General features: G+C 42.8%; 4 protein-coding genes and 1 non-coding gene across 6 annotated transcripts; 4 read left to right on the top strand and 1 right to left on the bottom strand.

Annotated features, from left to right (window-relative positions):
- The first annotated feature begins 19,579 nt into the window (after nucleotides 1-19,579).
- Nucleotides 19,580-25,916, top strand: cnn2 (calponin 2). The gene is given in 7 exon segments (NM_001140401.1): nucleotides 19,580-19,707; nucleotides 21,583-21,704; nucleotides 22,035-22,101; nucleotides 22,761-22,898; nucleotides 23,242-23,358; nucleotides 24,017-24,163; nucleotides 24,351-25,916. Coding segments are annotated over 7 exon segments (948 nt in total). The 5' UTR covers nucleotides 19,580-19,644; the 3' UTR covers nucleotides 24,645-25,916.
- Nucleotides 25,917-30,976: 5,060 nt separating this feature from the next.
- Nucleotides 30,977-32,940, top strand: rs15 (40S ribosomal protein S15). Its single transcript, NM_001140743.1, is given in 4 exon segments — nucleotides 30,977-31,004; nucleotides 31,390-31,475; nucleotides 31,941-32,175; nucleotides 32,786-32,940. Coding segments are annotated over 4 exon segments (438 nt in total). The 5' UTR covers nucleotides 30,977-31,001; the 3' UTR covers nucleotides 32,900-32,940.
- Nucleotides 31,527-31,664, top strand: LOC123726951 (small nucleolar RNA SNORA35). The gene has a single exon (XR_006759058.1). It is a non-coding gene; the product is annotated as a small nucleolar RNA SNORA35 (small nucleolar RNA).
- A 12,363-nt stretch (nucleotides 32,941-45,303) lies between the features above and the next one.
- On the top strand, nucleotides 45,304-78,473 carry LOC106568956 (dipeptidyl peptidase 9). Of its 2 annotated transcripts, none has more exons than XM_014139843.3 (21): nucleotides 45,304-45,464; nucleotides 48,329-48,419; nucleotides 48,824-49,062; nucleotides 49,221-49,333; nucleotides 56,096-56,269; nucleotides 62,825-62,993; nucleotides 63,125-63,235; nucleotides 63,464-63,592; nucleotides 63,798-63,859; nucleotides 63,980-64,080; nucleotides 65,881-66,058; nucleotides 67,182-67,341; nucleotides 67,664-67,743; nucleotides 67,987-68,139; nucleotides 69,159-69,294; nucleotides 71,936-72,081; nucleotides 72,540-72,686; nucleotides 73,147-73,299; nucleotides 74,394-74,536; nucleotides 76,863-76,974; nucleotides 77,513-78,473. In XM_014139843.3, the coding sequence occupies exons 2-21, from the start codon at nucleotides 48,364-48,366 to the stop codon at nucleotides 77,603-77,605; spliced, it is 2,655 nt and encodes an 884-aa protein (XP_013995318.2). In that variant the 5' UTR covers nucleotides 45,304-45,464; nucleotides 48,329-48,363; the 3' UTR covers nucleotides 77,606-78,473. The 2 variants fall into 2 exon arrangements, with proteins under 2 accessions (XP_013995318.2, XP_013995317.2); XM_014139842.3 differs by having other exon boundaries at nucleotides 62,822-62,993.
- Nucleotides 78,474-80,879: 2,406 nt separating this feature from the next.
- LOC106568957 (angiopoietin-related protein 4) lies at nucleotides 80,880-88,984 on the bottom strand. The gene is made up of 7 exons (XM_014139844.3): nucleotides 88,338-88,984; nucleotides 87,246-87,356; nucleotides 87,066-87,156; nucleotides 84,134-84,247; nucleotides 83,823-83,918; nucleotides 83,066-83,344; nucleotides 80,880-82,925 (listed from the first exon to the last, which is right to left on the bottom strand). The coding sequence occupies exons 1-7, from the start codon at nucleotides 88,848-88,850 to the stop codon at nucleotides 82,741-82,743; spliced, it is 1,389 nt and encodes a 462-aa protein (XP_013995319.2). The 5' UTR covers nucleotides 88,851-88,984; the 3' UTR covers nucleotides 80,880-82,740.
- Between the last annotated feature and the right edge of the window lie 29,058 nt (nucleotides 88,985-118,042).

Genomic DNA, 118,042 nt, shown 5'->3' with positions numbered 1-118,042 from the left:
CCACCAATCAGGCCTTTATGGTCGAGTGGCCAGACGGAAGACACTCATCAGTAAAAGTATGACAGCCTGCTTGGAGTTTGCCAAAAGGACTCTCAGACCATGAGAAACAAGATTCTCTGGTCTGATGAAACCAAGACTGAACTATTTGGCTTGAATGCCAAGTGTCATGTCTGGAGGAAACCTGGCACCATCCCTATGGTGAAGCATGGTGGTGGCAGAAGGGGAGAAGACCACTATAAGTCTGGCCATGTAGAGATGTGCAGCTATAGTGAGGGGCAAGTTACCAGTTTGGTCAAGGCCAGCTTGATGGATACAGTTTATCCTGTGTCGGTGATTGTAGCTGTTAACTTGGTAAGTCAGTTAAGAACAAATACTTATTTACAATGACGGCCTAGGAACAGTGGGTTAACTGCCTTGTTCAGGGGCAGAATGACATATTTTGACCTTGTCAGCTCGGGGATTCGATCTAGCAACCTTTTGGTTACTGGCCCAACACTCTAACCACGAGGCTACCTGCCGCCCCATGTCTTCATTATTATTCTACAATGTAGAAAATGGTACAAATAAAGAAAAACCCTGGAATGAGTAGGTGTGTCCAAACTTTTGACTGGTACTTGTATATGCCAATGCTCTTTTATATGCTTGTTTTCAGTTAATACTGTGCTATGTCGGGTTGTATGAAGGTTGCCAGATTGGCGTAAAAAGTTGTCTTTTTTTTGTGGTATCGATGAAGGAATTTGATTGGGAAATGATGATACATTTTCATGAGGCGAAATTAATTCATCAATAAATGTGGGGAAAAAGGAAGCCTGCAAAAAAATATCTGTTTGGTTTAAATTCCCCTGGTGCAACTACATGGTATTTGCATCTATAAGGACTCTGGACTATGATCAATTAAGCCATATCAATGGATGTAACAGGTTAATGTAAAATTATGAATTAGGTTGGCTTCCACTTATGGCACTTCCAAGGCCGTTTCATGATGATTATTACAGTCGTGTCAATCATGTTATATACTTAGGTTATTGTAGCAAGGCATATGCCAGCATTGTAGGACTACTGCCTCTGCCCAGAGGCCTACTAGGCAATGGCCGTTAGACCTCACTTTGCCACGTATGAGCCCTGGTTAAAGTCCCTGTTGCAGCTATCACTTTCTTCCACTACATTGGTGGCAGCGTTGGTGTTACGTTCCCCAGTTTCTGTGTTGTAGTTTGTATATTTGTAAGTGTGTTTCAGGTAATGGCTTCCTGAAGTTCTCCAAGCAGCTGATTGGTCGGCCCCATTGCTGATTGGAGAGCTGACCCCGCCACCTCGTCAGGACGCAGCTGTCTCAATTAACAACCCCAATATAAGCCAGTGTGCTGTTGCTCAGGGAGAGGAGAGACAGAGATTTTTGCTGAGAGAGGAGGTTGATGGCAGAGGTATATGTATATGTATATGTATATGTATATGTGTATGTGTATGTGTATGTATGTATGTATGTATGTATGTATGTATGTATGTATGTATATGTATATGTGTATATATATATATATGTGTATATATATATATATATGTATGTATATATATATATGTATGTATATATGTATATGTGTATGTTGGTTGTTTCTCAGAAAGAGAATTGGGTATGTACTTAGTTAGTTGTTGCTGAATAAGCTTATTGTTCTGTGTTTAGTGCTCAGAGTTTCTTTAATGTCCTGGGTTAGTGTTTTCTCAGGTTTTGTTGTGAAGTAGTTTGTACATTTGTGTTATTCTGTTTCCTTTGTTCCCAGGGGGGAAGGGGAAGGCACCTAGGGAGTGCTTAGGCAAGAGGCCCGCGGGCAGACATATACCCGTAGTAGTTTACTGTCTATGCACACTAGGAAAGACCTGGGCGGACCATCCCCTGTATTTTGGTTAGTGCACCAGGTGGTGCTAGTTAGGTAAGTAGTGGGTAGGCAGGTAAGGTAGGAGAGGGGGTTTTGATATTTAGTTTCTTTGCTTTGGTTCCGTCCAGCCCCTTTTCCCCAACCTTACCGCGTGAAGGAATAAATTCCCTGTTAACGGTATTCTCTGCCTTTGTGTCATCCTTGCTCACACCTACACTTCCATACCTCTTTCACAACACGGAGAGTTAAGTTGTAGCAGGGTGTTGCGTTCCCTCTTTCTAGAGGCGTGCGTAACATAATGGGGGCTCATCCGGGATTCCATTAAACCCACTGAACCCTGCTGCACTGAGCTCTCTGTGATTTGTGATTGAGGTGTGATGGTAGGTTGTGAGTTTGGGTGACTAGTTTAGTTTGTGTGTGTTCAGTGGACTTCTGTGTACAAGATGGCTGCCTCAGCCATCTCCAAGTTTTTTGAAGCGCCCTCTATTGATTCTTTGGTGAGGTTTCGGAAAGCAGACCTTTTAGCTGTAGCTGACTATTATGGGTTTGTTATCCCTGAGAAAGCCCTAAAGGCTGAGCTTTTGGTGCTAGTCAGGAAGGGTTTAGTGAGAGAACACATTATCTCGTTGAAAGATGATGAGAAGGAGGCTTCAGGAGAGGAGATGAGTAGACCTTCCGTTGCCAAGTCGGAGGACAAGGCGGAGGAAGGGGTTGCTCGTACCCCTTTACATTGCCCCGATTCGATCCTTTATCTTCTGCTTCAGGTCGTTCAGGTGGGACCGCTAGGCTGAAGGTGAGGCTGGCCCGGTTAGAAATGGAGCAAAAAGATAAAGAGAGACAGATGAATTTTGATCTTGAAATTAGGAGAATGGAAATTGACAAGGAGGTGAGGATCCGACAACTGGAGCTAGACGCTGGCTCCAGTGCGACTCCACAAGCTGCTTATCATCAAGCCCACTTTGATGTAAGTAAAAATAGAGCTTTAGTCCCTCCATTCCGAGAGTCAGTTGATTCCTATTTCTCTGCTTTTGAGCGTGTGGCCGCTGCGCTACATTGGCCACCCGAGATTTGGCCGCTCCTGCTACAATGTAAATTGTCTGGGAAAGCCCAGGAAGTAGTAGCCGCTCTCTCCCTGGAAGACAGTTTACAGTATGATATAGTTAAAACTACCGTGTTGCGGGCTTATGAGTTAGTGCCTGAAGCTTATAGACAGCGCTTCAGGAACCACAAAAAAACATCTCAACGTACTTTTGTTGAGTTTGCAAGGGACAAAGAGTCTCTGTTTAATCGCTGGTGTTCAGCCAGCAAAGCTAACACCTTTGCTGATATTCGGGAGTTGATGCTGTTGGAGGATTTTAAAAGCAACCTCCCTGATAGAATTGTAGTTCATTTAAATGAACAGAAAGTGGTGATGTTGGCCCAGGCAGCAGTGTTGGCAGATGAGTACGCTTTGACACACAAGACTGTCTTTGGTGCACCTCGTTTTGAAGGCCGAACGATTACGTCATCAGTGCCTCGTTCAGGTCGCTTTTCCTCTGATAACCCTAAGTCTTTTCATGAAATCCGTGAATGTTTTTACTGTCACCAAACGGGTCATGTGATTGCGGACTGCCCGGTTTTGAAAAATAAACCGAAAAAGTCCCTGTCACCGTCCCCAAAAATGAAAAGTGTGGGTTTAATCAAGTCTATGGCTCGTCCGTTGGACCGAGATATTGATTCAGCATTTGAGAAACCAGATCCTGTCTATGCTCCGTTTATATCTGCCGGTTGTGTTTCCTTAACTGGAGAACAAGCTGATGGAAAGCCTATACGAATCTTACGAGACACCGGGGCGGCGCAGTCAGTAATCGTTACTGATGCTTTACCCTGGTCCTCTGAAACGTATTGTGGCTCTCATGTCATATTACAGGGGATAGACACAAAAACAGTACCTGTACCATTACACTGGGTCCACTTAGTGTCAGACTTGGTATCAGGACGTTTCCGTGTTGGTGTAGTGTCTACACTGCCAGTAAAAGGAGTCACATTGTTACTAGGGAATGATATCGCTGGTGGTAACGTCACTCCTGTGTTAGAGGTAGTAGACAACCCAGAAATCAGAACTACAGATGAGAAATTGGTTCAAGCATTTCCACATGTTTTTCCAGCTTGTGTTAACGAGGGCACAATCTCGCAAGCTAGGAGATGTGGTGGATTTGGCTAGTTCCATTTTTGAGAAGGTTGAGGTAGAAGACAATGCACCGAGTATTCCTTCTGAAATGCCGACAGTTTTTACCCCCGTAAAAACTAAGGCAGGGGAAAGTGAAATCGCGCCCCAATTACATGACATTCTTTTGTCTGTCACCCCCGAGAAGGTGATTGAATGTCAAAAGGGAGACATCAGTCTTCGCAAGTGTTTGCTTCGGTAATTTCCATTGAGGAAGCTAAAATTAAAGAGACTGTCTACTTTATGGAAGCAGGAGTTTTGATGCGTAAATGGGCAGCTCATGACACCGTTAGTGACTGGAGTGAAGTGTGTCAAGTGGTTGTTCCTACACCGTTCCGACAGCAGGTGTTGTCACTCGCCCATGACCAGGCGTGGTCCGGACACTTAGGGATCACGAAGACTTATAACCGAGTCCTTCGACATTTCTTTTGGCCAGGTTTGAAGTCTGACGTTGTCCAATTTTGTCCAATTTTGTAAAACATGCCACGTATGTCAACTCACTGGGAAAGCGAATCAAACAGTTCCTCGTGCGCCGCTCTGCCCGATTCCTGTGGTGGGGGAACCGTTTGAAAAAGTGATAATTGATTGTGTAGGTCCATTGCCGAAAACCAGGTCAGGTAACCAGTTCTTACTAACAATAATGTGCAGTGCTACTCGATACCCAGAGGCTATTCCTCTCTGTACAATAACGGCTAAGACTGTGGTGAAGGCACTTGTGAAGTTCTTCTCTACGTTTGGACTCCCTAAAGTAATCCAAACTGATCAGGGATCCAACTTTATGTCAAAGCTGTTCTCTAGTGTGTTAAAGACGCTGTGTATTTCCCATCAGGTCTCCAGTTCGTATCATCCGGAGAGTCAAGGGGCTCTCGAACGCTGGCATCAGACGCTGAAAGCAATGCTACGCAAGTATTGCATGGATACCAGTACCGATTGGGATGAGGGGGTGCCCTTTGTCCTATTTGCTATTAGGGAAACAATACAAGAGTCCTTAGGGTTCAGCCCTGCTGACCTTGTGTTTGGACACACCCCGCGGGGTCCGCTAAAAGTTTTGAAGGAGCATATCTTATCTCCTACACCCAGTAGCGCCCCTAAAAATGTGTTGGATTATGTCAGTAAGATGCGGGAGAGACTGCACACTGCATGTGCATTAGCCCAAAAGTCTCTCTCCTCTAATCAAAAACGCATGAAGTTGCATTATGACAAAAAGGCTGTTGGCCGTTCTTTTGCACCAGGTGATCAAGTTTTAGTTTTGTTGCCAATCCCTGGCTCATCTCTGTCAGCACGTTTTTCTGGACCATATCTTGTGGAAAAGAAACTCAGTAACACCAATTATGTGATAAAGACTCCAGATCGGAGGCGTTCTTCATGAATGTGTCATGTTAACATGCTGAAAGCATATTATGTGCGTGATTCTCCCAACAGCTCCTCAAGTAAGCCGGTCCAGCCCGCCGTTTCCAGTGTGGCTGCGGTGGTGCTGAAGCCTGGCTGGGATCTAGAGGAGGATAAGCAGGACGGGTTGGAGTTACGCCATACGTTACAGCAGTGTGAACGATTATGTAATTCAGAGATGCTGAAAAAGTTACCCTCTCAAATGGAACATTTGGATAAAGATCAAACTAAGGATCTTATCTTATAGATAAACAGTTTTCTCACTGTGTTTCAGGATGTTCCAAGTCGCACGTCCATCTTGGAACATGACGTGGATGTGGGGAACGCTGTTCCTATAAGTCAGCATCCGTACCGGGTTAATGCAAAGAAAAGGGAGGTAATGAAAAGTGAGGTAGCTTATTTATTACAGAATGACATGGCAAAACCCAGTAACAGCTCCTGGAGTTCCCCGTGTATTCTTGTTCCTAAGCCTGACGGTACGTCTCGCTTATGTACGGACTATCGTCGAGTAAATGCCGTTACAAAGTCTGATTCTTTTCCTCTACCTCGCTTAGATGACTGCATTGATAGAATTGGCTCTGCTGCTTACGTTAGTAAATTAGATTTGCTAAAAGGTTATTGGCAGGTGCCTCTGACCTCTCGAGCTTCTGACATCTCGGCTTTTGTTACGCCAGATAACTTCGTACAATATACTGTGATGCCCTTTGGAATGTGTAATGCGCCTGCTACTTTTCAGCGCTTAGTTAACATTGTGTTCGCGGATGTACCGAATTGTACTGCTTATCTTGACGATGTGGTGATTCATTCGTCTACTTGGTCTGATCATCTCGCCACCTTAAAGTGTGTTTCAGCGGTTGGAGAATGCTTCTTTAACCCTCAATTTGGCTAAGTGTGAGTTTGGGAAGGCTACAGTGACTTACTTAGGGAAACAAGTAGGACGAGGTCAAGTGCGCCCAGTAACTGGCAAAGTGGAAGCAATTGTTGCTTTTCCTGCTCCCACGACTCGCCGCCAGTTGCACAGATTCCTGGGGATGGTAGGTTACTATCGTACTTTCTGTAAGAATTTCTCGACGGTAGTAGCTCCCCTTTCATCTCTGCTTAGTCCGAAGGTACCATATAAGTGGTCCCAGGACTGTAACTATGCTTTTGAGTCCGCTAAAGCGCTACTTTGTAGTGCCCCAGTGCTTGCCGCCCCCAACTTTGACAAACCTTTTAAGTTGGAGGTAGACGCTAGTATAGTGGGGGTGGGTGCGGTTCTCTTGCAGGAAGATGAAGATGGAGTGGATCAACCCGTCAGTTTCTTCTCCCGTAAGTTCAACTCGTGTCAGTCAAGGTACTCCACAATTGAACAGGAAACGCTGGCTTTATTGCTAGCATTACAGTTCTTTGAGGTATATGTGGGTTCCAGTGCCTTGCCTGTAATGGTCTTCACGGACCATAATCCTTTGGTGTTCTTAAAGCAAATGTACAATCAGAACCGCCGCCTTATGCGGTGGGCTCTGATTGTACAAGGATATAATGTACAGATAGCCTATGTGAAGGGCTCGGCAAATGTGGTTGCTGACACTCTCACGGGTTTAGTAACTGGGGATGCGTTGATTTTTGTTATTGCAAACTGTATGTTTGCATATTTTGTGGTGGGCGTGTTACGTTCCCCAGTTTCTGTGTTGTAGTTTGTATATTTGTTAGTGTGTTTCAGGTAATGGCTTCCTGAAGTTCTCCAAGCAGCTGATTGGTCGGCCCCATTGCTGATTGGAGAGCTGACCCCGCCCCCTCGTTAGGACGCAGCTGTCTCAATTAACAACCCCAATATAAGCCAGTATGCTGTTGCTCAGGGAGAGGAGAGACAGAGATTTTTGCTGAGAGAGGAGGTTGATGGCAGAGATATATATATATATATATATATGTTGGTTGTTTCTCAGAAAGAGAATTGGGTATGTACTTAGTTAGTTGTTGCTGAATAAGCTTATTGTTCTGTGTTTAGTGCTCAGAGCTTCTTTAATGTCCTGGGTTAGTGTTTTCTCAGGTTTTGTTGTGAAGTAGTTTGTACATTTGTGTTATTCTGTTTCCTTTGTTCCCAGGGGGGAAGGGGAAGGCACCTAGGGAGTGCTTAGGCAAGAGGCCCGCGGGCATACATATACCCGTAGTAGTTTACTGTCTATGCACACTAGGAAAGACCTGGGCGGACCATCCCCTGTATTTTGGTTAGTGCACCAGGTGGTGCTAGTTAGGTAAGTAGTGGGTAGGCAGGTAAGGTAGGAGAGGGGGTTTTGATATTTAGTTTCTTTGCTTTGGTTCCGTCCAGCCCCTTTTCCCCAACCTTACCGCGTGAAGGAATAAATTCCCTGTTAACGGTATTCTCTGCCTTTGTGTCATCCTTGCTCACACCTACACTTCCATACCTCTTTCACAACACGGAGAGTTAAGTTGTAGCAGGGTGTTGCGTTCCCTCTTTCTAGAGGCGTGCGTAACAGTTAGGATCACGTCCGGCTCACGTCTAGTTTGGTGATCTAGTGGTGTGAAGCATTCTGTTCTTCAACGCTGTGTTGGGTGTAATTACATTGATATATCTAGTGTACAATGGATAAGCAACAATGGGTGTGACAGAAGCAGTCTCAACAGTTGTGATCAAGCCTTACAGTACATCAAAGTTGCCTGAAGCTGAATGAAAAAGTGTTATGCCCTGATCAGTTATTCAGAAGAAAATCCTCTGTGACTGTGTAATTTACATAAGTTAACTTACCAGTGTGGACCCAAAACAAACACATTCTACACATTTACAAACTACCTGTTTAAAGTGTTATTATAACCATGGTGTTCTGTCGTTACTGAAACTTATACATCGAATAACCTGACAATGGTCCACATCATATGTAAGTGTGTTATGCAGCAAAACACAACTATCCTTTTTCTGATCTAATGAGATGGATGAAAGATTTTCTACGGCCTAGAATCAAGGCCTTTCCCGGTCATGAAGGATGTAGCTATGCCCCTCTTGGTTCTCATTGGTGAAGACTGAACTCAAGTTAGGGGATATATGTCAGAATCTCCTATACCACTTTGCCCAACATGTTATGGGGCGGCAGCGTAGCCTAGTGGTTAGAGCTTTGGACTTGTAACCGAAAGTTTGAATCCCCGAGCTGACAAGGTACAAATCTGTTGTTCTGCCCCTGAACAAGGCAGTTAACCCACTGTTCCTAGGCTGTCATTGAAAATAAGAATTTGTTCTTAACTGACTTGCCTAGTAAAATAAAGGTAAAATAAATAAATACCCCAGAGGTTGTAAATTAACCCTTTTTAAGGTGATATAACTTGTCATTATTATAGGGCCGTGAACCCTCAATCTTTACAGATGCACAATTGAGAGCATCCTGTCGGGCTGTTTCACCGCCTGGTACAGCAACTGCATTGCCCACAACCGCAGGGCTCTCCAGATGGTGGTGCGGTCTGCACAACGCATCACCGGGGGCAAACTACCTGCCCTACAGGACACCTACATTACAGCACCTGATGTCACAGGAAGGCCAAAAAGATAATCAAGGACAACAACCACTTGAGCCACTGCCTGTTCACACCGCTACCATCCAGAAGGCGTTGTCAGTACAGGTACATCAATGCTGGGACCGAGTGACTGAAAAACAGCTTTTATGTCAAGGCCATCAGACTGTTAAACAGCCATCACTAACACAAAGAGGCTGCTGCCCTATATACATAGACTTCAAATCATTGGCCACTTTAATAATGGAACAATACTCACTTTAATAATGTTCACATATTTTGCTTTACTCATTTCATATGTATATACTGTATTCTATTCTACTGTATTTTAGTCTATGCTGCTCCGACGTTGCTCGTCCAAATATTTATATATTAGTTCCATGCCTTTACTTTAGATTTGTGTGTATTGTTGTGAAATTGTAAGATATTAATTGTTAGACGTTACTTCACTGTTGGAGCTAGAAACACAATCATTTCACTAACATCTGCTAAACACGTGTATGTGACCAATACAATTTGATTTGATTTAAAACCCATAGCTGAATGGCTTCAGACTGAGCATTTCTCACTGGAAATTGCTGCTGACTTTGAACATAGCTTAGGGTTAGGGTATTTAATTAATGTCACTATTTCCAACCTCTAATAAATAAACCCTTTTAAAGGTAATATAACTTGTTTAATTATTTTAGGGCTGTGAAACCCATAGCCGAATGACTTCCGACTGAGAATTTCTCACCATTTCTTTATGGAGAGCAATTTCCGTTTTATAACCGGTAATGTGAAGTGAAGCCTTGTATTAAATGCATTATAAATAAAATTGTGTAATGTAGGCTCAACAAAATATGAAATACGTTATGAAGAAAATTGTGTAGGCCTACTGTTGCAAACGTGTGACTTTCCACACAAATTAAGCCACACAAAAATGCACGAAATCTACTGAAATACGTGTATTTTTTTTGTATTTCTTTTTACCCCTTTTACTCCAATTTCACGATATCCAATTGGTAGTTACGGTCTTGTCCCATCGCGGCAACTCCTGTATGGAGAGGTGAAGGTTGAGAGCCATGCGTCCTCAGAAACACGACCCTGCCAAGCCGCACTGCTTCTTGACACACTGCTCTCTTAACCCCGAAGTCAGCCGCAACAATGTGTCAGAGGAAACACTGTCCAACTGGCAACGTGTCAGCGTGCATGCACCCGGCCCGCACGGGAGTCGCTACAGCGCGATGGGACAAGGACATCCCGGCCAGCCAAACCCTCCCCTAACCCGGATGACGCTGGGCCAATTGTGCGCCGGCTCATGGGTCTCCCGGTCACGGCAAGCTGTAACACAGCCCGGGATCGAACCCGGATCTTTAGTCAATCAAATATATTTATAAAGCCCTTTTTACATCAGCAGATGTCACAAAGTGCTATACAGAAACTCAGCCTACAACCCCAAATAGCAAGCGATGCAGATGTAGAAGCACGGTGGCTAGGAAAAACTCCCTAGAAAGGCAGGAACCCAGGAAGAAACCTAGAGAAGAACCAGGCTCTGAGGGGTTGCCAGTCCTCTTCTGGCTGTGCAGGGTGGAGATTATAAGAGTACATGGCCATTTAAGGCCAGATTGTTCAAGATATTCAAACATTCATAGATGAACAGCAGGGTCAAATAATAATCAGTGGTTGTAGACTAGAGGGTGCAACAGGTCAGCACCTCAGGAGTAAACATCAGTTGGCTTTCCATAGCCGAGCATTCAGAGGTCGAGACAGCAGGTGCGGTAGAGATCAGGGTCAGGATTCCCTAGCAGCAGACAGAACAGTTGAAACTAGAGCAGCAGAATGACCAGTTGGACTGGGGACAGGCAGGGGTCATCAGGCCAGGTAGTCCGAGGCATGATCCTAGGGCTCAGGTCTTCTGGGAGGGGAATGAGAGAGGGAGAGGGAGAGAATTAGAGGGAGCATACTGTAATTTACACAGGACACCAGATATAACAGACTGACCCTAGCCCCCCGGCACAAAGATAATTGCAGCATAGATACTGGAGACGGGGTGGGTCGAGGGACCCTGTGGCCCCGTCCGACGATACTCCTGGACAGGGACGATCAGGAAGGATATAACCCCACCCACTATGCCAAAGCACAGCCCCCACACCACTAGAGGGATATCAACAGTCCAACAACTTATTACCCTGAGACAAGGCTGAGTATAGCCCATGAAGATCTCCTCCACCGCACAAGCCTGAGAGGGAGCAGAACTGGACAGGAAGATCACGTCTGTGACTCAACCCACTCAAGTGACGCACCCCTCATAGGGATGGCAGGGATGGAAGAGCACTAGTAAGCCAGTGACTCAGCCCCCGTAATAGGGTCAGAGGCAGAGAATCCCAGTGGAGAGAGGGGAGCCGGCCAGGCAGAGACAGCAAGGGCGGTTCGTCGCTCCCGTGCCTTGCCGTTCATAGGTAGGAACAAGCCAATGTAATGCTTTGTTGGTTAGCAGTAAAACCTTGAAATGTTTTTATTTTATTTATTTTTATTTCAGCTTTATTTAACCAGGCAGGCCCGTTGAGAACAATTTCTCCTTTACAACTGCAACCTGGCCAAGATAAAGCAAAGCAGTGTGACACAAACAACAACAGAGTTACACATGGAATAAACAAACATACAGTCAATAACAATAGAAAAGTCTATATACAGTGTGTGCAAATGAGGTAAGATAAGGGAGGTAAGGCAATAAATGGGCCATAGTGGTGAAATAATTACAATTTAGCAATTAAACACTGGAGTGAAAGATGTGCAGAAGATGAATGTGCAAGTAGAGATACTGGGGTGCAAAGGAGAAAGAAAAGAAACAGTATGGGGATGAGGTAGTTGGATGGGCGATTTACAGATGGGCTATGTACAGGTGCAGTGATCTGTGAGCTGCTCTGAGAGCTGGTGCTTAAAGTTAGAAAGGGAGACATGAGTCTCCAGCTTCAGTGATTTTTGCAATTCGTTCCAGTCATTGGCAGCAGAAAACTGGAAGGACAGGCAGCCAAAGTAGGAATTGGCTTTGGGGGTGACCAGTGATATATACCTGCTGGAGCGCGTGCTAAATGGATGGCACTGTGATGGACTGCATCCAATTTGCTGAGTAGAGTGTTGGAGGCTATTTTGTAAATGACATCACCGAAGTCAATGATCAGTAGGTAGGATAGTCAGTTTTACGAGGGTGTGTTTGGCAACATGAGTGAAGGATGCTTTGCTGCGAAATAGGAAGCCGGTTCTAGATTTCATTTTGGATTGGAGATGCTTAATGTGAGTCTGGAAGGTAAGTTTACAATCTAACCAGACACCTAGGTATTTGTAGTTGTCCACATATTCTAAGTCAGAACCGTCCAGAGTAGTGATGCTGGATGGGCGGTCAGGTGCGGGCAGCGATCGGTTGAAAAGCATGCATTTAGTTTTACTTGCATTTAAGAGCAGTTGGAGGCCACGGAAGGAGAGTTGTTTGGCATTGAAGCTCGTCTGGAGGTCAGTTAACACAGTGTCCAAAGAAGGGCCAGAAGTATACAGAATGGTGTTGTCTGCGTAGAGGTGGATCAGTAAATCACCAGCAGCAAGAGCGACATCATTGATGTATACAGAGAAAAAAGCCGGCCTGAGAATTGAACCCCACAGAGACTGGCAGAGGTCCGGACAACAGGTCCTCCGATTTGACACACGGGAAGTAGTTGGTGAACCAGGTGAGACAGTCATTTGAGAAACCAAGGCTGTTGAGTCTGCCGATAAGAATGTGGTGTTTGACAGTCGATGTGGTGTTTGAGTCGAAAGCCTTGGCCAGGTCGATGAATACAGCTGCACAGTATTGTCTCTTATCGATGGCAGTTATGATATCGTTTAGGACCTTGAGCGTGGCTGAGGTGCACCCATGACCAGCTCGGAAACCAGATTGCATAGCGGAGAAGGTACGGTGGGATTCAAAATAGTCAGTGATCTGTTTGTTAACTTGGCTTTTGAAGACCTTAGAAAGGCAGGGTAGGATAGATATAGGTCTGTAACAGTTTGGGTCTAGAGTGTCTCCCCCTTTGAAGAGGGGGATGACCGCGGCAGCTTTCCAATCTTTGGGGATCTCAGACAATACGAAAGAGAGGGTGAACAGGCTAGTAATAGGTGTTGCAACAATTGCGGCAGTTAATTTTAGAAAGAGAGGGTCTAGATTGTCTAGCCTGGCTGATTTGTAGGGGTCCAGATTTTGCAGCTTTTTCAGAACATCGGCTATCTGGATTTGGGTGAAGGAGAAATGGGGGAGGCTTGGGCAAGTTGCTGTGGGGGGTGCAGGGCTGTTGACCGGGGTAGGGGTAGCCAGGTGGAAAGCATGGCCAGCCGTAGAAAAATGCTTATTGAAATTCTCGATTATCTAGGATTTATCGGAGGTGACAGTGTTTCCTAGCCTCAGTGCAGTGCGCAGCTGGGAGGAGGTGCTCTTATTCTCCATGGACTTTACAGTGTCCCAGAACTTTTTGGAGTTTGTGCTACAGGATGCAAATTTCTGTTTGAAAAAGCTAGCCTTTGCTTTCCTAACTGCCTGTGTATATTGGTTCCTAACTTCCCTGAAAAGTTGCATATCGCGGGGGCTATTCGATACTAATGCAGTATGCCACAGGATGTTTTTGTGCTGGTCAAGGGCAGTCAGGTCTGGAGTGAACCAACGGCTAAATCTGTTCTTGGTTCTACATTTTTTTGAATGGGGCATGCTTATTTAAGATGATGAGGAAGGCACTTTTAAAGAATAACCAGGCATCCTCTACTGGTGGGATGAGTTCAATATCCTTCCAGGATACCTGGGCCAGGTTGATTAGAAAGCGCTGCTCGCTGAAGTGTTTTAGGGAACATTTGACAGTGATTTGGTCATTTGACCGCAAACCCATTACGGACACAGGAAATGAAACAGTGATCGCTGAGATCCTGCTTGAAGACAGCAGAGGTGTATTTGGAGGGCAGGTTGGTTAGGATGATATCTATGAGGGTGCCCGTGTTTATGGATTTGGGGTTGTACTGGTAGGTTCATTGATAATTTGTGTGAGATTGAGGGCATCTAGCTTAGATTGTAGGACGGCCAGGGTGTTAAACATTTCCCAGTTTAGGTTACCTAACAGTACGAGCTCTGACGATAGATGGGGGGCAATCAATTCACATGTGGTGTCCAGGGCACAGCTGGGAGCAGAAGGTGGTCTATAGCAAGCGGCAATGGTGAGAGACTTGTTTCTGGGAAGGTGGATTTTTAAAAGTAGCAGCTAAAATAGTTTGGGCACAGACCTGGATAGTATGACAGAACTGCAAGCTAACTCCGCCACCTTTGGCAGTTCTATCTTGTTAGAAAATGTTATAGTTAGGGATGGACATTTCAGGGGTTTTGGTGGCCTTCCTAAGCCAGGATTCAGACACGGCTAAGACATCTGGGTTGGCAGAGTGTGCTAAAGTAGTGACTAAAACAAACTTAGGGAGGAGGCTTCTAATGTTAACATGCATGAAACCAAGGCTTTTACGGTTACAGAAGTCAACAAATGAGAGCGCCTGGGGAATGGGAGTGGAGCTAGGCACTGCAGGGCCTGGATTAACCTCTACATCACCAAAGGAACAGAGGAGGAGTAGGTTAAGGGTACGACTAAAGACTATAAGAACTGGTCGTCTAGTGCGTTCAGAACAGAGTAAAAGGAGCAGGTTTCTGGGCACAGAAGAATAGATTCAAGGCATAATGTACAGATAAGGGTATGGTAGGATGTGAATGTGGAGGTAAACCTAGGCATTGAGTGATGATGAGAGAGGTATTGTCTCTAGAGACACCATTTAAACCAGGTGAGGTCACCGCATGTGTGTGAGATGGAACAAAAGGGTTAGCTAAGGCATATTGAGCAGGGCTGGAGGCTCTACAGTGAAATAAGACAATCACTAACCAAAACAGCAATGGACAAGGCATATTGACATTAGGGAGAGGAATGCGCAGCCGAGTGATCATGGGGTCTAAGTGAGTAGCTAGGCGGGTTGGAGACACGGTGATTCAGACAGCTAGCGGGCTGGGGCTAGCAGAAGGGCCGTAGGGGGACGTCGCGACGGAAGAGTCAGTTGTAGCCCCCTCGGTCGGTTACATTGGCAGACCAGTCGTGATGGATCGGCAGGGCTCCGTTTAGTAAAAGGGTCCAGGCCAATTGGCAAAATAGGTATTGTAGCCGAAGAAAATTGGCTGATGGACCTCTTCAGCTAACAGTCCTATACGCTGTAGACAGCTAGCGGGCCGCGGCTAGCAGATGGCCATTCAGGGGATGTCGTGACGGAGGAGCCTGTTGAGAACCCCATCGGGCGGATTATGTCGGTAAACCAGTCGTGAAGGATCGGCGGGGCTCCGTATCAGCAGTACAAAGGGTCCAAGCCAATTGGCAAAATAGGTATTGTAGCCCAATGAGTGGCTGATGGACCTCTTCAGCTAGCCGGGAGATGGGCCTAGGATAGGCTAGCTCCAGGCTAATTGGTGCTTGCTTCGGGACAGAGACATTAGCCAGGAGTAGCCACTCGGAGAGCAGCTAGCTAGCTGCGATGATCTAGGTGAAAAGGTTCAGAGCTTGCAGTAGGAATCCGGAGATGTGGAGAAAATTAGTCTGGGTTGAATCGCGCTGTGCAGAAAGGCAGGAGTTGTCCAGGCTAAAGGTTAGCTGATGACCGCTAGCAGTGGCTAGCTGACTACTAGCTAGTTAGCTGGCTAGCTTCTGTTGGGGGTTCCGGTTCTAAAGTAAAGAAAATAGCAGATCCATACCACATTGGGTGAGGCGGGTTGCAGGAGAGTATGTTGGAGTTGAGGTTAAAAGATAAATACAAAATACATGCAAAGAAAAAAAATATATATATATATATACACACACATATATATATATACACACAAGACACGACAAGACAAAGACAAAGACGCCTGACTGCTACGCCATCTTGGAAATCAGCCTTAGCCTTAAAAAGAAGCCAATGTAGAGAGGCTAGCACTGGAGTAATATGATTACATTTTGGGGTTTTAGTCAGGATTCTAGCAGCTGTGTTTATCACTAACTGAAGTTTATTTAGTGCTTTATCTGGGTAGCCAGAGAGTAGAGCATTGCAGTAGTCTAATCTAGAAGTGACAAAAGCATGGATTAGTTTTTCTGCATAATTTTTTGATGAAAAGTTGCAGATTTTTGCAATGTTACGAAGATGGGAAAAAGCTGTCCTTGAAATATTCCTGATAGCAGTGAAAACTAACATTGTGTTTCCGAATGACATCACCAAGAGGTAGAATATATAGTGAAAACAATAGTGGTCCTAAAACGGAACCTTGAGGAACGCCTAAACGTACAATTGATTTGTCAGAGAACATACCATCCACAGAGACGAAATGATATCATTCCAACAGATAAGATCTAAACCAGGCAAGAACTTGTCCGTGTAGACCATTTAGGGTTTATAATCTCTCCAAAAGAATGGTGATCGATGGTGTCAAAAGCAGCACTAAGGTCTACGAGCACGAGGACAGATGCAGAGCCTTGATCTGACGCCATTAAAAAGTAATTTACCACCTTCACGATGGCAGTCTCAGTGCTATGATGGGGTCTAAAAGCAGACTGAAACATTTCGTATACAACAGCTTTTTACGTTTTTCTTTTTAAGGAATGGGAGATTCGATATAGACCGATTTTTTTTTTTTTTTAATTTTCCCGGGTGAAAGTTTGGCTTTTTCAAGAGAATCTTTATTACTGCCACTTTTAGTGAGTTTGGTACACATCCGGTGGATAGAGAGCCGTTTATTATGTTCAACATAGGAGGGCCAAGCACAGGAAGCAGCTCTTTCAGTAGTTTAGTTGGAATAGGGTCCAGTATGCAGCTTGAAGGTTTAGAGGCCATGATTATTTTCATCATTGTGTCAAGAGATATAGTACTAAAACACTTTAGTGTTTCCCTTGATCCTAGGTCCTGGCAGAGTTGTGCAGACTCAGGACAACAGAGCTTTGGAGGAATACGCAGATTTAAAGATGGGTCCGTAATTTGCTTTCTAATGATCATGATGAGTTTGTCTCTGTGAATGGTTTGTCCTCTGACAAATCAACTGTAAATTTCGGTGTTCCTCAAGGTTCCGTTTTAGGACCCCTATTGTTTTCACTATATATTTTACCTCTTGGGGATGTCATTCGATAACATAATGTTAAATTTCACTGCTATGCGGATGACACACAGCTGTACATTTCAATGAATCATGGTGAAGCCCCAAAATTGCCCTCGTTAGAAGCCTGTGTTTCAGACATAAGGAAGTGGATGGCTGCAAACGTTCTACTTTTAAACTCGGACAAAACAGAGATGCTTGTTCTAGGTCCCAAGAAACAAAGAGATCTTCTGTTGAATCTGACAATTAATCTTGATGGTTGTACAGTCGTCTCAAATAAAACTGTGAAGGACCTCGGCGTTACTCTGGACCCTGATCTCTCTTTTGAAGAACATATCAAGACTGTTTCAAGGACAGCTTTTTTCCATCTACGTAACATTGCAAAAATCTGAAACTTTCTGTCCAAAAAGGATGCAGAAAAATTCATCCATGCTTTTGTTACTTCTAGGTTGGACTACTGCAATGCTCTACTTTCCGGCAACCCGGATAAAGCACTAAATAAACTTCAGTTAGTGCTAAATACGGCTGCTAGAATCCTGACTAGAACCCAAAAAATTTATCATATTACTCCAGTGCTAGCCTCCCTACACTGGCTTCCTGTTAAGGCAAGGGCTTATTTCAAGGTTTTACTGCTAACCTACAAAGCACTACATGGGCTTGCTCCTACCTATCTTTCCGATTTGGTCCTGCCTTACATATCTACACGTACGCCATGGTCACAAGACGCAGGCCTCCTAATTGTCCCTAGAATTTCTAAGCAAACAGCTGGAGGCAGGGCTTTCTCCTATAGAGCTCCATTTTTATGGAATGGTCTGCCTACCCATGTGAGAGATGCAGACTCGGTCTCAACATTTAAGTCTTTACTGAAGACTCATCTCTGCCCTTGCTGTCTCTGCCTGGCCGGTTCCCCTCTCTCCACTGGGATTCTCAGCCTCTAACCCTATTTCAGGGGCTGAGTCACTGGCTTACTGGTGCTCTTCTATGCCGTCCCTAGGAGGGGTGTGTCACTTGAGTGGGTTGAGTCACTGACATGGTCTTCCTGTCTGGGTTGGCGCCCCCCCTTGGGTTGTGCCTTGGCGGAGATCTTTGTGGGCTATACTCGGCCTTGTCTCAGGATGGTAAGTTGGTGGTTGAAGATATCCCTCTAGTGGTGTGGGGGCTGTGCTTTGGCAAAGTGGGTGGGGTTATATCCTGTCTGTTTGGCCCTGTCTGGGGGTATCATCAGATGGGGCCACAGTGTCTCCTGACCCCCCCTGTCTCAGCCTCCAGTATTTATGCTGCAGTAGTTTATGTGTCAGGGGGCTAGGGTCAGTCTGTTATATCTGGAGTATTTCTCCTGTCTTATCCGGTGTCCTGTGTGAATTCAAGTATGCTCTCTATTTCTCTCTTTCTTTCTTTCTCTCTCTCGGAGGACCTGAGCCCTAGGACCATGCTTCAGGACTACCTGGCATGATGACTCCTTGCTGTCCCCAGTCCACCTGGCCATGCTGCTGCTCCAGTTTCAACTGTTCTGCCTGCGGCTATGGAACCCTGACCTGTTCACCGGACGTGCTATCTGTCCCAGACCTGCTGTTTTCAACTCTCTAGAGACAGCAGGAGCGGTAGAGATACTCTTAATGATCGTCTTTTCCTAGCCACCGTGCTTCTACACCTGCATTGCTTGCTGTTTGGGGTTTTAGTCTGGGTTTCTGTTCAGCACTTTGAGATATCAGCTGATGTAAGAAGGGCTATATAAATACATTTGATTTAATATGATATGTATGAAAAGGTTTTTGGTAAATTGCAAAATGTGTTCAGTATGCCATTTTCATTTGAGACTAAGTGTAATGTCATGGAACATCAAGACAATATTACAAAGACTATTGAACCTAATTGAATTGACAACCACACTAACAGTCACTGACGTGATACAAATGGACACTTGATAATGAATTGATGTTACTATTTTTTCATCTGTATTTGATGTTATTGTAGACTGTGGTTTATATCAAAGTATTAACTCGAGTCATGATTATTTGTCTTATGTAGGCCGAACTAAAATATTATGTTAATTGTTTGATGCTCGAGTGGATATTTTTAACCATGTTCTCATAGTGCTATTAACATTCTCAGTATTCCAAAAAGGGTAAAAACCCTTGAATGAGCAAAGGGGGTCCTTTGCACTCTGAAATTTGCCTCAAGAATAGTGGCATTACGTCATTCAGTAGCGCGTTGTACTTTGGTAGTTCCTCAAACTTTTCCCGACGGAGACTCAAAAGACGACTGCGCGTCTGGCATGCTGGGGCCATAGGATACTCCCACCATCTAGGAATTTGGGACTTTCCTTCCATATAAGGACATTTTGATGTCAATCACAATCCAGAGAAAGGAAAAGGTGGAGCCTAAAATCGATTATGGAAGGAAACAAATTCGTATAAACGTTTTTCATTGGTTGCAAAAAAAAAGGAAGTGTTTAGTTCACTCTGGAGTTAACTGGAAGAGAAACGAAAAGAAAGGAAACTGATACAAAAGGAGCCATACGAAAAACAAAGTACTCCTTTATAATCATGTCTGGCTCATCATTTAACAGAGGTCCTGCCTATGGGTTTTCTGCGGAAGTCAAAAGCAAGGTAAGTGTTCACGGAGTCGAGTTAAGTGCGAATGAATCACTTGCCTTGTGCTATTATACTGATACAGTGAAGTATATTATAGAATACTTGTTTTATTTATAGAAAAATGTGTATGCCTAGGTATTTTAGGCTACGATGTGAAACGGTATTGACATGGAACGGGCAATGACTTTTTGGAATTGCCTAAATAAAGCGCAGGTCTTTTATCAACAATTACAAAAGTTTTACCAGCTCCGCGCTATGAATATACTTCTGAAAATATTGTTCATTAATATGACAGAATGATAATACACCTTTTTTTTAAGTTGGTTTAGTTTTGGGAAGCGCTTAAAAAAGCATGGGCGTTGCCCATGATATTGGCAATGTGGCAAGTTGAAATATGCGTATCATTAGCTTACATAGTGAAACTGGTCAGTACTCTCTAGAGTTGTATGTCTTTCATTCATCAATGTCCCTGAGTTTGATATCACCCACCCAGAGGTCACACATGCTATCGTGATAGCAACTCCTGCATCCTGCGCTGCTGTAGGTTGGGGCCTTGGTGAACGTCATTTGCACTGCGCCGACGTGATGCGTGTTTAGACAATTGACTCCACAAAACAGTCCAAATAGAAATATGTTCTCATTCATAACATATGCATATTCAAAAGTTAACCTTAACAGGAGACCGTGCCTGTGTCCTCCATCCAGAACATCAATATCACAACCAGGAGTTAACCTACTCCCTCAAGCCAAATATAACTTCTATCCCACATGTACTGTTAAAAAGAACAATTGGAGCAACCTTTGTTCTTGTCCTTAATTTCTTTTATTGTGTAGGCCTAAACTTGTTACACTTTTTCAGTGTAATAGGATAAATGGAATCTAAACTCTCTGCAAAAGCCCCCAACCTGGCTCTTTACTTGTCAATAGAGAAGACTAATATAATGCCATTTTCTCCTTATCTTTCATAAACAACTAACTTAACCCATCATGTTCGAAGTTATGTTGTACAAAAGAATACTCAGGTCTCCACGCTGCTACCATAATCCACCTTGGACTCTACAAGGTATCGAAAGCGTTCCACAGGGATGCTGGCCCATGTTGACTCCAATGCTTCCCACATTTGTGTCAAGTTGTTTGCTGTGCTTTGGGTGGTGGACCATTCTTGATACACACAGGAGTCTGTTGAGTGTGAAAAACCCAGCAGTGTTGCAGTTCTTGAGACAATTTGTTGCACCTACTACCATACCCCGTTCAAAGGCACTTAAATCTTTTGTCTTGCCCAGTCACCGTCTAAATGGCACACATACACAATCCATGTCTCAATTGTCTCGAGGCTTAAAAATCCCTCTCTAACCTGTCTCCTCCCCTTCATCTACACTGATTTGAACTGAATTTAACAAGTGACATCAGTAAGAGATCATGGCTTTCACCTGGTCAATCTATGTCATGGAAAGAGCATTTCTTAATATTTGGAAACTGTACATGCATTATGGTCTCTGTCCTGGGTGAGGGGTCCCATTCCTCCAGTTTACCATTGGCCCTCAGAACACACCGTACTGGTAGCCAAGTGGATGTAAAGCTTTTGGTTTCTTCTCACACTAAAGAATGATGTCCATGAGCTCTGGTCTTTCCCGCCCTTGATTCAATGTGTTATTCAATTAGTTTTGGTTAACCCAGACCAAACAGGCACCGCTGGCCACCAATTGTGTATAATTATTTGAAGTACGCATTGCACGTAGTTCTCATAAATACCAGTGGAAACAGTCATGTAAAATAAAGTGGAACCAACATGTTACCTACATATGTTTTGGTTGTGTCAACCTTTTCCAAGACTTTAGGTGAAACTTAAAGGCTTCCTATAATGAACTTTTTACCCCCCCCCCCTTCCAGATTGCTGGAAAGTATGACCCTCAGAGAGAGGAGGAGCTAAGGGTCTGGATCGAGGATGTGACAGGATGTGTTATTGGGGAGGACTTCCAGAAAGGCCTGAAAAATGGTGTCATCCTGTGCGAGTAAGCTTATAAATGGGGCCAGCATCCATCATCCTATTTGTAGTGTCACCCTAATCATAATATGTAAGATGAGGCTTTATTGAGCCACATTGTATTGTTCAGCCAGTGCTTTTAACCAAAGACAACACAAATCATAAACATTCAGCCAGATACAGCATAATAAACCAAATGATACAATCCATGAATGTCCTGACTGTCCTCATAGTTGTCAGCTGTATTGTACTGTACACTGTAATGATTATGCTCTACAGACAATTTTCTCCTCTGATTCCTTCGGTTGCCTATGAGGTACTGAAGTCTAAGTCAGCAAATTCTCTCTTCCTCCTCTAGACTGATCAACAAACTTCAACCTGGCTCTGTGAAAAAGATCAACTCGTCCACCATGAATTGGCATCAGGTGAGCAGCTTGGATTGTTCTCGCTACATAAGACTTGCCAGTACATCAACAGACTTGTACTGTACTTTGCCAGGTGGTTTTACAGTTAGAGAATACATCTGAGCTGTTGTGCTGACCAAGCCTGTTTTTTTGTTTTTTTTTACTAACATAAAAGCAGAGGTAGATTATTATTAGAGATGCAACTTTCTCTGGACCAGAGACTGTACTGAAGTAGAACATGGGTTAGAATAAGGTTTGAGGGGGTGTGGTGTATATGGCCAATATACCACGGCTAAGGGCTGTTCTTATGCAGGAAGCAACGCAGAGTGCCTGGATACAGCCCTTAGCTGTGGTATATTGGCCATATACCACAAACCCCCGAGGTGCTTCATTGCTATTATAAACTGGTTACCAATGTAATTAGAGCAGTAAAAATAAACATGTTTTCATACCCGTGGAATACAGTCTGATATACCTCATCTGTCAGCCAACCAGCATTCAGTGTTCGAACCACCCAGTTTATAATGTGGAATATAGTGAGAACTCGGTGTGCAAGAGTTATCCGTTTAACTATATTTCTTAATTCTTTGCTATGATAGCCATAAAGTGGTTATGACACCCCAAAATGATTGAGAAGCTCTTTACTCATTTTGTCCTCAATGGCGCTTTTCTGTTTCTAGCTGGAGAACATCACCAACTTCATCAAATCCATCCAAACGTATGGCCTGAAGCCCCACGATATCTTTGAGGCCAATGACCTCTTTGAGAGTGGGAACATGACCCAGGTCCAGAGCACCCTGTTGTCTCTTGCTGGCACGGTAAGACTTTCAGTATTAAAACCTTAATTATTATTTTTTTTTTTGCTTGCACCCCTCATGAGAAGAGCATCTTCTGTATTTTATTTTAGCCGACGCTTCTGTAATTTCCACTTGCATGAATCGTTTATTGTACAGATTAAATGGCTGACCTTGCACTAATGCTCTGTACAACATGGTTTTTAGCTTCAGGAACATCTTTATGAAGATAACATAATGGTGTCCCGTCTTTATCAACATATGGTTTAGGAAGTGGGATCCGACTACAACAAGCCCCTAATATTGTGTCCAGTAGGATCTTGACGCATCCAACCGTGTTGTGATTTCTGTACACTTTCCCCTGCAGGCCAAGACCAAGGGCTGCCAGTCCCGAGTGGACATTGGGGTGAAGTATGCAGACAAACAGGAGAGGCTATTCGACGAGGAGAAGATGAAGGCCGGACATTGTGTCATCGGACTGCAGGTCTGAGGGCATGGTCGAGGGAAGATATTTAGGGCTGGGTGTACAGAACTTATTTTTTGGGTGCTGAGATTTATTTGAAATTTCTCCCCGCACTGGTGTTTTGGTCCACCCCTACAGGAGTAATAAAGGCCTGGTGGACTTCAACATTTTTCCAATTTTTATTTGTATTTATTCTGATTTATACATACATTCTCGCAGCTATGTATAAGGGAATGTGTTGACAGTGATGCCACTGAGGAGCATGTTGTTCTTTTTGCAGTTGCCAGCTCTGTTGCGATCTTGCCAAACAAGATGGCAGTAGTAAGATGTTGCCAGTCAGCAATATAACAGGCTAACCCAGAGACAGACTGGCCTCCATGTTATTGTTCTTATGAAACTCCTAATTTCATTGCATCTCGGCCTAACTTCTACTTAGTTTGGATATTTCCTATAGACGGGTTGCATGTCGGATTACATCAATGATTCCTAACATTTATAAGCCCTTTGGTATAACTTATATTTGAGCCAAGAATAATATTGTTGGTTTTAATGCCATCTACTCAAAAGGATTAGCTGTCTGTCTGAAAGTCTCTCCATCTGGGTGGGGGTGTGTGTGTTGTAGTTCTCTACTCATTCTTTGCCGTTTTCCCTTTAATAACCGATACGTCTCTTTCCGCAGATGGGGACGAATAAGTGTGCCAGCCAGGCGGGCATGAACGCATACGGCACCAGGAGGCACCTTTACGACCACAAGGCTCACATCCTGCCCCCCATGGACAACTCTACCATCAGTCTGCAAATGGGCACCAACAAGGGGGCCAGCCAGGTAAAAGGAAATACAAGTTCTCACTCAATCATCTCACCATGTCTTAAAACTGTATCAATATTGTCAATGGGGGAACTAACTGCTTCAGTAGACTTTGGCTGTTTCTAATGGATTCTTGTTTATTCAGATGAGTACAAATATTAATTCACTGCCAACTAATTCATCTTTCCCTTCCTCTACTCTTCAGGCTGGCATGACAGCTCCAGGAACCCGCCGTGCCATCTACGACCAGAAGCTGGGCACAGACAAGTGTGACAACAGCACCATGTCGCTGCAGATGGGCTCCAACGCAGGTGCCAACCAGAGCGGGCAGAACTTTGGCCTGGGTCGTCAGATCTACGACGCCAAGTACTGCCCCAAGAATGAGGAGGGGGTGAACGGGGCCGGGGCCGACTATGTTGCCGACTACCAAGACGAGGGTTACCAAGAATACAAAGATGACACGGTGCCGGTGTACCAAGAAGAGGGGACGGATTATTAAGTGGGTTGTGCTTGTTGAAGATGGTAGAAACCTCAATGAAGGTGTTATCAAAGTTATTAGTAACATATGATTTTCCACCTTTTGGGTGATCTCATTTTGGTGTTGGACAATAGTTCCCTCTTACCCTCATTAATTGCTGGTTAGGACAAATATACACATATCCCACATGTACTATATATTAGTAGGTTTTTATATACCTGTTGAAATGGCTATACGTATGTTTTTTTTTAAAGTGTAACTGCTAAAGCCAGTGCTGGTGTCTGAGCTGTGATTAGCTTTTTTCTCACAGGGAATTTTGTAAAGTGCCAAAGCCCCCTTGCCAGTTTCCCCCTATACTAATGTAAGTAGGTCGATTATTATTTTTTTAGTTCATTTTTTTCTTTTATTTATTTTTATAAAGGGGTGGTATTTATGCCAAGGATTTTCATATACAAATATTGCCTAGAATCCATCTAAGATGGGTTTCAAAGATTTAAAAATCATCTGTGTTGAGACGGGGAAAAAGAAAGCGTTTAAACTTTCATTGGAATGTAGATTTTAAAAAAGAATTCAGTTCAAAAAATGGATTGTTCCATATTTGGAATTTACCCATCCTTGTATTTATATGCCTAAAAGTCATATTGTTAATGTAAGCTATTTACATTTCCTTAACTGATGTGAATTTGTTAACTGTTTGTATCCATTCAGTACTTTTACTTGGTAATATAAAAGACAAGATGTTTTGTAGTATCTGTTGAGAACGAGAAAATAATGTGTTTTGTGAACATACCACCGTCTCATTAATCTCCCATTCTGTTCACTTTTTATGTATGCTGAGTACTGATCAAATCATTTAAAAAATATATATTTTAGGAAATATTTTGTTTGCAAAATCAGAACTGGAGCCAAGGTTTGTTTTCTTTGGGTTAGAGTATCTTGGAAAAAAAACACAGGCTTTCAACATTCCATGCTGGATACTGGATTCATTTTGTCAGGTCTCTTCATTGTTTAATGTTTTACTGGATTCACTGACTGAAAAGAGGACCAGACTTATTTTAGATTTTTATCTCTGCCATTCAAAGGGAACTTTTTTTTTTTTTTATATTTCTGATTTAAATATTTTTTTTTTTTTACCTAGACTGAAGGAATTTGCTTTTACTACCTTTGGTATTATATACATTCCTTGTGCTCTGCTACGGGTCCGTCTTTTTAATATGAATGGAAACATCTGTTAACGTTTGGAAGTGTACATGACTAAAGTGAAATAAAGATGGACATTGAATACCAACCAGACTGATGTTACAATTAAAGAGTGTCTCATTAGTTACATGTTTAGCAAAGCTTGTGCTAGGATCATTAATTCATGTGGCTTTAGTTCGTGGATTATCTAGCATAAGCAATATTGTCTAAACAATGTCTGCATACCATAGCCGGACATACTAATTTCATGGTATGTGAAAAATGCAGTGCTGTAGGCGTGGGGATTTGGGTCTCCTAAGGGAATAGAGAAGTGTGTGTGTGTGTGTGTGTGTGAGCTAAAACGTAGCGCCCTTGAACAAGCCCAGTGCTGCTAGATATCTGATTTACAAAGGAGCTGCACTGGTAGCCCTTGCTCTGCTTGACTAGCAGTTGGTGCAGATGATTTACAAATCAGTTGAAGCTGCACATGCGTTGACACCGCAGCAACTGGGAGCACTATCAAAATATCTAAGCCAACTCTTATGTAACTTGGGTAAGTAGGCAGAAAACAAAGGGCTGTTGAAATATTATTTAGAATACTTTCCAGGTGGTGGGCCAATGAAAATATCAAGATGTATGACTGAAGTTATTCTCAACTTTAAAGGACATTGGCTTGTTCAATGCATGTGACCTTGTTGCCAGCTGTACAGTCCTTTTGGACTGACGCATGGCTTGTCTATTTGCTCAGACGCAGCTCATCATGCGGTGGTCACCTGTAGGTTTAACAACAAAGCAGGTAGGATTAACTAAACCGGTTTCAAGTGCAGTACGTTTTCGGTAACACACTCACTGCCTATTGTGCCTAGAGCTGTAATCCCCTTCCGTCAGGCCCCTTGGTTCTGGTCAGGGAGAAGAGCACTGCTTTGGCACCCAAAGCCTTGGTGTCAGCAGTGCCAAGCAGCAGGGTAAGGACTCCTCTACTGAAACTTACCCCACAAGAGTAGCCGTTGTGTCACTGTGGTAGTGTTTTAACTGTGTAATATAGTACAATATTGAGAGAGGGACCCCTTGTGGATGTTTAATTTTCTAAAATAGCTGATCAGCTTTTTAAACGTTTGACTTGAATGGCACCTGAGCACATCTTGTCACTTCCCTCTCTCTTCAACATCTCGTTATGACATGGACAGGTTCAGGGTGTTGTTCAGAGCCAGGCCAAGACAAGCAGACGTCATTATAGTAGCTTGGACCCTCACTAACAAAATGGCACCTGTGCTCCGGAAGGTATCATCCTGATCATTCTATGTAACAAAATATTTCTTCCTCCAAAGGGTTGAATGGAAACTGTGAGCATATTTGGATTCATGCCTTGTGAATGTCTTGACTACAATATCAGTTCCTTGTGATGTCCTTGTTCTGAGTGGCCAGTATTCTCTCTCTTTCCTTTTCGAACAGGTTTATGACTAAATGCTGGAACCCAGATATGTGATTTCAATGTTTGATTAAACCCATCTTCATATGTGTTTTTTCCTTCTCACATGCATCATGTCTGACGGTCACACTTCCGTGTTAAACATTCCGTTTAGTATCTCACAGAAGCTTGTGGTTTGTTAGCACTAACCTTGTCCTTGCATTCCACTAAATATAACCTATACTTCAGTATGTTCTGACCACATAGAGCTACAGTGAGGGAAAAAAGTATTTGATCCCCTGCTGATTTTGTACGTTTGCCCACTGACAAAGAAATTATCAGTCTATAATTTTAATGGTAGGTTTATTTGAACAGTGAGAGACAGAATAACAACAACAAAAAATCCAGAAAAACATGTCAAAAATATTATAAAATGATTTGCATTTTAATAAGGGAAATAAGTATTTGACCCCTCTGCAAAACATGACTTAGTACTTGGTGGCAAAACCCTTGTTGGCAATCACAGAGGTCAGACGTTTCTTGTAGTTGGCCACCAGGTTTGCACACATCTCAGGAGGGATTAAGGTTTCGAGGCTGACGTTTGGCAAGTCGAACCTTCAGCTCCCTCCACATATTTTCTATGGGATTAAGGTCTGGAGACTGGCTAGGCCACTCCAGGACCTTAATGTGCTTCTTCTTGAGCCACTCCTTTGTTGCCTTGGCCGTGTGTTTTGGGTCATTGTCATGCTGGAATACCTATCCATGACCCATTTTCAATGCCCTGGCTGAGGGAAGGAGGTTCTCACCCAAGATTTGACGGTACATGGTCCCGTCCATCGTCCCTTTGATGCGGTGAAGTTGTCCTGTCCCCTTAGCAGAAAAACACCCCCAAAGCATAATGTTTCCACCTCCATGTTTGACGGTGGAGATGGTGTTCTTGGGGTCATAGGCAGCATTCCTCCTCCTCCAAACACGGCGAGTTGAGTTGATGCCAAAGAGCTCCATTTTGGTCTCATCTGACCACAACACTTTCACCCAGTTGTCCTCTGAATCCTTCAGATGTTCATTGGCAAACTTCAGACAGGCATGTATATGTGCTTTCTTGAGCAGGTGGACCTTGCGGGCGCTGCAAGATTTCAGTCCTTCACGGAGTAGTGTGTTACCAATTGTTTTCTTGGTGACTATGGTCCCAGCTGCCTTGAGATCATTGACAAGATCCTCCCGTGTAGTTCTGGGCTGATTCCTCACCGTTCTCATGATCATTGCAACTCCACGAGGTGAGATCTTGCATGGAGCCCCAGGCTGAGGGAGATTGAGAGTTCTTTTGTGTTTCTTCCATTTGCGAATAATCACACCAACTGTTGTCACCTTCTCACCAAGCTGCTTGGCGATGGTTTTGTAGCCCATTCCAGCCTTGTGTAGGTCTACAATCTTGTCCCTGACATCCTTGGGGAGCTCTTTGTTCTTGGCCATGGTGGAGAGTTTGGAATCTGATTGATTGATTGCTTCTGTGAACATTTGTCTTTTATACAGGTAACAAACTGAGATTAGGAGCACTCCCTTTAATGCTCCTAATCTCAGCTCGTTACCTGTATAAAAGACACCTGGGAGCCAGAAATCTTTCTGATTGAGAGGGGGTTAAATACTTATTTCCCTCATTAAAATGCAAATCAATTTATAACATTTTTGACATGCGTTTTTCTGGATTTTTTGGTTGTTATTCTGTCTCTCACTGTTCAAATAAACCTACCATTAAAATTATAGACTGATCATTTCTTTGTCAGTGGGCAAACATACAAAATCAGCAGGGGATCAAATACTTTTTTCCCTCACTGCCTCTCTTGGTTTGAGTTGTGACGTTCTCTTTAAACATGATGCTGCACCACTGCAGAAGGTCAAGTGTCGCTCCATTGTCATGGTTGAGATTTTCTGTAACATTCGATCCTGCAAAAGTTACAACAGCAGTGCTGACCCAGTACAAAACCAAGAAAGGGGAAAGCTACTGTTGTTCAAATCAGCACTTTGATTGATGATGAGTTGTGTATTTGTACATGAGGCATCATGAAAGAAAGTTGGCGATTGACGAGTTGGGTATGTAAAGTAATTTAATGTGAATATGTCATCATTTTTCTCACCGTCAGCTGTGCTAATGGAGGTGGCTACTACCATTAGTCTAATGCAGGATATGACCGCATTGTTCCAGTAGACATATACACTATATATACAAAAGTATGTGGACACTCCTTCAAATTAGTGGATTTGGCTATTTCAGCCACACCCGTTAATGACAGGTGTATAATATCGAGCACACCGCCATGCGATCTCCATAGACAAACACCGGTAGTAGAATGGCCTTACTGAAGAGCTCTGTGACTTTCAACGTGGCACGTCTAACGAGTCGGTTCGAAACATTTCTGCCCTGCTAGAGCTGCCCCGGTCAACTATAAGTGCTGTTATAGTGAAGTGGAAATGTCTCGGAGCAACAACGACTCAACCTCAAAGTGGTAGGCCACACAAGCTCACAGAACGAGACCGCCAAATGGAAAATCGTCTGTCCTCGGTTGCAACACTAACTACCGAGTTCCACATTTCCTCTGGAAGCAACATCTGCACAATAACTGTTCGCCGGGAGCTTCATGAAATGGGTTTTCATGGCCGAGCAGCCACACACAAGCCTAAAATCACCATGCGCAATTCCAAGTGTCGGCTGGAGTGGTGTAAAGCTCTCCGCCATTGGACTCTGGAGCAGTGGAAACACATTCTCTGGAGTGATTAATAACGATTCACCATCTGGCAGTCTGACGGACAAATCTGGGTAGAAAGCGAGGTCCATACAGAAATGGTTTGTCGAGATCGGTGTGGAAGAACTTGACTGGCCTGCACAGAGCCCTGACCTCAACACCATCGAACACCTTTGGGATGAACTGGAACGCCGACTGTGAGTCAGGCCTAATCGCCAAACATCAGTGCCCAACCTCACTAATGCTCTTGTGGCTGAATGGAAGCAAGTCCCCACAGCAATGTTTGAAGATCTAGCCTTCCCAGAAAAGTGGAGGCTGTTATATCAGCAAAGGGGGACCAACTCCATATTGATGCCCATGATTTGGAATGAGAAGAACGACGAGCAGGTGTCCACATACTTTTGCTCATGTTTTGTATGTATCAGGTAAGGAGAGTTGATACAGGCATTTACTGTCTTGTTCTTGTTTCTAGGCTGTCCTGCCACATCAGAAGCTCTGTTGTAAGGCACATTGCAGTAACAGAAGAAGATCAAGCAGACCTTGTACCGCAAACGAGGACCTGTTTCTACATGGTGTATTTACAGCTGGTGATTGACATTATACGGTGCAGTGAAATATGCTGGAGCAAATTAGGGTTAAATGCCTTGCTCAAGGGCACGTCAACAGATGTTTCACCTTGTCGACTCGGGTATTTGAACCAGTGACCTTTCAGATACCATCCCAACGCTCTAACCGCTAGGCTACCTGCCTTTGTTGGTAAATAATAAAATGCTAATTTATTTTATCTCCTGCATATGTGCTATTGCATGTCAATGTATTTTTCTGTGAGGACTTTCATGAAAATGGATGACATTTTACATTTGTCATTTAGCAGACGCTCTACTCCAGAGCGAGTTACAGTATTGAGTGCAGTACCACCACCTACCGGTCCAGTGAAAAATACAACTATTTTGTATGGCCGGAAATGGATAACCGGATGTCTCTGTGAGTCGCGCGATATTGGGACCAACGAGAATTCGGAATGTTCTTTTCCCCGGAACATCAGGCAAGATGGTAGGTGACCAAATTTACAAGTACCCGAGTATGACAATCTATGTCCATCTCAGCAAAATTATAAAACCTCCTATTTAATAAGTCATATATTTTGGTTCATCACCATTTGTCAATCCGTACATTGCTAAATTTTAGGATGGAACAAGATTGGCGCACCATGAAGCTTGGGATGTATGCTATTGACACAGGGTAGCCTGAAGTGCCAATGCTTTTCACCGAGTCACGTTATCTCTTTTAGAGACATGAGTTCGGCACGAAATCCCGACTAACACAGTCGCTAGGAATGTTCGATAGTATTTCACAGCAAATGCCTTGTTCAACATATAGCTGTTGTCGTTGGCTCACGATATCTACTGCGTTGAAGTAATGTACGTTGCTTCCTTAGGCGGAAGTTGAGATCAAGAAGAAGCGTACCTTCAGGAAGTTCACCTACAGGGGTGTTGACCTGGACCAGCTTCTGGACATGTCCTAGTGAGTAAACCAATTATTTCACTACTCCACCACTGTATTTGTCCATATTGGTTGCATTGTGGTATGTCGGTGAAAGCTCAGCTTTTACTGTGAGTGTATCCATCATACCAATGCTAAATGAACCCCATCTTGCAGAAGGGTGAAAGTCTGTGGCAGTGGCACTCGCTCTTTCGAAAGTTGGGTACATTTATGAATGGGCTGTGTTCCATTTGTTTTCTACATTTTGCATTTCATACAAATCATTATATAATGAATTGGGCTTTGACTAAATATGTTCACTTAAGGCCAACCAGTTTGGGGTTAAAAAGTAGTACAATTAGTGAAGGAACACTGACTGGCAGTCCGGATTCATTGTAATTTTTCATTCAACTCCCCTGTAAGTCTTCAGTCTGCTATTTGGAGCTGATGTTTAATGTACATCTGAAAATGTCCCTGGTGGAATTATGACCATACCCCCCTCTCCAGTGAGCAGCTAATGCAGTTGTACTGCGCCCGCCAGAGGAGGAGGCTAAACCGTGGCCTTCGCCGCAAGCAGCAATCCCTCCTGAAGCGCCTGCGTAAGGCCAAGAAGGAGGCTCCCCCCATGGAGAAGCCTGAGGTGGTGAAGACTCACCTCAGGGACATGGTCATCCTGCCTGAGATGGTCGGCTCCATGGTCGGAGTGTACAACGGCAAGACCTTCAACCAGGTTGAAATCAAGGTGAGGTTTGGGGGAGATCACTGGACTCACACACTCAATCATGGACACTCTTACTGACAGTTGTGGCTGCGTTAGGCAATGTATTGTTGTCTCTACCTTCTTGCCCTTTGTGCTGTTGTCTGTGCCCAATGTTTTTGTCATGATTTGTGCTGCTACCATGTTGTCTTAGGTCTCTCTTTATGTTGTGTTGTTTCTTTACGTGATGTGTGTTGTCCTATATTTTTAATCCCATCCCCGCAGGAGGCCTTTTGGTAGGCCGACATTGTAAATAAGAATTTGTTCTTAACTGACTTACCTAGTTTAATTAAAGGTTTCAATTTGTATTTATTTAAATGCAGCTAGCATGGCCGGCATCCCTTGAGATTGTAATTGTAAAAAATGGTTTGCTTTTCGCTGGTTTCCTCAAACTCTTGCCCCTCAAGTGCACGATATTAATCTAAATTAGTCTCACCTTTTGCAACAACCCCTGATTTGTCCTGTAACACTTATTCTTCAAGTGTTATATAGTTAGAGAATGTAGTTACTATTTAGTCAAGGTTGTATTCTAGCTGAAATGTCAAGTAAAAGGATTGTCCTACTCAACACTAACGTTGTACATTTCTCTCTCCAGCCTGAGATGTGTGGCCACTACCTGGGGGAGTTCTCCATCACCTACAAGCCAGTCAAGCACGGTCGTCCCGGTATCGGAGCGACACATTCTTCCCGTTTCATCCCACTGAAGTAGAATGGCTGTGGTCTTTGTATAAATAAAATTTGAGTCCCCACACACTTGTCTGTTGGCTTTCAATTAAAAAATGTTTGCTTGAATTGTGACATGATAAAAAAATGTCTCCGTTGGACATGGTTTGAATTACCCTAAAGGAATTTGGTTGTAAATTGCCTTATGAGTTAAGCAAATGCATGAAATATGTGGACTTAACTGCCCAAAGATTTTTAAAAATTACTCTTGGTGCTTGTGCCAATGTGTCAAATTAATTGGGTCTGGTTTTTGTTTAATGGGCAGAGCTGAACTGTTGAGGCACAGGCACCAACACCTGTTTGCTAAATTTGCATAAAAATGACTACCACTGTAAAAGGGTAAAATGAGGTGGTCTGTGAGGTTGTCTATTGTTGGTTGTATTCGGTTCAAAGAACATGACTGCCAAACATTCACATGCATAATCAACAAAACCCTAGCTTGCACTGGCTGGTGCATGTCTAGTAAACTGAATTGTATAAAGGCAATATGGGCCTTCGCACAGTTTATTTTTTTAAAATATCTGCAATAATCGAGTAATTTACTGCTTGGGGAAACTCAATTCAATACCTACTGGTTGCATTGGAGTGCATACAATTTGTTATTTATAACAAGGAATAATTCTTGTCTCATGTCCAACCAGATAAAGACTTCTGGTCAGGCTTCGCTCGCGAAGAGGAGCCCAGGTTAAAGGTTGCTGGGTGTTCTTCGTGATCTACGTTTACGTCTAGCCGCATTGTGATTAGCGCCATGGCAGCAACTTTAAGACTTCCGTTTTGCCTTCAAAATAAAAGTCCGCGTTTTAACGCAATGTGTATGATACGAAATAATTTTTGCAGCTTTTCATAGTGTACAATAGGGGCGGATTGGCCATCTGGCAACGACAGATGGGCTGGACCATGTTTTAGGTGGGTGGGCTGGTCGAAATTTAAACAAATATTTAAGAAAAAACAAAGGTGCTGGCATTCCATGGAACTGTTAAGATTTTTTTGTAAAGATTGTTGTGCAATTTTTCTGTTAGAAACTCAGCAAAAAAAGAAACGTCCTCACTGTCAACTGCGTTTATTTTCAGCAAACTTAACATATGTAAATATTTGTATGAACATAAGATTCAACAACTGAGACATAAACTGAATAAGTTCCACAGACATGTGACTAACAGAAATGGAATAATGTGTCCCTAAACAAAGGGGGGGACAAAATCAAAAATAACAGTATCTGGTGTGGCCACAAGCTGCATTTAGTACTACAGTGCATCTCCTCCTCATGGACTGCACCAGATTTGCCAGTTCTTGCTGTGAGATGTTACCCCACTCTTCCACCAAGGCACCTGCAAGTTCCCGGACATTTCTGGGGGGAATGGCCCTTGCCCTCACCCTCCGATCCAACAGGTCCCAGACACGCTCAATGGGATTGAGATCTGGGCTCTTTACTGGCCATGGCAGAACACTGACATGCAGGAAATCACGCACAGAACGAGCAGTATGGATGGTAGCATTGTCAAGCTGGAGGGTCATGTCAGGAGGAGCCTGCAGGAAGGGTACCACATGAGGGAGGAGGATGTCATCCCTGTAACGCACAGCGTTGAGATTGCCTGCAATGACAACAAGCTCAGTCCGATGATGCTGTGACACACCGGCCCAGACCATGACGGACCCTCCACCTCCAAATTGATCCAGCTCCAGAGTACAGGCCTCAGTGTAACGCTCATTCCTTCGATGATAAACGCAAATCCGACCATCACCCCTGGTGAGGCAAAACCGCGACTGGATTTTTATGAATTATCTTTGAAAAACAAGGTACTGAAAAAGTGATGTTTTTTTTTTGTTGCTCAGTTTACTCATCTATAATGAGACTTTGGCTGATCAGTGGACAATGGCTGGTCACCCTAACAAGATGGGCTCAGGAATTCTGATAGGCTCAGCTTAGGTCACGCAAACTCACATTCAAAGTCATACGCGGCATCAGCAACAAGACCTGCTCTGACTGTCATTAGACAGCCAAGATCATGGATTGTAAAAAAACAGAAAGGGTGCCTAAAAATGTAGAAAGAGCACATTCTAAATTGTCACCTCACTCAAAACTTCATATTTTTTGGGCTGTTAAAATCATGATTTGGTCAAACAGTAAAGTGCATTATTATCCTCATGATCCCCCCCCCCCCCTTTTTATCCCCAATTGTGATCTTGTCTCATCTCTGCAACTCCCCAACACGCTCGGGAGAAGGTCAAGTCATGCGTCCTCCGAAACATGACTCGCCAAACAGCGCTTCTTAACACCCGCCCACTTAACCCGGAAGCCAGCTGCACCAATGTGTCGTGTCAGAGGAAACACCGTTCAACTGACGACCGAAGTCTGCCTGCAGGCGCCCGGCACTCCACAAGGAGTCACTAGAGCGCAATGAGCCAAGTAAAGCCCTCCTGGCCAAACCCTCCCCTATCCCGGACGACGCTGTGCCAATAGTGCGCTGCCCTATGGGACTCCCGGTCACGGCCAGTTGTGACACAGCCTGTGATCGAACCCGGTTCTATAGTGACACCTCAAGCACTGCGATGCAGTGCCACTCAGAAGGCCTATCCTCATGATTTGTGTAATGAAAGTTTCTGCCCAGCCCCTGTGGCATCGCTGGGGCTTTCTGCTGTGATGAGCGAGCCACTCTCCTCTCTCCCCCAAAGAGAGAAAAAGGTGTTCTGATCGTATAACATTCCAAAATGCAATTGCAGGAGAAACACAGCTTTGGAAGCTTCATCCACTCGTCCTTGTCGAAGAAAGGAGGGTCTCAGCTTTCTGTAGGTATAATTTATATTTCTTAACTCTCAATATTCAGTTCAATTGCAACTATTTTACCAACAAGATATTTGATAGGGCTTTGAGATATGGAGCAGCGCGTCGCGAAATGCGCACCGCCATTTCGAGGGCATAGGCCTATAGGTCTCATGGGTAGTACCCTACAACTGCAAAGTTTTTTTAGTACATAAAATGTACTGTTGCATGAATACATATAGTACTAGCATTGGGTATTATATTTAGAGTTAGCGATCTACACTGAACACAAATATAAACGCAACATGCAACAATTTGAAAGATTTTGCTGAGTTACAGTTCATATAAGGAAATCAATCAATTGAAATAAATTCATTAGGCCCTAATCTATGGATTTCACATGACTGGGAGTCACAGATACCTTAAAAAAAGGTAGGGGCGTGGATCAGAAAACTAGTCAGTATCTGGTGTGAACACCACTTACCTAATGCTGCACGACACATCTCCTTCACGTAGAGTTGATCAGGTTGTTGATTGTGGCCTGTGGAATGTTGTCCCACTCGTATTCAATGGCTGTGCGAAGTTTCTGGATATTGGCAGGAACTGGAACATGCTGTCGTACACGTCAATCCAGAGCATCCCAAACATGCTCAATGGGTGACATGTCTGCTAAGTATGTAGGCCATGGAAGAACTGGGACATTTTCAGCTTCCAGATCTGTGTACAGATCGTTGCAACATGACGCTGTGCATCATCATGCTGAAACATGAGGTGATGGCGGCAAATGAAAAGCAAGACAATGGGCCTCAGAATCTTCTCACTGGGCATTCAAATTGCCATAGATAAAATGTAATTGTGTTTGTTGTCTGTAGCTTATGCCTGCCCATACCATAACCCTACCACCACCACCATGAGGCACTCTGTTCACAACGTTGACATCAGCAAACCGCTCGCCCACATATCTGCCATCTGCCCAGTACAGTGAGAAACTGGGATTCATCCATGAAGAGCACTCTTCTCTAGCGTGCCAGTGGCCATTGAAAGTGAGCATTTGCCCATTGAGGTCGGTAACAATACCGAACTGCAGTCAAGTCAAGACCCTGGTGAGGATGATGAGCATGCAGATGAGCTTCCCTGAGAAGACTTCGGACAGTTTGTGCAGAAATTCTTCAGTTGTGCAAACCCAAAGTTTCATCAGCTGTCTGGGTTGCTAGTCTCAGACGATCCTGCAAGTGAAGAAGCTTATGTCAGAGAAATTATCGTTCAATTTTGTGGCAACAGCTCTGGTGGACATTCCTGCAGTCAGCATGCCAATTGCACGCTCCCTCAAAACTTGAGATATCTGTGACAAAACTGCACATTTTAGAGTGTGCATGGATCCCATTCCATTATGAGCCGTTCTACCCTCAGCAGCCCCCACTGCTGTAGAATCTATATACGGTACAAATATAGCACTGTACAGGAAAAACTATTATTTGTGCAGATGTAAAAGTGGGGTGGGGAGTACTTAGTAGGGTCTGTAGAATCTGTATATGGTGTCATTTCATGGGGGACTGAGGTCTTTATGCCCTGCAACACTTTCTACTCTACCGATTCTGTTGGTCCCAATGCAATGCACTATAAGCCTATAAATTACATATCGGCTTATAGAGAGAAAACTATTCTAGATGCCGAAGTAAAAAGTATGTATGCCGATGTATGTGCTGGGCGTGCAATATGTATATAAACGGCTCAAAAAAATAAAGGGAACACTTAAACAACACAATGTAACTCCAAGTCAATCACACTTCTGTGAAATCAAACTGTCCACTTAGGAAGCAACACTGATTGACAATAAATTTCACATGCTGTTGTGCAAATGGAATAGACAACAGGTGGAAATTATAGGCAATTAGCAAGACACCCCCAATAAAGGAGTGGTTCAGCAGGTGGTGACCACAGACCACTTCTCAATTCCTATGCTTCCTGGCTGATATTTTGGTCACCTTTGAATGCTGGCTGTGCTTTCACTCTAGTGGTAGCATGAGACGGAGTCTACAACCCACACAAGTGGCTCAGGTAGTGCAGCTCATCCAGGATGGCACATCAATGCGAGCTGTGGCAAGAAGGTTTGCAGTGTCTGTCAGCGTAGTGTCCAGAGCATGGAGGCGCTACCAGGAGACAGGCCAGTACACCAGGAGACGTGGAGGAGGCCGTAGGAGGGCAACAACCCAGCAGCAGGACCGCTACCTCCGCCTTTGTGCAAGGAGGAGCAGGAGGAGCACTGCCAGAGCCCTGCAAAATGACCTCCGGCAGGCCACAAATGTGCATGTGTCTGCTCAAACGGTCAGAAACAGACTCCATGAGAGTGGTATGAGGGCCCGACTTCCACAGGTGGGGGTTGTGCTTACAGCCCAACACCGTGCAGGACGTTTGGCATTTGCCAGAGAACACCAAGATTGGCAAATTCGCCACTGACGCCCTGTGCTCTACACAGATGAAAGCAGGTTCACACTGAGCACGTGACAGACGTGACAGAGTCTGGAGACGCCGTGGAGAACGTTCTGCTGCCTGCATGACCGGTTTGGCGGTGGGTCAGTCATGGTGTGGGGTGGCATTTCTTTGGGGGGCCGCACAGCCCTCCATGTGCTCGACAGAGGTAGCCTGACTGCTATTAGGTACCGAGATGAGATCCTCAGACCCCTTGTGAGACCATATGCTGGTGCGGTTGGCCCTGGGTTCCTCCTAATGCAAGACAATGCTAGACCTCATGTGGCTGGAGTGTGTCAGCAGTTCCTGCAAGAGGAAGGCATTGATGCTATGGACTGGCCCGCCCGTTCCCCAGACCTGAATCCAATTGAGCACATCTGGGACATCATGTCTCGCTCCATCCACCAACGCCACGTTGCACCACAGACTGTCCAGGAGTTGGCGGATGCTTTAGTCCAGGTCTGGAGATCCCTCAGGAGACCATCCGCCACCTCATCAGGAGCATGCCCAGGCATTGTAAGGAGGTCATACAGGCACGTGGAGGCCACACACACTACTGAGCCTCATTTTGACTTGTTTTAAGGACATTACATCAAAGTTGGATCAGCCTGTAGTGTGGTTTTCCACTTTAATTTTGAGTGTGACGCCAAATCCATGGGTTGATAAATTGAATTTCCATTGATTATTTTTGTGTGAATTTGTTGTCAGCACATTCAACTATGTAAAGAAAAAAGTATTTAATAAGATTATTTCTTTCATTCAGATCTAGGATGTGTTGTTTAAGTGTTCCCTCTATTTTTTTGAGCAGTGTATAAAAATGTTAACTCAGCAAGTCAGTTAAGAACAAATTCTTATTTACAATGACGGCCTACCCCGGCGGCGCTCCCTTTAAGAGTGTGCTCCTAATCTCAGCTCGTTACCTGTATAAAAGACACCTGGGAGCCAGAAATCTTTCTGATTGAGAGGGGGTCAAATACTTATTTCCCTCATTAAAATGCAAATCAATTTATAAAATTTTTGACATGGATTTTTCTGGATTTTTTTGTTATTCTATCTCTCACTGTTCAAATAAACCTACCATTAAAATTATAGACTGATTATTTCTTTGTCAGTGGGCAAACGTACAAAGTCAGCAGGGGATCAAATACTTTTTTCCACCACTGTATATTTCTAACTTCCTTCCGGAGTTTTTGCGCTGCTGGGATGGTGTGGCTACACTGCATTACACACTGCAATGGATATCCCAATCATGAGCCCTTGCCTGCCTTACTCTTGTACGCTGTTGTCTGTGGTGATAGTTAACTGTAAATGCATAGATCAGAATGATTTGGTAGAATAGATGATAAATGAAAATAATACTGTTGAACCACCAAATCTGAAATATAAATTGTATGGCAGGGATGTTGGGGAGGATCAGAAAGTTAAGAATCACCTTTTTTTAATAAAATAAATGTTTGGATTACCATTCTATTTCATTGGCAATACCTTCTATTATGCAGCATCATGAAACATTTTATTTACAATTTTGGTAGGAAGTTGACAAAACTTTGCAATGGCCAATTGGAAAACCCATTCTTATTAAATGTAGTGTCAAAAATCTTAGGAATATGTGGGACAAGAATAGAGGTAACATTTATACATTTTAATGCTGGTGACAACAAGGTCAAATTAAACAAAAGGGTACAAACAGAGAATGTACAGTGCCTTTGGAAATATTCAAACCCCTTGACTTTTTCCATACTTTGTTACGTTACAGCCTTATTCTAAAATTGATTAAATCGTTTTTTCCCCTCATCAATCTACACACAATAACCCATAATGACAAAGCAAAAACATATTCACATTTTTTTGCTAATTTATAAAAATAAAAAAAAACATGGGGTTGAAAGAATTGTCTGTAGAGCTCTCAGACAGGATTGTGTCAAGGCACAGATCTGGGAAAGGGTACCAAAAAATATCTGCAGCATTGAAGGTCCTCAAGAACACAGTGGCCTCCATCATTCTTAAATGGAAAATGTTTGGAACCACCAAGACTCTTCCTAGAGCTGGTCGCCCAGCCAAACTGAGCAATTGGGGGAGAAGGGCCTTGGTCAGGGAGGTGACCAAGAACCTGATGGTCACTCTGACAGAGCTCTAGAGTTCCTCTGTGGAGATGGGAGAGCCTTCCAGAAGGACAACCATCTCTGCAGCATTACACCAATCAGGCCTTTATGGTAGAGTGGCCAGACGGAAGCCACTCCTCAGTAAATGGCACATGACAGCCCGCTTGCAGTTTGCTAAAAGTCACCTAAAGGACTCTCAGACCATGACAAACAAGATTCTCTGGTCTGATGAAACCAAGATTGAACTCTTTGGCCTGAATGCCAAGCGTCACGTCTGGAGGAAACCTGGCACCATCCCTACTGTGAAGCATGGTGGTGGCAGCATCATGCTGTGGGGATGTTTTTCAGTGGCAGGGACTGGGAGACTAGTCAGGATGGAGGCAAAGATGAATGGAGTAAAGTACAGAGAGATCCTTGATGAAAACCTGCTCCAGATAGCGCAGGACCTCAGACTGGGGTGAAGGTTCACCTTCTAACAGGACAATGACCCTACGCACACAGCCAAGACAACGCAGGAGTGGCTTCGGGACAAGTCTCTGAATGTTCTTGAGTGGCCCAGCCAGAGCCCGGACTTGAACCAGATCGAACATCTCTGGAGAGACCTGAAAATATCTGTGCAGCAATGCTCCCCATCCAACCTGACAGAGCTTGAGAGGATCTGCAGAGAAGAATTGGAGAAACTCCACAAAAACAGGTGTGCCAAGCTTGTAGCATAATACCCAAGAACACTCGATGCAGTAATCGCTGCCAAAAGGTGCTTCAACAAAATACTGAGTAAAGGGTCTGAATACTTATATAAATGTGATATTTCACTTTAAAAAAATATATAAATTAGCAAAAATGTCTAAAAAGCTGTTTTTGCTTTGTCATTATGGGTTATTGTGTGTAGATTGATGAGGAGGAAAAAAACAATTTCATAAATTCTAGAATAAGGCTGTGACATAACAAAATGTGGAAAAAGTCAAGGGTTCTGAATAATTTCCGAAGGCACTGTAAATGAGGCTCAGGTACAAAACCTATTGCCTGTGGAGAGTTTAAATGAAGGAATGTCAACTGTTCAAACAAGACACTCAGACTGCCAACTTAATATGTAAAATATACACCTTTTTGAGGATAAAGACCCTGCTTCCGATCTTCAACCTGATGTATCCACATGATGGAGTGTCAGTGGTGGAGCCCAATCAAATCTCAGACACCTAAGATATTGGGAATGAATACCACCATTTAGAGGCAGAAAGTTGTGATAGAGGTTTATCAGGTGAGGAAATCGTAAGCTCTATGACAACTGAATCAGATGAGCAGCATGTAACTGGAGAGGTTGACGTCGAAATAAGCGAGGAAGTGTGTTTTGTCAGATGAGGTACATTTTGGAAGGTTAAAAAAATAGAGGTAGGTACAGTATTTTGAAAAGTTCTCATGGGTAGGCATATTTGCACCACCGAGAAGCAAGGTCGAGAAAAGTTGGATCAGCAGCCTCTGCCTTTTAAAAACAGTCGCAGTTGTGGTGTATGTGTGTGCTTGTTCTCAAAAACAGTCTTATGAGAGGGCAATGTGAACACGCTTTTTCACAATGGCATGCAAGACTGTTTTACGTGAGTTATCGGAGAGGAAATTACTTAGTTGAAAGAAGCTAAGATTTTAAGCTTGAATGATAGAGGAGACTGGCGAAATTAAGCTGCAGTAGTGCTTTCAGAAAGTATTCACACCCCTTGACTTTTTCCACATTTTGTTGTGTTACAGCCTGAATTTAAAATGGATTTAGTTAAATGAGATTGTGTGTCACTGGCCTACACACAATACCCCAAAAAGTCAAAGTGGAATTATGTTTTTAGACATTTTTACTAAAAAATAAAACATGAAAAGCTGAAATATCTTGAGTCAATAAGCATTCAACCCCTTTGTTATGGCAAGCCTAAGTTCAGAAGTAAACATTTGCTTAGCAAGTCACATAATAAGTTGCATAGTCACTCTGTGTGCAATAATAATGTTTATCATGATTTTTGAATGACTTCCTCATCTCTTCATCCCACACATTCAATTATCTGTAGGTCCGTCAATTGAGTAGTGAATTTCAAACAAAGATTCAACCACGAAGACCAGGGAGGTTTTCCAACGCCTCACAAATAAGGGCACCTATTGGTAGATGGGTTAAAAAAAAACAGACATTGAATATCCCTTTGAGCATGGTGAAGTTATTCATTACACTTTTGGATGGTGTATACACCCAGTCACTACAAATATACAGGTGTCCTTCCTAACTCAGTTGCCGGAGAGGAAGGAAACTGCTCGCGGATTTCACTATGAAGCCAATGGTGACTTTAAAATCAGTTAGAGTTTAATGGCTGTGATAGGCAAAAACTGAGGCTGGATCAACAACATTGTAATTACTCCACAATACTAACTTTAAATGACAGAGTGAAAAGAAAGAAGCCTGTAGAGAATAAAAATATTCAAAAACATGCATCCTGTTTGCAAAAGGCATGAAGTAATACTGCAAAAAAATTGGCAAAGAAATTAACTTTATGTCCTGAATACAAAGCGTCATGTTTGGGGCACTCTTCATATTTTCAAGCATGGTGGTGGCTGCATCATGTTTTGGGTATGCTTGTCATCGGCAAGCACTAGGGAGTTTTTTAGGATAAAAAGAAACGGACTAGAGCTAAGCACAGGACAAATCCGAGAGGAAAACCTGGTTGTCTGCTTTCCAACAGACACTGGTTGACAAATTCACCTTTCAGCAGGACAATAACCTAAAACACAATGCCAAATATACACTGGACTTGCTTACCAAGATGAAATTGAATGTTCCCGAGTGACCTAGTTACAGTTTTGACTTAAATTGGCTTACAAATCTATGGCAAGACTTGAAAATGTCTGTCTAGCAATTATCAACAACTGACTTGACAGAGCTTGAAGAATTTTAAAAAGAATAATGTGCAAATATTGTTCAATACAGGTGTGCAAAGCTCAGAGACTTTCCCAGACAGACTCACAGCTGTAATCGATGCCAATGGTGATTCTAACATGTATTGACTCAGGGGTGTGAATACTTATGTTAATGAGATATTTCTGTATTTCATTTCCAATAAACTCTGCAAAAACGTCTTAAAAACATGTTTTCACTTTGTGATTATGGGTTATTGTGTTTAGATGGGTGTGAAAACAAAATCCATTTAATCCATTTTCAATTCAGGCTGTATGTCACGCTTGTCGTCGGTAATGGAGGACCAAAACGCAGCAGGTATGTGTATGCTCATCTTGAGATTTATTAACTTCCAAAATGAACGTACAAAATAACAAAACAAGTGACCGAATGAAATACAGACAGTCTGGTAAGGCACAAGGCTAAACTCAGAACAATCACCCACAAATAACAAACACACCCTCATATATGGGACTCTCAATCAAAGGCAGATAGACAACACCTGCCTTCAACTGAGAGTCCCAACCCCAATTAACCAAACATAGAAACAGACATACTAGACAAAATCATAGAATACCTGAAAACCAAACAGTGCCCAAAAACCCCGGAATACTTAAACCAAATGCCCCTTCAACAAAACACACCACTCCGAACCACATAAAACGAATACCCTCTGCCACGTCCTGACCAAACTACAATACCAATTAACCTTATACTGGTCAGGACGTGACACTGTAACACAACAAAATGTGGAATAAGTCAAGGAGTATGAATACTTTCTGAAGGCTCTGTATATGCTTAATAATTGAACTATATTTAAATATAAATATAAATATGTTATTTATTTTATATAGTGGTGGGCACCAATATCGATAATTTGATATGATATTGATACCGTTTGATATCGATATGAGCAAGGCATGTTGTGATATTGGTTTATTCTTCCTGTTAACCTACACTATTCTGTAAAAAACCATACCCGACTGTTCCTGCATGTGCAAAGCCCTCTCACAGACCTTCTAAACAGGCTGCTTAGCATAGTTTAAAAAAAAAACATCAAAACAAAAACAGGCTGCCTAGTGTACTGCTGTATTGCCTGCTGATGGGCTATCAATTGTGGATGGGCGTCCCATTCTATTAAACTGGTTAAGTAGGTTCATACCACCAGAACACAGCTGGCCCAATGGGCAATCCACAAGCAGTTGTCTGGACTCCACTGAAACAAATGAATGTATCCTAGAGTGTGTTTAACCATTCATTTTAAATGGACACTTTTTATTAAATTGGTGACTGTAGTGACTGTGTACCTATAGCCTGGTTGATATTCATTATGTTAAAATTGTAAATAAATTCTTTTTTTTGTTTTGACTGAAAAGGTTACCTTATTGTGCTTGTTTTTTGAGTGTTGATAGTTTAGTATGTATATAGGCATTTACTTCAGGAACATGAATACCACCGGGTCATTGAAAAGTGCTTTTCTACAGACCGTACTGAGTACTCCCAACCACACTTTTACTTCTGCACATAGAATAGTTTATTTCTCTATAAGCCAATATGTAATTTATAGGCCTACAGTGTATTGCATTGGGGCAATAGAATGGGTGGAGTAGAAAGTGTTGCTGGGCATAAAGACCTCAGTCCCCCATGAAATGACACCATATACAGATTCTACAGACGCTACTAAGTACTCCCCACCCCACTTGTACATCGGCACAAATAATTATTTTCCTGTACAGTGCTATATTTGTACCGTATAGTGTCCAGGCACACCATTTAAACTTTTTGACCACAGTAAAAGGCCAGCAACACTCCGTATTATTCAGAACCCTATGAAATGACACCATATATACATTCCACAGACCCTACTGAGTATTCCCTACAATAATTTTACTGCTGCCCCTGGAATAGTTTTTGCTCTATAAGCCAATATGTATTCCATATACAGTGATTCTCATTGGGGGCATTTAAACCCCAAATGTAATGCAAATGTCACTTAAATATGAACAAATCTGAATCATTGTTAATGTTTAGACAATTATTTTTCATATACCATGAATAAATACAATTTAATGACACTTATTCAGGTTATTCTACTTTTACATCGGGACTTTTATTTTTTAACATTTTCGAAATTCCGTAACCCGGAAGTACTTCTTTAGTGTTGCTGACGAGCCGCTATTCACTTTATTATACATTCTGGGCCATGGACGCAACCTTTAGCACTAGTAATATTTGTTTTTTAATAGCTAGCTAATAAAGCCAAGGATAGTTTGGGAAATAAGTATTAGCCGGATTGGTAAGTATTCGCTTCTAATCTCGTTTCCGACAGGAGGATGTAGCTAGAGTGACAGGCTTGCTATGGAACCAGCTAACTCATAGCTGGTAAACCCGAGAACTGTCATGAGAGCTGTCATGTTACAATGTTTCCTGCCTAGCTAGGAAACGTTGCGGTATTATGTAGCTAACTAGCTTGCGGTTTTTCTGTAACACGTACGTTCTATTTAGATATACAATGTAGCTAATCACGAGATTGTTGCCAACTTGTACTATAGCTAGCAACAGTAAACAGTTAGTTTTTGTGTGACCTCGGCACTTGATGAGAACAAAGATAGGCTAGTTGGAAGCTATGTCGTGCTGGTCATTAAATGATTTCCCCCTCCCTGTTTTCCTTTCCCCATTTTAGCTACCAAACCTATCTGATATTTAGAATGGTAGACATTTGACTTCAAATCTTGGATCTCCTTTAACAAAGGGTTATGAACGGGAGAGGAAATTACAGTGACTCAGATTTTTGTAGTCATCACTCCATTTATATACAAATGAGTATACAAAAGAACACCTGCTCTTTCCATCACAGACAGTGTAGATGAAGGGGAGGAGACAGGTTCAAGAAGGATTTTTAAGTCTTGAGACATGGATTTTGTATGTGTGCCATTCAGAGGGTGAATGGGCAAGAAAATATTTAAGTGCCTTTGGACATGGTGTGGTAGTAGTTGCCGGGCGCACCAGTTTGTGTCAAGATCTACAACACTGCTGGGTTTTTCACTTAACAGTTTCCTGTGTATCAAGAATGGTCCACTGCCCAAAGGACATAAAGACAACATTCCACATGGGCCAGCATCCCTGTGGAATGCTTCCAACACCTTGTAGAGTCCAGGCCCTGCAGGTGTTCCTAATGTTTGGCATACTCAGTGTACATGGTCTATGCTCCAAATATGAGGCTCCCAAGACAGGCAATGTGTGGATGACAACAGCTTGTCAGCTATCACTTCCTGCTTTCCAAATGCAAAAGTGATTCTTCTTTGTACCTCTTCTGTAAGGTGCAGTTTAGGTCTACCCATTCCTAATCCAACTCCACGAGCCTGCCCATATTTTCCTTTCCCCTTGATTTTTCCCTTGCGGATCTAGGACCAATTTGGACTAATTTACCAGATGGCTATTTTGAGCAATTGTCATATTGTTTACAGACCCATCAGCTCCTTCTGGACCTGCAATGTGAAATTGTACAGGCCAGGCGGGTCAGTTTGTGTAATTGACACCGAGCATTCTATAGCAATTGGTGTTCAGATTCCCTTCACATCCAGTACTTGAATGTTTTCTCTTTTACATCATCTGAAAGGGAATGATAGATGAATAGCAAGTACTCTGAAATCCCATCAATACAACCCACTAGGAAAAGCCTTCAATTCAACATCTATTCCAACGTAATCTCATTAAAATGACGTGGAAACAACATTGATTCAACCAGTTTGTACCCAGTGGGAAATAGAGTCAAATGTCAAGGCCCATGTCAATTCTGATAGCCCCATGCACACCTTGGGGCCACACTTGCTAACATTTGTCTCAAAATTAGTCATGTGCAGTTTGCGAACAATTCGTTCTTTTTGAACCACTCGTTTTTTACTGACTCAAGAGTCATGATGAGTTTTTCCTGAGTGACTCGTTCATTTTAGCGGTTCGTTTGAGCTGCTTGGTGACCCAAGATACGTGCTCCGACCAACAACTTTCTGTCATACATGTAGGCCTATGCGCACAGGCAAAATAGATCATGCCGCGGGCATCATAGAGACCGAAAAATACATGTTAAGAAGTGATAAATGAATGCAATTAATTGATTATCGAATGCTATGATGAACAGAGCTTTGTAGAACCAAAACATACACAGCGTCTGCTCAACAAACGTAACTTGAGAACGAATCGCTGGGGTGCTGCAATTCGTGAACGATGTTGCGCTTATCATCCTCACGGCAGGATAGCGGAGGAGCGCTCATCTTCGTTCTCTTACATCGAGGAGGAGTTGAGTATTGATAGTAACTGGTCGCGCGAGTCACAATCAGTCGATACTTGTAAAAAAAATGTAGTTCTGAAAAACATACCTGTGTTTGTCCTGTACAAATGCAGTCCTTCTGCCGGGGTGCTGAAATTCATACTTAAAAAATATATATATATATATATATATAATTTTACCCCCTTTTGGCGATGAGCCAAGTAAAGCCTCCCCAAACCCTGACGATGCTGGGCCAATTGTGCGCCGCCCTATGGGACTCCCGAACACGGCCGGTTGTGATACAGCCCGGGATCGAACCAAGTTCTGTAGTGATGCCTCTAGCAATGCAGTGCCTTAGAGCGCTGCGCCACAGGCCCGAAATGCATACTTTTAATAAAAACTTTTATCGAATACAGCCATTGACTTTTTCCTCATTTGTGTTGCGCAACACGAATGCGCTTGTGCTAATTGAATCTCAGTTTACATGGCACGTCAAGGCCACTACGTCTCCAGTTGAGCAACACAAACGAGGAAAACGTTTTTTGAATGTTCGCAAGTATGGCCACCTTACCTTTACTGTTAGGTCTACTCTCCATACAGACCACATGTATTTAATAATGCCGTCAATGTTTTTACTTTCACTATACAGTATGTTAGCTAAAGTGTCATGTATTCCTGTAACATCCAACTATACGAGCAATGGAATGTGGGACATCCCTTATGCCTCTGCTACCTTCAACCACTCCCGAGATACCAAACCTTTACTGCATGCCGGATTGTCACGTTGATTATGACACCTGGATTTAGAATGAGGGAGAGCTATTCAATAGGTAGGTGTCGCTCAATGTCTATAAGACTGATTTCCCCCATTGTATTTGAATGTTTAACTTTAGGTTGCAGAGTCTGGTCGAGGCTGGTTGGCCGGTGAATGCACAGAGTGAAGAAAGTGAAACGTGGGAACAAAACAGAAGGTTACTGGAAAAGGTATGGTGTCCTAGTATGTTCAAATGACCTGTGCAAATAGCAGTGCTAGATCAGTATTTTCTTTCCAAACCCTGGTCCTCCAGTACCCCCAACAGTACTCATTATATTGTTACCCTGGACAAGCACACATGATTCATCTTGTCAACTAATCATCGAGCCCTCAATGAGTTGAGTGAGGTGTTTGTCAAGGGCTACAACGGAACTGTTGGGGTTACTGGAGGACCAGGGTAGGGGAAACGCTGTGCTAGATAACCCGTTGTGTAGGCCGATACATTTGTGTGAGTCTCTGTCTGTGTGCGTTTCCATACCAGATGCAAGTGCCATTTGTTTGTGAGCATGTAAATTACCAGTGGGTTGTCTCTGGGTTGTCTCTGGGTTGTCCCCCCCCCCCCCCCCCCTCTCAGTTGTTTAGAAGTGAATATGACGGCGGTGGACGGGCTAACAGACAGCACAGAGGTGGTGGAGATGGAGGACGTCCCGTCTCAGTTCTACGTGGAGAAGCACTCATGGGACGGCCTGCGTGACATCATCCACAGCAGCAGGAAGTACTCGGGAATGATCGCCAACAAAGCGCCCCATGACTTCCAGTTTGTGCAGAAAAACGATGAGTCAGGCCCCCACTCCCATCGACTGTACTACCTCGGTGAGGCCAAAACCACCTGCCACTAAATATCGTCACGCTATTGCTCAATCAGCGGTTCATTTGAGTTACGCTTATGTTTTTACAATTAACTGCACCGTGTTGCAAGTTGTACCTTGGTCACCTAACTCGTTTTCGATTCCAATGTATCTCTCTGTCAGGGATGTCTTATGGAAGTAGAGAGAACTCACTGCTCTACTCAGAAATCCCCAAGAAGATCCGGAAAGAGGCCCTCTTGGTGTTGTCGTGGAAACAGATGCTGGATCACTTCCAGGTGAATATCACTTATCTAATTTGTTCCACTGAAACCTAATGACATCCAAACTAGGGCTGAATATTTTCCCAAAATTGACACATTTCCCAAGAAAATTTCAAGCCCTCCCTTGCATCCCGGTATTCCCGTTCAAACCGGAAATGCTATAAAGCGTATAATACCACCCCCTCCAAAAAATCTGACATGATTATACCACTGTAAATTGGTAAATATACACAGGAACACAGGTTTCTTGTGGTATTTGCTGCAATTGAATCAACTCAAAGTTCTCTGTCACCACACTAGGCTATTTCGTTGATGTAGCCTAGTTTTAATGTAGGCCTATGAAGCGTTGTTTGCCGACTGGTAATGAGGTTATTACAGCCTAGTGAAAATTCTGTTTGTTTTAGCCTACCTACTTATTGTGGCATATCCGATGCTGCGCTAAATAAACCGATACGCAATAGCAGCAAAAAGCGGAGATTCAGCACCATGGAGAGCGCTGCGGTTGATCAATTAAATCCGCAAATCTAACTAGTCAAGCCCGGGCCATATAGTCTTGGGCCCGTGCTCTCTTGCATGCGTCTCATTAGGAGGATTTCAAAAAGTCACTTGTTGGTAAGAATAAACATTAGCTCCATTCCCTGCTTCTGTGTCAATAAGCCTACAAACCCTGCACTGTTTGTTAGCCTCTTCATTCACAATTTGTCACCTATCAGACTATTGTCAATTTAATATTGGTTTTATTCACTGGATATCATAAGGTGAATGCACCAATTTGTAAGTCGCTCTGGATAAGAGCGTCTGCTAAATGACTTAAATGTAAATGTAATATATCTATTATATGGTCATTTCATTGCGGTATAGTTTAGGTGCAGCAGTTTCCATTTTAGAGCCTCTGCTAGTGCCACACAGCTACATTTATCAAATTGTATTTGTCACCTGCGCCGAATAAAACGGGTGTAGACCATAACGTGAAATACTTACTTACGAGCCCTTAATTTAACCAACAATGCAGTTTAAGAGAAAGAGTTAAGAAAAATATTTTCCAAATAAACTGTGAAAAAGTGAAAATAGCAACAATAAAATAACAATAACGAGGCTATATACAGGGCCAATGTGCGGGGGTATGAGGTAGTTGAGGTATGATGTACATGTAGGTAGGGGGTAAAGTGACTATGCATAGATAACAAACAGCAAGTAGCAGACTTATGGCTTGGGGGTAGAAGGCATCCTACGGTCCCTGGGAGACAGGCGGTCTGCTATTTCGGACCAGAGGAGGTCTAAGGTCTCCTGTTGGGCGATGGCGCAGGCCGTTAGCTGACAGGCATGAGCGAAGAATTTCTACATCAGTGTGCTTCCGGGGGAAAAAAATGTATATTATAAATCACAGCCACCGGAAAGGGGAAAGGTTGTGGTCTTGCCTCAAATTGCCTGCATTCTCCACCAGTTGCGAACGGATCAGCTTGTCCGAAGCATCCTAACACAGGCGGGAGGCATAAAATGAACAGACGAGAGGCAGTGGTTGTGGTTCCTTTTCTTTTGTATCGTTTACTAAACTGGTCTTCTTTCGCCCCGACAAGATAACTCCAGTACAGGGAACATCCAACGCTGAAACACCAGCGTAACGAAACAAATAAACATGAACTAAGCCGTTGACCAAAAGGCCGTGGCAAAAATTGAAAGCAAAACAACAGACGGCTACTCCTGTCTTAGACTGTCGTCTACACGTAACAGTTACAGGAGGAACGCTTCTGGCTACCTAAAGCCTGCCTAGGTTAACAGAGAGACAAGGTGCCCAGTCACAGAAGCTTTCTCTGAGGTAGGAAAAACCAACGTCCTCACAGGTCCCCGTCCCTACTCCCAATCCTCCCCTAGCTCCTCTCCTGGCACACCTATATAGAGGAAGACACAAAACAATTAGTGGGCCCAGCTGTGTTATATATATATATATATCTATATCCTAAAACCAAATGTTTGGACACACCTCATTCCAGGGTTTTTCTTTATTTTTACTGTTTTCTGCATTGTAGAATAATAGTGAAGACATCAAAACTATGAAATAACACGTATGGAATCATGTAGTAACCAAAAAAGTGTTAAACAAATCCACATATATTTCATATTTTTCAAAGTAGCCACCCTTTGCCTTGATGACGGCTTTGCACATTCTCTCAACCAGCTTCACCTGTAATGTTTTTCTAACAGTCTTGAAGGAGTTCCCACATATGCTGAGCACTTGTTGGCTGCTTTTTCAACACTCTGCTGTCCAACTCATCCCAAACCATCTCAATTGGGTTGAGGTCGGGTGATTATGGAGGACAGGTGGTCTGATGCAGCACTCCATCACTCTCCTTGGTCAAATAGCCCTTACAAAGCCTGGAGGTGTGTTGGGTCATTGTCCTGTTGAAAAACAAATAATAGTCCCTCTAAGCGCAAACCAGATGGGATGGCGTATTGCTGCAGAATGCTGTGGTAGCCATGCTGGTTAAGTGTGCCTTAAATAAATCACTGACAGTGTCACCAGCAAAGCAGCCCCACACCATCACACCTCTTCCTCCATGCTTCACGGTGGGAACCACACATGCGGAGGATCATCCGTTCACCTACTCTGCGTCTCACAAAGACACGGCGGTTGGAACCAAAAATCTCAAATTTGTACTCGACAGCCCAAAGGAAAGATTTACACCGGTCTAATGTCCATTGCCCGTGTTTCTTGGTCCAATCAAGTCTCTTATGTAAGAGTAATATATATGCCAATTATGTGATGGTCTGAACGCATTCTGTCCCCTATCAACACTTACATTTTCTTTTTTTTTTTCTTCTTTTTTTTAAAAACTTTTGGTGCCAGAGAGAATGACAAAGTAATCAAGACGACTAGCTTGATTGAGCCTCCGCCATATATATATCTCACTAGGTCAGGATATGTAAGCCTCCATATATCCATTAGTTCCAATATATCCATGACATTTGTAATAGTTTGTAGTGTGATTTCCTTTACGGTCCATAGAGGTATTTAAAACCGTCTTATAATCTCCCACCATAATAATATAGTCTTGTTTTGCCTGTAGGGTTAATAAATTATTATATATATTTTCAAAGAAGAGTGGATCATCATTATTTGGACCATATAGGTTAATGAGCCATATCTGTTTATGGTCCAATAACATATTTAAAATCATCCATCTACCTTGAGGATCTGCTTGGACAATTTACACATTCGGATCAAAATTACTGTTAATTGATATCATCACCCCCTTTGAATTTCTTTGCCCATGGGATAAATATACTGCTCAAAAAAAATAAAGGGAACACTTAAACAACACATCCTAGATCTGAATGAAAGAAATAATCTTATTAAATACTTTTTTCTTTACATAGTTGAATGTGCTGACAACAAAATCACACAAAAATAATCAATGGAAATCCAATTTATCAACCCATGGAGGTCTGGATTTGGAGTCACACTCAAAATTAAAGTGGAAAACCACACTACAGGCTGATTCAACTTTGATGTAATGTCCTTAAAACAAGTCAAAATGAGGCTCAGTAGTGTGTGTGGCCTCCACGTGCCTGTATGACCTCCTTACAATGCCTGGGCATGCTCCTGATGAGGTGGCGGATGGTCTCCTGAGGGATCTCCTCCCAGACCTGGACTAAAGCATCCGCCAACTCCTGGACAGTCTGTGGTGCAACGTGGCGTTGGTGGATGGAGCGAGACATGATGTGCTCAATTGGATTCAGGTCTGGGGAACGGGCGGGCCAGTCCATAGCATCAATGCCTTCCTCTTGCAGGAACTGCTGACACACTCCAGCCACATGAGGTCTAGCATTGTCTTGCATTAGGATGAACCCAGGGCCAACCGCACCAGCATATGGTCTCACAAGGGGTCTGAGGATCTCATCTCGGTACCTAATGGCAGTCAGGCTACCTCTGTCGAGCACATGGAGGGCTGTGCGGCCCCCCAAAGAAATGCCACCCCACACCATGACTGACCCACCGCCAAACCGGTCATGCTGGAGGATGTTGCAAGCAGCAGAACGTTCTCCACGGCGTCTCCAGACTCTGTCACGTGCTCAGTGTGAACCTGCTTTCATCTGTGTTGAGCACAGGGCGTCAGTGGCGAATTTGCCAATCTTGGTGTTCTCTGGCAAATGCCAAACGTCCTGCATGGTGTTGGGCTGTAAGCACAACCCCCACCTGTGGAAGTCGGGCCCTCATACCACCCTCATGGAGTCTGTTTCTGACCGTTTGAGCAGACACATGCACATTTGTGGCATGCCGGAGGTCATTTTGCAGGGCTCTGGCAGTGCTCCTCCTGCTCCTCCTTGCACAAAGGCGGAGGTAGCAGTCCTGCTGCTGGGTTGTTGCCCTCCTACGGCCTCCTCCACGTCTCCTGGTGTACTGGCCTGTCTCCTGGTAGCGCCTCCATGCTCTGGACACTACGCTGACAGACACTGCAAACCTTCTTGCCACAGCTCGCATTGATGTGCCATCCTGGATGAGCTGCACTACCTGAGCCACTTGTGTGGGTTGTAGACTCCGTCTCATGCTACCACTAGAGTGAAAGCACAGCCAGCATTCAAAAGTGACAAAAACATCAGCCAGGAAGCATAGGAACTGAGAAGTGGTCTGTGGTCACCACCTGCTGAACCACTCCTTTATTGGGGGTGTCTTGCTAATTGCCTATAATTTCCACCTGTTGTCTATTCCATTTGCACAACAGCATGTGAAATGTATTGTCAATCAGTGTTGCTTCCTAAGTGGACAGTTTGATTTCACATAAGTGTGATTGACTTGGAGTTACATTGTGTTGTTAAAGTGTTCCCTTTATTTTTTTGAGCAGTGTATATTTCACCCCCTCCCCACTCCTTTTTCCACACAACTTCATCTAAAATTGTTGAATGAGTTTCCTGTAAACAATAGATATTATATTCCTTCTCTTTTAGCCAGGTAAATACTGATTGTCTTTGTCTTATAACTGTAATGGCTTAGCAGATAATAACTGGCTATACTTATTTCACCATTTACCATAATGAGATACAAGTTTCAAATCTATTTATCATTAATATATGTTTGTAAACTCACCATTTAAAAAGTACCATAGTGATTGAGTGTCCATCTAGCTGTACCATATTTGCATTGCTACTAAGTAAACCCCCAATTGTTCCCCACTATTCCACCCGCTAAAACCCCTCCCCTTCCCAAGTTGGGTTGTCATCCCCGTGATCGGCAGACCACCCCTGTCCCCCCGGATCCCAGGGCCCCCGAGAGACCGGGACCCATCCTTTGAAAAGAACACATAGTGCCACGCTTCGAACGGAAGCAGATCAACCGCCAAAAGCATTTCCATTGCCCTCACCTCTTTTTGCATTATATATAGCTATTAAAAAATATAAAATGCATTCGGAAAGTATTCAGAGCCCTTGACTTCTTCCACATTTTGTTACGTTACAGCCTTATTCTAAAATGTATTTAATAGATTTTTCCCTCATCAATCTACAGACAATACGCCATAAAGACAGAGCAACAACTGGCTTTTAGAAATTTGAGCAAATTCAGACCTTTTACTCAGTACTTTGTTGAAGCACCTTTGGCAGCGATTAGTCTCAAGTCTTCTTGGGTATGACGCTATAAGCTTGGCACACCTGTATTTTGGGAGTTTCTCCCATTTCTTCTCTGCAGATCCTCTCAAGCTCTGTCAGGTTGGAATGGAGCGTCACTGCACAGCTATTTTCAGGTCTCTCCAGAGATGTTCCATCGGGCTCAAGTCCGGGCTCTGGCTGGGCCACTCAAGGACATTCAGAGACTTGTCCCGAAGCCACTCCTGCGTTGTCTTGGCTGTGTGCTTTGGGTCATTGAACCTTCGCCCCAGTCTGAGGTCCTGAGCACTGTGGAGCAGGTTTTCATCAAGAATCTCTCTGTACTTTGCTCCGTTCATCTTTCCCCCTGCCACTGAAAACGTCCCCACAGCATGATGCTGCCACCACCATGCTTCACCGTAGGGATGGTGCCAGGTTTCCTCCAGACATGACACTTGGCATTCAGGCTAAAGTGTTCAATCTTGGTTTCATCAGAAATGTTTTGGAACCCTTCCTCACATCTGTGCCTCGACACAATCCTGTCTCGGAGCTCTAGGGACAATTCCTTCGACCTCATGGCTTGGTTTATGCTCTGACATGCACTGTCAACTGTGGGACCTTATATAGACAGACAGGTGTGTGCTTTTCCAAATCATGTCCAATCAATTGAATTTACCACAGGTGGACTCCAAGTTGTAACAACATCTCAAGGATGATCAATGGAAACAGGATGTACCTGAGCTCAATTTCCAGCCTCATAGCAAAGGTTCTGAATACTTATTTAAATAAGGTATTTTTTAAGTATTTGTTTTTTATACATTTGCATCATTATGTGGTATTGTGTGTAGATTGATGAGAAAAAACCATATTTAATACATTTTAGAATAAGGCTGGAACGTAACAAAATGTGGAAAAAGTCAAGGGGTCTGAATACTTTCTGAATGCACTGTGTATATTTATTTATTTATTTATTTATTTATTTGTAATAATGTAGGCAGTTCATGCAAAGGATTGTTACCTCTAACCAGGATTGCCATTACAAACATTACATTTTTGGCAAGCAATTATTATTTTAGCAAACAGTTATTGGGATTCATCCTATATTGTCCCTAACATCTTTACTCACTAGCAACAGTTGTGGGATACATACATACACAAACACTCATACAAATTACTTTCCCATCTTTCCAACACTTCCAGGCCACCCCGCACCAGGGTGCCTATTCCCGGGAAGAGGAGCTGCTTAGGGAGCGTAAGCGTCTGGGAGCATTTGGGATCACCTCCTACGACTACCATGCCCAGACCGGCCTGTTCCTCTTCCAGGCCAGCAACAGCCTCTTCTATTGTCAGGACGGGGGCAACAACGGCTTCATTGTGAGTTTTACCCCCCTTTATCATCAATCAAGTGTATTTATAAAGCCCTTTCTACATCAGCGGTTCTAAATTCCTCCGTTTAAATTTAGACCATCCACTGCTTTAATTTCTTCACTTTCACAACAGTAAGTTAGCAGCTTATCATAGCTGTTTTTGTGTATGGTGAATAAAAAGTTGGCAACTCAAAAAGTTGGCAGATATGTTCTGGTACTTACATTTGAAGTCAGAAATGTACATACACCTTAGCCAAATACATTTAAACTCAATGTTTCACAATTCCTGACATTTAATCCTAGTAACAATTCCCTGTCTTAGGTCAGTTAGGATCACCACTTGATTTTAAGAATGTGAAATGTCAGAATAATAGTAGAAAGAATGATTTATTTCAGCTTTTGTTTCTTTCATCACATTCCCAGTGGGTCAGAAGTTTACATACACTCAATTAGTATTTGGTAGCATTGCCTTTAAATTGTTTAACTTGGGTCAAACGTTTTGGGTAGCCTTCCACATGCTTCCCACAATAAGTTGGGGGAATTTTGGCCCATTCCTCCTGACAGAGCTTGTGTAACTGAGTCAGGTTTGTAGGCCTCCTTGCTCACACACGCTTTTTCAGTTCTGCCCACAAATTTTCAATAGGATTGAGGTCAGGGCTTTGTGATGGCCATTCTAATACCTTGACTTTGTTGTCCTTAAGCCATTTTGCCACAACTTTAGAAGTATGCTTGGGGTTATTGTCCATTTGGAAGACCCATTTGTGACCAAGCTTTAACTTCCTGACTGATGTCTTGAGATATTGCTTCAATATTTTCTTTCCTCATGATGCCATCTATTTTGTGAAGTACACCAGTCCCTCCTGCAGCAAAGCACCCCCACAACGTGGTGCTGCCACCCCCGTGCTTCACGGTTGGGATGGTGTTCTTCGGCTTGCAAGCCTCTCCCTTTTTCCTCCAAACCTAACAATGGTCATTATGGCCAAACAGTTCCATTTTTGTTTCATCAGACCAGAGGACATTTCTCCAAAAAGTACGGTCTTTGTCCCCATGTGCAGTTGCAAACCGTAGTCTGGCTTTTTTATGGAGGTTTTGGAGCAGTGGCTTCTTCCTTGCTGAGCGGCCTTTCTGGTTTTGTCGATATTAGGACTCGTTTTACTGTGGATATAGATATTTTTGTACCTGTTTCCTCCAGCATCTTCACAAGGTCCTTTGCTGCTGTTCTGGGATTGATTTGCACTTCTTGCACCAAAGTACGCTCATCTCTAGGAGACAGAACGCGTCTCCTTCCTGAGCGGTATGATGGCTGTGTGGTCCCATGGTGTTTATATTTGCGTGCTATTGTTTGTACAGATGAGCTTGGTACCTTCAGGCATTTGGAAATTGCTCCCAAGGATGAACCAGACTTGTGGACGTCTACAATATTTTCTCTGAGGTCTTGGCTGATTTCTTTTGGTTTTCCCATGATATCAACCAAAGAGGCACTGAGTTTGAAGGTAGGCCTTGAAATACATCCACAGGTACACCTCCAATTGACTCAAATTATGTCAATTAGCCTATCAGAAGCTTCTAAAGCCAAGACATCATTTTCTGGATTTTTCCAAGCTGTTTAAAGGCACAGTCAACTTAGTGTATGTAAACTTCTGACCCACTGGAATTGTGATACAGTGAATTATAAGTGAAATAATCTGTCTGTAAACAATTGTTGGAAAAATGACTTGTGTCATGCACAAAGTAGATGTCCTAACCGACTTGTTAAAACTATAGTTTGTTAACAAGAAATTTGTGGAGTGATTGAAAAACAAGTTTTAATGACTCCAACCTAAGTGTATGTAAACTTCTGACTTCAACTGTATATGAGCTGGCTAGACAAAGAAATCCACTATTCATTTGTGTATGTAGGTCCTAAGAAACATACAACTAATACAATTTATTTTCAAAAGAATAGAATAGTATATTTTGAGTTTAATTATATTACTGGTCTGTGCAAATTATTATTTAATTTTGTTCATTGAAGAGACATACTTAGCTTACATTCCCCTGCCCTGATCAATCAACACACATATTTTATAGTAAGAATTAATGTAATGGAATATAACAGAATAAATCCTATTTTTCCCACACAACTTGAGTGTCTCTAACGTGTGGATCCGCTGTCATATAACAATCTGACTTCTGTAGGGTGATTTCAGAAAGTAGCTTTTTTGACCCACTTTGGATGTGATCACATCATCGTGCGCTTTCTCTTATTTCAAATGCCCCAATGTTTATTTTGTCTGTAGACAGAGATATAGCCTACTAGCGATTTGTTGTTTTAAGTTAGGTTAATATGCACACATTTCTAAGGGCCTTTAAATATTTACCTGTCAAAGTCAATAAAAAAATATGAAATGGCAGTGTGCATTCCCCCAGGCTAAATGACAAAGCATTACTGTGACAATAGACAAGAACCGCTCAAGGACGTAACTACATACATTTAAATGGAGAAAAGAAATGCATTAAAATTATTTCTGTGAATATATAAAAAAATAAAAAAATGTTTTACCTTTTTGTTTAACTAGGTCAGTTAAGAACATATTCTTATTTTCAATGACGGCCTAGGAACAACTGCCTTGTTCAGGGACAGAATGACAGATTATTTTTTACCTTGTCAGCTCGGGGATTCGAACTTGCAACCATTCAGTTACTAGTCCAACGCTCTAACCACTAGGCTACCTGCCGCCCCAAACTTGACAAGGACAAGTTTAATGTTGGACGACAATATAATGTTAATGATTTAATGCGTGCCAAAGATGGTAAGTTGGTGGGACTTTTAAATACATTACAGCAATCCTGAGTAGGTCGGCTGATGGAAATAAAAGTACAGGCTTTGTTGCCGGCAATACCTTTCAGATATAAAGAAAAGGCTGCAAAAAGTTGCCGGCTTGCATAAGTATTCAAACCCCCTTGAGGATTCAAATTGATGTGAGATTGTTTACAAAAAAATGACAATTAAATCAATCTATCACAAAATACTCTGTCAAAGTGGAAGTAAAATTCTAACTTTAAGAACACTCATTTGGGATCGATTACAGCTGTGAGTCTTCTTGGGTAAGTCTAAGAGCTTTGCACACCTGGATTGTGCAATATTTGCCCGTTTTTATTATTTAAAAACTTCTTCAAGCTCTGTCAAAATGTTGGCGATCATGGCTCGACATCAATTTAAGTCAAAACTGCAGGAACATTCACTGTCTTCTTGGTAAGCAACTCCAGTGTAGATTTTTGCCTTGTGTTGTAGGTTATTGTCTTGCTGAAAGGTGAATTCCTCTCTCAGTATATGGTGTAAAGCAGACTAAAACAGGTTTTCCTCTAGGATTTTGCCTGTGCTTAGCTCCATCTCGTTTATTTCATCCTGAAAAACTCCCCAGTATTTGCCAATGTCAAGCACACCCATACCATGATGCAGCCACCACCATGCTTGAAATTAAGGAGACATTTACTCAGTGATATGTTTGGGGCAAATCCAACACAACACAAGGCTTTGCATTTAGGCCAAAACGGGTATTCCTTTACTGTGTTTTTGTTGCAGTATTACTTTAGTGGCTTGTTGCATGTTTTGGATTTTTTTTTATTCTGCATATTTGTATTCATCTTTTCACTCTGTCATTTAAGTAATTATTGTGGAGTCACTACAGTGTTGTTGATCCATCCTCAGTTTTCTCCCATCACAACTATTGAACTTGGTAGCTATTTTAAAATCACCAATGGCATCATGGTAACATCCCTGAGCAGTTTCATTCCTGTCTTGCAGCTCAGTTCAGAAGGAGGACTGTATCTTTGATGTTTCTGGGTGGTTTAATACATCATCCACAGCATAATTATTAACTTGACCATGCTTAAGGAGATATTCAATATCTGATTTGTTATTGTTACCCATCTATCAATCACTGTCCTTCTTTATGAAGGAAAGCTCCCTGGTCTATGTAGTTTAACCTTTGCTTGATATTGAATACTTGACTGTGGGACCTTATAGATAGATGTTGTAACTATGGGGAACAGAGGAAGGTGTAGTTAACACCTATTATTTCATACAGAGTGAGTCTATGTAACTTTATTATGTGATTTATTATGCCAAATGTTACCCCTGAACTAATTTAGGCTTGCCTAAGCAAAGGGACTGAATACTTAAGCAACAACTATATTTTAGTTATTCCTTTTTTAAATATATCTTTAAAAATAAATCTTCCACTTTGACATTACAGAGTATTTTGTGTAGATTGTTGGCAAAAAGAAAAAGACAATTAAATACATTTTTACCCCACTTTGCAACACAATAAAATGTGTAGAAATCCAAGGGGTCTGATTTCTTTTACCAGGCACTGTAAGTGTGCTAGTGTATCTTTTTTATAGTGCTTTCTAGAGCTTTACACTCACTTCTTCCATTAGTTCTCTCAGGTTGTGGTTAGTTTATAGATTCTAGAGAATAGGTTGGATATATGGGCTCGATTTGACACCATACCTACCGTTATGTTGTTTTCTATACAGTGAGGGGAAAAAAGTATTTGATCCCCTGCTGATTTTGTACGTTTGCCCACCGACAAAGAAATTATCAGTCTATAATTTTAATGGTAGGTTTATTTGAACAGTGAGAGACAAAATAACAACAAAAAAATCCAGAAAAACGCATGTCAAAAATGTTATAAATTGATTTGCATTTTAATGAGGGAAATAAGTAGTTGACTCCCTCTCAGTCAGAAAGATTTCTGGCTCCCAGGTGTCTTTTATACAGGTAACGAGCTGAGATTAGGAGCACACTCTTAAAGGGAGTGCTCCTAATCTCAGTTTGTTACCTGTATAAAAGACACCTGTCCACAGAAGCAATCAATCAATTAGATTCCAAACTCTCCACCATGGCCAAGACCAAAGAGCTCTCCAAGGATGTCAGGGACAAGATTGTAGACCTACACAAGGCTGGAATGGGCTACAAGACCATCGCCAAGCAGCTTGGTGAGAAGGTGACAACAATTGGTGCGATTATTCGCAAATGGAAGAAACACAAAAGAACTGTCAATATCCCTCGGCCTGGGGCTCCATGCAAGATCTCACCTCGTGGAGTTGCAATGATCATGAGAACGGTGAGGAATCAGCCCAGAACTACACAGGAGGATCTTGTCAATGATCTCAAGGCAGCTGGGACCATAGTCACCAAGAAAACAATTGGTAACACACTACGCCGTGAAGGACTGAAATCCTGCAGCGCCCGCAAGGTCCCCCTGCTCAAGAATACATATACATGCCCGTCTGAAGTTTGCCAATGAACATCTGAATGACCCAGAGGACAACTGGTGAAAGTGTTGTGGTCAGATGAGACCAAAATGGAGCTCTTTGGCATCAACTCAACTCGCTGTGTTTGGAGGAGGAGGAATGCTGCCTATGACCCCAAGAACACCATCCCCACCGTCAAACGTGGAGGTGGAAACATTATGCTTTGGGGGTGTTTTTCTGCTAAGGGGACAGGACTACTTCACCGCATCAAAGGGACGATGGACGGGGCCATGTACCGTCAAATCTTGGGTGAGAACCTCCTTCTCTTAGCCAGGGCATTGAAAATGGGTCGTGGATAGGTATTTCAGCATGACAATAACCCAAAACACATGGCCAAGGCAACAAAGGAGTGGCTCAAGAAGAAGCACATTAAGGTCCTGGAGTGGCCTAGCCAGTCTCCAGACCTTAATCCCATAGAAAATCTGTGGAGGGAGCTGAAGTTTGAGTTGCCAAACGTCAGCCTCGAAACCTTAATGACTTGGAGAAGATCTGCAAAGAGGAGTGGGACAAAATCCCTCCTGAGATGTGTGCAAAACTGGTGGCCAACTACAAGAAACGTCTGACCTCTGTGATTGCCAACAAGGTTGTTGATACCAAGTACTAAGTCATGTTTTGCAGAGGGGTCAAATACTTATTTCCCTCATTTAAAATGCAAATCATTTTATAACATTTTTGACATGCGTTTTTCTGGATTTTTTTGTTGTTATTCTGTCTCTCACTGTTCAAATAAACCTACCATTAAAATTATAGACTGATCATTTCTTTGTCAGTGGGCAAACATACAAAATCAGCAGGGGATCAAATACTTTTTTCCCTCACTGTACATGGCCTGCCTCGGTGTTCACACTTGTTAAAATATCTGTCTGAGACTGAATCATTGCAAGCAGTCTTTGATTATTTCCTGTTGTGGTTCAATTATGACCATCCTGGGATTGGTATCTGCGTCGTTAAGTGGAATTTAAAAGTCCTGTAGTAGAGATAAGCATTAGTGCATGAGATAATCATTAATGTTACGAATTGCACAGCACCCAACGCCACTCCAATGAATGACTGTTGCTGTGTATATATGGTTGTCTTCAGGTTTGTATTGATAAGTGCACATTGTTGAACGACGAAAAAATTGGTTTTCAATGGCAAACGAAAACAAGCTGTTGTATTGGTCAAGTCTAGGTCTTCCCTGTTTCAGTCTGTTTTGTGCCGTTTGGTGCCTAATGAATACGACCCTGTACACTGACAGTGTGTTTCCTCGTTTTAAAAGCAGTCTGCCCCCATGAAGCCAGTTGAGATTAAGACACAGTGCTCAGGGACCCGCATGGACCCCAAGATCTCCCCAGGAGAGCCCAACTTCATTGCATTTATCAACAACAACGACCTGTGGCTGGCTAACATCAAGTCTGGGGAGGAGAGGAGACTCACCTTCTGTCACAAAGGTCAGGGGGGGTCCGCAACTTTTGGACGTTTGTTGTACTGTAGTCGTACGGAATTGTAAATGTTCTCTATGCCATGCTGCTGACGCTGCATAGATTTAATCAAATTAATGAATCCCTTCTCCCTGGGTCAGGTCTGGATAATGTGAAGGAGGACCCCAAGTCTGCGGGCGTGGCCACGTTTGTGATCCAGGAGGAGTTTGATCGCTTCACCGGCTACTGGTGGAGTCCATCTGCCGTAGAGGGTGAGTAGGGTCACCATCTATCGCTCCTTCCATACGAGTAGAGCACTACTCACTTTCATGCGAGAGAAATTGGGCTCTTCTGTAATCAAGTAGTCTTGTCAATCAGTGATGCTTTGATGAACATTGTACAGGCTTCAACCTGCCCCAGACACTGTCATCATGAAGATGTCTGTCATAAACACCAGCTGTATCTGTATGAATTTTCAGCCTGCTTTTCCCTTCTGTTAGACTCAGATGGGGGGAAAATCCTGCATCTGCTGTATGAAGAGGTGGATGAGACGGAGGTAGAGATCATTCATGTTCCCTCTCCAGCCCTGGAGGAGCGGAAGGCCGATGCCTACAGATACCCCCGCACAGGTGAGCCCCCCCTGGCGCAGGTTGAGTCGTCCCCGTCCCCGTCCCCGTCCCCCCCCGCGCAGGTTGAGGCCTACTCATGTAGGATTGTACATTATGTGTATGTGGTAACACACATTAGTAATGACCTGATCAAATCATTTCAAGAGTAGAGCTCCTGAGTTTTCTTTTCTCTCCATCTATAATCTGAATGTTTCTATTTTTCTAGGCAGTAAAAATCCACAAACCACCCTCAAACTGGCAGAGATAAAGACTAACAACCAAGGCAAAGTAAGTTGCCTACTTTCAACTTCTCTCTCTTTCATTCTCTGATTTCTCTCTCTGCTCCCTGCATTGTGTTTATGAGCAGACTAATTAAGTGTCTGTCTGTCTTGTCTTGTCTTTCTCCAGATCATGAGCATCCAAGACAAGGAGCTGGTTCTCCCCTTCACCTCCCTATTCCCCGGGGCGGAGTACATCGCCCGGGCAGGATGGACGAGTGACGGCAAATAGTGAGTGTTACGGCATAGTGTTTCCCCAGGGAACGCGTTAGTCTTGACCTCTCTCTGTTTCTTTGTTGGCTTATATTGGTTAGAGCTGGGGGGATGTACAACTGATTCCCAACTGGAGGGAAGCTACTAGAGTGGTGTAGGTGTTAGTTGATTAGTTTAATCAGTTGTGTTAGTGTTGAGCTCAAACGCATGCCTGTACACCAGGGATCATCAACTAGATTCAGCCGCGGGACGATATCTTCTTGAGTGGATGGTCAGGGGGCCGGAACATAATTGCAAATTTGACCGCAAGAAGCCCAAACAGATAATATTTGAGTGTGTCAAGAAATGCAACACTGCTGGGTTTTTCAACGCTCAACAGTTTCCCGTGTGTATCAAGAATGGTCACCACCCAAAGGACATCCAGCCAACTTGACACAACTGTGGGAAGCAATGGAGCCAGCATCCCTGTGGAACGCTTTCAACACCTTGTAGAGTCCATGCCCCGACGAGTTGAGGCTGTTCTGAGGACAAAGGGGGGTGCAACTCAATATTAGGAAGGTGTTCCTAATGTTTTTTTTCTCTCTATTATGCGTGGGAATACTTTGGAACAGATTTCCAAAATTGAAATAACTTGGATCTTATTTGCTGGTGTTTTTACAGTCTTATGTCCAACAATAAAACATTTAATAAAAATAAATAAATATACACTATATTTGTACATGATTTATCATGAAAGAAATCTGCCGATTGATAAGTTGGGTATGTAAAATCATTTCATCATTTTCTCTCCATCAATCAGCTGTGCTAATGGAGGTGGCTACTACGATTACTCTAATGCAGTCGTCCGAGGATGTGACCACATTGTTCCAGTAGACATATACACTATATAGACAAAATTATGTGGACACCCCTTCAAATTAGTGGATTTGGCTATTTCAGCCACACCCGTTGCTGACAGGTATATAAAATTGAGCACACCGCCATGCAATCTCCATAGACAAACATTGGGAGTAGAATGGCCTTAATGAAGAGCTCAGTTACTTTCAACGTGGCACCATCATAGGGTGCCACCTTTCCAACAAGTCAGTTTGTCAAATGTCTGCCCTGCTAGAGTTGCCCCGGTCAGCTGAAAGTGCTGTTATTGTGAAGTTGAAACGTCTAGGAGCAACAACAGCTCAGCCGTAAGTGGTAGGCCACACAAGCTCACAGAACGAGACCGCCGAGTGCTGAAGCGCGTAGAGCATAAAAATCGTCTGTCCTCAGTTGCAACACTCACTACCGAGTTCCAAACTGCTTCTGGAAGCAACGTCAGCACAATAACTGTTTGTCGGGAGCTTCATGAAATGGGTTTCCATGGCCGAGCAGCTGCACGCAAGCCTAAGATCACCATGCACAATGCCGAGCCGTTGGCAGGAGTGGTGTAAAGCTCGCCGCCATTGGACTCTGGAGCAGTGGAAATGCGTTCTCTGGAGTGATGACTGACGCTTCACCATCTGTCAGTCCGACGGACGAGAACTCTAGCTTCCCCAATAGTGTAAAGTTTGGTGGAGGAGGAGTAATGATCTGGGGCTGATTTTTATGGTTTGGACTAGGCCCCTTAGTTCCCAGTTCCATTATTTATTTTTTGCTCAGAAAACTTTGGCTGCGTAGGGCCTCCCGAATGGCGCAGTGGTCTAAGGCACTGCATCGCAGTGCTTGAGGCGTCACTACAGACCCGGGTTCGATCCCTGAGGACGCATGGCTCAAATTTGCATTTGCCTGGTGTACTGTATAGGATCCAGTCAGTGAGGTAAAGTGTCTCTCTGTCTCCCTCTTCAGTGGTTGGGCAGCGCTGCTGGACCGCAGTCAGAAGAGGCTCCAGCTGGTCCTGCTTCCCCCGGCCCTCTTCATCCCCATCACAGACGACCCGGCCCAGAGACAGGAGAGCCTGGAGGCCGTGCCCGAGGACGTCCACCCTTACATTGTCTACGAGGAGACCACCGACATCTGGATCAATGTGAGAGAGAGAGAGAGTTTCTGGGGATGGCACTTCATAAGAGGCTGGGCACATCTCAGTCATTGTTTTGAGCATGAACAGGGAAAATAAACATTTTGTTAAGATGGAACATGAATAAGGGTTGGTAATGGAGGGGCCCCTCAATTTAAATCCGTTTGTACTATATGAGAGAATTGTAGCTACCAGATTATGTGGTTAGTATTATGTGTACAATGAATCATAAGACTCTATTTTTGGTTTTTGGTCTTTCAAAAATAAAGCTTTGATGCTTGTTGGGAACTACTCTTGGAACATTTGAATTGCCTATTGAGTTTGATTATTGAATTGACAGTTAGCAAGTAGCCTAGTGGTTAAGAGCATTGGGCCAGTAACCGAAAGGTTGATGGTTCGAATCCCGAGCCGACTTGGTGAAAAATCTGTCAGTGTGCCCTTGAGCTAAGCACTTAACTCCAATTGCTCCTGTATGTTGTTCTTGATAAGCGTATCTGTTAAATGACTAAAACGTTACATGTAAAACAGTCACTATATATTGAGGGTGTATGTTGTCATATATTCACTGAGTGTACAAAGCATTAGGAACACCCCTTTTGCCCTCAGAACAGTCTCAATTCGTCATGGCATGGACTCTACAAGGTGTCGAAAGCATTCCACATGGACGCTGCCCCATGTTGACGCCAATGCTTCCCACAGTTGTGTCAAGTTGTCCTTTAGGTGGTGGACCATTTTTCATAAACACAGGAAACTGTTGAGCGTGAAAAACCCAGCAGTGTTGCAGTTCTTGACACACTCAAACCGGTGCGCCTGGTACCTACTACCATACCCCGTTCAAAGGCACTTCAATCTATTGTCTTGCCCATTCACCCTCTGAATGGCACACATACACAATCCATTTCTCAATTGTCTCAAGGCTTAAAAATCCTTCTTTAACCTGTCTACACTGATTTGAAGTGGATTTAACAATTGACATCAATAAGGGATCATAGCTTTCACCTGGATTCACCTGGTCAGTCTGCATCATGAAAAGAGCAGGTGTCCCTAATGTTTTGTACACTCAGTGTATATTTGCATGGAAGACTTGGGCCACGACAAACGAATAACAACCATGATTTTCTGTTGCCTCCAGGTTCATGATATTTTCTATCCGTTCGTTCAAACGTCAGAGGACGACTTCTCTTTCATATGGGTGAATGAATCCAAAACGGGCTTCAGCCATCTGTACAAAATCACATCAACTTTGCGACCAGGCTGCTACCAATGGTCAGGAAACTACACGCATACAGAGGGTGAGTCATTAGAATGAAGAACCTTTAACAAAGTCAAATTGCCTTGAGTCTCAGATCTGTTTGTGCCGTCTTGCCAATTTCATTGCTGTCATCGTCATGTCACGGCACAAACAGATCCAGGACTCGGGCTTTGTCCTTCCTTCCCCGGGCTAATCGCTGATCTGCATGTGTCGCGGTTTAAGTGAATGGCGAGATCTTGAAGGCAACGAAATATCTGCGATCGCCATCCGGGCGTCAGATTGCCGCACTGTCGCTCAAGTAATGCCAGTGAAAGACGTCAAAACAGCATCTCAAATCTCAATGGTCTCTTCCTCCTCTGCAGGAGACTTTAAATGTGCAATCAAGGAGGAGGTGACTCTGACCAGTGGAGAGTGGGAGGTGTTGGCCAGGCATGGCTCCAAGGTAGTAACTTCAGTTCATCAAATGAAAGCCCTTGTTGTCGCTGTGTTTTTATAATCTGATGTGTTAGGTGTTGTGTGTGTGTGTACCCACGCTATTGTACGGTTATAATGCACTTTCTGCAGTCAAAATAAATCTCGGGACCTCTTTCTCTCTCTCTCCTTCTCTCCTGTCTCTCTCCTCTTCTCTTTCTCTTCTCTCCTCTTCTCTTTCACTCTGTATCTCTGTCTCCCTCTGTCCCTCTAGATCTGGGTGAATGAGGCCTCTAAGCTGGTGTACTTCCAGGGCACTAGAGACACTCCCCTGGAGCACCACCTCTATGTGGTCAGCTATCAGTCCCCTGGCGACGTGGTCAGACTCACCAAGCCTGGCTTCTCCCACAGCTGCTCCATAAGTAAGGTATGGACGCGACAAATATGATTTAGCTAACGTTAGCATTACCCTGACCCCTATCCCCTTATAATGCAGGGTAGGGAGTATACGTTTACTCTTTGGGACTGACCTAACAGTAGTAGGCTAGCTCAGCATTTGATTTTTTTGTAACCCTTATGGGCTGCCTGGCATGCAGTGGTATTTGGAAACCTTTGTGTGCCAAGCCCACCCCTCTAGCACCCCAGTAATTACAACTCTTATCTCAAAATGCATTCTTCAAACCGGGCTACAGGTTTTGGTGGACTAGAGCCCTCTGTCGCCTGGCATTGCATTCACTCGCCATCTTGCCAAACAACACCGCTGCAGTAGGTAGTACTGTAACAACCCTGACCTCTAACACACTGCACTTAATCAACCTCTACCCACGCTTCATCAGATCATTCCACACAAGAACCTTAGGGAGGGACAGCTGATCCCTTCCCTATGAGAAGCCTGGTTACATCAGGAAGCGTTGTGGAACTGCCCATGTCATACGGTGTAACCATCTGGTCATTCTGTGTGTGTGTGTGTGTGTGTGTGTGCATAGAGAGGATATTGATGGATGTTGCTACAATGTAAGGGATTTGCCCTGGCTGTGAACAGATTGGGCAGAGTAGACAATGCTGTGCAGTCGGTGTGGCCTGTTGTGTGGGCATCTGGACCCATGTTGAAATACACAGGGAGTTGGTTCTGAAGCTGCTGGTCTCAGATCAGTTGTGTGATTTATTTTAGATTTTTTTTGCAGGTGTGTCGCTAACTTTATAAGATGAGCAGCAAAGCTGGCTTGAAATCAGGGCCCTGTGACGTTCTGTCTCCGATGTGAAGATGAGAAGATTAATTCACTGCTACTCATCTCTTTTGTCTCCTTCTTATCACTGTATCTCCCCTCTTCTTCTGTCTTTCACTGTATCCCCCCCTCTCCACGTGCTCTGTCGCTATTCTTCACTCTCTCTCTCTCTCTCTCTCTCTCTCCCATCCCGCTTTCTCTCTCTCTCTTCTCTCGGCAGAACTTTGACATGTTTGTCAGCCACTACAGTAACGTAAGCACTCCCCCCTGCGTCCACGTCTACAAGCTGACCGCCTCAGAGGGAGACCCTCTCCACATGGTGCCTGAGTTCTGGGCTAGCATGATGGAAGCCCCAGGTAAGGGTGACCGGATGAGAGGGTTTAGGCCTCGTTACAATACTTTTTAATCAACATCCTTCCTTCCTGAGTTCTGGGCCAACATGATGGAAGCCCCCGGTTAGGAAGAGAGGGGTTAGGCCTCATTCCAATACCTCATCATGCATTTATGTTACAGTGCTTTCTGAAAGTATTCAGACCGCTTTACTTTTTCCACGTTGTTATGTTACTGCCCTATTCTAAAATGGATTAAATTATTTTTTCCCCCTTCATCAATCTACACACTAACCAATAATGACAAAGAAAAAACTGGTTTTAAAATTTGTTTGCAAATGTATTAAAAAAAAACCCCGGAAATATCACATTTACACAAGTATTCAGACCCTTTACTCAGGACTTTGTTGAAGCACCTTTGGCAGCGATTACAGCCTTGAGTCTTCTTGGGTATAACGCTACAAGCTTGGCACACCTGTATTTGGGAAGTTTCTCCCATTCTTCTATGCAGATCTTTTCAAGCCAAGTCAGGTTGGATGGGGAGCATTGCTGCACAGCTATTTTCAGGTCTCTCCAGAGATGTTCGATCGGGTTCAAGTCTGGGCTCTGGCTGGGCCACTCAAGGACTTTGAGACTTTTCCAAAGCCGCTCCTGTGTTGTCTTGGCTGTGTGCTTAGGGTCGTTGTCCTGTTGGAGGTGAACCTTAGCCCCAGTCTGGGGTCCTGAGCGCTCTGGGGCAGGTTTTCAGCAAGGATCTCTCTGTACTTTGCTCTCTTCATCTTTACCTCAATCCTGACTAGTCTCCCAGTCCCTGCCACTGAAAAACATCCCCACAGCATGATGCTGCCACCACCATGCTTCACCATAGGAATGGTGCCAGGTTTCTTCCAGATGCGACGCTTGGCATTCAGGCCAAAGAGTTCAATCTTGGTTTCATCAGACCAGAGAATATTGTTTCTCATGGTCGAAGTCCTTTAAGTGCCTTTTGGCAAACTCCAAGTGGGCTGTCATTTGCCTTTTACTGAGGAGTGGCTTCCGCCTGGCCACTCTACCATAATGGCCTGATTGGTAGAGTCCTGCAGAGATGGTTGTCCTTCTGGAAGGTTATCCAATCTCCACAGAGGAACTCTAGATCTCTGTCAGACTGACCATCGGGTTCTTGGTCACCTCTCTGACCAAGGCCCTTCTCCCCCGATTGCTCCGTTTGGCCGGGCGGCCAGCTCTAGGAAGAATCTTGGTGGTTCCAAACTTCCTCCATATAAGAATGATGGAGACCACTGTGTTCTTGGGGACCTTCAATGCTGCAGAAGGTTTTTGGTACCCTTCCCCAGATCTGTGCCATGACACAATCCTGTCTCGGAGCTCTACGGACAATTCCTTTGACATGGCTTGGTTTTTGCTCTGACATGCACTGTCAACTGTGGAACCTTATATAGACAGGTGTGTGCCTTTCCAAATCATGTCCAATCATTTGAATTTACCACAGGTGGACTCCAATCAAGTTGTAGAAATATCTCAAAGATGATCAATGGAAACAGGATGTACCTGAGCTCAATTTTGATGTCTCATAGCAAAGGGTCTAAATACTAATGTAAATAAAGTATTTTAGTTTTTATTTTCAATACATTTGCAAAAATGTCTGAACCTGTTTTCACCTTGTCGTTATGGGGTATTGTGTAGATTGTTGAGGGAAAAATAAGGCTGTAATGTAACAAAATGTGGAAAAAGTCAAGGGGTCTGAATCAGAATGAACTGTATATTCTTCAAGAATCAATGGGTATATATCATTACTTTAAAAGTCCAAAAATGTATGTCGCAATCGCAGATTACCCCTTTTAAAGACTTACCGTTCCTTGAGGCAATCACTGATCTAACTGGATAGGTGTAAACTCTACCAAGGGATTCTGAGTTGCTCCTATCCAGTTGTGTTAGATCTGTGATTACTTCAACGAAGTGCGGAGGGATGGCGGAAAAAATAAATAAAGTATGCTTTGAATTTAGACTGCCCTTTACTTAGTCATTTCTGAGTGGCCCAACCCGTATGACTCACTAATAGTCCACTATTTCATTGCTTTAAAGCAACATATCTTACTACGTCATTACAATGAGGTCATGGGTATTTCATAGTGACCTTTGCACCATAGGTAAACCAAGCTAAATCCAGATTTGATTAAATAATCCCATTGGTCTATTTTGGAGTAATACTTTGTGCGTAGTACACGTTGCATAATTAAGAGGAAATGTGAAGGTCAGCTATCTTTGTATTTTAGGAACAAAACAATCAATGTATAAATATTTAGAGTAGAGTTGAGGCCGAGCGTTGATTATTTCAAGGCAGTGGCATCACCAGGAATCTTTCACTAGAATAGCTAAGGGGTAGTAGCTTGGTCGTTGTGTCGGGGGAGAGGTGAGGCCATAAGGCCACAGATTTATTAAAGCTACAATCTGAGATCTGTTTGTTCAATTCAGTTATTTATATATATTCATGAATTTGAGAGTGGATACATTTCCCCAGCCCAATCCCTCAGCTATATACTTAAACAAGTAGCAGGGCTGTCGTTTTGCTGCAAAACTAATCCCAGATTGTAGTTTTTTTAAGCTAGGTGGGCAATTTTATGTCAGTCAATTATTGATGTCATCAGTACTTATTTCGCTGTGTGTATTTCAGGTTGCCCAGGAGACTACAAATCTCCGGAGATCTTTGACTTCCCAGGAAAGTCGGGCTTCCAGCTCTATGGAATGGTGTACAAGCCTCACAACCTCCAGCCTGGCAAGAAGCATCCCACAGTCCTCTTTGTCTATGGCGGCCCGCAGGTTTGTTGCTTCTCTCAGACATACAATTTTTCTTGTATGTCTGATTCCTTATAGAAATCCAGTCAGATCTGTGTGAGCACCGACGAGGTAGAAACTAGGGAAGGAGCCATGGACTCAAATGGAACTGGTCCTTTATGACCTGCTTGTAACTAGCAATAATAGTGAATGCTTTCCTGTTTAACCCAGGAAATAGCCATTCCAATCTCTGTCACCTTGCTTTTCACATACAGTAGCAAGACGTGTACAAGGCTGAAGTCCTGTGTTCTCGATAGGGCTGACCCAAAACTCACTGCGCTTCCTAAGATATATTTTCTTTTCGAGTGATCTTTTCCAGCATGGTTCCAGAATCTACGATGGATGCGGAATCAGGCCGACCTTAGTGTGGCTCGGCTCGGCTCGGCTCGGCTCTGCTTGGTTTGTCTCAGTGGCGTGAAAATGGTTTCTGTTTGTATCCACAGGTCCAATTGGTGAACAACTCCTTCAAGGGGATGAAATACCTGCGTCTCAACACCCTGGCCTCCCTGGGATACGCTGTGGTGGTCATCGACGGGAGGGGCTCCTGTCAGAGGGGCTTGGAGTTTGAAGGGGCTCTGAAAAACAAAATGGTAGGATTGGTTTTCGAAAGCAACTATTTCCCTTCCAACCCATATCTTGCTTTTTTGTTTATAAATGGTTTCAATACAAATGGTTACGTCTTTTTGTGGTTAAGCGTAAAGGTGCCCGTGTTCGTCTTTAGACACAGCAATGGCAAATTTGCACCTTGCCAACCAAGGCTGTTCCGGCTGTGCATGTTCATTAAAGCACACGTGTGCAGCATATACCGTATGCTGGCTTCCTTTATTTATTAATAATACTTCATACTATTTATTCATTGGGCTGCGCCGGTGTGACTATTTGGGATGTGCACTTCATATCTCTCACACGTCTTTCATCCAGACTATCAACCATTTAGTGAATTTTAGAACCATGTTCATTCTACCCAAGTCAGCCGGGCATGTGGATGTATCGGTGTGACTATAACTCCCTTTTCTCTCTCTCTGTCTCTCTGTCTCTGTGTGTTACCAGGGCCAGGTGGAGATCGAGGACCAGGTGGAGGGGCTGCAGTACGTGTCGGAGAGGTTCAACTTTGTGGACCTGAGTCGCGTGGCCATCCACGGCTGGTCCTACGGCGGCTTCCTCTCCCTCATGGGCCTCATCCAGAGACCCAACGTCTTCAAGGTGAGACGCGCCACCGTAAAAGGCACCACTCTTGAGACAATAGAACACTAGAATCTCTTAGATCTTGACTGGGCCGAGGTTCATTCCACAAAGTTTCATTACCTTCCCTCTACTATTTCCTTCTCCTTAAAATCAGCGTGGGCTGGATTGATTATGGATAGATTGAACCATAGATGGGATAGGTTTTATTTAAGTGTGGTATTCTGGATAGATGTAGTTTCCCCGTTTGTCCTCATGGTGTCACTGTGGGTTACACGTCATTCCACACTGCAGCTCTCACAGTAGTCTTAGCTCACGGTGCCTGTCCTTAGTGGTACTGCTCTACACATCACGGTGGCGAAGATCAACAAGGGTATATCTCTCTCACCACCACTTCAGGGGTAATAGGGGGCCTATTCAGGTTCTTGTCGATATGTACATTACTGCTTGACAGAAATCGAGCTTCATTGAACCATGAAACAGCAATGAAGAAAAGTTTAGACATGTGACAACTCACTGCATGCCACCTGAACAAATTCCCACAGGCATCCATCTTCTCAAACGCTGTTCGACCTGTCGTGTTGCGCTAACCGGAAATTAGCGCAAACTGAAGTGTGACATTTTGTTGTTTCAATGTCTTAATTGTGTCTTTCCCAGTGGAGGGAGAAATAGCAGGACAGGCTATTCTAAAAAAACAATCCCCTTCATCAATCTACACACTACCCTATAATGACAAAGAAAACCCTTGACTTTTTCCACATGTTGTTACGTTACAGCCCCATTTCTAAAATGGATTAAATAATATTTTCCCCTTCATCAATCTACACAATACTCCATAATGACACAGAAAAAACAGGTTTTAAAATTTGTTTGCAAATGTATACTTAAAAAAAATATATATATTAAATATGACATTTACATAAGTATTCAGACCCTTTACTCTGTACTTTTGTTGAAGCACCTTTGGCAGCAATTACAGCCTCGAGTCTTCTTGGGTATGACACTACAAGCTTGGCACACCTGTATTTGGGGAGTTTCTGTGCTGTCCCTACTGAAAATAAATAAACAAGGAAAATAAATGAGAAAAAAAATGGCAATATTGATGTTCCTTTCAGGTGGCCATAGCAGGTGCCCCGGTGACCGTGTGGATGGCGTACGACACAGGCTACACGGAGCGCTACATGGATACTCCTGAGAACAACCCGCAGGGCTACGAGGAGGGCTCCGTGGCTCTGCACGTGGACAAGCTGCCCAGCGAGTCAGTCCCGGTTTACTGCACTCTACAATTGAACGAATCTCAGAAATAAGAATAGCCTACTTATCTATCTATCTATCTATATACAGTGCCTTGCGAAAGTATTCGGCCCCCTTGAACTTTTCGACCTTTTGCCACATTTCAGGCTTCAAACATAAAGATATAAAACTGTAATTTTTTGTGAAGAATCAACAACAAGTGGGACACAATCATGAAGTGGAACGAAATTTATTGGATATTTCAAATTTTTTTAAGAAATAAAAAACTGAAAAATTGGGCGTGCAAAATTATTCAGCCCCCTTAAGTTAATACTTTGTAGCGCCACCTTTTGCTGCGATTACAGCTGTAAGTCGCTTGGGGTATGTCTCTATCAGTTTTGCACATCGAGAGACTGACATTTTTGCCCATTCCTCCTTGCAAAACAGCTCGAGCTCAGTGAGGTTGGATGGAGAGCGTTTGTGAACAGCAGTTTTCAGTTCTTTCCACAGATTCTCGATTGGATTCAGGTCTGGACTTTGACTTGGCCATTCTAACACCTGGATATGTTTATTTGTGAACCATTCCATTGTAGATTTTGCTTTATGTTTTGGATCATTGTCTTGTTGGAAGACAAATCTCCGTCCCAGTCTCAGGTCTTTTGCAGACTCCATCAGGTTTTCTTCCAGAATGGTCCTGTATTTGGCTCCATCCATCTTCCCATCAATTTTAACCATCTTCCCTGCCCCTGCTGAAGAAAAGCAGGCCCAAACCATGATGCTGCCACCACCATGTTTGACAGTGGGGATGGTGTGTTCAGGGTGATGAGCTGTGTTGCTTTTATGCCAAACATAACGTTTTGCATTGTTGCCAAAAAGTTCAATTTTGGTTTCATCTGACCAGAGCACCTTCTTCCACATGTTTGGTGTGTCTCCCAGGTGGCTAGTGGCAAACTTTAAACGACACTTTTTATGGATATCTTTAAGAAAAGGCTTTCTTCTTGCCACTCTTCCATAAAGGCCAGATTTGTGCAGTATACGACTGATTGTTGTCCTATGGACAGAGTCTCCCACCTCAGCTGTAGATCTCTGCAGTTCATACAGAGTGATCATGGGCCTCTTGGCTGCATCTCTGATCAGTCTTCTCCTTGTATGAGCTGAAAGTTTAGAGGGACGGCCGGGTCTTCGTAGATTTGCAGTGGTCTGATACTCCTTCCATTTCAATATTATCGCTTGCACAGTGCTCCTTGGGATGTTTAAAGCTTGGGAAATCTTTTTGTATCCAAATCCGGCTTTAAACTTCTCCACAACAGTATCTCGGACCTGCCTGGTGTGTTCCTTGTTCTTCATGATGCTCTCTGCGCTTTAAATGGACCTCTGAGACTATCACAGAGCAGGTGCATTTATACGGAGACTTGATTACACACAGGTGGATTCTATTTATCATCATTAGTCATTTAGGTCAACATTGGATCATTCAGAGATCCTCACTGAACTTCTGGAGAGAGTTTGCTGCACTGAAAGTAAAGGGGCTGAATAATTTTGCACGGCCAATTTTTCAGTTTTTTATTTGTTAAAAAAGTTTGAAATATCCAATAAATTTCGTTCCACTTCATAATTGTGTCCCACTTGTTGTTGATTCTTCACACAAAAAATTACAGTTTTATATCTTTATGTTTGAAGCCTGAAATGTGGCAAAAGGTCGAAAAGTTCAAGGGGGCCGAATACTTTCGCAAGGCACTGTACATACACACTGTAGATAACACTTTTGTAGTCTGGGTATAATGGTAGGCCCTCGAGGTCAGATGTAGGTATTGTAACATGATCGCACAATTCTGTTTTACTTTCCATTTTGTTAATTATTGTTGGTTAAAAACGGGCATGGGTTTTGAGCAAAAAATATCTCTGCTCAGATTTCAAGGACAGATGGGATGTTAATTGAGTTTCACCATAGACATTTCTACAGGGGCGCAACTTTGGTTTTAGAAGTGGGAGGGACACACATATATTTGTTTATTTTTTTTTATCCAGTCGGATAAACACTCCAAACAGTCTCCCCGACTGCTCGGAGGCGTCCGCACGGTCCTAAAGCACACCGTTGCCTCCTTGTTTTTTTAAATCACATTCCAATGATAAAACTGCAGGGGACAAAAATGCAATTTCAGAATGTGTGGGGGGGGGGACATGTCCCCCTCGTCCCCAGTGAAAGTTGCACACTCTGTATACATTTAAAAAAAAAACTGGATATACTTACTATTGTATAGTATACATTTAAAAAAAGGGGGCAACATGATAATTGAACCTATTTTTATGTCCATTTCCATCCCTTTGAAACCCTCTCCTTGTCCTTCCAGGCCAAACCGCTTGCTGATTTTACACGGATTCCTCGACGAGAATGTGCACTTTTTCCACACCAACTTCCTGGTGTCACAAATAATCCGCGCTGGGAAGCCATATCAGCTACAGGCTAGTATTTGACTTTTTCTCCAATTTATTGATGTGGTTTTCACATTTCTAGAATCAGTGTTAAAGGCAGGTTATGGATAACGTATAGTCACTGTGGGCCATAGGCATAGCAGCTTCTGCTGGATATAATCTTAATCACTTTGGTTGACGTAATGACAGCGCAATAACACAAGTGCAGCTGTCAAATTGGACAGCTTTGCTTAAAACACTGTAGGGCCTCAATGGAATGCAACAGTTGGGTAACTACTGTACACTGTGCATCAACTATCTGTACGCTACCTATATATTTTCTCCCTGAACATTGTTGCATTGTTCCATGTGCTGTCAAAGTGGGGCCCAGAAGCATACACTGCTATGCGCCTATATAGCATGAAGCCAATGTCTTAATTTATGACTAAACTGTCACTTAAAAATGAAAGCCTGCAGACCAGAAAGTTGGGCCTCCTGTAGCTGGAGCTGCATGTGCTGTACAGCGTGTACTGAAGCAGTATGTGCTGAAGCAGGAATTAGTGTTTGATTTTCCTCTGTTGTTTTGCAGGTCTACCCCAACGAGCGACACAGTATTCGCTGCCCAGAGTCAGGAGAACACTATGAGATCATGCTGCTGCACTTTCTACAACAATACCTCTGAAACCGGGGTGAACGGTCTCCCCCCCATGACCCCTCAACCTTGGCATAGAGACCTCGCACTCTGCAGCCACACCTACCCACCCCACATTTACCGTGAACTGGAGATCTCACTCAATTATACCTCCACCTCTCTCCCTCTCTTTGTCGCTTGCTCTCTCCCTCTCTCTTTCTCTGTTGTTTGCTCTCTCTCTCTCTCCCATTCTCTGGCCCCTACATTAGAGTGGGGGTATGGTTAGGTTACCTAAGGTGATCCAAGGCAGTGTTATCAAGTTTCACTGTGGAATGAAAGGAGGACAACGTTATCTGGAGGCTGAGCCGCAATCACTCTCCCTTGTTTTCCTCTTCTCTGGAACCATGATTGTTTTGCCAAATGTTTTTCTTTTTCCTACATTTTATTCACTTAAGTCAGTAGTAGGAGTGGGTTTCCTTAAACATGAAATGGAATCTATACAGACAGACAGACTATAGCTATAATACTTACTGTGAGTTTAAGCCTTGGAGGTGGTGTGTAATGGCTAGAGGAAGAAACCCTGCCTCTACTTGCATTCATTAACTATTTTAAGTGTGTATTGTTAAAATAAAATATTTGTATGGATTCTTATTATTTTATAATGAGTGTCAAACGAAGTCACTCATTGACTAAAAAGTCATTTTGGCGCCCTTTCTCTAATCTCGCCTCACATTACATTGCTCAAGGTGTCGGCTTGCTTTCTGAAGATACAATATTTGCCAAAGTACTTCTGATCATGCTGTTATTTTCTTTTTTACTGCAATAACGATGCAAGTGTGAGCAGCCGAGTCTTAAACAGCTTTTTACCACCTGAATTAAAATTTATACATGACTATGAATAAATGTATAATGAAATCTCCTCTCTTTGTTGTTATTTCATTTATCACAGAAGAACATGAACAAAGATGGATGGATAAATAGACATGCTTCTGCTTCAATGTCTCATATTGTACATGATAACAAGCTGAGTGTCATGGTCAACTACAATGTGATTGATATCTTAAACACAGTGAAACTACGCTCCATCTCAGGGCTATTCATCTTTCCATGTGAATAGATCTTTTCTTCTTTGACCCTCCTAGTTTGTTGCAGAGCGGGAAAGACATCTCTTTGGAACAGTAAGCACCTTTTAATCATTGAGTACTCATGCATGCACCTTCCCTTTGGGAGGGGGACAGTTGCCATAGTCACCAGGGATTGATGCTTGTGTTTTGTAGATGAGCTTGCTGGGAGCAAGAGTGCTTGAAAGTGATTGATGCTGTAGATGCCTTGATGTTACTGAGTAGACTCCGCTGTCCATGTGGACCACTGCATGAAGCTTTGGTAGCCATTTTGAGCACCTGTTTCAGATGGTGAGACATTCAACTGCAGCTAGAAATAGGACCTCACCCTTTGAGTGAAGTTGAATTGTATTTTTTTTATTATTGCAAATGGATAATCAAAGTAACGGTTTACCCTTTGGCTACCTTTTATTGATGAAAACTACAACATATGAAAAATGCATCTCAGAGTTGCTTTGCCATGTGTGCATGATCCCTACCGGAAAGTGAGTTTTGACCCTTGAAAGTCAGAATAATAGCCTGATTGTCACAGCAAGAAAATGACCAATTGGCTAGAATCACATCGGCACCCAGGCAGAATGCCATTTGTTCTGTCCTCGAGGCAGAACTGCCTTCAGAACAAGATTGAGTAAGGAAAACGCCACTGAGCTAGCATTTGATAGAGATGTCAATCATGAACAGCGGGACATTGGGCATTGGATGTCCCTTCCTGTCACTCACTCTCACTGAAGGTGTTAGAAAGCACATTAGCAGTAAGCCTGACACCTGACCAGAGTTATCAGAGGTGAGAAACATTGAAGTTGACAGAAGGAAGCTACTGGACCTAGCTTGTTTTAAGATGACTTAGCTGTTAATTCTGGGGAATACAAGAGGTCCACGTGCATGGTGCTTCTAAGACACTATGCCCTGAGACTGTTAAAACGTGTCTCTGTCTCAACCCTAGCCTGCCTAGGGAAAGTTGTTTGCTTTCCCTCAGGTATTCCATCCAGTTTTTATGAGTGGCTGCAATGTAAGGCAAATTGGTGAAATATTTTGTTTCCTCACTGTGGTGGAAAAATGGGAATTGCAAGCCAAGAGCCAGGGCGTGTGCTCTCACTACTTTTACGATGATGGAATGGCTTCAGTCCTGCAGTCTTGACAAAATGCAATATTATCAAGCCCGGTAATATGCAAATAAATAATTGAAATTGAGGCAAAAAAATACCATATTGATTTGATAATAAACATGTTTGAACTCAGCTCTGTGTCAGCTCAATATCAATATCGCTAATTGGAAGAACCCTTACTCAGCCTTACTTTGTAAAAGCAAACATACAGCAGCCCGTCCCTGTTCAACACTATGACACGTTTACCTCTGTAGTTTGTTTGTGGGGAATCTTCACATTGGGAACCATTTGCTAGTAGAGATGGGGGACGCAGCTAGTAGAGTTAGGGCCTGTCTCTTGGCTGTGGGGTGCAGTGCAAGGCAAGCTTAAGCACAGCCAGGACATTCCTCTATCACCTGCTAGCCAGGCAGTATGCCAAGATCTGATTAACCCTCTGTGTGTGAATGGGATGGATTAGTTAGCTAGTCTGCTTATCCATTTTCCAATCAAGTATCTCATTCTGACCTACCATCTGTGTTGGATGGAAGTTTAAGACTATGTTCATTTGACTGTTTTCGAGTTGGCTACCCTAGTCTGCGGAGGTACTGCAGCGGGTCCGCGATCTTACTTATTTCTTTGGGAAAAATATTTTGTGGGATTTATGTGAAAAATTATAATTTTTATGAATTTCGCTAGCTACAGCAGAATAGCATTGTGGATATCATTTATGAAGGAAGTTAGTTGTTTAACTAGCATTGGCACAATTAGAAGTCTAAAGGAACAGTTTAGCACGCTAGCTGTTCCTGTTCATCCGACTAGATTTTTTATTTATTTAACCTTTATTTAACTAGGCAAGTCAGATAAGAACACATTCTTATTGACGGCCTACCCCGGCCAAACCCTCCCCTAACCCGGACGACGATGGGCCAATTGTGCGGCGCCCTATGGGACTCCAGATCACGGCCAGTTGTGATACAGCCTGGGATCAAACCAGGGTCTGTAGTGACGCCTCTACCACTGCGATGCAGTGCCTTAGACCGCTGCACCACTCAGGAGCCCATTTAAATGGCGTCATTGCCAACATCTCAAAATTCCTTAATATGGAAGAACTTGCAATCATTGGAGCTGATTATTGTTTTTTTTATTTATAGAAAAGTCTCAGGTGGGCAATTTCAGTGTCAACTTAAACAACCAAAACCAGATAGAAAGCATGCAGAAAAGATATTGAACTATACATATTTTAAAAATAATTCCATCTTTGAGAACTAACAATCAATTAAAAGGGAGAAACGAGCATTCAGGGCATATGCCCATTGATTTTGATATGTTTGAGCAGAGGCGCACAGCATTAGCCATGGCAAAATGCATAAATTGCAGGTAATCAGTTTTAAAACTGCAACATTTTCTCTCAGCTCAGTGGAAATATGTGTAGAATTGCAGAAAGTGTGCTTTACAACAGTAAAATCTCTCCCCTGCCAAGATACTATTCTAGTTTAAAATTTTAATGAAAAGTATCTACCAAATCTATTCATTTCAAAATGTTTTACTTCTACTTGCCCTTATCATTCACCTGATGATAAGCCAAGACGTTACTTTTAATTTTTTGCTAACATATGTTGGGGTCCCTGGGCAAGAAAAGTTTGAAAACCCCTGGGCTACAATGTTCATTTGACTAGTTGTCAAGTTGGCTACCATATTCATTTGACTGTTTGTGTTGACTACGGATGTTCATTTGAATGTTTTTGAGTTCTCTGACATGTTACTTCATTCTGACCATTGGCTCACTTCTGGTTTTGTATTTACAGCTGCATCAGTGTGTTTGATCAGAGATCAGACAAGTATTTTTCTTTAAATCCTTTTTATTGGCTGGTTGAAGCCAAAAATCAGTTTCTTTTCTCTTAAAAAAAATAAAATACAATTTTACAACTGAAAAACATAAAATAGACTATATAAATTACAAAGCAGACAATACCAGAAATATATAAAGATTCTTTAAAGCTTTTAAATAAAGGGAAAAAACTAAAAGTCATCGACAAGAACACTATAGAATGTTACAACAGGTTCTGAAGAGACAGTCAATATTCATTCATCATACACTATACAGAAAGAAATGACTCTGGTCATTTTAAAATGCAGTCAATATGACTGAGGAATAAAACGTCTCCACGAGAACGCAACAGTGAAGCAGGAGCTTACTTTGATTCAAAATAAAACTGCAGAAAAAAATAAAATAAAATAGTTACTTTGTACAAAAGGCTGGAATTGTGTTTGCTCCATAGAGAAACAGGGAAATGTAGACAAAGAAACCACCACTGTTGAAAAATACTTAACGCACTTTCTGTCTCATTACATACTGTAATTCTAGTTTACATTGATTATTTATTTACATAATGCCTTTGAATAGCTTATGCCGTTACGTTCATGTGGAAAACAACGGATTGTTTCAGTCACCATTTGGTCCATACAATCGGATTAATAAAACTCCAGTTGCCCCACTTGTACAACTGCAGCGGAGGGCAGTGTTCATGCTGACAATACTGTATTCTAGCTAGATGTCACTGCTCAACATCTGGGAGATCGCTTGCATTTAAAAACAGCTGTCAGATGGGTCTCCACATGAAGGAAATGCGTAGTTTCTTGGAACACAGAACACATGTTGGAACTCGCCTCATTCTGTTCCAATCATTTCTACTAAGGCTGATGCACATGTACTTCTTCACTTCTTAAACAGACGTTTCTGCATTGTTCGGTTGCGTCTGTAGCCGAGAGACTTGAAGACTTTCGAAAAACAAAGCTTTGGAAACATGGAGCCCATTCAACTATGAGTTATTTTGGCTTTTATGATGGCCTTGGCTCTGTTGGAAGTCTCAGTGGGTGAGGCCTGGGATGAGCAGGTAGCTAACCTAACTCGTCGGCCAACCACCTCTAAAGTTGTTTCAATTTAAGAAGAGAAAAGTCGGAAGACTGCTGTGTCTCTCCTCTACGACTTGTTCTCGATCGCAATGGGTGCGATCATCATGACGGTGGTCTTCAGGGGATAGTATCGGCCACGCCAGGTCTTCCAGAAGACCCCCTGCTTCCTCTGATGCCTCTGCTTGGGAGGAGGGCTCATGAAGTAGCGGCCGTTCAGGTTGGAGCGTCCGCAGTTGCTGAACCACCAGCCACCTGGAGAAAGAGCGCAAACATCTGGTTAGATTGGCATTGGTGCTACATTCCCAATTTGAGTTATTGAGAGATACATCTTAAGACCTCAAGATCAAATTCGGACAAAAAGTTACTTTGAACTTGGATAAAGAGGAGCGTACCAGAGAGGTGTTTGGCGCAGTTGGTGTCGCTCTTCTGGTCATTGTCTTGGTCGCGGGTGGAGAAGGGCAGGCCGGAGGCGTCGGTGGCCAGGGAGCTCTCTAGGTTACCGATGGAGGTCTCCTGGATGTGGAGGGCGTAGTGGCTCTCTTCCCCGCCCAGACGGATGGGGTACTGGACCGTCTCAGAATTGTCCATCCAGTCGGAAAACCTGACCTTGAGGATGTAGTCCGTGTCTTTGGCCACGGCGTGCATCTTCTCAAGACCAAGCCAGAACTCACCTAGTGAGAGAGAGATCAACAACAAAAAAAACAAGGGTTCAGACCTAATCAGTGGCTGTGGCAGCGTGTGCAAAGTCTGCATACATGTGTCCAGCTATCTCAGTGTCTTCGTTAATTTAAAAGATCTGATCGTAACAAGGCCGGTAATCACTTAATGGAATTTAAAAAGGAATAGAACATGCGATTTGGTCACTTCTGGCACCTAAAGCCACCGGTGTCATTAAAGCTGCAGATTAGACGGTTGTTTATGCCAAACCTGCCACATCAAGATCCACCTGATCGCTCGATCTTGACATCTACAATCCTGTATTAGTGTTAGTATCAATACTTGTTAATCAAACTGAACTGGGAGGTTTCGGGTCAAGAGCGCTGCGCTGTACTGTTCTATGCTGTGGCTACAGGTGGTACTGTGACCTCGCTAGCTAGCGCCAGTGGAATTTAGTGAGGGAGATGAGAAAAGATAAGAGGATTTATTTACCACTCAGACTGCCAAAGCCGCTCTGGTAGGCCAGCCATAGCTGGTCAAAGTCAACGGAGCCATTCTGGCGCCTCTGGATCACAGTCCAGCCACCTTCTGTAGAGAGGAAAGAGGAAGAGTAGTTGGATTAGTCTTGACCGTGCGCAATTTACTACAGCCAATTGTCATACATGTAGTGATACAATGTATTTACAAACTAAGCTATAGGGAAACCTTATACAGTGACTTGTCCCTATAAGGGCTTCTGAGCTATCCTTTTGCCTGAACATAAAGATTAGTTAACAATTGTAACCCTGGCTAACTCCACTTACCGGCTGTCATTTCGCAGCAGACTTCAAAGGATTGGTAGTTTAATGGCTGAATGGTGTACACGCCGCTGGCCGTCTCACCTTTCAGGAACAGCTCATGGCAATCGGAGGCCATCTCTGAAAGAACAAAGACAGAAATACAACATGGTTCACAAACAGTTCATCCACACCGTATCTCAAATACTCAGTATCAGTGCACGTCATCAATGTCTGTGTCCTAACAGTGCTTTGGCCTTTCCTCTACACTGGAATAAATATAAATAAACATAGAATATATTTTTAAATTATTAATTCAACTAGAAAATAAAAAAACTCTGGGCACTGTTTTCTACTGAGAGACTTCACACGTGTAGGGACATTGGAGAACATGTCTGTCTACCGTTCACTTAATAACTAGGTCAGATGTTCAGGAATCAGGATCCATCTGGTTTCCCTATCTGGGATCCAGTGGAGGAGCTAATAGAGGACGGGCGCATTGTAATGGCTGAAATGGAGATAAAGGAACGGAGTCAAACAGCAAGAGTTAATGCGTTGTGCCCTAGTCCAAACTGCCTGGGGGGGAAGACAGCTCCTTGCTTAGTAGTAAACATGACCTTTCTCCCAGTTCTCAAGCAGACTTCCACCTCAGCTGCCTGGCCTATTGATTGCAGGCGACTCAACTCGCATTCCTCTACCCCCTTCTGTCCTCCCTCCCCTCCTGTTTGTCACACCTCCCTCACATGCACAGCAGCCAGTCAGTGACATATGGCCACTGCATGCAAAGGGAATGCTCAGAGAGTGCTGGGAGCATGCTGTCTGCTATATGGGATAGAGACAGCCAGGCAGCGTCAACAAAAGGCCTGGGAGGCCCATTGGATGTAATGTGGCTGATAAGGCATGAGTTGGTGCACTGCACAACCTTAGTGTTTTCCAGAAAATAGTTCATGTTTATATTGTAATGACCTGACTAGATCATAAAGGAACACCCAGGGTCGTTACAATATAATGCTGACTTGAGAGATACCGCATATGTTTATCAGCTGCACCAATCGCCTAAACTATGATTCAAGATTTAATTGGGACCAATCAATCAATATTGGTTTGACTTAGTTGATATTTGTCCAAACATGAGCACCGACCACGGGACCGCAACACATCCCTCTTCTGGAATGACCCTTCTAGGCGAGGCATGAGCTCTATTGATTAGCGATGGGTGGTTGTGATTTGCCTTGCGGTCAGAGGTTCTCCTCAACTTTGGCACACTTCCATTCACCTACGCCTGAGTACAAAGTGGAGAGCTGGAAGGATGTGGAGCAAGGCATTGGGTGTCATCAAAACAACAAAGGATGTGTGTGCAAAGTTCACCAGACGAAATTAGACCACCTCCACTTTCTTTTCTGACTTTTTTCTGGCTCTGGCCCAGAGGACCTAATCTGAAGAACATAGCATACTTGATTTGGAAATTCACCACTTCCCCTCCCTGAGCTCTGTCAGATTTGTAATCCCTCTGATCGGGGTCTATTGTGACCCTGAGATAACACTGTCCGAGACTGCTGAACTCTCCCTCAATTGAAGTCCAGCCATAGGACTTTTTTCATTTATAACATTCCTAAAATCCTGCTGTCAGAACTTGCTGTGAGAGGACTCATTGTGTTCTGAGCGACTGCATCTCCAAGCTCCGGGTTCACTTTTCAACTACTTTAGTGGCTATCAGACAGTGGGAAATATTTTTATATAACCACGAATGATGTTGCTTGTGCTTGAGAGAGCTTGTTTTAACAGGCAATATATTGAAATGGTATAAATGTTGTTGTTGTATATTGAAATGGTACTTTCTTTTTCAATCAACTCTTGAGTAGGTCAATCACGTATCTGACCAACATCCATAAAGTGACATATACATATATATTGATTCATTCATTCATATCCCTTCATGCTGAATTTTTAGTGTGTTCAAGACAACTGGTCCATTGCCAGAAACCATGATCCAACTCTATACCACCCTGATGAAAGCCCACATGAGTAGGCCACTGTAGTATATTTCAGATGGGAACAGCTGCCTGACATGGGTGTACTGTAGGAGATCATGATCACCTTTACAATTACTGTAGTGCAGTAGTGAGTAAGACAGGCTGTAGCCTAACTCTATTTTACTAGGCAAGTCAGTTAAGAACAAATTCTTAACTGCCTTGTTCAGGAGGAAGAAAGACAGATTTTGTACCTTGTCAGCTCAGGGATTTACTAGTCCAACACTCTAACCACTAGGCTACACTGCCACCCCAATGTACACTTCCTGATGTTTTCTTTATACTGTGAATATATGCTATTTTCTGTGATGTCAGTTCAACTTCTAATTCTGTTTTACATTTGTTTTAGTTGTCAACTAACATGAATTCAACGTGAAATCAGCCAAATAATGTCACAATGTAATTGGATTTAGGTTAAAAGTTGGGTGATAAAAATACAAAATGTTCTTATGTTGATGACTTTTTGCAAATCCAATCAGTTTTCCACATTGATTCAACGTTATCACATCACATTTTTTGGTTGAATTTACGTGGGAAAAACGTCCCTAACGTCGCGTTCAAAACAACTGGGAAATAAGACATCTCCGAATTCTGTCTTCATTGCGTTCAAGACAACTGGAAACTTGTTTAAAAACAAGCTCCGACTGGGATTCATCAGATTGCGATTCGATCAGACAAGTAATCAATCACCAGTGCATAATGTCTCGTGCGCTTTGGGCAGTAAAATGCGCGCATACAATAATCTGATAATTAAAATTAATAGGCCTATACTTCACGTAATGTAGGGGCAACTCCAGTTAAAGTTGACGTTTTAAGCATCCTACTGTCCCTAAGCAGATGGCATGGGACGGGAGGTCAGTCTTTGTCTGGGTGTCTTAATAAAAGTAAATTGAGTCAACGGATTCGACACGAAGCTTGGTTTTACTTACCGATGGGTGAGTCGCGCTGCTCAATGCTACCATTGTGAACGGCCTCCTCTGGTTTACGCCTGAAAGCTGGTCTCTCTTTTGTCAGCTGAATCTGAGTGAGCAAGAAAACAAAGCTTTAAATAAGTCATACAAAACAATAGTGTAAATCATGATAATGTTAAAATTGACTGTGTTCCATACCTGGTTTTGCAGGGTTCTGATGCGCACGTTCTGCTTGTCAAGTTTATCTTGCTGGAGTCGGATTCTGTTGACCAGGTCATCAATACGTTTATTCTGAGCTTCCAGCATCCACTGAAAGAAAACAGAAAGGGTACCCTGTAAGTCTTTCTCCTGTGACTTAATTTTAAGTAGCCTAGGTTACTTATAACATGACTATCCAACCACAAAGCCGACATTGAACTACTAGACTATATCCAGAAAACAGAACTCATATCCTTCTGAGCACATGTCCAAAATCAACGCTGGCATTTGTATTTTCCAGCCGAGTGGTTTGGTTACATAACGCGGGGTTTTCCATCCCACAAAAACGGTCAGAACAAGAAATGATCTCTCGAGTTCAGGTGCTATTGCAGCTGTAAACCATTTATAAAATCAAGCGTGACATTTTTGTAAATTGGACCATGTTCCAAATATCACGGTTTAAAAATTAGGCGTGCAGTTCCTTTGTCTGGCAAGATTTTGCGTTCTCTGCACGTAGTCCAAGCTCTTCAGTACAATAGTAACACACCCGCTGGCGTGCCTTCTGTACATTCCCAGTAACTCAAGGGTTTGCTGGAAATCCTTCTTTACTGTAATCTGAATATCTTTGGGTCAATGGAAATAACCCCAGACCAACTGTTCTTGTCCATCAAAGTGCATCACACGGTAGTGGTACTGAATAGGCAATTTGTCAAACTATTATGCAGGACTGATGTATAATACTAGTAACCTACTGTATTAAGCATGACTTGATGTTAATCAATTCATCTATTTGCTGTGATGTTTTGTCATGGTAGCACAGTGAATGAATAGGCCAGGCTGTTTACTGTCAAAAAACATTGGTAATGCCTTCATGCAATTGAAGCAATCAGAAGTGATTGGATACAATGGCAACTGCAGAGAAGTAAGCTTACAAAAGGGGGAGACATGCAGCAAATCAGCTGTCTGTCTTGTCAGTAAAAACTTTCTCTCAGGTCATTTGCTCTCCTTTCACATCAAATGCACAATTTGTATTGTAGCTTTTTCAAACAGAAAAACAAAGTATCACCAAATAGTCATGGATTCCCTCCTTACCTGAATGATGCGGGCATCGCTGTAGTTGCCTGCATTCATGTCGGGCAGCCCCTCTCCCTGCAGCATGCCGTCCAGCTTCTCCTCCAGCTGGTTCATCCGCTCATCCACCCTCTTCCTCTCCTGCTGCATCTCCTCTGTCCTCTCCCTCAGCTCGGCCGTCACGTTGAGCACCCGGACTTCCCTGTCCTCCAGCCCCCGGGCCCGGGCCTTCAGTGCATCACCCTCTGCCTGCAGCCTCTGACCCTCCTTGCCCAGGTCTGCCACGGTACCGTTGAAGGCCTTCAGCTTGGCAGTGATATCCCTCATCTGGCCCTTGGTCTTGTCCACATGCTCCTTGAGCCCCTGACCCAGCTGGAGCAGGCCGTGGGCGATCACGTTCACATCGTCCCACGCCGCATATTGCACCCTCTTCTCCTTCCCGCCAGCGGCCGAGCCTCCTCTCCTGTCGAAGGGGTTGCCGTTGGCCATCAGAATGACCAGGCTCAGAGTCACAGTTACTAGTGTTGTCTTCATTGTTGCTTGCTTTCCTTTGTTCGTTGACTCGGTTTCTTTGGTTGGTTTTATCCTCCGGTGGTTTGCAGAGGCACGCAAAGTGTGCACCCTTCTCTTTCCAGTTGGTTACTAGATCTCAAGCTCCTACTTCTCTGTGCAGAGCACTTCGGTTTTATACTTTCAGAGCCTTTCAACTCCAGCCAGCTGGCTGATCTGATTGGCTGGCCGAGCAGAGGGGGGAGATCTGCTCTCTGGTTTCTCCCCCACTCTTTATGTCTAGAGGAGGACTGGGAGGGGAGCACATGATGTAACAATGAAGCTGGTTTCCATCAGTACCCTTAGAATACAGTAAAGAAAGAGATTTCCGGGAAAACCCTTGCACATTGCCATGCACAGCTGTATGATAAAGACAGCTTTTTGGGCAAACACATTAGGATGTATTGATGATCATAAGGATGTTTAACAGAAAGCTACTGTCACTATAATGTTTCTATCATTCAGTACCCAGAAAGGGGGTTCAGACTTGTCAGTACACTAGAAATTGACAATTAGTCTGCTGTATGACAAAAGATGGATTGACTCACTTTGAACACATCATGATGAACATAATGATGTAACAAAGAAAGTGGTTCACATCAAACAAGATAGGAAAGCCATATAGCCTCATTTAAGAATATGTATACTAAACAAAAATATAAATGCAACAATTTCAGATTTTACTGAGTTACAGTTCAAATAAGGAAATCAGTGAATTGAAATACATTTTAGGCCCAAATCTATTGATTTCACATGACTGGGCAGTGGTGCAGCCATGGGTGAGCCTTGGGGGGCATAGGCCCACCCACTTGGCAGACAGGCCCAGCTAATCACAATGAGTTTGTCCCCCCCTCCCCCCCACACACACACCCTCAGGTGAAGAAGCTGAATGTGGAGGTCCTGGGCTGCTGTGGTTACACGTGGTCTGCGGTTGTGAGGCCGGTTGGATGTACTGCCAAATTCTCTAAAATGACGTTGGAGGCAGCTTAAAATGAACATTCAACATTCAACAGCTCTGGTGGACATTCCTCCAGTCAGCATGCCAATTTCACGACATCTGTGGCATTGTGTTGTGTGACAAAACGGCACATTTTAAAGTGGTCTTTTCTTGCCCCCAGCACAAGGTGCACCTGTGTAAGGATCATGCTGTTTAATCAGATTCTTGATATGCCACACATGTCAGGTAGATGGATTATCTTGGCAAAGGAGAAATGCTCACTAACCAGGATATAAACAAATTTGTTTACAACATTTAAGAGAGAAGCTATTTGTGCAAATGGAACATTTCTGGGATTTTTTTTATTTCAGCTCATGGGACCAACACTTTACATGTTGCGTTTTTTTTACTTTTTGTTCAGTGTATATTCAGGGGAACCAATTGAGACAAACAACTTACAATATAAATCAATAAAACAGCAAAAAATGAACTACAGGACACAGCAGATACAGACACACCACATCTCAACAACACAAATAAAACACCACAATCAAAGCAAAACCTCAGTGAATTCATCCCTCATCAGTGTTCTAAACGGCACCAAGGATTCAACATTTAATGGTTGGCCTTTACTAAAGGCTGCTCTACCTAGGTTGATAGAGACGAGAGGGACCTCGAGCTAACCAACCCTGTGAGCGGGTTTGGTGCCCAGTGTTTTTCTACTTTAACAGAGAAGTGAGATATGTTGCAAGTTTGTGCACAAGAGCTTTGTCAACAAAAAGGGAGAAGTGACGTGATCCACGGGAATTAAGAGAGGTCCAGCCGACCTTCTAATAAAGGATGCAGCGATGCGTATTAAACCTGTCACCTGTGATTGACACTGACATCGATTTATTTGTTGTTGATCATGTGTTATGGGGTGACTTGACCGTAATATAACAATCACACAAGTTACCATTATTTCCCATAAGAAAAGAAAAGGGATTTAGATAAATCGGTGTTTTTAAACAACTCAATGTTACATTGCATATTAATTTGCGTAGTTAAGAATTTGGGAGGGTATATGCAGTTTGGGAATAAACATTGTCTTGCTTCCTCCATAAAGAAAAATGGACTGATTTGTACTTCATTTACTGAAGCACTTCTTAACAAACTCAGCGTAGATTGTAGATATTAGCGCTTATTAGAAAACAGCGAGATTTTTTTTTCTACGACAGTGTTACCTGAGCCAGCTTAATCATGTGGCTGGGATAGAATGAAGCCGATTGCGGTTGTGTGAAGTCATTGGCAATATGTTGGACGTCAGGGGGAACGTGCTGCATAATTTGGCCTGGAGTGCTCCTCTTTAGGCCTGCTGTGAGGCAGGAGCAGTGTGAGAATTAGGGGAAAGTTCACCGCCAGAGAATGCCTACATTATATGGTAATTCCCAAGGCCCAGATTTAACTGCTGGGGAGCAAGTAGGCAATTCATGAGCTGGGGCCAGACCACAAAGAAAAGGAGTTAACCCTCTCATGTCCGTGGTGGAGGCTAAGTAGGTGAAAGGTAACTGGGAGACTTCCTACAGTGCTTGGCAGTGAAACTCACTTCAACTGAACTGTACATCCTGGACCAAACATCCATTGGTTTGATAAAGGCTCGGGGACTTTATGAAGACGGTCAAATAACTTTTTGTTTCAGGAAAAAAAAAAAAAGGCTTTTGTTGTCCAATTTTAGGAAGGATATAGACTTACTGTAAACAAGAACAAGAATGCAAACAGTTTGCTTTGGTATCATTTGCTTATGCAAAATTAGTGGCGTAGCCAGAAATTTGTTGGTGGGTGGGCCTGCAGAAATGTGGATGCACCCCCCCTCCCACCCCCACCCCCACCACCCACACAAACACAATTTGTTGGGCAAAGAGAAACATGTTTTATATTTCAATTATAGGTGTGTTGTTGACTGTGATAAAGGCACTGGATTATGAGCGGTCTTGTTTGCTAAATGAAGTATGCAGTGACATGCCGAGAGCTTGGTTCTATCTGCATAAAACTTTTTTTTATTGACAGCCTTATGTTCAATGTCCTCTAGTGTATATATAGTACTATAAATATCCATATCCCTATTCAAGTTCAAAATAATGCTGATAGAACCTTATAGCCCCAACCTCTCGTTTTGGTGCATATAGCTTTAGAAGCACAGTGACATATGCCTAAATCCAATCATATTCATGGTTTATTAGGGGTGTGACTTTCAGTTAGTTTTTCTTAGTGAATTCCTGTCAAGTTCATGTGTCATGTTGTTATATTTCATCAAATCTGACTAACCCAGTGCACTGCTTGCTATGAATTCTATCTGATGGTGTTTGCATGTTTAATTAAAAACACAATTTCCTATTTGGAACATAACTCATTTGGTGGGCCTGTATCCCCAGTGGGTGTGCCTGGGCCGACCCAGGCATGACCGTGCCCACGCCTATGCGCTAAAAGTTATCTAATATGATTTATACGGTCAGAGAAACTGACAGACTATTTGAAAGGAAACAGATGTGTTGCTGAAAGCTTTAGAAAAGCGAGAGAAAAAAATAAAAAAACAGAAAAGTTGAGAACTGTTTTGTTTCTGGCAGGAACATGCAATAACATTGTAGCCTAACCACAAACGTGTGGTCGTATCTCAAGACTAGAAATATCGAAATAATGTTGCGAACACAAATACTCACTGGTTACTGATTTTTATATGAAAGAATATGCATGTACTTCATTACAGATTGAGAGAAGGGAATTGACGGGTGTAAAGGGCTAGAACAGAGTTCTGCATTTGGGGACTGGAAGGTTCCCCTAGCCTTCTACTGCCTTTTTGCTGGTGCACGCACCGCACGTCGTGCCTGGGCCTGCTGACGTCTGAGACACAGCAGTTTTTTTGGAAGCCAGAGGAAGTGACCCACTGCATTCTGTACTAATGTGGTTCTGCAAGTCAAAAGGTTATTTCAAATACAAGTAGTTTCACCGGTAATGTGACTGATGGACTGTGTCACGGACCACAGACTGTTCTAACCACGGAAGCGTCATTTAGTCAGTGTTAGAAGTTGGCATTAAATATGTTTATACAGTTGAAGTCAGAAGTTTACATACACTTAGGTTGGAGTCATTAAAACTCGTTTTTCAACCACTCCACAAATTTCTTGTTAACAAACTATAGTTTTGGCAAGTCGGTTAGGACATCTACTTTGTGCATGACACAAGTAAGTTTTCTAACAATTGTTTACAGACAGATTATTTCACTTATAATTCACTGTATCACAATTCCAGTGGGTCAGAAGTTTACATACAGTAAGTTGACTGTGCCTTTAAACAGCTTGGAAAATTCCAGAAAATGTTATCATGGCTTTAGAAGCTTCTGATAGGCTAATTGATATAATTTGAGTCAATTGGAGGTGTACCTGTGGATGTATTTCAAGGCCTACCTTCAAACTCAGTGCCTCTTTGCTTGATATCATGGGCAAATCAAAAGACATCAGCCAAGACCTCAGAAAAAAAATTGTAGACCGCCACAAGTCTGGTTCATGCTTGGGAGCAATTTCCAAACGCCTGAAGGTACCACGTTCATCTGTACAAACAATAGTATGCAAGTATAAACACCATGGGACCATGCAGCTGTCATTGGGGTGGCAGGTAGCCTAGTGGTTAGAGCGTTGGACTAGTAACCGAAAGGTTGCAAGATAAAATCCCAGAGCTGACAAGGTAAAAATCTGTTGTTCTGCCCCTGAACAAGGCAGTTAACCCACTGTTCCTAGGCTGTAATTTAAAATAAGAATTTGTTCTAAATTGACTTGCCTAGTTAAATAAAGGTAAAATAAATACTGATCAGGAAGGAAACTTGTTCTGTCAAAGTGCAAATCAATCCCAGAACAACAGCAAAGGACCTTGTGAAGATGAGGAAACAGGTACCAAAGTATCTATATCCACAGTGAAAGCAGTCTTACATTGACATAACCTGAAAGGCCGCTCAGCAAGGAAGAAGCCACTGCTCCAAAACCACCATCAAAAAGCCAGAATGTGGTTTGCAAATGGGGACAAACATTTTACTTTTTAGAGAAATGTCCTCTGGTCTGATGAAACAAAAACAGAACTGTTTGGCCATCATGACAATCGTTATGTTTGGAGGAAAAAGGGGGAGGCTTGCAAGCCGAAGAACACCATCCCAACCGTGAAGCACAGGGGTGGCAGCATTATGTTGTGGGGGTGCTTTGCTGCAGGAGGGACTGGTGCACTTCACAAAATAGATGGCATCATGAGGATGGAAAATTATGTGGATATATTGAAGCAACATCTCAAGACATCAGTCAGGAAGTTAAAGCTTGGTCGCAAATGGGTCTTTCAAATGGACAATGACAAAGTCAAGGTATTGGAGTGGCCATCACAAAGCCCCGACCTCAATCTTATAGAAAATCTGTGGGCAGAACTGAAAAAGTGTGTTCGAGCAAGGAGGCCTACAAACCTGACTCAGCGCTGTAAGGAGGAATGGGCCAAAATTCACCCAACTAGGGCCTTCCGCGTGGCGCAGTGGTCTAAGGCACTGCATCGCAGTGCTAGCTGTGCCTCCAGAGACTCTGGGTTCGAGCCCAGGCTCTGTCGTGGCCGGCCGCGACGGGGAGGCCCATGGGGCGGCGCACAATTAGCCTAGCGAGGGTTTGGCCAGCAGGGATATTCTTGTCTCATCGCGCACTAGCGACTCCTGTGGCGGGCCGGGCGCAGTGCACGCTGACCAGGTCGCTAGGTGTATGGTGTTTCCTCTGACACATTGGGGCGGCTGGCTTCCGGGTTGGATGCGCGCTGTGTTAAGAAGCAGTGCGGCTTGGTTGGGTTGTGTTTCGGAGGGCGCATGCCTCTCGACCTTCACCTCTCCCGAGTCCATACGGGAGTTGCAGCGATAAGACAAGACAGTAACTACTAACAATTGGATACCACGAAAAAGGGGGGTAAATTCTTTTTATAAAAAATTCACCCAACTTATTGTGGGAAGCTTGTGGAAGGCTACCCAAAACATTTGACCCAAGTAAACAATTTAAAGGCAATACATTCAATTAGTATTTGGTTCATGTAAACTTCTGACCCACTGGGAATGTAATGAAGGAAATAAAATATTAAATAAATCATTCTCTTCACTATTATTCTGACATTTCACATTCTTAAAATAAAGTGGTGATCCTAACTGACCTAATATGGAATTTTGACTAGGATAAATTTCAGGAATTGTGAAACTGAATTGAAATGTATTTGGTTAAGGTGTATGTAAACTTCCGACTTCAACTGTATAGACGTTTTCCCTTGTTGCTGGTGATTGTTGATATTTAGTTGGTTTCTTATTTGGGGATGTTTATCCCCCATGGGTCCAATATATTTTGAGCAGTGATTGAGAGAGGAATGATACCTTAGGGGATGTAATTGCCATTCCACAAATAAACATGTACAGTAGATTAATACCTCAAGCCTTATCTCTATCATGCTTAAGTTGTTTCCAGGAAGAATCACCATACTCTTTAAGATGGTCCTCCATAACAAAACAAGATCCTTTTGATTTGAGTCTTAATTACATTATGGAAGAGAACCAGCATACAAAATACAAACCAGTGAAGGAAGCAATCAATAGTCTCCGTCAATAGTTATAAGCAGCACATTCCTAGAACAGACTAAACAGGAGTTTAACTAAGCAAAGTCAAGGATGCTGGAGGCTACGGGAATATGACGCATTCCAGCCGTCTGTGACTGATCACTGGGACCACAACTACAGCTGCTTATTCCATTTCAAAATGGACGTTCCTCCAGCTTGACAACCTTTAACCTAGATTCCAAATGCAGAACATTTGTACAGCCAACTGAAGGAGAAGCATCCAGCTGCAGATTATGTGTGCTGACGCTGCCTGGTCTGCTAAAAGGAAAACGCATGTGCGTGCTTCTCAGATGGTATTTTTGCATCTCACAGCAGAGATCCTTTTAAAGTGTAAATTCAGATAGCCATGCTTGCTTCACCCTCAGGACTTAGTGGTTTGGCGGCCCCAGGCAGAGGCCAGTTTTTAATGGGTTAAAAGGTATTATTATAAAACTGTAAAAACATATTACCTTTTTAATGTGCCATGAACACAACCAGTCATTATATTTTCATCTGATTTGTCAAACGAAACCTGCTTTTTAAAGTGATATCTTCTCACGTTCATCAAAAATAATTCCAGCATCCGAACAGTGTACTGTGCATCCGCCAACGTTCCTTCAATTCGCAAGTGTCTGAAACTTTTTTAAATGTTAAAAAAAATTTTATTTCACCTTTTATTTAACCAGGTGGGCCAGTTGAGAACAAGTTCTCATTTACAACTGGGACCTGGCCAAGATAAAAGCAAAGCAGTGCGCCAAAAACAACACAGAGTTACACATGGGATAAACAAACATACAGTCAATAACACAATAGAAAAATCTGTATACAGTGTGTGCAAATGAAGTAAGGAGGTAAGGCAATAAAATAGGCCATAGTGGCGAAGTAATTACACTTTAGCAGTTAACACTGGAGTGATAGATGTGCAGATGAGGATGTGCAAGTGGAAATACTGGTGTGCAAAAGAGCAGAAAAACAAAAACAAAAACAAATATGGGATGAGGTAGGTAGTTGGTTGGATGGATGGGCTGTGTACAGCTGCAGCGATCGTAAAGCTGCTCTGACAGCTGATGCTTAAAACCTGTTAGGGACAGATGTTCCACTAGCGGAATGCCTCACCAATATCCAATGGTAGAGCGTGGCGCGAAATACAAATACCTCAAATGCTATAACTTCAATTTCTCAAACATATGACTATTTTACACCATTTTAAAGACAAGACTCTCGTTAATCTAACCACATTGTCCGATTTCAAAAAGGCTTTACAGCGAAAGCAAAACATTAGATTATGTCAGGAGAGTACCCTGCCAAAAATAATCACACAGCCATTTTCAAAGCAAGCATATATGTCACAAAAACCAAAACCACAGCTAAATGCAGCACTAACCTTTGATGATCTTCATCAGATGACACTCCTAGGACATTATGTTATACAATACATGCATGTTTTGTTCAATCAAGTTCATATTTATATCAAAAAACAGCTTTTTACATTAGCATGTGATGTTCAGAACTAGCATACCCACTGCAAACTTCCAGTGAATTTACTAAATTACTCACGATAAACGTTGACAAAAAACATAACAATTATTTTAAGAATTATAGATACAGAACTCCTTTATGCAATCGTGGTGTCAGATTTTAAAATAGCTTTTCGGCGAAAGCACATTTTGCAATATTCTGAGTACATAGCCCGGCCATCATGGCTAGCTACTTTGACACCCACCAAGTTTGGCCCTCACCAAACTCAGATTTACTATAAGAAAAATTTGATTACCTTTGCTGTTCTTCGTCAGAATGCACTCCCAGGACTTCTACTCCAACCATAAATGTTGTTTTGGTTCCAAATAATCCATAGTTATATTCAAATACCTCCGTTTTGTTCGTGCGTTCAAGTCACTATCCGAAGCGCATTTCGTGACAAAAAATGTCTAAATATTCTATTACCGTACTTCGAAGCATGTCAAACGCTGTTTAAAATCAATTTTTATGCTATTTTTCTCGTAAAATAGCGATAATATTCCAACCAGGCGATGTTGTATTCATTCAAAGGCTGAAAGAAAAAAATGGAGTCGTCTCGTGGACACGCATCTCCAGTGTCATTGTTCCCTGCCTGACCACTCACAAAAACTCCTGCTGTTTTTCACCCAGAGACTGCAGAGACGTCATTCCACTTTCTGGCGCCTTCTGAGAGCCAATGGAAGCCTTAGAAAATGTCACGTTACAGCAGAGATGCTGTATTTTTGATAGAGATGCCACAGAAGGAGAACAAATTGTCAGACAGGGCACTTCCTGTATGGAATCTTCTCAGGTTTTGGCCTGCCACACCATTCAAACAGTTTTAAAAACTTTAGAGTGTTTTCTATCCAAATCTACTAATTATATGCATATTCTAGTTTCTGGACAGGAGTAGTAACCAGATTAAATCGGGTACGTTTTTTTATCCGGCCGTGAAAATACTGCCCCCTATCCCAAACAGGTTAAAGTTAGTGAGGGAGATATAAGTCTCCAACTTCAGTGATTTTTGCAATTCGTTCCAGTCATTGGCTGCAGAGAATTGGAAGGAAAGGTGGCCAAAGGAGGTGTTGGCTTTGGGGCTGACCAGTGGAATATACCTGCTGGAGCGCATGCTATGGGTGGGTGTTGCTATGGTGACCAGTGAGCTGAGATAAGGCGGAGCTTTACCTAGCAAAGACTTATAGATGACCTGGAGCCAGTGGGTTTGTCGACAAATATGTAGTGAGGACCAGCCAACGAGAGCATACAGGTCGCAGTGGTGGGTAGTATATGGGGCTTTGGTGACAAAACGGATGGCACTGTGATAGACTGCATCCAATTTGCTGAGTAGAGTGTTGGAGGCTATTTTGTAAATGACATCGCTGAAGTCAAGGATTGGTAGGATAGTCAGTTTTCTGAGGGTATGTTTGGCAGCATGAGTGAAGGAGGCTTTGTTGCGAAATAGGAAGCTGATTCTAGATTTAATTTTGGATTGGAGATGCTTAATGTGAGTCTGGAAGGAGAGTTTACAGTCTAGCCAGACATTGAAGCTCGTTTGAGCATTGAAGCTCGTTTGGAGGTTTGTTAACACAGTGTCTAAAGAAGGGCCAGATGTATACAAAATGGTGTTGTCTGCGTAGAGGTGGATCAGAGAACCACCCGCAGCAAGAGCAACATCATTGATATATACAGAGAAAAGAGTCGGCCCGAGAATTGAACCCTATGGCACACCCATAGAGAGACTGCCAGAGGTCCGGACAACAGGCCCTCCGATTTGACACACTGAACTCTATCTGAGAAGTAGTTAGTGAACCAGGCGAGGCAGTCATTAGAGAAACCAAGGCTTTTGAGTCTGCCGATAAGAATACGGTGATTGACAGAGTCGAAAGCCTTGGCCAGGTCGATGAAGACGGCTGCACAGTACTGTCTCTTATCGATGGCGGTTATGATATCGTTTAGGACCTTGAGTGTGGCTGAGGTGCACCCGTAACCAGCTCGGAAACCAGATTGCATAGGGGAGAAGGTACGGTGGGATTTGAAATGGTCGGTGATCTGTTTGTTAACCTTTCTGGGAAGGGGGTTCCGCTAGCGGAACACCTGGCCTACAGCCAGTGAAATTGCAGGGCGCTAAATTCAAACAACAGAAATCTTGTAATGTCAGGTGCGTCGTAAAAGCTAGACCAAGGCGCTGCGGGTATCATGCTCATCTTCTTATTTTATTAAAAGAGAACACTTAACACTTAAACAAACATAAACTAACGCCAAACAACAGGTCCGTAGGGACACAAGCACTATACGAAAAACAACCACCCACAAAACCCAAAGGAAAACAGGCTGCCTAAGTATGGCTTCCAATCAGAGACAAGGAAAGAAACCTGCCTCTGATTGGAAACCACACTCGGCCAAACCTGGAAAACGGAACATAGAAAATGAAAACTAGAACCAAAATCCCCTAGACAAAAACCCCCAAAATAAACAACCCCTGCCACGCCCTGACCAGACTACAATGACAAAAGACCCCTTTACTGGTCAGGACGTGACACATAATAAAAATTCCTCAAACATACAAGTATTATACACCATTTTAAAGATAAACTTCTCGTTAATCCAACCACAGTGTCCGATTTCAAAAAGGCTTTACGGTGAAAGAACACCATGTGATTATGTTAGGTCAGCGCCTAGCCACAAAAAACCATACAGCCATTTTCCAAAGAAGGAGAGGTGTCACAAAAGTCAGAAATAGCGTTAAAATTAATCACTAACCTTTGATGATCTTCATCTGGTGGCACTCCCAGGATTCCATGTTAGACAATAAATGTTTGTTTTGTTCGATAAAGTTAATCTTTATGTCCAAAAACCTCATTTGAAATTGGCGTGTTATGTTCAGAAATGCATTGTCTCAAACAAACATCCAGTGAAAATGCAGAGAGCCACATCAAATTACAGAAATACTCATCATAAACATTGATATAAGATACAAGTGTTATACATACGATTAAAGATACACTTCTTGTTAATCCAGCCGCTGTGTCCGATTTCAAAAAGGCTTTATGGTGAAAGCACACCATGCGATTATGTTAGGTCAGCGCCTAGCCACAAAAACCATACAGCCATTTTCCAACCAAGGAGAGGTGTCACAAAAGTCAGAAATAGCATTAAAATTAATCACTTACCTTTGATGATCTTCATCTGATGGCACTCCCAGGTCTCCATGTTAGACAATTAATGTTAGTTTTGTTCGATAAAGTTCATCTTTATGTCCAAATACCTCCTTTTTGTTCGCGCGTTTAGTCCAGTAATCCAAAAGCACAAAGTCTAGACGAAAAGTAAAAAAAGTTCCATTTGAGTTCGTAGAAGCATGTCAAATGATGTTTCTAGTCAATCCTTAGGGTGTTTTTATCATAAATATTCAATAATGTTTCAATTGGACAATACTGTTTTCATTAGAAAGGAAAGGGAACGGAGCTCGCGTACACGGCCACGCGCGTGACTAAACTAAAGGCTTTCACCTGGGCCATCTGCTTAGAGTGCTCTTATTCGCTCTCCTTTCACGATAGAAGCCTGAAACAACTTCTAAAGACTGTTGACATCTAGTGGAAGCCTTAGGAAGTGCAATCTGACCCCACAGACACTGGATATTCGATAGGCGTTCACTTGAAAACTACAAACCTCAGAATTCCCACTTCCTGGTTGGATTTTTCTCAGGTTTTCGCCTGCCATATGAGTTCTGTTATCCCTAAAGAGTTTTAACTTGGCTTTCGAAGACTTTAGAAAGGTAGGGCAGGATGGATATAGGTCTGTAACAGTTTGGGTCTAGAGTGTCTCCCCCTTTGAAGAGGGGGATGACCGCGGCCGCTTTCCAATCTTTAGGAACCTCAGACGATACGAAAAGAGAGGTTGAACAGGCTAGTAATAGGGGTTGCAACAATGGCGGCGGATAATTTTAGGAAGAGAGGGTCCAGATTGTCTAGCTCAGCTGATTTGTAGGGATCCAGATTTTGCAGCTCTATCAGAACATCAGCTGTCTGGATTTGGGTGAAGGAGAAGTGGGGGGGGGGGGCTTGGGCCAGTTGCTGCGGGGGGTGCAGAGCTGTTGACCGGGGTTGGGGTAGCCAGGTGGGAAGCATGGTCAGCCGTAGAGAAATGCTTATTGAAATTCTCGATTATTGTGGTGACAGTGTTTCCTAGCAGCTGGGAGAAGGTGCTCTTATTCTCCATGGACTTTACAGTGTCCCAAAACCTTTTGGAATTAGTGCTGCAGGATGCAAATTTCTGTTTTGAAAAACTATTTCACCGGAGAAAGCATCTGAGTGAGCGAAACAGTGCCCCTCTGTCTTACTATATGTAGCCCATTTATCTGGTGCTGTCTGGCCAAAAAGTGACATGTCATACTCTTTCTGGCCAGACAGCATCAGATACATGGGCTACACATACATGTCCTCTGCCTTGACAGCGATGGCAGTATTAAGAGTACCACCTATTCTTTTATGGAAGAAATGTGTTGGGGGGGCCTCAAGCGGGGAAATTAATTGAGGCCTGAGGCAATTTCCTCTTCTGCCTAATGGTAAGTCTGCAACTGCCGTCATGTTAGCAAGCAGGCTAGGTAGTGCTTGTCGCAGAGTATTTGCAGGAAGTTCAGCTTTCCCCAGCTTTGGCCCCGTCCTGTTCACGTCCCTCACTCATGCTTGAATCGCCCAATGGTCGCCCGCCCACTTTGCTTCCTTCATTGAAAATGAATTGGCTTCCATTGTTTCATCGCCCTCAACGTGCTATGCTATGTGGATCTCTTGTGTTAGTTGGTATGTTTGGTGTGTGCGCACAACCTGAACTCGCAACGTCTTCCAGGGCGGCCGTGTGCTACGCACGTACCAGTTGGCGCACTAGCTCCGCTACAGGATGTTATATTAGTGCGTTTAGTATTGTAGTGGTCAAAGTTGGGAGAACAATGACTGTATATATGAAGTGGGAAAGCTAGCTAGCTATCTAGCTAGCTATGTGTTCAGGATGAATTTAGTTTGGATAATGTTTGGACACAATGTTAACACCAAAAATCACTACAAGCAAGCAATCACTGTTGTGCTTTAGCTGTCACCTTGATAAATTGGCTTAACTGACTAGCTAGCTAGTAGCTTAGTGGCTAGCGAGCAGCTAGCGGCGCTAGCTAGTACTACCACAGATAGAACAATGAGCCTGATGTTTCACTGGATGTATAAATCTGAAGCATCCGGTTGGCATTTCCACTCACTACCAACTGACGGGCCGCCCCCAGGTGGTAAGGGTAGGTAACACATCCGCCACCCTGATCCTCAACACGGGCGCCCATCGCGGGTGCGTGCTCAGCCCCCTCCTATACTCCCTGTTCACTCATGACTGCATGGCCAGGCACAACTCCAACACCATCATTAAGTTTGCCGATGACACAACAGTGGTAGGCCGGATCACCGACAACGATGAGACAGCCTATAGGGAGGTGGTCAGAGACCTGGCCGTGTGGTGCCAGGACAACAACCTCTCCCTCAACGTGATCAAGACAAAGGAGATGATTGTGGACAACAGTAAAAGGAGGACTGAGCACGCCCTCATTCTTATCGACAGGCTGTAGTGGAAGAGGTTGAGAGTTTCAAGTTCCTTGGTGTCCACATCACCAACAAACTAACATGGTCCAAGCACACCAAGACAGTCGTGAAGAGGGCACGACAAAACATATTCCCCCTCAGGAGACTGCAAAGATTTGGCATGGGTCCTCAGATCCTCAAAAGGTTCTACAGCTGCACCATCGAGAGCATCCTGACTGGTTGCATCACTGCCTGGTATGGCAATTGCTTGGCCTCCGACCACAAGGCACTACAGAGGGTAGTGGGTACGGCCCAGTACATCACTGGGGCCAAGCTTCCTGCCATCCAGGACCTCTATAACAGGCCGTGTCAGAGGAAGGCCCTAAAAATTGTCAGACTCCAGCCACCCTAGTCATAGACTGTTCTCTCTACTACCTTATGGCAAGCGGTACTAGAGCGCCAAGTCTAGGTCCAAGAGGCTTCTAAACATCTTCTACCCCAAGCCATAAGACTCCTGAACATCTAATCAAATGACCACCCAGACTATTTGCATTGCCCCCCCCCCCCTCTTTTATGCTGCTGCTACTCTCTGTTTATCATCTATGCATAGTCACTTTAATAACTCTACCTACATGTACATATTACCTCGACACCGGTGCCCCCGCACATTTGAATCTGTACCGGTACCCTCTGTATATAGCCTCGCTATTGTTATTTTACTGCTGCTCTTTAATTATTTGTTATTTTTATTTCTTTAGGTATTTTTCTTGACGGCATTGTTGGTTAAGGGCTTGTAAGTCAGCATTTCACTGTAAGGTCTACACCTGTTGTATTCGGCGCATGTGACATAAAATGTCATTTGACCTGCCACACACACACACGTATACTTTGACACTCACCACATATGCTGCTGCTTCTATCTTAACTATCCTGTTGCCTAGTCACTTTACCCCTACATAGCTACCTCAATTAACTCTACCGCTGCACAACGACTCAGTACTGGTACTCCCTGTATATAGCCATGTTATTGTTATTTGGTATTCACTGTGTATTTATTCCACCTGTCACTATTTCTATTTAGTATTAAACAAATGATCTCTAACTCTGCGTTGTTGGATAAGGGCCTGTAAGTAAGCCTTTCACTGTTAGTCTACACCTGTTGTTAACGGAACACGTGACACAAAAATTGGATTTCATGATGACCTTGCATCTCTTTGTGGTGTGGGGAACACAAAAATACACCACTTAGTCATCACTATTAAAAAAAAAAATCTCCCACACACTCTCTCAAACGTGCGGATGTGAAGGTGTCTGAAAACGTGCAGAGATTCACGTGGATATGTGACTACCGGTAATTTGATGATTTGTGTTATGCTTAGTAGTGTAAGCCAAGTTGGAGAGTCATACATGGAAAAACTCACTCCTGCCCTCTTGTGGTGCAATTGCATGACAACTTATGCTCAAATTCGGAATAGGCAGATGAGCCCCATCAGCGATTGCCCTACTTCTCTGTCCTCAGTCTAAATACCACACCGAAGCGAATCGAAGCCAGGACTTTTCCCCCTCTCATCCCAAGAGACGAGACTATTTCATTTCACCGCTGCATACTCAGCACCTCCCAAGCAGAAGTGGTGAGGGAGAGGATTCCTGTGAGGGCTTAGCAGATGCTGTCTATCTTGAACGGGAACGGTCTCCAGTGTGTAGGAACCCACCTCAGAGGCTCGCTCTTCAATGTATGACCTCTGCAGTATTTAAAAATGTAATAAAATGTATGCACTCTACTGTAAGTCGCTCTGGATAAGAGCGTCTGCTAAATGACTAAAATGTAAAATGTAAATATAAATGCTTCTTTGAGTCCATTGTGCCAAACTTCTTCTCACATTTGTTTTTGTATACATTTGTGCACCTCCTACTCTTAAAATTCATATGTGAGGCATATAACGATCTTTTAAAACCTAGGAGTGGGCGATGTAACAGAATAATTCTAACATAAGAATATAGAATAGGACAGAATATCTAGACCATATAGGATTTTAGGGGGGGTTTTATCATTGGAAATTTGAGGAGTATAGTTAATTTATGCTTGCAATACTTGACAAAACTCTAGGGATGATTGAATTACAGTACCTTCATAAAGTATTCATACCCCTTGACTTTTTCCATATTTTGATGTGTTACAAAGTGGGATTAAAATGGATTTCATTGTCATTTTTTTTTTGTCAACGATCTACACAAAATACTCTGTCAAAGTGGAAGACATATTCGAACATTTGTAGAAAATTCATGAAAAATAAAACACTAATATATCTTCATTGGGTAACTATTCAACCCCCCCGAGTCAATACATGTTAGAATCACCTTTTGTGAGCAATTGCAGCTGTGAGTCTTTCTGGGTCTCTAACTTTCCACACCTGGATTGTAAACAACCATTTCAAGGAGATATATGTCAACAATGTAATTAGGCCACTCAGGAACATTCACTGTCTTCTTGGTAAGCAACTGCAGTGTAGATTTGTGTTTTCAGGTTATTGTCCTGCTGAAAGGTAAATTCATCTCCCAGTGTCTGGTGGAAAGCAGACTGATCCAGGTTTTCCTCTAGGATTTTGCCTGTGCTTAGCTCCATTCCATTTCCTTTTTATCCTGAAAAACTCCCCAGTCCTTAACGATTACAAGCATAACCATAACATGATGCAGCCACACACTATGCATGAAAATATGGAGAGTGGTTCTCAGTAATGTGTTCTATTGGATTTGTCCCAAATATAACACTTAATATTCAGGACATGTTTTGCAGTATTACTTTAGTGTCTTGTTGCAAACAGGATGCATGTTTTGGAATATTTTTTACCTGTACAGACTTCCTACTTTTCACCCTGTCAATTAGATTAGTATTGTGGAGTAACTACAATGTTGTGGACCCATCCTCAGTTTTCTCCTATCACAGCTATTAAACTCTGTAACTGTTTTAAAGTCACCATTGGCCTCATGGTGAAATCCCTGAGCGGTTTCCTTCCTTTCCGGTGACTGAGTTAGGAAGGACGCCTGTATCTTTGTAGTAACTGGGTGTATGGATACACCATCCAAAGTGTAATTATTAACTTCACCATGCTCAAAGGGATATTCAGTGTCTGCTGAAAAAAAAAGATATATTGAAATGTACTATATATATATATATATATATTTATTTTATTTTTTTTTTATTTTTTTTTTTCACCCATCTACCAATAGGTGCCCTTTGCAAGGCATTGGAAAACCTCCCTGGTCTGTGTGGTTGAATATGTGTTTGAAATACTCTGCTCGACTGAGGGACCTAACAGATAATTGTATGTCTGGGGTACAGAGATGTGGTGGTCATTCAAAAATCATGTCAGTCCATGCAACTTATGGGACTTTTACTCCTGAACTTATTTAGGGTTGCCATAACAAAGGGGTTGAATAGATTGACTGTACATTTTAGCATTCATTTTATTTTTTTTATTTTTTAAGAATTCTAAAAACATAATTCCACTTTGACATGATGGTATTGCGTAGGCCAGTGATAACAAATCTAAATGTAATTCATTTTAATTTCAGGCTGTAACACAACAAAATGTGGAAAAAGTCAAGGCGCGTGAATACTTTCTGAAGGCACTGTATGTAAAAAGAAACGCAACGATTCTTATAACATTGCAAATACCAAAACTGTGCAACATTCACACAGCTTACTATGCCATGTGCCTCATCAGAAAAGGTTCCAGTCAGCCTGCCCTCATTAGTCCACACACTCACACACACCTTAGCTGAGAATAATGATTATTCATAATAATGATTACAACTCTTTGCATAAAAGTTGAAATCATTCCAAAAAGTGCACGAGTCACCTCTGACTCCTGAATGTTGACTCACAAAATATCAACAGTAGTAGCACCAAAGACCGCTAACCCCAACTTTAGCTTTTGATTCTCTGTAACGCCCTGGCCATAGAGAGGGGGTTTTGTTCTTTATTTTGGTTAGGCCAGGGTGTTACATTGGGTGGGCGTTCTATGTTAATTTTTCTATGTTTTTGTATTTCTTTGTTTTGGGCCGTGTGTGTGGCTCCCAATCAGGCACAGCTGTAGTTCGTTGTTGCTGATTGGGAATCACACATAAGGAGCCTGTTTTGCCTTTGGGTTTTGTGGGGGGATTGTTTCTGTTTAGTGTCTTGCACCTGACAGTACTGTTTGGCTGTCGGTGTTCTTGTTTTGTTGTATAGTGTTCGTTCGTAAATTTAAACCCAAGATGAACACTAACTCCGCTGCACCTTGGTCTACTTCCACAGACAGCCGTTACATTCTCAAAGGTCAAAGAATTTAAGGAATGCATTTTCTGGTACTGTACTTCAATGAATTAACTTTCTGATAGTGGAGCCTGTTTGTGAATAATTTAATGATACCTCAAAGTAATTATCATGTAAAATGTTTTTAACCACGTAATTTCTAAGTGTATATACCAGCTAAATAGCAGTCTATAAAATAAAGAATTTCGGAAAATAAGCTGCCACCCCTTTTCGATCTCGCGTCACTTCACCTCAAACGTGCCCACGAGGATGGATGTCCGCCCTGTGACCCTTTGTGTTATTTGCTCAGGTCATGTTTAGCTGCCAAATGGTTTGCATTGCTGTGTGCACAGCAGCAGCACACTGTCCCAGGATCACCTCTAATGTCACTGGCTGATTCATGAAGGGAGGACACGGCCTGAGCATGCCTGAACTTGGCACAGGGGCCAACGCATCATGCACTCTGCATGCTCCGAGGTACCCCCAGTAAGCATGGGCGACAGCTGTTCTTCAGCTCGGTTGTGTCAGTTAGGCCGGAGTTTACTGGCATGCTTACTGGAAAACATGCCCACTGGATAAAGTGAGGGTAGACAGCGTGCGTGTGTGTGTTTTTTAACAGAAGTTCTGCAAATACAGTAGGCATCTTTTCATGTTTGTCAGCTTCTTGGAAAGAGGAGAGGAGGAAAGGGCCTGATACTGTAGTCTGGCTAACACCTAACTCTCATAGTCCTTCTGACTTCAGAATGGCTCCTTTGATGTGGTCGGCACAATGCGTGGATAACGAAGGGGGCTGTGCTTTTACTGGTATGCTCTCCTCTGTCTTTCTCGTTCAAACACCTACATGTACAGCCACACACAGCCCACAAGCGCTGCCCCCTTCCATTTACAACGTTTGAATTTTCAAATCCAAACAAGGAGAGGTCTCAACCCTCGAGGGGAAAAAAATAATAAATACAAAAATAAAAACTTCACAGAACCAATCAAACCCATCACACAATTTCTAAGCGAATATTGCATTAACAAACAGCCTCCTTTTCCATACCAGTGTGGTCACAGCTCTCCCCGCGCTGTGAGCCACACGAGTCGTGTCAGCCAGGCTACTGCTGGCTGCCAGGCCTGCCATTAAGATATTCCAAATATTCTGCTACTAGTGTTTGTATCTGTTTCTCTCCATATATCTGATCTCTCTCTCTCAGATGTACACATACGGTACAACATACATAGACACGAGTATGCTCTTGCGTTTTCTAAGGTGGATCAGTTGTTTGCCAGCTGAGAAGTGCTATACCGTAGGGTTCCAACCTCTGTCATGCGAGGTTACAGAGAAGACCAATAGATATCTCAACTTACACAGATGCTGCATCTGGGGTTCAGTTAGTTCTCACAGCTTTTCCAAATGAGAGTCCCAGCTTGCAGGAAACGTTAAAGGATGGAAAAGTACAGAATGTACACACAACCCAATTTGGGAAATATTTCCACGTTAATTTGACCTCCGAAGCTGTGGACTTTGTGCATTCTTTTCGAGACAACCAAATGGAGTCCATATGTCGATTTTTAACCGTTGCAAAGCTGGCAAAAACAAATTCCTTTAACTAAATGATGTGATTCATTCATCCTTCTAGGATTCATGTGTATGATAAGTATGGAGAATGCACTACAGTGACGACTGTAATGTAGATACGCTGTTTATTTGATAGCTTGTAGTTACTTTCATTGGCGCGATGTATTGGAAATAGCCAACAAGGTTTTGGTTCATTCATCTTTTGACAACAGCATATCCCTTTTGTCCTATTTAGTGTTGACTGGCCTGCCCCTCTTTTCAGCAAATAAATAAAGCAAAGAATTTACCACTGTGTACTATCGATTTAAAAAAATAGTTTGTACTACATGTACTAGACAAAGATATTTGTGGTCAGCAAAATGTGTAAACATACAGTATAGGGTTTAGATGTGAATTTATCTCATGAAACATTCCAGAGATACCTTACAATATCAAAATGTGTAAAAATCGGGGTGGGGGGGACATGATACACCCCATAAATGCACTGAAGACTCAGGTATCATCAACATTATGTACGGGTTACTCTATGAACGGCTCCACAACTACAATAAGTATTTTGTTTACTTCAGATCCAGGGTCAAGGATGGAGTTCAACTGGGCTCCTACTAAATCCATTAGCTAACTGTAAATAAAGAGCATGTGTTCTAATTGTCTGGGAATTCAGTTCATTTGGGAAGCAATTAGGCATAACTGAGAAGTCCAGACCCAAATCTTTTTACATTTCTGTGGTCTGAAACATATTATGGAAGGGTTGTTTTGTCTAGCTTGAGCGTAAACTACAAATCCGAGCCTGTGGAAATATCATCTGGAATGCTATGTATATTGAAAACTCTTTCCCATTTATATGTTCATGCAGCTCCATTTTCCGGCATCTACAGTATATTTATAATTGTATGACCGGTATGGAGATACAATCTCATAACTGTGACAAATCCCTACCCTTTGAAACATAATCGCAACAGTTCTAAGCAGGCAGCCTAGCTGTCAGTGGCTAACTGTTAAGTGCTAGCAATAAGACACTGGGAAAATAATATTGGTTACACAGTGTTCCTCCTCATTTGCCGGAGAACTGACCCTACCACAGCTGCTGTGCTCTCTCCTCAAGCACTGAGAATTCCTCATGAGTGGTTAACGTTGAGGAGTTGTTCTGCTCAAGACCTATTTAGGATTATATGAAAGCCCTCGTCTAAGGTCTCTATTTAGATGCCTTCAGTTCTACTGTGAGACCCTTGACCATATTTGCAAAGGGTTTGCACTAGTTAAAAGTCGGCACCTGGAACACTTGCCAGATGGAAGAAAACATAACAAGCAAAAATGGAAAGTGAAAGAAAGATGACCTTTTTCTTTGTAAATAACAGGTGCAACCTTTTGCACTGCCAGATATGACCCTTAATCTCTAATGGAAAGAAAATGACCATCTCAAACAGGAAAACAGCAACGTTATGCCTACAGATGTCAGATCTTAACATGATCAATCTTTTGTAGCAGATCATTTTCCTGTTGCATCAGGAAATTCAAATGAGCCTTGTGATTACTTGAAAATGAGCAGTTCTCTTTCTCTCCATGTAGGGGCAGTCGAGTCATTGGGATCAGGACTTGCTATCAAAATCATCCTCTCTCTCACTCAAATGCTAGGTCTAGGTCCTATTACTGCAACATTCAAATGTACAAAAATCAATCTGGAATGCAGCCATACACATCAACAACCGTTGTTTTATATAGTTTAATAACACAAGATATTGTTCTCCACTATGCTACTACATACCAGTGTGGATTATATTCTAAGATGACAAATTAACTGTCAAAATGTTGTTCAATCGTGGCCTGGTGTGGTCTAGCGTTTATGGCTGCAATCCTCAGTGCGCACATAAAGGCCTACTGTGTTGCCGTGGGTTAGATTCTGGCCCACTCCCTTCTGGCACAAATGACTCAATCCACCCCGTTTTGACTTGATTTTAGTTTCACATTTCAAATATGGACAGTCCAAAGATATTTTACCTACGATCTTGATAAGAAATGACCATACCAGACATTTTTGAATAGCATAAATAGGAAATGAATAAAATTATAACATTAGGCCAACATTAGTTTCCATTCTTACAGTGTCAGGTAAATTGCCACAGTAGATTTGCCATGGTAAACAAGGAAATACTCTATTTCTATTGTGCGGAATGCTTGTCAAATAGATAGATAAATCGCCCTTAGTCCATTAAAAAAGGACTAAGGTGTTCCAATGACAATACCAACCAGAGGGCAAACATATCTCGAAAGTATTTGGTTGCAAGCAGGAAATGTCAGATAATGACATGTGAGTTCAAAAACATTTTTACATGACCAAATTATTAGATGGCAAGCAAAAAAAATTAAGAAAAAATGTAACACACTGAAAAAAACTGTGTGCAGACCAGAATGAGGCTCTCTCCTCACTAGATTGTTCCTGCACTGAGCAATTACCATCTTCAGAGAGTGTTTTTTTATAATCGATCTGCAGATAATCTATGTCTGGAGCTCCAAACAGCAATATTAAAAGTATGCAAATCAGGGAGCCAAATGAACGGCTCATTCACATATGTGATTCGGTTCCCGATGTTCACCAAAAAGAGCAGTTCAAAAAGAGCTGTTCGTTTGCGAACAACCCGTCACTACTCGCAACACACGGAGTGATAGACAAAGCTAACTCGCCCTCAAAACACAATTTCAACAGCAGAATTATATCTGAGAAATACTTAGCTTACTCCAGAAATATATAATATTACAAAAGCAGAAGGTAATTAAAGTGCAATTTACATGGGCGGATTGGCCGTCTGGCAATTCTGGCAAATTCTAGAAGGGCCAGACCATTTTTTATTAGGGTGGGCCGGTCAAAACAGCTGGGCGCTATTTCTCTGTCATAATTGTCTATATTGATAATTTGGCTGACCAGTGGGCAATGGCTGGCCTGGTTTTCTGATTGGCTGAGCTGAGGTGGCGGAAATTTACATTCAAAGTCAAACTCACATCATCAAAGAGAGTGAGACCCGCTCTGACTCTGAGTCACTCACTCAAAACAAAAAAACGGAAGGGTGGTGCCGAAAAAGTTAGATACCAAAAAAGGGCTAGAGGCCGACGCTGCTAAATGTGTGAGGTGAGTGCAGTGGAGGAAGGAAGAAAATAGAGACACAGATGTACTGCCAATTCCTTAATATGTTGGCTCTATATGTAATAGCAAATAACAGGAGGGACAGACAGAGAGACAAGGAGAAGCAAAGACAAAGTGAGGGGGGAGGTGATGTGGGTTGGTGGCTGAAATGCCTAGGCTGAATTTTTGTCCCAGTCCACCCCTGGCAACTTACCTCTGATCACATCTGGCTACTACCCCACAAACAAAAATATCCTCAGGAGTGAAGACATCCTTCACTTCAAGAGCCTTGGTGGAGATACAGGGTTTGACGGAGAGCTAATGGATTTAAGAGTTTTGATGACAAGCTATTTTGAGTACATTTCATTGGTCAAGGGGTCGTGAAACTTTCACACTGACGTAAAGGGGAACCAATAGTATCGATTTATGAACAAAAATGAAATTGACAAAATTTGGAGTTGAGGATTTCATCCAACAGCGATGATATAATAATATACAGCTACCCTGAGTATACCAAACATTAGGAACATCTTCGTAATATTGAGTTGCACATGTTGTCATATTCTCTTCGTAGGTGTGTCAGTGGGCTGTTTTATTGTAGTATTTTTGATATATTTTTTTACGGTCATGAAATTACAGCATTGTTTGTCAATCCCTACATGAACTCTCTTGGCTATTTGACCAAACATACAATCATCCGATTATTTCATACCTAAGTCCAAAATTGATTATGAACATAATGCACCTAATATTTAATTAAAAAAATTACATTTCTTCCAGTGACCACTTTCTCTTGCTTTATTTTGCAGTGACCCATTTTGACTGCCAACACAACAACTGAAAGCAAAACAAGCATTTTGGGAGTTCTGATAAACATGATAATTTCTTCTCAGACCAAGTACGACCGCAATGTGGCTGATAACAGGGTAAAGCGCTGCGCCCAGTTGCTGGAATGCCAAACAAAGTTTGTTGTTCAGCTCCAAACTCCCTGTTATGGCGATTGAGTGGCGTTGTCTTCGGCAGCCTAGAGTACACAGTTAATCAGCTTCATCACAGGAGTGTTTACTAAAGAAGGGAGGTCATAACTCTTTTTTTACCCCCACCCCCCACCCCCCCATCACTCAAAAACGGGCCTAACAGCAGCAACATGTCTGACCCTGCCTCGTGGCTCCAGCATGCAGTCGCTCTTTGCACCTGCTATTTGCACTGCCACTTTGCTGAGTAGTGGGAATTGTGGAAAACTGATATACAACAACCGATATGCGACGTGGGGAACTGCACCTTTGAAAATAAATAGTTCTAGATTTCATTGACCAATCCCCAGTGCTATTTGTATGAGCTGGTGAAAAGCAAAAAGTCTGAAATTGTTTTTTTTAGGGCTGAAGTCCCGTAGCGCTCCTTTCTCATTCCCACTGTGTCTTTCATGGTCACACACATGTTGAGGACATATACACTCAATTCCCCATTCTTCATGTCCTTCTCATGATCACACACAGTTGATCATCTACTGCACAGGATGGAAGTCGGCAGCTTTAGGCAGGTTGTTTACTGGTTATTGGGCTAGCACAAGTTCAGAACATCTTAATGAACAACATGGCGTCAATGCAAATTAGAGTATTTGTGCCTTTTTTTTGTGTTTCTCTTGTCTTTTAACTTATTTAATGTGCTTTGCTTTCATGCCCCCAAGCTGTGGGAACTTGGCCTCCATCTTGGAGCTTAATTAAACCTGCTTGTGCTGCAATTAATGGCAGGAAATGGATTCTCTGTGCTTAAGGTTGCACTGCAGTTCAGAGAACCAGTGAATGTCCGCTAGTTACCCAGATGCGGTTGTCTGAAGGCCTCCCTCTGTCCTAAGGGCCCCATTAGTAAATATGAGCACCATGACTGGGGTCACTGTCCGGGTCAAGGGCAGTAAATCAGAGGCCACGGTTCCCCAGGAGGTTCCCTGACCCCACCACAGCATGTCCTGCTACACAGCATGAGAGTGACAAAGGCTCTGCCAAGTTCCAAAGATGCCTTTTCCCAAATGTCCTCTATATGCAATGGGGGATATAATTTATCCAGTGACACAGACTCCAATTTTAACATTGATAGGGTGTGAAATATTGGCACAGGATCCAATTTTAGCATTGTTGAAGCTTAATACTCCGCTGTCTGGCTTCCAAACAAGGTTATCATGATATGTTTGGAGGAAACCTGAGTAGTAGGTTAGGTGGGCTATCCTGAAGCAATCCTGTTTGTTGTGCCAAGTGTCTGAAGGATCCTTTTCAAAATCAACACTAACGATCTATTGGTCTGATGGAGCTAGTCTTACATAATTTAACCTCCGTTAAAAAGAATCTCTTAAATTTGCACATCATGAATTTTAAGTCTGTAAGGTCTGTGATACAATTGTTAGATATAGCATAGGGTGCATAACTTTGGTTCTCTAGGGCCAGAGTGTAGGCCTGTGTTTGTTTGTTACTGCCTAATAATCAGATTGCGGGATGGGTAGCCAGTTATGTGAACTGCCATAACTCTAATTAATTGCCAAGGACAAAAGAAAACCAGCACAACACAGGAGTTTTGCACCTCTGAAATACATAGAAATGGCTTTACACCTCATATACTAAGTGCACAGTAAAGATTACTATATAAGAACTTGTCTCAACAAGTACCTCAGATTCTGGCGCCATGACCAAGTTTTCATGTTTTTCTTTCCACCTGCGGTTAGGTTGGCAACTTGGCATGGTGTTGTTGACTATGATACACCCTCGATACAAGTCACCCTGCTGTTTTTCCCTGCTCTTTTTCCCTGCTCTGTACAAGTAGAGGCCTGAAGGCCTGTGGACAAACAGAGAGGGTGGGGGAGAAGAGAGAGAGTTTAGTTTATTAGGATCCCTATTAGCTACTGCACATGCAGCAGCTACTCTTCCTGGGGTCCACATAAAAAGTACAAATACATGACAAAGTACAGAACATTAATAGGCAAGAACAACATAAAAAAATAAAGATTCATATTCTTATATACAATACATTTAAATTCGATCTTTAGAAAGAAGCTAAACTTGTTTTTGCCTGAGTACAGTAGCGATGCGTGGGTAAAATCACTGGGGAAGCCAAGACAGGTTGTAATATGGCCTTTTCCCCCTATGTTTTGTGATAATTGCTTTGTTTGCTCTATAACCTGTTCTTATGCCTTGCCACCAGTGGAGGATCATCAGAGAAGGACGGGGAGGACCATCCTCCTCATTGAATTTTCATGAAAATAAACATGGTGAAACATTTTAAAAAGTTAGCGTTTTTACATAAAACTTCAATACCAAACCTAGGAGTCTCATGGTTCTCACACCCTCCCATAGACTTACACAGTAATTATGACAAGTTCTGGAGGATGTCCTCCAACTTATCAGATCTCTTGCAGCATGAACTGACATGTTGTCCACCCAGTCAAAGGATCAGCGAAGGAATCTAGTATTAAAAGCATAAGCTACAGCTAGCACTGCAGTGTATAAAATGTGGTGAGTAGTTGACTCAGAGAGAAAGCCAATAGTTGAACAGTTTTGAACAAATTCATTTCTTAAAAAATGGAGGAGCAAGAGAGAGCTAGCTATATTTCATATTTTTTTTCACTTACTTAGCTAGCTAGCAAATGCAGCTAGCTAGTTTGGCCTACTCAAACACCCGGCTCAAACACAGGGGATGCTATTTTAGCTAGCTGGCTATGACTATCCAACACAACACACCAAGCTTTTGGTTTTACTAATTTATTGCCACCGGGGCCTGCCGGTGTAACTGCTAAACTGCTTGCTACACTGTACTGCATAATTGTAGCGGGTTTACTAACGCGTTAGTTCTATTAACTATGTTGACTATGACATTACTTTAGCTAATATGGTGAGCTAGCAGCGGTTATGATATGAAGGTTTGGCTTGGAAAGGTTTTTTTGCCTGGTCACAGACAGCTGAGGTGTTGTGCATTGAAGTCCACAAGCGAAAGGAAAAGGTGAGAGGAGGAGAGCGCGAGAAGGAATACGACGAGCTGTTTGTATGTGGCTATGAAAGTGAACTGTTTGCGTGTGATCAGGGTGTAGTCATTCTGACGATTCTGTTGAAAAATGTTTCTTAAATGGAATGAAACATGGGATAAACATACCTGAATTTGTCCAATAGAAACTCTCATTTGCAACTATTGGACTAGTGATTACACCCTAGGTCAGCTAGATGCAGGCAAGAGTGAACAAGGAGGTATTGAATGTGTCACTGTCTGTCCCCTCAAGTCTTTCTCACAACCTGTGTGAACCTACATTGAATTAATTGGCTAGGTTGTAGCAACCTCATGATGGGTATAGGGAAATCTTTAGTATCATGTGGTAGCCTAGACCTATCGATGTTAAACTGGGTGAATGGAATATGAATGACAGTCATTCAATATGCTGTAATAGAAATAAGGCCATATTCATAAAAATGAAAAATTGTCATCCCTCATCTTAAATGGCACCAACCATTTAAGAATGGAATAAAACATAAATTCAAATAAATTCAACCACACCGTTTTGTTTCATCACAAAACCGGAGAGCAACCTCTGTCCGGTGAAGTCCACTAAGCATATTGCTGTTACGTTGACCTACAGCATGGTCAAGCAACTTAATGTTTCTGACATTTTAGTACTACTAAACAACTATTGATTTAGAACCACAGCAAGTCACAAGGAAAACAGGAGCTGCCTCCACTATTCCAGCACCATTTCAACTTCATTAGTTCACAAATACTTAGTCTAATACCTACTTGTAGAGAAACACCAATGCCATTCAACCTCTTTCATGTTGACGAAATGGTCTATGACTGTCATACAGTACACACTTTTGTTTTTGTTGTCTTAGCATTTTAGCTAGCTGGCTAAAATGCTTGCTCACTAGCCTAACTTCTTTTCACGGGCAACGATGAGTCAGCTAGTTACCATTAGCCATCTACATTTAGCTACATATTGAACTTCCATCCTCTCGGGCCAGGGGCAGGATGTATGAATTTAGGGTTGGATCAGAATCGCCGTTATAATCACTGGCCAGTATGGAGAATTAAGTAAAACTACAAGTTCAAATCCCTATCTCCATACATGGCTAATTTAGGAAAGGGACAATTTTAGCTAGCTAGCTAGCTAGCTACCGGAGGACAACAACACAACACGATGCAGCAATTCAAGTATTGCTCTCAATGTGATGTGATTGGGGTGAAGACAAATCAAAACTGGCTTCACTTTCTTTTGGTGTGCCAGGACTATTCCCACTTGAGCTCGCTCAGCATTGAGTTAAACTATTATTTTATATTTTTATCAATGGAGGCCAAATGTTTGCTGGCTTCCCTTGCATTCAATGCTACGGGTGGCAAGAATGTCATACTCTTTTTGCCCAGACAGCATCAGATCAGATCGATTGGCTACACATGCAGAGACAGAGGGGCGCTGTTTTGCTCGCTCAGATGCTTTCTCCAGTAAGATACATTCAGCCTCTAAGAAACTAACTGTGAGAATTGTTAGAGCCTCCTGGATCGATGATTAATTGAAAAATGTTATGGTTCAAAGAAATTATGCAGAAAAAGGTGGAAAACAAGTCAGGCTACTCAGATGATTGGTTAACATACTGTCAATTGACAAATGCTGTGACTAAACAACAAAAAAGTCTTGCAAATTGAAGGAAAATTATGAAACACAGAGACAAAAAATAAATTATTTTATGCTACAGCTAGCTAGCACTGCAGTGCATAAAATGTGGTGAGTAGTTGACTCAAAGCGAGAAAAGAACAATAGTTTAACAGTTTTGAACAAATTTATGGAACACTGGTCACTTTAGTAATGTTTACATACTATTTTACTCACTTCATATGTATATACTGTATTCTATTCTAGTCAATGCCACTCCGACAATATTTAATATTTATATATTTCTTAATTCCATTCTTTTACTTTTAGATTTGTGTGTATTGTTCTTAATTGTTAGATACTACTGCACTGTTGGAGCTAAGAACACAAGCATTTCAACACCCACAATAACATCTGCTAAATATGTGTAATTTGATTTGATCAACTTCAATGAACGATGGAGATTAATTGGGTTTTCTGCCCATAATATAATTTAAGGTGCTCCAAAGTCTTTCCCCATTGCTTTTTCTGTCAATTATCTTGTTTGTTTCCCCCCCCCCCCCCCCCCTTTTTCCCCTTTAACAGAATGTGACTGGCAAGAACGGGTGCTGTATGTGGAGGATGAGGGCTGCAGTAGGTATCTCCGATAGGGCGGAGTTGGGCCTAAGAGGATTTTATAAATAAGCATCAACCAGTGGGTCTTGCAACGCGTATACAGAGATGACCAGTTTACTGAGGAGTATAGAGTGCGGTGACGTGTCCTATAAGGAGCATTGGTGGCAAATCTGATGGCCGAATGGTAAAGAACATCTAGCCACTGGAGAGCACCCTTACCTGCCGATCTATAAATTATGTCTCCGTAATCTAGCATGGGTAGGATTGTCATCTGAATCAGGGTTAGTTTGGTAGCTGGGGTGAATGAGGAGCGATCACGATAGAGCAGATTGACCCAACCCTAGTCCTGGAGTACCCCAA

The sequence above is a fragment of the Salmo salar genome, chromosome 14 (genome assembly GCF_965601325.2).
Source record: "Salmo salar chromosome 14, fSalSal1, whole genome shotgun sequence".
Classification (NCBI taxonomy): Eukaryota; Metazoa; Chordata; class Actinopteri; order Salmoniformes; family Salmonidae; genus Salmo; species Salmo salar.
This window is presented reverse-complemented; position numbering and strand designations above follow the sequence as displayed.

Bases quoted from the DNA above. Each gene is read 5' to 3' on its own strand.
- LOC106568957 (XM_014139844.3), bottom strand. From the start codon at position 88,850: ATGAAGACAACACTAGTAACTGTGACTCTGAGCCTGGTCATTCTGATG. The intron at 87,157-87,245 runs GTATGGAACACA...TTGCTCACTCAG, and splicing joins TCAGAACCCTGCAAAACCAG to ATTCAGCTGACAAAAGAGAG. The intron at 83,345-83,822 runs GTAAATAAATCC...CTCTCTCACTAG, and splicing joins CGGCTTTGGCAGTCTGAGTG to GTGAGTTCTGGCTTGGTCTT.
- LOC106568956 (XM_014139842.3), top strand. From the start codon at position 48,364: ATGCACAGAGTGAAGAAAGTGAAACGTGGGAACAAAACAGAAGGTTAC. The intron at 64,081-65,880 runs GTGAGTGTTACG...CTCCCTCTTCAG, and splicing joins TGGACGAGTGACGGCAAATA to TGGTTGGGCAGCGCTGCTGG. The intron at 67,744-67,986 runs GTAGTAACTTCA...CTGTCCCTCTAG, and splicing joins TGGCCAGGCATGGCTCCAAG to ATCTGGGTGAATGAGGCCTC.